This window comes from Falco rusticolus, chromosome 8 (assembly GCF_015220075.1).
Source record: "Falco rusticolus isolate bFalRus1 chromosome 8, bFalRus1.pri, whole genome shotgun sequence".
NCBI classification, from domain to species: domain Eukaryota; kingdom Metazoa; phylum Chordata; class Aves; order Falconiformes; family Falconidae; genus Falco; species Falco rusticolus.
The window spans coordinates 47,287,104-47,395,151 of record NC_051194.1 but is presented as its reverse complement, the minus strand read 5'-3'; the positions used below and the strand labels follow the sequence as shown (position 1 = coordinate 47,395,151).

Below are 108,048 nucleotides of genomic sequence, written 5' to 3'. Positions count from 1 at the left end.
GCATGTTTATTGGTGTGAACTGGAAAGGTCTGAGTGATAACACAGGGCGAGATGATTCGTATTAGCACTCTCAATAGCACTTCTATCCAGGAGAGAATAATTGCCATCCAATATTGCTTTTGTGGTCCAGAAGCACACAATTCTCCTTTCAAGAGTAAAGCACAGGGTTCTTCAATGGACAATCCACTGCCCACTAAAAACTCACTAAAAAAGCGTCCAGAACAGCATTGTAAGTAGTGTGTCTTAATACCACTCACCTTACTTCTTGCCTGCTGTAGATAACAAATAAACACCTGATCTCAACATCCAGTCTGGACAGGAAACATAATTACAAGATACCTTGAATTTTGGCTTTTCCTAATTCGTTGCTTACATCTGGCAACATTACTTTATTGGTAAATTCATACGAATGTGAGCTTGGCCACTCTATTGATTATACTGTGTAATATGTGTGTCTTCTGTATCCCCTACATAGTCTAGAAATAAAGCTATCACTTATCAAGAATATTAAAAAAGTAATATGAATTCATAGATGAATGAAATCCTGCCAGAAGTAGGCAGACAGGCATGCTCTATATCCATTGTCACTCTAATTTAAAATAAGGTGAAATGAAGAAAAGGTGAAACAGACACAGAACATTTGGTCTGCATATTTGAAAAAAAAAAAAAAAGGGTTTCTGCATAATAACTTAAGGTCCTCATACTTGCAGCATTTGGATTGAGTTGTGGTGGCCATGAGGTGTGATTCAATTTGTTTTTAAATTCCGTTTTGCCACACTATAAATGCAGTCACTGCTACAGGTCTCTGTAAAAATCAAAAGGTGGGGTGGGTAGGCAGACATGTGGGTAAAATATTCCCCTGGGATCTATAAATTCAGGGACTGGATCCAAAAAGCACTAAACAAGAAAGCCATCAAAAAAGAAGGGAGGTGGGGTGAAGAAAGAGAAAAAACTGCCCGTTAAAACTACATACATATTTAAGAGTAGGCAGCCTGTAACTTCTATTTAGTTTCACTGGAAAGGAAGGTCAGGAAAGCCTCTGTTGATGGAGAGCACAGACCCACACATATCCAGCTCTGAAAAGGAGCTGAAAGGGGTTCAGCTGTGCGACCTCAGCTGTCAACCAACTTGTCATCTTCCCTTGACATGGTCCAATGGTAAGATCAAGCAAAAGTTGATTTTTTTTTTATTTACTTTTTTTTTTTCCAACTTAATCTATTCAGGTGTTTCAAGCTTTTGACAATGGGCCAGACAGATGGAGGGGCATGAGAAGTGTGCTGTGAGTCACAGTAACCATGGCTGTCTTTAAGATCATGGCTGATTTTACCTTACGTTGAAGATTGATGAGAACATTACCTTTAGCAGGAGAATTTTTTTTAGTGATCAAGGTCTCCCTATATTCTTTGGACTTGTCCGTTAGCTTAAAGTGCCGCTTCAAAACTCAAGCTCAATTTAAACATCGCCAAAAAGCTCACCCAGTTTTTGAAGCACCAGTGTTAACAAGAGCTTAGTTTTCCTGTTTTGTCTGTGATATGCACTCATCAGCTGACACAGAGTACGTCAAATGTTTGGCATCACTTAGAAGTTGCTTGTATCTTGAAATAAGGGGAGGACAGAATTCAGTCACCTATCTGTCATAGCTGCATACTGAGTCTATATATCCTATATATCCATATAGATAGATAGATAGATAGATATAAAATAAACCCTACATAGCCCTATACCAAGTTTTCAATGCTGTTACTGTGCAAGAGGAAAAAGCATCCATCCTGTAACAGGAACGGTTGCTTCAGAGAAACAATCCGCTGTAACAATACAAAGTCTAATCACAAAAGCACATTCTGATGCAGTGTACATGCCTTATGTGCAGGGCACATCAGATAGGGTGTAAATCCAGCACTCAGGCTGTAAATAGCCTCAAATTGATCCCTCTCAGGAGTCAAACTACAGAACCAGGTATGAGACCAAGGGTGACAAAAATCCTTATCTTTACTGTCATCCTGTGTAGAGAGTATAGCGTGGCAGCAAATCCCACACAGCCTGCACTCTGAAATCATTCATAAACAATATGAGAAAAATAGGTTTAGCTTGTGCTAATAGTCCATTCCAAAGTTATTTGAGCTCTTTTATTTCATATGAGACTTCAGAATCAAATGAAAAAACACCACAGGAATGTTACTTGTTGTGCAGCTTTTGAGCTCAAAGTCTGGTTGTTTAATCTGAGACTGAGCATTTATACAATACAACCAAACAAACCAGAAACTAGGCAATGTGAAATTTTAGCATGTTGCTCCTTCTGAAACACCTATGCATCAAAGATTGAAGTCAGCTTATATTGGCTTTTTAAGATAGTGGTTATAAACAGCATGAGATGTTTGTGGAAGACCAATCCTTGTGATCTGGAAGGCAGTTGGCCAAAATTATCCTCATGGAAGAGAGGGCCAAAAGGGTGATGGAGAATTCATTACTTAATTGATAGGTCACTCCAAATCATAGTGCCCTGTCATTGCAATTCTTACTTCAAGACATACAAAACTGACATTTCTGGTACATTCAACTCCACGCTGCTGTTCCCAAGCTTGACATTCTCAGCCAAAATTGATGCTACTCAAGACAGACATATTACTGAGGGGGAAAATAACTGCCTTACATAGAGACTTCATGAAAAATGTTATCTATGAATCCTGCTGATTTGTTGAGCAATGCTCTGTTTTCATTAGCTAATCTAATTGTGCAAAGCCTTCTGTATGAGAATCGGCCAAATCACTACATTCGCATTTCAAATGCACACGATGTGTTTATAACTCTCGTGAGACACACTGTCCACTCCATTAAAAATAACAACCTTTGTAGTTATGCATGCTAAAGTATCGGTAATCAAATCTCACGCTTCATGGTGTAAGATGATCACTAGAAGTGTCAGGAAGAAATTATTCCCCTAAGAGATGGCACAGCAAGATATGTTTGTTGCCTTTGAATCATCACATATTGTCAGTAACAGCATACTTGCGTGTTAGATCATCGATCCAACAATTTGTTATAGCAATTCTATCATCTGATGTTCAGCAAATCAGTCACTTCAAGACCAGCAAAATATAAATCTACTTTCACCACAAAGTAACCAGCACTAAATTTTGAGATGGTGAGGAATGCAAGCCTGACTCCTACACAAGTTTTGAAGAAAGGCATTTACTTCTAGAACTGCCTAATCAAAACTCCAGATCTAAAAATCTCCTCAAGTTTTGGGGCATCAAGATTTGGCTCTGAAATTTGCTACTTAAGGGCCGCTCTCACTTAGACTACTTTAAGTTTTCCATAACCCTTTAAAGCTGCCCAAATGAAGCAGAAAACATTCAAGGGCAACCGTGTTGGAGCAACTTATACGGCTGAATTAATTTCCCTTTGTCCCCTGCTTTTATGATGATTTCCAGGGAAATTAAATGTAGCAGAACCACCACTCCCCAAACAGACTAACACTGTATAACAGCTGGAATTAGGCAGGGGGAGGACTGCTGACCCAGTGGCATATTTCACACCTCACATTAGCCTTGTTTGCTACTGATGGGCTTTTGGTAACTACAGGAGTCAAGAGATAATCTGTAGTTGATGGGATCCTTCCCAACATATGAAGATAGCAATAACAAAGATGTATGATTTTTATCACTGTAATACAATGTTAGTTTCTGGTGCCATCTGTGCATTAGTCCTACCATAAGTCTGGTATTTTAAATTCCTCGAAGAATATTTCTAGGAGAAGAGAATCAGAGCATTTGCTTTTTGGTAGATCTATTCTGGCACTCTAGAAATTACCCTTACAAAACTGTCAGATTTCTTAAAATTAAAACAGATTGTTAATTCCTGGAAGTTCCTTCAGAAGCAGCATTTTATTATCACCCTGGCACTTCTTGCTCATGCTGGCTGCTATTCAAATCACCTTGGCACCAGAGTCCTGGCCTAGCTGCAGCTGCACATCACCTGGCATCAGTAACCTGGAAACAGTCCTTTGAGATAAATGACCACTGTGCCAAATAGCAGCATAAAACTGGACAATAAAATGTTTTCCTTCCAAGAAATAACTGATGCTGTGAAACTTTGCTGGCTCCTGCTGGCTCCCCAAAAGCTGTCCATGCACCATCTACACACAGCAAACACCCTTGCAGCGCCTGAAAGCTCCCTGCCTTCCAGAGAAAGGTGCTTGAGCATCTGTGCAGTGGCATGGTCCCATGCAGTCATTCCTCTCCTACAGGCTCACATGAGGTGGAAAGGATCTGTGGCTTGGTTTTCAGAAGACCCATGAAAAGGCTTCCAGCCCAGCGCTTCCCTCCTGGCCCACTGCCAGCAGGCACCCCGGCTGCCTGAACATTGCACCCACCCTCATGCCTAGCACTTGGCTCCCGTCACCCCCCATCCCCCGGCACCAAGGTAAAGTCCTCTTAGCTTTTCTAGTTTCCAGCAAGAAGTCATCTACTAATGTGCACTAAGCTGTCTTGGTCTGCAGTTTTACATTCTTCGGCGCAGCCAAGAAAAGAAAAATCACAAGTTTGGTATCACAACAAAACAAGCAGACATAACCCAGGCTATAAACCATTAGGAAGACAAAAAGCTCAGACAGATGCAAGAGGGTTTCTGTCTGCTGAAACGCTAATATCCTCAGTCCTCAGCAGCGTTACGCTGGTCTAGCCGAAAATGCAGCTTTGCCCACCCCTGCCAGTACTCCAGTAACTGGAGCCCAGCCTGCGGCCCCGCACACCCACCCGTGCTGGCGTATGGTCCTCACAGCTGCTGCTGGCTACCAGGGCTAGTGCCTGGCAAGGCTTATCTGTGCTGTAGAGAACTGCAAAGCCTTTCTGTCAGCCCACCCACACTGGCCAGAGCTGGCAATTACATTGTTTATACAAAATACCTTTTGATTAATGGTTAGAGAAATAAAAACTGTAGCATATGTTGCTCTCTGTATAAAATCGTAAGTCTGTCAGGCTTATGGTGCATCTGGCTGGGAACGGGGGACAAAGATTTATTCCTTCTGTTATACCCTGTACCCCCCATGTTTAAGTCTGAGCTCCCTCCATCATTTCACCTATTACAATCTCAGCTAATTCAGAGAAGACATCTAAGCGTGGTCTCTGCAGCAAACCCCACCAGGGTGTCAGAAAGCATGAAGAAGAAGGTGGGACACGTTCATGCTGACAGACCAAGTGGTAAATCTTCAGCCTCAGCCCAGGCACAGCTGGGACACCTGCTGGCAGTGGCAGATGAGGATCCCAGGCAAGGCATTGGTTTCTCTTGCTCTTGTGGAAGCTGAGGAAATGGTTTGCTCACTCAAGGAGGTTTATGAAATTCCTGTTTTATAGATGGGACTCTGAGCACCCAGTGCACAAAAGTGTTGAAAGTTGGTGTTGTCATCTCTGCTTCACGGGTGTCTGTCACACCGGTTGTACCTGCAGCCAAAATCACACACCTTCACCTGGTGTTCCCACATGCTAACCTGGCAGTTCTGTCTCTCTGGAGAAAACAGACAGCAGCCCTCACCTCACCATGCTCCCAGGGAAAGCCCTCTGTGGTGCCACCACCACTGAGCCCAGCCTACAGGAGGAACTGGCACTGCCCACTGTTGTCTTGGTCATCTTCTCAAGTCCCTTTTGAATAGGTCGTAAGTTAATAGTTCAGAGAGTACATCCAAATTCATGTTTTCCAGTTGCATCCTATTACTTGTGAGGCACAAACAGCAGTGCTGGACTTGTGACAGCACAACAAACCAAGGCTTATCCTAGGGCCTGGTGGAGAGTGTGAAGTCCCAGGTTCCAGCCCACTTATGTAAACCTAGCAAGATGGTTTTGTGCACTCCCTTAATTTAAGGAAAGAGAGAAGCATTCCCAGGGAGGCACAGCCACGTCCCACACCAACCCTAATGAACAGATCAACTCTAGGAGGAAATAGGGCCAGCTGCATGGGAGACTGTCAGATCTGCGGAGAGATGACCGCAAGTCTTTGTTTCCCCAAGTAAGACAGCCAAGACAGTAAGGGGGCCAGGAAAGAAAGCCCAGTGCTCCATCATTTTTCACATTTTTTCATGCATATGTTTTCTGAAAGTCTTTTTGCTGCAAGTAGACTGTAATAATTTCTGTGGCATCGCCAAAAAGATACTTTTCCCTGAAAAGTGATACTATCTCTCTCTGCAAATTTTATCTCAGTTATAAATAAGGTATTGGGCCAGATTCTCAGCTGGCATAATTTCTGGGTCACTGAATCAAAACCTCGTGGAGTTGCACCTATCTGGCCTATTGTCTGTAATGCAGTTTAATAGAGGGACGGGACTCTAAATCAGGTTATCTGTCGCCAAACCACAATTCGAGGCACTTCCTTGCCAGTTCTTTGTGCCTGCGACCATAGATGACCAAAGGTTACAATACAGATCAGAACAAAGTGTGAACATATGGATGGCCCAAGCATGTTAATTTTTGAGCAAACCCTTATAAACAGAGACAGAAGAAGCCCAAGAAGGAACAAAGGAACAGTAAAATCTATTTGCGTTAACAAATTAAAATAAACAATAAATTCAGGAGCAAAGCAATTCTTCCCATTCCCCAGTGAAACACAACATTTATCAGCAAACTACTGGCAACGCTGCTTCAGAACTCCACACGGCTGTATTTATGCATAGCAGAAATCCTGCTAAACTTCTCAGCCTGGCAGAACAGAAACAAAAGCTAGTGAAAGTGATGGGACAGAGGTAAAGCCAAACAGCAAACGAACACGTATTGAAGCTGTAGCATAGAGAGAATGAAATAACAGCTCAAAGCAAACCCTAACGTGCTCCAGGACACATGATTGCTCTGCCAGGGCCCATTAACACCTCATAACTGTAACCCAGCACCCACAGAAAGAATTATATTTTCATATAAAACACCACAAAACCCAAGCTAAGCTCAACAAACCACTAAGAGGTAAATCAGAGTAGCTAACAGAAGTCAGACTCAATTACTTTAAAAAAAAATGTTACATGAAGCAAGGACAGCATCCCAAAACTTTGGAAGGGTCAGGCTGGAAAAACCTGATGGGTAGTCTTTGTTTCATAGCCAGTTATTAGCATAGCTGCTCGACTTGGACCTGCGCTCTTGTATGGGAAGAACAATTTCCCATGAGAGGAAATGTCCTTTCGGGGGCTGCGTGCCTTGTTGGCAGTGGGACCACAGTATGGGGAGAGACTGGGATAACAAACCTAGAAACCACTACGGTGAACCTGAAGGACTCATAAATAGAGATGACATCACCTGCCACCTGGGACCCGGAGAGGGGGACAACTCAACAGGCTAGTTCTTTTCAACTGAAACATTTTCCCAGGTGTTTTCTATCACCCTCCTTTCTGATGTTGCAGCCTTGCATCTCATGGTTGCACCTCTAATTCTTGCGTAGGCCAGCGGTGATTAAGAGACAGCCCTGAACTGCAGTGTTTGTACAAAGATTTTGAATGTCTTGGAGTTTGGGATCTTTGGAGCAGATCCTTTGGCTCAATCTGCAAGAGAGATAAAGATAACTGTCAAAAGGGAAGCCAGTGAATTCATGTTTATAGCGAACTACCCTGTGCGGGCTGAATTCACATCAGAGTTTGTCACAGACAGTTCATTACTTATGGCTGGGCTAGGGGCCCGCCAAACATTTGAGGAGTTGCTGGCCTTTAGTAAGGCCATTAAAAATGAACAGCCATAATAAATACTCCTGTTGTTATGCCTCCAGAAAGCCCAAAGGTTAAATGAACTATGAATCTTCCTCCTCTTTCTCTGACCAAGGTTACTCCAGATCACGATAGAAAAGTACCAGCTGGGGTTAGCAATTTTTTCCATCCGTTCTTCTACGATGTCCAATATTATGCACTGACATAAGTAGTGATCAGGTTGCTCAGGTTTTGCTGTGAGATGTTATGATTGCTGCACAGTATGCAAGCAATGGGAAAATGAAGACAAGGACTTTGAAAGGCATTTACTCAAATAAACCAAAAAAGCAAGCAGCCTGCTAATTGTGATTAAAATTCTGTGTTAATCTTGAACAGCCTAAACTCATGTCAGAAAACTGAAATTATACCATCAGACTGATCTTTGACTGCTGTATGGTGGCAATAGCAACTGCTTTTTAAGAACAGAGAAGTCCAGCAGTTCTAAGCAAATACTCCATCATCCATTTATTTTTCAACATCTTTCCTCTTAGCATTCAAACCTGTACCACCTGGCTTTAAAGTGAAACTTAACTTGCCTTGTAGTCATAACGTGATCTTTGATCTAGAGTTAAATGAAGATTTACTGTATTTTCAGACTGCTTTTGGCCAGCGCTGGAGAAAAGAGAGGAGACAGGGACTCCCTTGTCCAGTATGTCATTCCAGCATGGCTGGTAGGAGACAGCAGCAGCTTTATCAGTCAGTGAGTGCTTAGCTCAAGTGCTAGAAAATGGGGCTGCTCGTTCTGCCGGTGAATGTGTAGACAGCTTTTACTGTAGCTCCGAGTGATAAAAAGGTTGGAGCATTTCTGAAAGCGGCTCAGGAAGGAAACCAGACCAAACTGCACAGTCACGTAGCACTTACAGTAAAGGGCATGCCTGGAAAAGGGGCCAGAAAGATGTGCTTTAGTCCAGGGTGGCCAATTCGAAAATAATGATACATGCATGTGAAGGAGGGGAGGGACCAAGAGACCCATATGCCACCCTGAATGTCCATCATATTGACTTATAGACTGGACCCAGAGCCCAGCAGGCAGGCCTCTGCTCCAGCCACTGCTTACTTATGTTATTGCGCTTCTGGTTTACATCTGTTTGTTTGTTGTTTGGTTTTTTAAAGGAAGGAAAGAGGTAAGGCAAAAAAAAAAAAAAAAAAAAGTAAGATCATAATGCCAGTCTTTTCACAATACATTTGTATCACCTCACAGAGCTCACACCTTTTATTCTTCTGAGCTCTAGTTAGCACTTCTCTGAAAGGAGTCATTTTGCATAGCATTTAATCTTGATCAGCGGTCGTGGCTGCTCAGATATTTACAAGTGTGATTAAGAGAAATAAAAGCCAGATCTTCCATAGACAGGAACGTGTTAGGCAATTTTTGCACATTGTTTTACAAGTTAGTTTGCAGGTCTGAATTAAACAAGTGTGTGTGTGGGAATTATCCTTCTCAAAGGTATGTTGACTTATGAAAAACTAATCCCAGATATAAATCAGATATAGGAGTCTTTCCCAGACAGAATTAAAATCTAGAGAAGATCTGGAGAGATGAGATATGCTTGCTCTTGAGCACACTGCTAAGAGAAGCTTAGCTTATTCAAAGTTCAAGTTCAGCACCAGGTCAGTATGTCATGCGTTTCTCAGTGGTGGTAAGATCACTGCTGTTTTACCACGAATCTCAGCCCCTGCCAAGGCAGTTGCCCGGGCTCATCCATGATGCCCAGACCACATTCTGTCCCGTTTCTGATATTTGCACATCATATATTCACTTCTGTGGGAGACTAAGTCTGAGGAAAAAAGCACACATTTTTAAACAGTCTCTTAATGCACCATCAGTTTGTAATCCAGGAAGAAAAGAGGAAAGCCAGTGCTACACCACTGCAGGACTTTGCAAGTCCCCAGCAAGGATGTGGTGAAGTACCAGGGGTCCTTTCTCAGGGCCTCGGAGAACTGTTGTCGTATAGAAATTCAGTAGTTTTTTGGTGTACTCTGTGGGAGAAGGACTAATAGTGCTGATGTGTATCTTGCCTCACAGTGTGCTTGTATGGCAGTCAGTACCACAAATGTGTTGAATTGCTCATCTCCATCTTTCTAGTGAGCTGTTCTGTCCTCAAAACAAAACTTCCCCTCCTTGCTACCATCTACCTAATGCTCCATTTTATGCTCATATGTGTATGTTCACACACATGCCTGAATTCCATCCTGCTTAGCCACCCTGAACCCCCACCAGCTTCATCACTGCATTCACTGGGGCTGGGTTGGCAGCTGCTGTATAGACAACACTTGGGTTTCATCATGGAGCTATCCATGGGGTAAATTTTGATTCCAAACTTTCCTACTGTTTGAGCTACCAATCTGGCTTTTTTTAGCAGGGCGTGCAATTCACAGCAGAAGTGTAGCATATACAACCAAAACTATTTTGGGTACGCAGCACAGACTTTGTGAATTCTGCTCATGTTCCCCCAACTGTCCTAGGCATTTATACTTCCTAGGCAAACACTTAAAACACTTGAACACTGAAATGTACCTCTACTCACCACAGCATTTGACTCCATTCAGTTGGGTTCATGTGCTTACTTTGCAAGTACCCTGTCTTTTTAGTGAACAAAACTCTTAACAGACACCAGCATATCAGATGTATCTTTAAAAACTAACTGCACAGACCAAAATAGCCTAATTTCAAGCTCAGTTGCATTCCTGAACTGCATATTCTGATCCAAAATCTTACCCAATATTCATTTGTACCATTTTTCTTCAACTGTCTCAAGAGGCTTGTCAAATCTATAGCAAAACTTGCTCCATCTTAGAAGAGAAAAAAGTACACGTTGCACCAGACATTAATGCATTTAAATTGAATTTGGCAAGCTTAAATTTGGGATAATTGTGTTTCCTTCCTTATTTTTTTTTCATATGCAAAGTGATTGGTATGAGCATTGGCATCTGTCTTCACTTTTAATCTGTTTAAAACTTTATTGGCACAGTCATATGAGGCAAGTAAATATTTCTTTCATGAACCTATAAAACATCATTAGTTTATTTTTTTCATCATGTCAGGTTGGATAAGTATCTCACAGTGCCTGTACATCTTCATGGGGATTTTATTATTTATTTTGATTTAGACTGAACTAAAATTAAGACATGTCCCAAAGCCCTAAGCTTCTCTGACAGTCTTTAAAATATACAGTAATAAAATTGAATTAACAGGCTCACTCAGTGATTTCCAGATGGCAATATGCTGGTAAGAGCAGAGAAACCACAAGAGCTTTAGTCTCCTCTTTCCTGCCCCAGCACTGTAGCAGATGCATCCTTTGCATCTGCCCCATCCTAAAGTGGAAGAGCCAGAGGGAAATAGCAATGGGGCAGACAAGAACGGTATCCTGTTATCAAATTAATAACCTTGGCCATTCCCAAACATCAGAGGGGAACATCAGCTTTGCAGGCTAGTGCTCAACTGTGCAATTTTTGAGAAACAATAGCTCCCCGATATATAGTTTAGCATTTTATCCACACAGAGGCATTAACTACATCTAGAAAACTAGAGAATTAATTAGCAACACTATGGCTGCATTACTGAAGCTAATCAGTATTAATTCTCCGTGTAGACTACCTTGATGCAAATTAAGGCCATGTCTAAATATGCAGCCTACTGCAGATTTGAGGGGAGACGGGTCTACAGTGGGGGCATCAGGAATCACAAGCGCAGATCTCCCACAGGTTCATATTCCAGCTGATGAATCTTTAGTGCTCTGGAGTGGGCAGTTCTGACTCAGGACATTTAACTATAAATCTCATCTTTTGTCCAGCTGAAATAACCTAAGCCATTTCCTCCCAGCTTTATAAACTGGGTGAAACAGATAAATTGTTTTCTTTGAATTTATCAAATATCAGAAGAACCAACAATAGAGGAAAATGTTGTCCTGCATGACAAAGCCTGCACAACTTTGCCAGCACAGACCCAGTTAACGTCCCTATCATTCAAAAAAGAAAGCCGCCACCAGAAGCATAGGAATTGCTTCTGCTGATGTAACCTGTGCAAGAAACTCAGAAGAACGCAGTATTGTATCCACACTGAGCAAACCTGTACTGACACCTTAAAATGCATTGTCCCTGCGGTCTTTACTAGCCACCACTTCATAGGAATAGGGCAATTTTCAATTGCAAACAGGTAGAAAATATTTTTTGTGCTTGAAAGCAACTACAGTACTTAAGAAAGAGGTGACTAACATTGCCAGCCACCTGTGGTCGGCACCACTGCAGATGCAGAAGATCTTTTTGGACTGATTGCAAGATGTGGGCTTGATCCATTACAATTAGTGTCTTCAAAGACAATGGTAATTGAAGGGGCTTGGTAGCTGCAGGATTGAGACCACAGTCCTGCAAACGCATGGGATGGAGAGAGAAAACGAGGAAACTACGCAAGCAGAGCTAAATATTTTTCTATTTTTTTCTGTTCCACTCAGGCAATTCTTCCTTTTGCATCCATGGCAAACACAACATGCCTTGTAAGTACCAGATACATCTCGTCCACTTACATGCCTGCTCCTCCCTCTCCTCTAGTCTTCCTCGCAGAGGACACTGGAAAGTGCTCTTTTACAGGAATCAGTTTCTTCAATGAAAAGATAATTCATTCAGAAGAATCCAGAAAGGAAATGAGTGTTCTCCCTCCTTACCCCACCAGATCCTGAAGCAAGAGGGAAGACATTTTATTTTACCTTCAGTCAAGCAATGATGATGTCAACAAGTAGTGCAATTCAATAGAATCAAAACATCTTGCTCCTGCTACCATTGCTGTTGAAAGTACAGAGAAACAATGCTCTGGACACAGCCTAGTTAAAGAGTAACCATTAATAGTTAAACAGCCCAAATGACTACAGACAGCACCCTTGCCATGCTATTGTCTCTTCTCCCTCTTGCACCTGCACCACCTGCAGAGGCACCCAGAGGGGGCCAGGTCTCTGCCGATCTGCAGGACAGCAGCGGGGGCCCTGCAGCTCAGGCAGCTGCCTCCCCATGACAGCTGGGGAGCCCTGGGAGCTGCAGGACCCCATGGTGTGGCAGAGGCCCAAGGCTTCCTCCTCTGCAGTGAAATAAGGAGACCCCTAGGCAATCCTACGTTGCACGGTGTCAGGTGGCGGCAAAATGGGGAACTGTAACAAGCTCTCTGCTGTTTGCTTTTTCCACTATAGTTCCCCTTCCTTCTCCATGGTATCCCGAAAGCGAAGGGCATCAAACACACAAGCCACCATCACAGTTGGAAAAACAGTATGCAACTTAAGTAAATATAACTCAGTTGTACCAATGAAATTGAAAACAGGGAAATGACATAAAAAGAATGTACATTATTTTAAATTGCAGGTTTTTATACGTTCACTTTTATTGCCTCACTCTTTTAAATAAATCCAGGACCTGATTTACTTTAATAAAAGTTTAATTTCACATCTTGGTTTCAGTTCTGTACTCTTAATTTATTCTATGGCCAGCCTTCCGACAGGAAAAGAGCTAGAACAGCTGGGGAGTTTTACGGCCAGGTTATGCCCAAGTCACTGTAGTACAGCAGTTAAAAGCAAATTCAATTGTAACTTCCACTGCATAGAAATGTTCTAATCTCTGCCTCCCCACCCCGCCATGTATTGTTTGGAAAAAGCAGCAAAGATCACACAGACACCTCCTGCTTTCAGAAGCCTCAGCATACCAAACAAAATCTGGATTATATTTCTTTTTACTTTTTTCTTCTAAAATCACCAAGTGAATTCAGAGCACAAAGGTGAATAACAATTACTGTCCTTGCTCTGCAGCTGAGCGGTTGCTAACCTCAAGCTCATTCAACATACAAAACCCAGATCCATTGGCAAAGTCAGTTTGGATACACATGGGTTGGCTGCTTATAAACAAGGGCAGAACATGAAGTGCAAGAATGGTTATCATAAGCAACTGATGCACAGACATTAAATAGCCTCTAAGTCATTCGGGACTCACAGGTCTCACGTTCAAACCCTGCCTCAACAAGTCTGCAACACAAGGAAAAGCCGAGAGGTGCCCACAGACGCACAGGTACGCCTTAGGGAAGCCAGGCTCCATACAGCTACGCTCAGGTTTTCTCCTGAGTGCCCCATTTCCCCAGGGAAGACCTGGCTGTCCCAGCTCTGAGGCAAGGGCTCCCCCCAGACCCTCCCCAAGGGCCCGTCTCTGAGGAGCCACCTCACGAAGCTTCATTTTTGGCCCAAGGCGGGGAGCCTTTACTGCTTCTCTGTCACCTCCAAGCCCCTTTGACCACAGGGCCTCCTCAGGGCACCCCATCCAACCAAGGGTAACCCCGCTGCGGACTCCCCCCCCCCGCCCCCCGCCCCAGCCCACACATGCCACCTGCTCCCAGCCCTCACACTGTACCAGCCAGCAGCCAGGGAGGCAGTAGAGCCACCAGCGTCCTCCCAGCTGTACCCTCTTACCTCAGCAGGGAGCGTCCCGCCAGCCTCCGCCCGCCCTGCCGGGCCGCTGCCTCAGAGCGCCCGGCGGGCCCGCCTCACCCGCTGCCTCAGAGCGCCCGCCCGGCCCGCCTCACTCACGCCCGCCGGGGCAGGAGCGGCCGGCAGCCCCCAGCGGGCCTGCCCTGGAGCGGGAGGAGGGGGCCAGGGGGTGGCCGGCGCCTGCCTCCTGTCACGGGCACCAGCCCTCTCCTCACCTGGCACGGAAACACAGCTGAGGCCTGTTACTGTCATCATGGTGGGGGAGGCAGGGGTCGGGGTCATTTGCAGCATGGAAAGGGCCAACCCGTGTCTTTCAGATGGGCACCCCTCAGAGAGCGGTTCCTAACATTTTCCCCCTTTACTGGAACATTCCCTCACCAGAGGCAAGAGCTTTCCCCCTGTAGCTGCTAGGGCAGGCAGGGCGTGATGAAGGCAGGTAGAATTTGCTCAGGCAGGGCTGGAAACCCTATGAAGGACAAAGCTGCCTCGCTCAGGACCAGAACATATGCAGCCAGAGCAAGGAAAGTCTATCTGGAAGAAAATAGCAGGTGTTTGCAAACATAGAAAATGAAAACACCCTTTGTGAGGCAGCTAAGCTCTCCTTGTGTTGAAGACCCGAGCAGCCCAGCCTGGCAGGGGGTCAGCAAACCTGCTGCCCTGGCATGCGACTCCCCCGCCACCTTGCTGGGAGGTCAGCGCACACGGCCATTTTATTTCTGAAGAGGTTATTTGCAAGCAATGAGCAAAGCCTCACAGTAAAAGTGTAACGTCACAATTAGGATTCAAGACGCTAAGCGTCAGCACCAAGCACGCGGCTCTGCACACAGAGGCTAATGGATGCAAGCACAATTACTCCTATACACTGGTCCCTGTGTTTATAAACCTGCTCAGCTTGCTACTAAGGGAATTTGCATTTAACTTCAGCAGTAAGGACTTGTGCTCTGGCTGCTGAAGGTCTTGCTGATTGCTATAGTGTCTCTGCAATTGTGTAACTCATTACAAATGCATCATTCATCACAAGGTTCCCTACCCCACCAGCCACAGCTGTTACAGCTTTGCTCTGTGCTGACTGGTCTGCAGCTGTAGCATATCAGCATGTGGTTTTAAAACAAACAAAAGAAAAGAAAATTAAAGCAACACGTTTGCTTTTCTACCGTTTTTTCACAGGAGCAGATAATAATCAGCCTATCCTTTCTGCAACAGCAACAAGGATAGTTTTGGTTTTAGCAATGTAAATCATACTGTGATAGAGCTCAGGTAGAAGGACCCAAAGCACTGTAGCACAGCTGAGCAGGCCAGCACACAAATGCTTAGCTGTAAACACCTGAATGTCGACTACTCAAGCCCAGATATGTAAGGGAGTCTTACATGAGCTACCGAAAAGAACAGGAAATAATGTTATGTTTTATTCATGTCCACAGAGCAGCACACAGCTCTACAAATGAAAATATAGTGATTTCCTCTCATCGGCCTTAAAACAGTACTAAATTGTAACCAAGGCAGCAGATTTGTTACCATCCTAAATTTATCATTTCTCTACAGCAACCAGGTCCCTTCTGCCTGGCTGTTGCTGCCAGATGTTCATTTCAGTGTAATTTAGCCATACACACAAGACCCTGGCTTGCACTGCCCTTACTCTGTTTTCCCTGTTAGCAATTCTCTTTGCTTCCTGGTCACTATTTCATTAGCAATAAGTCATGCAACAGACAGGTGAAGTTGTACAAAGAAGTTTTTATTAAGTGTGCTGATGGGCTGTGCTGCCTGCTGAAGCTTTGCAGAAAGACAGCCTCTGCATTCCAGGTTGCGATGCTAACCTTCACACTACACAGGAGTAAAAGCCTTCTCAAAAGCCCTTCTCCACTGCCCCTTAGGCCACAGTCACTCATCTCCTTCACCTAAAACAGCAAACCCTACTTCCTCAACCACACACTGAGTAACAACATGCAAGGACTCCACGCTCGTAAAACTAGAGCAACTCTTCATCAGGAGAATGGCCAGGACTTTATTAACACACATACAAACCCAGCTTATTGCTGTCTTCTTCCAACATCTTTTCTCTTTCCCCTTCTTTCTCCCCAACCCCTTTTCACAGCTTGTTCTTGTTCCCTGCAGACTGTTTCTAATGCTATGCTTTAAAGGGATCTCACCTCTATAAGAAGGCTATCAACTAAATCCATTCAAGGCACTTCTGCATTTAAAACTGAGCTCCAACAACATCTTCAAGAAAGCCAGCAGCTTCTGTTCTTCATGTGCATGAGCTAGAATATGTTAACCTGTAAAGCTGAGCACAACTGAGAACTCTAGCATAACATAGTTACAAGCACAAACAGAGAAAGATGAATCCTTCATTTATTAAAAAAAAAATCTTAATTAAAAAAAGCCAGACTGGAAGAACAGTGTTCCTGTGTACCTGTAGAAGCAGTAGTAACTGAAAAAGCTGGTTTGCCTTGTGGTTGACCCACTCCCAAGTATTTTATGAGTCCAAGGAAAACTGCAAGGCAGAGCACACAGACTATCTGAAGTGGATGTACACTAACTAATGCTTGGGGGTTTACCACACAGATTCTCTAGTATTAAGAAACGTTGAGCTGACATTTCAGCTTTTATTTTTCTCGCCAGCCCAAATTATTGTTGGCATTTTCCACAAAAACCTGTAAGCATTTAATATGCCGTATCTTTGTCTTATTTGGGTTTGGCTGAAGATGTCCACCAAGCTCAAAAGCTTTGGTGGGGTCAAAGGGAGAGGCGTGAGGAGCAAACTAAGCAGCAGAGATAGTGCATTTGCTTTGTTTTCCTAGCAAATTAGGCTAAACCCAGAATAGGTCCTAATAAAATCAAAGAATAAACTTCAAATATACCTGGGACTATGCTCTAAGCCCATAGTGGTCAGTATCTTACCTAAGTCTTGTCAGCAAGTGTCTTTCTAAACCTGAGATTTTCATGTAGCATTCAGCTCACCATCTTCCTTACATTTGCTTTCTAACATTAGCCAGATTTACTTTCCTTAATGACCACCTTTTATGGCCTCATCTCTACATATATTTACCCAGCTGCTATGTATTTGCTAGGTGAGCATGTGTGTCACTTCATGTTTCAGAAAGGCTTTTAACCCTCGCCTCTGGGCAGCCAGGATTTCCTGCTCTGCAGCAGCAGGAACAGTGCGAGACAGGAAACACTGCTGGCTGCTGCCACAGGCTGGGAGGGAGAAAGGTCAACGGCTGTGTTTGTACCTTCTCATTACTCCCACATCCTCAGGCTTGTGTCTAGTCAAGATTGCATTTATCAATGCCACTATTGATAACCCATTTATGAATAACTGCACTTACCAAATTGCCATCTTATTTTCAGTATTTGCTGAATTTCATTTGAGTACATAGCATCAGTGCCATTCATTGTCTTCAAACTGTTTGCAATATTACGTTGCTGAGCTAGCACTGATTGATGCAATAGCAAGGCCAGAGATCCATTTGCTCAGTGTCCATGTCATACATAGGAATAGAGCCAAGCCCTCCCAGCAGCCTGAAATGGGAGTAGCTTTATTAAGGCCTTGACAAGGATGTCTTGAGACCATCCACTTTTTATTTTGCTTTGTTGAAGCGTCTTGGGAGGTCAGGCACACTAGGACAAGCCACATGGTATTGAACTGCAAAGTTGTGACAATCATTTGGAGCTCCTAATCATTAAAATTAAACTACATTTTATAAAGCGTGATTTTTAAACAAAACCATTTCCCACTTGTTTCCTAATTTGATCTTAAGTTCTAGAAGCATCTGCTTAAACTTTACATGATTGCAGTCACATCATTGGGTTTTGCGCACCATCTTCTTGCATACACACAACTTCATCGCTATGACCAACACTTCGGTTTTATCCTTTAGAAGGCTGCTATGATACTTTGTAGTACTACAACAAATATGTCAATTTAAAAGTTGTTATGTCCCCATATGTAGGGAGTGACTGCTACGTACTACCATGAAGGTAGAAATAGGCTGAACGCTACTCAAATGGGAATGTTATACCGGAATTTCTGAACAGTCAATTGAAACAAATTTAGCTTTATTCTGAATCAAAATTAAACATTCATAAAGTTTCCCATAGAAAGTTCAATGCTTTGTTTTTCCAAAGTGCAAAAAAATTCATAAATTAAAACATTTCACAGCATTTCAGTAGAGGTACATATTATTGCAACTTGTATTGGTAAATATTGCAAGTAACAATACAATTTGAAATACTATAACCCATGTATTTTTGAAACTGACTTTTTAATTTCAAACTGACAGCACTCGTATTTTTCAAAGACAGCATGGCAAACATTTTTGAGAAATATCTTTGATCACCTCTGCTCTTGAGCATCACAGCAGACCTTAAAGCCGAACACGAACAAAGCAACCACCTGTCAATTCTGGTCTCCATAAAGAGCCTAGGGAAAGACATCAGTTTATGTTAAAGTTATGTGGAATTCAGTCAGTGTTGGGACTACAAAACCATAAGCAGTGAGCATATAATATTTACACAGCTGTGAGTTCAGGTCTGAGTTTAGAAAACTTATTTTTAAGAAAGAGAACACTAATGGGATCTGGCTGTTGTCCTGACAGAAGTATATAATCATTTAAGATCTCCTTCAAATTGAGACAATCTGGATCTAAGTAAAGATGCTGCATTTTTATGCTGTTAATAAAAGGGAAACAAAATGCTTGACTGTCAGGTAGTTTTCTCCTTCCTGTGAACAAGCACACACAAAAACTTGGGTCATACTAAGCAATTGTCATAGTTCTATAAACTGAGCTGTCATTAGTTCTCCTGTCCCCTGCACACTATGGCTTTTGCCATTTTTGAGTTGTATGCACTGAAGAAACTGCATTAACATAAGACAATTCAACAGCTCTTTCAAGATGTGATTTCACCCATTTTCACTTACAGGGCATAAAGGCTTTATAGCAGTGATACAGATACCCAAAAAATACCTCTTCTGCTTGCATGCGGTACATTCATGCATGCAGAACTTCCAAGATTCTAGGACCTGTAAAAAGGAAGTTTACATGAGACATGCGCACAACATAAGGAAACTATGTATCTGTTGCAATAGCTTAATATAGCCAGTCTTTAAAATATGGCGAAACTAAGTAAGAGTATGTACTCTCCTGTATTATATATTGAGAGAACTTTCCAAGAGCAGTTGAACATGGTCCCCTAGTTGCCCAAACAGGGAATACTGAGGAGGTAAAATTTCTGAACTGAGTAGACCGGTGTTCCGGTGCCATTTTGCCCTTCCTTCACTGCAATTCTCTTGCTTTCCTATTTTTCTTTACATGGGACACAAAAGCAGAGCTTCTAGTAGCACACATTTACAAATTCAATCTTACTTCTCTCTGCAAATGCCAAAGCCTTCCTAATAGTTTTCCTTAGGCAAGAGTTCACCGGCAAACTAAGACAGACCAAAGAAGACAAGTTAGTAGAATATAATTGTTTAGCTTCATCACAAAACCACAATTGTTTGGGCCCATTTTCTTTTTATTAATAATATAAGGTTCTATAGAATCTCTTAACATTACAACTGAAGTTTTACAGTTAATCTCACACTAAAATGACAGACAGTTTGGCTTTATTTGCAGAAATTTAAGTTACAACCTTGATAAACACACATTTCCAAGATTGAAAGCAATTTGGGTTTTCTGGATTTCAGTGCTAACCTATCCATGCCTTTGAAACTGGTATCAGTTAATTAACATTGCTATGGAAGAACTATGTGGCCTGGCCTCTCTTTACAGCTATAAGGCAAAGATGACATCTCTAACTCAACCAATACACTGTAAGTTAAGAAGAGAGATGTTTTCCTAAATCTGTAGGATTTAGACCCTGGATCAATTTCTAATAGATTTTTCCCCTTTCCCCTCAAAACTTTTATGAAGGTGTCTAATGTAAATAGATTTCAACAGGCAAGCTATACTCACTCTGCACCCTTCCTCCTTCAAAGGGAGCAGAAGCTGTGTAATTGGAAGTCATGACAAAATTAAAACTGCTTATAACTTACATATGGACAAAACAGTCAAACAATCCATGTGTTATGCCAAGATACACTTCTGATCTGCGTGGATCAAACTCCATCTCTGAACAGGCTACAGCTATGGGAACATGGAAGACTTCAGTATCAGAGAAGAAAAGATTTCTTTTCAATGGGTAATATTGTGTCTAGGTCTCCTGAACTCACGTTCCTTTTCTCTATTTTCATTAGAAATTAAAATGTGAAATTAAAGACCGTCAGTAATACATACATTTCAACTGCAGTTAAACTAAGCTCTGACCAGTTCATGAGATAGAAAAACCATTTAGGAAGACAGCAATAGGGTGGCCATTAGAAAAAAGTTATTCATTACATTTATAGTTAATCTTTTCCTCAAAGCTATCCAGTGACATTGCTTTGGGACCCTTATAGCCTGTTATTTCACCTTCCCATAGGACAATTGACATGCAGTAAAAATCTTTACTGCATTTTAAATCACTTCAGAAGCCAGTGGCTGTTTAAAGGTTAGACAGAGAATATGAGGTTTTGCCTGTTTAATTTCAAAACAAAGAGGGGATGAGGAAACCATAGTCAGCAAATTAAGAATTGGAAAGGATGTTGTAGAGCTGTGTTGTACTTTAAGTCAAAATTAGAGCTATAACTACTTGTTTTAGCTCTGTGCTGTCATTCTGAAAAAAGCCTTCAAATACTTTCCTTCAAAACTGATCCTTCATAGTTGGAAATACACTTTCACTGAGGCACATAAACACCCTTCATATTCACCAACTCCTAGAAAGGTCTCTTTCAGAGTGATACAAGTCATTAGCAAGATGTCAGCCGTGGTCATGTAGTCACCATCATACAGTATGCAAGATAAGTCCCTTGCATAAACATGTAGTTCACTTTGCTGAGATACCATTGCATACTTAAGGAACACTTAACCACAGTGCAAAGACAGCTTCCTAAAACAGACTACAGATATTTTGGTTGCAGTAAGACAAACTCTAGGGGCCAAAGCCAAAAATATAGAAGAGTAGATTTTTGTGTCGAAATGTTGCAAAACAAAGACCATCCAAAATAAATCTAGCTGCACTGCAAATATCATTGTTTTATGACCTGCAGATCATAAAAAGTTTACCTTAAGTACCCTGACAGCATGCATTTTAAAGTGATGTTTTGAGTGGTCCATTTTTTTTGATCACTAATTATAGCATTGAAATTAATCTTTAAACAAGTTCAAAGTTGTCTGATATACAATATTTTTCAAGCATTTTAAACTTTTTGGTGTATTACTAAAACTGAGAGCTAAATCAGACTGTATTCTAAAATAGTTTAAAAACAAAAATGCAATTTTCCTCCTCATTAAGGGCACTACCAATACAAAAGGTGTCCAAACTGACACTACAGAGCTGTGAAGCAGTTGGCTAGAGACAGTGTCCTCAAAGGATAGTCTGTATTTTTATCCTATGCAATCATATACACAAATTATCAAAAAGTTGGATAATTTGCTTTAAGAAAAGAACCACCTTAAAAATGGAACATGAGTATTCAGAAATATTTTTAGTTTTACTGATTAAGCTTCAAGTTTCAATGTAAAAATGCTTACTCATACTGATCAAGAAAATATTTCATTTTCTTAAAGTTCAGTGGACAATTAAACTGTGGCTACTAGTGAAGTAAATGAGTCATAAAGGCCATAGGAAACTGTACAAAACTAAAATGGGAAAGCTCACTTTCAGGATGACAGTATGTTATCCACTTAAGTGTTTTATTAAATTGTTGAGACTGTTTCAAAAGACAGTGCTGGGCAGTTTCATTTGAATAGCCAAAACTTTTCCTAACTGAAAAAGATATTTTGCATCTCTGCAAAACAAACTGGAGCAAAACCCATACACACTAGGACTGAAGTACAGATGAATTCAAAGTTTTGTTACAAACCTGTTTTCAACATACAGTGAGAAATGTCCATTGTACAAAACTTAATAGTGACTGACCTACAATTAATTTAAGATTATCCCAGCAATACAAATACAACTCAGAACTGCTCAATTGTGTAAGATTTTTCCAATAATACTGCAGTGGAGACCCAGTTTTTAGGAGTAGTTTGACTTAACATTGTCTCTTTTGATCAAAGCCCACCTTCCAACATTAAGTATTCACCGGTTACAAATCTGTTACATACTTAATCCTTCAGTATGGTGAAGTACTTCTTGGTGTTCCCTCATCTGTCTCTTAGCAGCATTCCTTTAGCAAGAAGCTGGGTTGAGCAACTGCTTCTGTAGAAAACACTGTTGCCAGTCTTTGTTCTCCTTGCAGGGAATGCTTTAGTAAGAAACATATGGCAGTATCCAGCATTGAAAATACTGTCAGCTGTGTTGCCTGACCAAACCTGCAAAACCAAATCTGCATTTCCTGGCTGATAATAAACAACCTACTGGGCACAAAGTGTAAGAGTTTAAGAGCATTGTAAAGTAAAAATCCATAAACATCAACAGCAACGTTTACACTTTATTGGGGGGAGGGGGAAAGAGAGTGGCAAAAAATCAAGTTACTAGTTTAGTCTAGTTTAGTTATGTTATATTTGATTACTGGGATACCAATACAATGAAAGTGGAGTAATTTCAATAGTAACTTTGAAGAAGTTTAGTACATCATGTTATGCAGGGCTTTATAAAAGATTTTTGTTTCCAAAGATGTTATTGGGGTCCACATATTCCTTAACAGATCTCAGCATTCCCAGGCCAACATCAGAGATGCTCTCCTTCATCCAGCGCTTCCGTAATTTGCCTACTGGAAAAACAAAAACAAAGTGCTTCAATATATGGCAGGATTCTAGGAGCCAATCAATCTTGTGACCATGAATGAATAAACACTGTGTGATAAATGCTTTTATTCAAAAATGAGAAATGTTTTGCTTTATTTGATTTATTGAGCCCACCAGACTATCAAGCTCATTAAGCTCAGCATACTCCCAGAGGAAGACTGTGTTCCACACTGTCTACTTTCTTTAGAAACTATGAAATTCAGATTAAGCTTAGACTGAAATCACATTCTATTAAAACAGGGAATCAGTAATAATTTTTTAAAAGCCACCAAGCTAATTTTAAGGCCGTAGAGGAGTTTACTAAAAAGCAGAACCCCACACCTCTTGATTGCTTCAAAGTGAAAATATAACTATAATCAAACTTGAAACAGTACTGGTTTAAATAGCAAACAATTGTTTTCTAAGGAGAAGACTTAAAGCCTAGTTTTAAATCAGCAAAATATCTTTCACTCAAATTTTTACACAGCCTGGTAATTGCTCATACCATTACATAATAGCTTAGCTTCCCCATGTAAAAATAGATATTCACAACATACAAACAAAGCAAAGCTGAAACACCAGCCATTTAAAAACTCATTTCACTGAAGTCTCACAATAGTCCTGTTAAATGGCCGAGTGTTCACATACTAATTAACCAAGTCATCAACTCTGATTTAACAGATCATTCAAAATAAAGGACATTTTTTCATTAAACACACTATAACATTTAACTTGACAGCCTGAAACACAATCCATTTGTCAGTATGATGCCATATAGTAGAGGTTTGAGAGACAGATGCTTTAAGAGTATCTGAAGCTAAATTCAAGCCATCTTTTGTGCCCTGTTTTCAGGGTAACCATCAAACTGTCATCAGAATAATAAATTACAGGGAGACCTCTGGAGAACAGAGTATATTTGTTTATACCTTAAGGAATATGAGCTAGTCACAATGCCAACTGAAAAAGCAAATAAAGTGAGAAAATGAAATTTGCAGTTTGCTAGAAAACTATCAGCAGCATGTGTGTCAAGAGCAAAGATCATAACTGAAGGGCAAAAGAATTTGTCATGTGGTAGGAACTGTGGTTGTATTTTGCAGCCCAGCTCACGAAAAAAAAGACCCCATCTGTAAATATACCATCACAACAATCTGACTGAGCAAGCTGATGTACTTGAATTTTATCTGGGGAAATTTAATGCTACTGCTACAAAAAAAGAACCATGGATGTGGCTTGACCATCACCTCAAGTCACTCACACTGGCTCTTACACAAACAGCTGAAGAACAGTCATTACCATTCTCAACTGTTATCTGTAATATAGTTTCAGTGAATGTGTCCTGTGGTTATGGATGTAATTGTCCTGAAAAGACTGCAAACAACTGCTCCAACAAGATGGAGCACATTAGAATCACAGCAGGATGCCCAACAGCTAGCATGCCTGCCTCTTTTACACCTCCAGTAATAATGCAATTCCACAAGGAACTGAACTACTGTCTGAGCAGCACCAAACAGTCGTTGCATATTTAATGAAGTCGCTCACCAAGTGCTGGAAAACAGAAGGTGCTTGGAGTGCATCATTAGTTCTGTCAAAGTGATAATTTACACATCTATCTTGTCAAATTTTCTATGGTTTATACTTTTGCAATAATAAATCTAACATACATTTGATTAGTGAACTGGAAAGAAAAAAAAAGCTGTACTACAGTTACCAGCAGTCCTTCACAAACAAGTTCAATGAAAATATTTTAACCCCTTGATAACAGTAGGTTAGGCTGCTGCTCCTACTGCTCATGTCAATAAGATATACATGGATTTTTCACCTACTCAGGTTTTCATATTAGAGTTAAAAAGCACTGAAGCAGTCTCACCCTTCAAATTTTAAATCCATCTGATTAAATGGAAAATAGACCAAGTGAAAGAAAGGCTCTGTGCAGACAAGAGCACCACTTCGAAAAGCAATGTTTGTTTGTTTCACTTCAGGTTAGTGCTGCCCTTCTCCTCCACAGGACAATCCAATTAGCTTCAAGGATAAGAGGGGAAAGGAGAAGGAATTATTTTTACATTCATGGTAACATCTTTTACTATTATGGCATTTTCTAAGTGGCAAAGTTGGTTAACTCCACACTAAGCCTTGCCAAAGAACAGCTGTGGGCTCATGGAAGCCTTAACTTCCCCACCAATAAAAGATCTCGGTTAAGACTGATCTTACCATGGGCTACAGAAAACCACCTTTCCATTTCTAGCCTTTTAGTTTTAGGCCTAGATGATGCCATTTATATAGACATTTAACTGACATGAGTGTGCACAGAACTAGATTTTATCCAAGCTTCTACCACTTCTGGGCTGTCAGCCCAGTACACTTTTCTCAATTAAAAATGATATCAAATTCATTTGATTCTGTACAACATATCATAACATTATTAATAAAGGTTCTCAAATCAGTTTAACATTGTACAATCAATTTGTAGCAGCTTAACAAGTCACTACTTAGCTATACACACCATTACACACACAGTCCTCGTTGCCCCAACTGGAAACAAATACAGCCATTCCTTCTTGCATCTTCTTCCTCTGAAGATATCTTACATCTTAATTATCCAAGATGAAGTACAACAGAATTAGTTTTCAAGTTTTACAAGTGGCACGTGCCCTGTTCCTGAGGTGTGCTGAGCAGTCCAATGCCTTAAAACATTCACTGAAGATTTATGGCTTCCTAATCTGAAGCCCAGCCTGTTACATAGAGTACAAACTCCCTAACATGACAAGATGTCTACTTCACACAACATACTTCAGACCAGAAAGCCAAGAAGCTTGTTCAGTAGCAACCCTGAGACAGTCCAACACCAGTTTTTTTGCAGCATTTTCAAATTTTATCATTATAGTCCATATAATCTCATATATGAAAGAAAAAAGCATGTGAGCAACTTCTCAGTTCTGATATGTGGCTGGTCCAACCCTTCACTGATTTCATTAGAAAGGTTGCACATGCTTCCAGTGCCCTTTTAATCTGTTAGGGAATAAAATACACTTTTGAGAAGGGCAACCATACTCTATGCTGCTCCTGCAGAACCCACTTTTTGAAAAAAAACACCAAACATGCATCGACATTACACTCTACCAAAACTTTCCTATGTGCATGATTTTTCAAAGAAGTGCATAGAGAGCACATATCTGCTGGCCACAAAGATGATAAAACTGAAGTATAGCTCTCCTGGCTCATAAAGGCTACATGTGCTCATCTTCAAAAATGCATCTGGATAGCTGCAGAAAATCTGGCTCCTAAGAATGGAGCTACAAACAGCAGGCAGCAATTGTTTTTTTCACTTTTGGAATATGAAATACTTGGGTACACATGAACACTCTTGTAAGGAAAGTTTTAATTTAGTGACCAATCCCAGAAATAACTCTGCACCCATACAGATTTACAGCAGTGTGTGGCACCAGTGGAAATAGGCTCTAGTGGCACTGCACATGGCTCTAGACTTCCTCTGCTGCAGCCCTTTCAACTTAGAGGTAATTATTGCAGCATAGCTTTGCAAAAGGAGAAGCAGTAACAGGTCGTGAGAAGGGTGGGACTCTTCCAGCTGTTGCACACTTCCTGAAATTGGTGTTCTCTACAGAAAGCATCTCTCTACTCATAGAAATTGCTTAACGGCTTACTACTCTTCCAGAAAGAGCTGCAACACTGAGAAAGGTCAGGACATTAATACTGTAGTAGTGCTGAAGTACATTGGACCAGCGTACCTGAAATCTATCACATACTTAACACTTACCACCATAACATCTTACACATTTTCACTTTATATCTAAATAACTTCAGTACTTTCAAGTTTTGTGTTGACTAATCAGAAAGCCCTCTGCATTTTTTTTTGGTGGAAAAGGCACCAGCGATGACTATTCTATTAAGACGTTCAGACCAAGCAAGAACATAAAACTGCATTACTTCACATAAGGTTACTCTGTCAAGTGTCAGTTTAAACTTGTTCTAATCCATACAGCAAGCTCTAGTTTAAAAAAAAACCCATATGATCAGCCTCCAGTGCTTAACCTAAAGCTAAGATACTCTTCCCATGTAGATGAGAAAATGTGTTCAACTCCTCCATAATGGAATTTTACAATTCCAGATATTGTAGTTTGTGTGGGTTAATTACTACAGTGTATAGCTTAAACCACAGCCTCTTAATGATGCCAAAGAATTGCAATGAATTGCCTTGTCAAGCATTCAATTGCATGCAAGTAAGGTGCAGGGGGTTTTAGGGTTTGTCTTGGGTTTTTGTGGGGTAGTGGTTTTTGTTTTGTTTCCATACATAACCTGCCAGGAAATTGATACTCTGCCTAAACCTGGGGAGCCTGGGTTACCTAGTTAACCTTTTTTCTAGTCAATCTGTCTAGAAAGTAGAAAATGATTAATTCTATTATGTTAAGTGGCTAAATGGTGGGTTTGAGGAAAATAGCCCAAGCTGGTAATTGTTTCCTTAAGTAACCAGCTTTAGTTAGAACATTTCCTGCAAGGGAAACAATCATTAATTTTTACCCTGTTCCTTAGATTTACATGGGTGCTTGGGTTGCTAATACAGAAGGGATCAGGCTCAAATCCAGTCAGCTCCCTCCTGATGCTGTACCCCAAGGGGTTACAGTTGTATTTATACACCAGTCATACCTACTGATACTTCCTCAGCACACTGCATTTTATGTATACAAAAAAGCATGGTTTTTTACAAAACCTGAATTCAAGAACACAAGGTGTGACACATCATATGGATGGTTTTAGAGTTTGCCCTAGATGATTAGAAGAATCATGTATCTAAATAAACTTGTTTCTACAAGAAATTGTCATTTCTAAGGATGCTCTTTAAACGCTAAGTTTCTAGAAGGTATCGGTGGCTCTAGCAATCCTTATTTACATGAGACTTCAACTCAAATCTAGAAGGTACTCAGTGGCCAGAAATGCATAACAATCAAAGCTGTGTTCAGAAATGTGCACATTCTACCCGTAGGACATAGTCAAGGCAAGGTGAAAACTATGATAGTAGGAAACTAAGACCAGGAACGCTACAACTAGGATATCTAATTCCTGAATACCTTTCAAAAGCTTTTACTAGCTCAGATTATGTCATAGCATTAGCCAAAAGGGACAATGGCAGCAGAAGTAATCACTTCAAAGTTACACATTAAAAAGCTACTTTAAAACCACTAAGCAGCTTTTCAGCAGTTTGTTCACAACAAGTTTAGTAAGAAACAGACCTAACACTTAGATTTTTATGATCCTGGCAGACTTGTCTGATAACCTTCTCTATAAGGAAGAATTTCTGGTGCACTGGAGAATGGCTGAATTCCCCCCACATAAAATACATAGCTGATCAAATAGGCTGTTAAGTGTATTTTTATAGCAACACATATGCCTCATTCTTTCTAAATGTAAACTCTGTTCATTACATAATCCAGAATCATTATCAAGTGTTAAGTGCTAATATTAAAGTTGGAAAACCATTCCTGACAAATTAAATATTTGAAAGTCAAGAGAAACACTTCAAGACAGAATTTGATTAAAAGGAGAAAGTCATTTAGGTTGCAGTATTATAGAAATGATATCCAGATTTCTAAGACAAGAAAATCCAGGTAGTCTACTCCAAAATACAAGTAATTGTTACATTGAAAGGATGAATTTGTTACACAGATGTATATATCTGACTTCACTATAGCTTCTTGTGTCCATGAGATGCTTGCTGTACAAGGCTGGTATTGATACACTTCTGCAGTTTTTTGTTGGAATTTTCTTGTTCTCACATATTGCAAAGTGTGATCTTCAATATAATCCATTTAAAAATAACAGCTATACTTCTTAAAAGCTTTAAGTCTCAAAAGTCATTGGGAGAGGGGAATCTCCTCATAGTATTACTACCTTTAGTGAATCTTGCTTAAAAGTTACAATTATTTTTCATTAGCCTGGAGGGAGCAGAGGAGAGAAGAGATACTAAGACTAAAATAGAACCTTAAATAAAGTGTTCCTGAAGTTACTCTTCATAAAAGTATCATGATTTCAGTTCTCACTGTAGATTGTAGCTATATGTCTACCTGCAGTTAATACCTCCCTAGATGTGAAGTGATTTAGAGCTTTATGCATCTCAGTGTCACATATGTCCACTTCTTCACTCAAGGAGTGTATGAAGATTGACTTAAGCAGGCTTCGTATTTCCTATAGCCTCAAGTCCCAGACTACATCTGTTTTCTTTGATACACAAAACCAGAGTTAAAATAGCTCCATTTATCACAGTGTGATTGTAGGCAGACAAACCAGCCTGTCTGTTTCCAGATAGTGAAAACAACTGTTATTAATCACAATTACAAGACAAATACTAGAAGAAATTGCACCAGTATTTTCTTTTACCCCACACAATAGACTAGTCTTGGCAGTGCTAAGAATGACAAAGCCTGAAGGTCAGTAAATAAAACTGATACTATTAGGCTAATTCTCAGCAGCATATGTACTAAGTATCAAAAAATGAATCTTCAGTATCATACACAACGACCTGCCAGACAAAAAACACTCAAAGCAGAAAATATTTATCAGTGTAAGAGGTAGTCATGCATACAACAGGAACTTTAGTCTAACAAACCAAGTTTTCCGTATCTGTGGAGTTAGAAAGTTCAAGTGTGCAAGCTTTTGAAAATGCTACATAACAAACTTTTTTTCTTGTTCAACATATGCTGTAAGCAAGGTTTCATACGGTGAGGGCAAATACACCCAAATGTGACAAGCTCCAGCTGCATGTGAGTTAATGGATGAAATGCTAGTCACAGTAAAATACAGCTGCCACAGCAGGGGAGCACAACAGTACATCGGGGGTGGTGGTGGTGGTAAATTCCACATCCCATATGTGATAATTGACTAGTCCACTATACCATCATATTAAAGATTTAATCAGAAGACAATAAGAGCATATTAAAAAACACTGAAACTGTTTTCACTCATGTTCTAATCACCTACCAATGTTTCAATATCCTGGGTGCTGCTTTAGCAATATCATTTCAGTTTCTATCAAAGCTAGATGCCCCAAACCAGCCCCAGCTAGAAGTTTCAAGTCCAGGAAGTCACCAAGATGTTTTAAAGCACACACTTCTGTTGTTCCCACACAGAGCTTTCTTAGAACTACAATTTCTTTATCTAATTTTAAAACATTAGACTTCCTCTTTGCTGTTATTTCTGTGGCCAGACAATGCCTCAAGAAAGCAGAGAGAAAAAAACATGCAATAAGTTAACCAGTTTCAAGAAGCTAGCTGCACAAACCAAACTGATTCTGCAACAAGTCTTTCTGACATTTAAGTTCACAGCATTAGAGATTAAAAACCAAGTTAGGTTATCTGAATATGTGGGAAAAGCAAAATAAATCATCAGGTACGTGAAGTATCACATATATGACACTGGTCCTTAAATTTTAATATTAAAGCACAAAATAGCTTGCAAAGAGGCTAGTAATTCAGGACAAGTAATCCCCAAACTCCAAAGAGAGGAAACTGGATAATCAGAAGTTAACAGACAGCAAGCCAGTAATATCAGTACTTACATAACAAATTACACAACAAACAGTAGATTGCAACATGCCCAGTTTAAAGTCACTAGCTCTTATGCAGATACTTTCACCAAGTGCCCTGGAATTAGGGCTAGCAGTATTCACCTAGCCACAAGGGACACTAAACTTTAAGACCAAAAATCCTGTTTGAGGTCTTTCTAACTGAATATACCTCTGCACAAGGTTCAGTAGAAGTTGTCTAAGAAACCACTCAACTACATTTTCAGGTTCTGAAACCTGTAGACTTCCTATCAAAGGTCTGAAGCTGATGCTCATAAATGCAGCACATTGTATGACTTGATGCCAAGCAAACCAGGTCTAGGGACACTCCTGCTGGAAGTCTGGCAAAAGGGTGAGAAGTTTCCAGAAAGAATGCCTGGACATCCCCTCCTCACCCCCAGCAAGTTCAGTTCACGTCTGTGAAATATTTTTCACAGTTCTATTACAAGCTATTTTATGTTATTCATGAATATTTAGCAGTATCAAAGAGACTAATATTAGACTGAGAACATTACCTCCATGGTGATGTGACAGACTCCCTCCATTGGCAAGTATTTCTTCTCTAGCAGCCCTCTAAATTGGAAAGATAAGGATTTATTCAACAGCAAACACACAAGACTTTTTAGTGAAATGCTTGCTACCATACTCATGTACACAGGTCTATGAAAAGTTCAGAAGTAATTAGGGTACACAATACAAGTGAACATTTTAGTTCCAGTCTGCAAATAAATCTAAGTGGGGATTTTTCAAATAAACATTACTAAAGCCAAGACATTTCAAATGGCATCTACTATAACAAATCTATTATTGCAGGAGAGAATATTCTGGATCACTTCCCCCTTGCTGAAACTAGTCTAGCAGCTGGGATGCTCATCTGGAAGATTAAGTGCCTAATGAAAAACTAATTGCAATAAGCAAGTTTGAAAACGTGCTCCTCAGGGTGATTTAAGATCCTTATTCAGACCAGAGTTTAGACCCAGATCTCCAAAATTCTGATCGAGGAAGTGACGTACTTCACAACTGACAACCCCTCCATGGGTGAAGTCTGTGGCAGAACACAGAATTTATGTTACAAGATATATGAACACTTTCAAGCTCTAGAATCTTCTTTTCCATCCAGCTGATCATGAATAGTTAGACAGCTTAGAAGGTGTAACAAAGCACAAGCACTAAATATTTTTTTTAAAAAGCATACTTTTTTTTTTAGGAATAATGTATATAACCATACCTATGCAGTTAGATTTTCTCAGTTTGTCACAGAGTGCATATACTTGGTTGGTAAACTTGCTTTGTTAGGTTAAATTTAGTCACTTATAATGGAAGGCTTGCATCCAGATGATCACACTGCTAACCAAATTCCAATAAATGGTAATATCTAAGCATTAATAAAGTCTCATTAAATAAGCACTCAAGTATTAAATTCTCCAATGTCCTAGATTCAACAGCATGAAAGCCTCAGAACTTGTAGATAAAATTTTGCATCCACTTGCCAGGTTCAAGAGACATTTCTGAAAAATATACTTAGCATATCATTCTTCTCATACTTAAATATAGACCATATCTCCACAGTCCTATTAGCAATTTTCTGGTGCTGAAGTTTGAGCCTATGAACCAAAATGTAGGATGAAAAGCAGTTTAGCCATAGCCCTTCTATGTATTACATATCCAAGTATTAAATCTTCAAGGTAACAAGGATATTAGTTTCCCCTAACTAGGCAAGTATAGTGTTTCACCAGCCCAAGTGTTAAAGCAGAGTTATTCCAAAGCTTTTTGATAAGTGTCAAAGCAGCTTACAACTGTTCTAACAGCAGACTATATACCAGCACTTACCTAAGCCTAAACAAATCGCCACAGCAGTTAATTCCCTGAAACAGCACGAAAGACCCCCTCATATACATTATTTTCTACATGCAGCACTATCCAAGTATGATCTTGATGGTTTTACCATGTATTTGAAAGACTAATTGACTATTAAGTGAAAGCAGCAGCTTTGTAAATAATGGAACTGTTTTGTTTCCCATGGATTTGGGTTTTGCAGTTGATAGTTTCTGCCACCTAAGAACAAACTCCAGATCAAGCTTTCCTATACTTTAGTCACAGCTACCCATTTGCTGATGTCTAAACCAGTCACCTAGTAGTCTTTACTTAGTGCACTTCTAGTGCGCACCCCTTTCCCAAGCTGCTAATGATCAAAGCTTTACAAAGAATTTTGAGCTCTTTCCTGTAAAATTCAGTTAGCCTGGCCAATGGGTTCATCATGTATTATAAGACATCACCTTCTCCCCCTCAACTATTGCTCTTGTATACATTACCTCAATTTGTTCATAGACATGAATAGGATCACTAATTCCTCTGTAGTTAAAGGCAAAGTAGAAGTAGACACATGCTCCTGCATCATAAGTCTGCGTCACCCTGTTGACAAGAACTGCATTACAAACAAAGCTTTATGGTATTAAGCCAGCCATTATGTGATTACACAATTAAATAAGTGACCTTATGAAAAGGGTAGCATCTTTTTCAAAATAGTTTTGTATGCTATTTGCTCATACTTCATAAGTGACTCAATGCTATGATTTTGTAAGTTGAAGCTTTAATTGTTACACTTTTGTGCATATAAGCAAGACTACATGTCAAGACCTATCAAGTGCTGCTACTAATCCCTCCAATTATCCATTCTTATATGCAATCCAATTGCAGGTTAAAGAGAAAGGTCAAGATTACTAGTGTTTGTAATATCATTAATAGATGCACTTTAGCTACTAGCTAGCAAGTTTCATGACCTCTTCCTTAGTTCTCTTATTAATCAAAGGTTATAGAAAAATTTAGGTTGTTGCATGGTTTACCTGCAGGTAGAAAGAGGAGCAAACTGAACACCCTTTTCTTTACATTCTCTTACTATCCTTTCCTTTACATTCCTACAAAGGTCCAAAACCCTGCAACAGAAAACATGTTAAAATATAATTTGATAACATTAAACATGTTAAAATAGTTGATTTTATACAACTTGCCAAAAACCACAGCTTTGGTTTCAGTAATTTTTTTAAAAGTGTAATTAATAAAACAGAAGATTCCTTTCTAGAACCAGTTTTAACTCGCTTAGTTTTTGTTCTAAGAATACCCCTCACCAAGACTTCACTAGTATTGCTTTTTCTGTACTTATTGTGCACAGCAAGTTTACTCTGAAGTACTGTACATAATGAAAGCTCTTTTTCATAAAGACTAGGAGTCAAAAATGTTCAACAGAAAATGGAGGTTACCTACTTCTGTATGTCCTTACTTTCTCAGCAAAACCGCCTCAAATTTTTGGCAAAGTAGTTGACAAATACAGCCCACAGTAGAAAGCCTGAGAACTCTAAGGCCTTGTATACTCTGCTAATTCTATACCTTTGGTATGTTGCAAGGCCAAAACTGGAGATACTCCACCTAAGCACTAGCTTGCCAGCTTGAAATATTATAGTTCTAATATGGCAATGTGCTATTAAATCTTGTCATAAGCCATACTTGTTTTGCTTTTCCCTCCCCTTCTAGGACAGACCCAGGTGCATCCAAAGTGCTAGAACAATCGAAAAATCACCATATTTCTTCAGCAGTATGTTCTCCCAGGAAGGTCTACAACGCTATACTATATAATTCAGATTAAGGCATTTTACACAGATCTAAAGCTACTTTGCAGATTGAAAGTAGTAATACACAAAAAAAGTTTATTTAGTGAATAAAAAAAGTGGAGCTAAATATTTTATTCAAGTATCTCCAGCCTATCAGGAACAAGGTAACTAAATGATTCATGGAAAATTACATAGTTATTGTGAGTCAAAGTAGAAAGAGGTTTTTGAAAGCATTTGCTTTGGTGAGGACAATTTTAAGTATTTTCTTATATTCTTAGGAAAAAAAATATCTCTCCTGAAACAAGGGAGACAAATTCGCAGCTAAGTCAGCATCCTTCAAAATCTATAAAGCTAAAAGAACAATTTTGCTTTAACGTTGTCCTCAGATTTCTGCCACCCACAAGATACTATGCCAATTTTCAAAGCAGAGGCTGGAACTTACTGCTGCCACTGAATTCAATAGCAAGGGTACAGGCTCACCAGCTTAAGCCATCTCACTTCACACAGTTTCCACTTTGCATTAAATACTGTAAAGCTTTGAATCAAATCAGCTTCGATCCTGTTTAAGAGGCTTCTGGCTTACCAAATAGTCAGAAGCATTCAAAATTATTTCATATATTAAACTGTCATGGTCAAGTGGTTCTCAACTATAGCTAACAATAAAAGCTTAGGGAAAAACCTTAATCTTGGGTAAAATACATCTTTTCAGTTTTCATTCCCCTGCATTACCGGGGAAAGAAAAAATGTAAATGTTTTGGGTTTGTTTGTTGGTTGTTGTGGGTTTTTTTTCAATCTTCACTACAGACCTTTCTGTGTGAAATACGCTGCTGATCCCACCCATGTGGCTGCTTAGCACACAATATAGTTATTGTAACCACTGTCCAGCTTACTGAACTGGGCAATTTCAAGTCCTGAATTTGTTACAGTAAGCTAACTTAAGTAGAAATATTACTGAATGCTTGCATACATTGCATTTACAAAGTCTTGATATGTAATTTACTAGCAACTTTAGCAAAAACACACAGATGCAAGACTTGAGGCATATCAGGGAACCTCTAATACACATAAGGCCTAAATTAGAGTTCCCCCATAAGCAACCATGAGTTAGAAGTAAGTTGAATGAAATCAAGTACAAGCTTTAAGCAATTCTAAATAATCACATAATTACCTATCCCAAGGAACAGATGTCTCAAATGATTCTCCTATTACATAGTAATCCAGGCCCAGGTCCTAATAAACAGAGAAATTATCAGTAAAATTCAGCATCAACATCCAGGATTACAGTGAATGCTACATAGCTAACAGTTGAGCAACTTCAGTCTGAATGAAAAAAACTAGAAAGTCTATTTAGCAAAAACAACCACCTGTCCCAGTGACATTAGTTTATAATTATGAAAATAGAGTAGCTCTTCAAAGACACAAATGACAAACATTTTTATGCCATTGCTATAGTGAGACAACTTGTCAGGCTGTCAGCATGCCTACACTAATGAAATATTTGTATCACTATAACATCAAGCCAAGAGTTCTGCTGTGCTAACCAATACGTACCTAGAAATATTTGGAATGTAATTCCTATATAGGTAGAATAAAGACAAACATTTTGCACATTTTAAATATAGCCTGCTGAAGTACAGGGAAATTGATTTGACCCTGCCTACAAAAGCCAAATAAAACCTAGTATTCTGGATGTGCATACTATTCTAACAAAAAAGTCTCAAACAGTAAGACTAAAATTCATAAGAACAGCTGCAACAGTTTGGACTAAAGTTCCATTTATCCTGGAATTCTGATCTGAACTACAGCCATAAGCAGATGTCCAAAGAACATTTAAGAGCCAAGTAAGCACGTTAGTATTTCAAGTACTCTCCCAGCCTCCAATTACATTCAACCTCTAGATTTAAGTCTAATCTGGTTTATTTAGCAACAGCTTGTGCATTCTTCCATCTAGTTTTCTCTACCATTTATTAGAAACTATTTTCTTAACACATAAGTCAATGTTTTTATGACATTTTGCTGATGAAGGTCCACAAGTAAACTCTAGTCAGAAAGGGAAGAGGTATAGCCTCTGGGAAAAGTGAGAGATATCATCCAAGGTTACATGAAGATGCTTTCTCTGAAATCTAAATGCAAAAAGATGTGTCTCTTCTATTAACAGAAGTTTCAGCAGGTAGGCAAAAGGTGACCTACCCGAAGGTAAGCAATGACAAATGTCAGCATATATCCTCTCTGTCCATTATCTTCTCCTGCTGCCAAGCCACTGCAATTAACAAGAGTTTTAATTAGTTTTCCAGCATAATCATCACCAGTTTCCAAGAAGAATTACTTTATCAAATATATGTGTAAGCTGAGCTGTCTAAGCTGTGTTAGAATAGCCACAAATAATAGGGTCTTTTCATTAGAAATGAGAAGTTACTTCAGATCAGACCTTTAACTCTTTCCCAGATTATGGAATGAAAAGATATGCAAAGAGATTAACAGTAACAAAATATTTGATGTGATCTTAAAATAAATCTTCAAATGTCACAAAAGAGCAAGGGAAACTGAACTAGGCATAGTGTATATTTGATGTTCCTTTACGGGAATATGTATAACTACATTTCTAAGCACATTGGATTTATGCACTTGTATGCTCACAGGCCATAAGAACAAGACCGACTTAAGATCCCAAAAATGTAAGTGATGAGAATGGATAAAAAGACACCACACTAAAGAAAAAAGGAAGTCTTGCTAAAAACAAAAAGGAAGCCTTGCTTTCACTATCTATGAAGTTAAAAGCATTATGAAAGTGAGTTTAACTACTGGTTTCTGAGAACAAGGAAGAGCTATGTATCTGTAATCAGTCCTCCTAGAAGCTCCTGTAAATCCAAGGAGGGGAGAAATTAGACATCTTGAAGAATAAAAGCATTTTAAACCAGGTTAAACTATCCAACAGTTAAGGCTATTAGTTGAGCAGCATAGATAGCACCATCTTCAAACAGATCTAATACAGACAAGTTTCCCCCCTTTATCAATACATCACCTTGAAATACCAAAATACAAAAGGATTCACAGCTGAAGCCTTTTCTAGCATACAACATTAAAAAATAATTAAAATACTCTTTAAGATCAAAAGTAATGTTATTCTTATCGCTGGATGTTAGCAAACTGCTCACATGAAATCTCATTTTTATAAGTTGTCTTAAGTGGTAGAATGAAAGCACAGTGAAGACAACTTTCAGACAGGATAGCCCTGAAATGGATAAAACAGTACTTATATTTGAATAGTTAGGACTAATACTACCCATAACTTTAAGAAAAAAGTATATTCTCCATAAATCACACTTAATGATGATTCTTATCAATCATGCTTAATCAAAGTAGAAGGACAGAAACTACCTGATCATTATTCAGCCTGCCACTCTAATGAATGTTTTCTGTTCCTTTACAAGAATAGAAAACAGTCTGAGGAACAAATTCACTGCATTCCTTTAACTAAACACAAATTCCTTTTAAATAAGTTTCTTATGTTCACATCAATTCTGCAAAGATTTAGTGTTACCCTTCTGGTTTTGTCTTCCCTTTCTGTAGTTAAAATACAGAATCTAGCATTGCAAAACAAGCAGGTTCTATGCCTATAAGCAATTACAAGGGCTAGTTTCCGTTTTAATAACATCAATTCTATATTCAATCAAGTACTTATTTTTCTGTGATAGACAGCTGAAGTTATTTACTAAAGTTACCTATTAAGACTTAGCACAAACCATATTTATCAAAGGGAACATTCAGTGGCTAATTGATTACTGCCAAACTAGTACATTGAGAACATCCATACAGTAATCACTAGAAAAATGCGGTAATTTATTTTTTCCTGAACAGTCAACTCCCAGCTTTGTATGAAAAAGTTCTTGGAAAAGCATACCCAAACTTGGTGGCAATATCATAGACTTGCTTTTCATGCTGAAGAACCTTCTCTCTGTCACCCTCAAAGAGCAAGGTAGCTACACAAAGTACGTTGGGATCAAATCCTTTAAACTGCAAAGAGAGAAAACTGCATTATGCCACAACTTATGTGGTAGAATGCAAGCAACAAGTTTTTACTTTTCAAATTCACAGTACATGTTCTGATTAACAAGCATTGCTGCAACTAAGAGGAGATATTAGGAAACACACACCTTTAAAAGTTTTCCCCCAAACCAGCCAAGTTCTTCCTTGACAGGACAAACATTCAGAAGCCTACTGAAATAACAGATTCCCCGCCCCTCCTTTTAAAAAACAGGATAGACATAAAAGCAGTCTACCTATGCTGAAGAAAGAATAGGTCTTAAAATGTTTTCGGCAATAGGGAGACATTTATATTCTACCAATTATTCCTGTATTAGAGCAGGAAGATTTCTATGATGACTAAGTGTCACTGCCCTCAAAACAGTTATATCAGCAGCATGCCACAGAAAATCTCTATACTGGGAAAAGCACTATGGAAGGAAAATAACTTAAACTTGTAGCAGGGAGCATATCCCAGTAGAAATTGGAGAAAATTACTAAAACTTTAGTACTAATACAAAGAGGCTGTCTATGGCTTTGTTTTGGGAGTAACAGTTATGAGTCATATCTTTGCAACTGGTCCAAAAAGTAAAAGCCTTACTTATTTTCTACCTACCTTTTAAAATTATTAATTAGCTCCAGTGAACCACCACTACTAAGACTTCAGAGAGAATGGAGATGAATATAAAGTTGCAATAAAGTTTAATGTCTTTTCACATTTTTCCCTTTAAAAAGGGTAAAAATTTATAATTTAGAGCAATGTATTCTTCATGTATTGACAAGCAATTATTTTTTAAAGCCTTTCCAGTAGCATTCATCTCTTCTAGTCTCTAATGTTTGTGGTAGCTTGTTACTTCAGCACACAGCAAGGTTATATGAGGTTACATTAATAGTTCAGATTCAAATTCATCCTTTAAGCATAATAGCTATGCTGAGAAAAATCCCAGTGAGCTGCGATTCCTTCTTTTACTCCCTTAATTCAACAGATTAACCATACTGGAAGTTAACTGAAAGTACCAGGAGGTTCAAAAAAACCCCCACAAAACAGCTACGAGGTAAAGTATCTTGGGGTGGCTCAGTCCTCTAGCCATTGACCTCAAATCTGTACAGTAAGCCCTGGTCAGAGACATCTGAATTAGTATTTCTAAAGGAGGATATTGCATCCCACCAGCCCAACACTGAAAACCACCATGAAACAGACTATACCTCACTGTGCAAAGGATCTGTTATCCATTAATCCTACAAAAACAGCATAGCTAACAAATAGAAATACTGTTACTGCAGTGAAACTTCAAGGACAGGAATAAAGATCTATTAAGATACCATTTATGGTACCTTCTTGTTCTAGAACCACTTATATTTCATCTAGTATGAATCCTTTCACCTATTCTGCCATCTTTTGGCTGTAATGCTTAGATAACACCTTAATTAAGAGGCACTGAGGGAACTAGATACTACAGTGTGAACTAGTAGGCAATACCTAAAGCATTCATCTATTAGTAAACAGTCACAAATTACATGGAGGAGTAAACCAGAAAGACTTTGTCCCAATTCTCTTAAGGGGTATCAGTTAAAACATTACTCCACTCAAGAGAAGAATGAAGTGTTAGTCTGATATGTTCTGTACACTGATGTTAACTTTTTGTATAGGGAGCAATTCACAGATGAAGCAAGCATAAGATGGATTTGAGTATCTTTGTCCCAGTAACATCTGCATTATCAGTCTCAGGGTCATTAAACTGGCTCCCTCTGTTCCTACCTCCTATCCCAGCTGGGAGTTTCTCCTAAATAGTGGTTGCTTATATCCACCAGGAGACTGAGCCCTGACAGAGCTCTAGAGTGGTCACCAATGTGGAAACTCTCAGTATTAAACTGCATTTCTCTCATTTTTGCAGCTGTTCTTTTCCTCCTGCAGAGCTGGAGGAATTGGCATACAGCATCCCTTGGTGATACGATAACCCAAGAAGCTGTGATGTTTGTTGCCGACTCCAGAAGCAGTAGATGTTGCCAACTAGGATTTCAAACTGACAGTAACCTTGTTGCCAAAGTCTTTACTACTTTAGTTATTTCCTGCGCTACAGCAGATCAGGGAGGGAAGACAAAATTTTTGGGCTATCTCCAAACCTAATAAGTATTCCCTAGCAAAAAGTTCCAAGACACATGGCATTTTCTACTTCAGTAGCCCAAGAAAGAACAGCAGAATTAACACTAGCCACTGTCTCTCAAGTAAGCCCACTCCCTGAAGACACCAAATATTATCAAATCAGAATTAAATTTTTACCTCCTCTTATCTAACAGTTATCTAAATCTAGGATGATGCAGTTTTCTACATTTGAATACCAGTATTTGCAGGAAATCTTTAGTTACTGGTTTTTGCTCCAAATTAGCTAACAAGACAGATAGCACACACAAAAGCACAAGTGAAGTAACTTTAGCACCAGATAATTCTGGACTACAAAGGGTATTCATTGGGATGAATTCCAGTAAGACAAAAATTCAGTTTACACAGGCAATTCAAGACAAATATCTTGAGGTCCTCCCAGAATTCTAGTTCATGCAACAAGGTAGGCTGCCTTGACAAAAAAAAAATCTGAGAAGAGGAAAAGATAGTAAAGTGTTGGTCTCACTCCATCAGTGTTAACTGATGATCAGTGGTCTGCAAGCTAGGCAAGTTGGTTCCAGTCTTGCTCTTGTCACCAACTCACTGTTAAGACAGGGTATATTAATCTCATCTACAGATATGACCAGTAAGAACAGCTCTCATGGAATAACTCCTCAAACAGATAATCTCATCTTGGATTAAACCACTTTGAGATTGTAGTATCAGTTAACTGGAGAGTGTAGGATATGTTACACCTGAACTCAGCTGCACTAGAGACAGTATACGAGAACAGGTATCTTATGAATAGCATGCAAAACTTGGAACAGTATTAAACCCCAAATATTACCTTTGTGATGTAGAATTTTTTCAGTCCATCCAAAAATGACGTGAAAATGGAAGCAACTTGTGGTTTAAGCGCATGACCTTTGGTAAAAGGTGGAAAAAGGTGTGTTAAGGCAAACAGCACTCTTAAAACTACTAATTCAAGGGGCAAATAAAGTTTGATAGTCAAAGTTGCAAGAATCATCTGGGAGCACTTTGATTATCATAATTAAAGGCACTTTCTACTCATTTAGGAAAAGGTTCTTAGTAATTTTTTTTAAAGGCATACATACAACTGTGCACAAATATTTCATCTTACACTTAATTAAGGCTGCCCTAGTTTAGATTTTTGCAAGTATTGGCGTATGGAAAACTTTAGAAGCACACTTCATTAATTTTAGCAGTACAAAGCCAAGCAAATCAGTGACTTTAAGGTTACGCCAAAACTACTGAAACTAATAGCCAAAAGTGGTGCAAATTAGGAGTTAAGCAACTTTTTCCTTAACTGTTATGTCACTTGTGCAAAATTTTCTACACAGAGCTAGTAATTGCTTCCTTAATCACATACGGGGAACTAAAATTCCAGGATATATAAATGGTGTCTTGGAGTTTGTTAAATTAACATCTCTGCCTCAAGACTGGGTTTAATTGAGATGAAAGTCTTTTACTGTTTGTTCCATTGTTTTCAGTTACAAGCAACTTCTGAACTCCCATTACTGCTTCACTTCAACAGTCTTGCATCTGGCCTACATGCTGTGAGCCCAATTCATAAAAAAAGTTATGCACCATTTACATGATACTTCTTTCTAAAATACTTCACAAAGTACTTCCTCCTGAATAAAGCAGGAATTCAGCAATTGATTACTCTCCTTCCCTCTTCAGTAATGAGGGACTCTCCCTGCAGATATGAACATACCTCGAGAGTACACCTCTAAGTGCACAAAAAAGCACCAGATCACAAAAGGGCATGAATTTAAACCACATCTGCAAGAACTACTGTATTTAAGCCTACTTAATGATTACAAGAAAAAAATATCTATATTGACACACCTAAAACTGTTTTGCACATGACCATATAAGCTGCAATCTCAGATCAATGCTAGAAAGTAGAAGAATCATTTATTCAGTGTTGGGTTAAAGCTTGTAACTGGTCAAACGTCTTCCAAATTCAAAAGAAAAAAAAAAAAAGCATCTGCCTTCATTGTACATATCCGAGAGAAACAGTAAAACACAAGAATGACCAAAGCAAGCAGCAAGGCTTGCTGGGCTCAGGTTTTACAAATCCATTTCCTTGGTTTGAAAAACAAAGCTCAGCTTTCTCAGCACCACCATATTAATGGTATTTGAAGTCAAGATTCACCACTGCGGCTTCTGTCCAAAAGAAGTTTCAGAAAATCTGACTCGTTCAAGTGGTATCAACATAGAGGTTTTCAGAGTCCATCTCTATTCACATTTAGGTTTTCTGGATACAACCAAAATAGCACATTCTCAGCAAGACCTTTACATTCTATAAACTATTAGCTTCAAAGCAGTAGAACTTTAGGTTCTCCTTGAGAGTGTCTTGAGCCAGAACACATCTTTTGCCAAATCTCCTACAGTAAGACAACAGCTTTCCCCAATAATTCCTTAAAAATAATTGCTCTGCATGTCTGACATCGCCCTGTTTTGGTATTTGAACTAGCTGAAATTTCATAAAATATTTGTGTTCAGTAATGTTCTAGTAGCTTCATTGACTTTCTGTACTTACAGCCTACAGATTATTTCTGTCTGCATACGATTATGGCATTTACTACATCTAAGCTTCTTTTAAAGCTAGACATGCTTGCCTGAAGTGAGTAGTCATTGCCTCCCCCACCCAAATAATTGTTGCCACATCAGAATATTTTCACAAACCTGATACTTAAGGAATCTGTATATCAACCAACTTACCTTCCAAATAAGGTGCCTGCATTATGATTAATTTTTTTGCATACCAACTTCTCATTAGTACTCTCAGCAAGAAAATGTTTCAAGTACTAAACTGCAAAACTATAATTTCTGCTCCTTCAGCAAAACAGAGGAAGTGCCACCAGAGTTTCAAACTCTACCCAGCAGACTACATACCAAGAATGGAAAGGTAGCAAAAAAAAACCACCCCCTCATATTTATATGCAGAGCATGGTTCTTTACTGGCTGTTGTAGTTCATGCTGTTTTCCCAGAGGCAAAGACAGGCTTCTGTTTCTGAAAGTAGACATTATCACACTTCTATAGCATAACTTCAGGTTCGTTGCCTTCTTAGTCTAGTTTTGAGTAAAGGAATTACCACCTAAACCAGACTACCAAAAATCAAAACCCTTAGAAGCATATTTGTCTAAGAAGATCTATGTACTTACCAAACTGAAACTGTGCATTGTCAACAAGGCGAATTGATGCAGGAGCACATCTCTTGGAGACAAAGTTAGAGGAATGAGAGGGAGGAAGTATAGAAAGATTACGTACAGTTTTGCTAGAATTCATAACAATAAAATGCTCATTTTAAAATAGCATACAAGAAAGCTCTTGTAAGAAAACTTTGATACCAGAGACCTATGGCCATCATAATCACTGAAAAGGGGTGACTAAGCTTTTTTTCCACTTGAATAATATCATCTATTAGGTATGTCTAGATATAATGCATTGAGAATTTTCAGTTCAACCTCAAGCCAACAGGAATATCTGAAGATCTTTGACCTTTCAAGTATCAAGTGTTTTTCTGAAGTGCCATATGCAGTAAAGATATCATTCTTCATTAAAATATCAAGCTTATGTTGCTACATAATCAGAGATACACATACATTACAAATACATTGAAAAAAGTTTAATTGTTGTGGGTTAAACCCGGCACGCAGCTAAGCACTACACAGCTGCTCACTCACTCCGCTGCAGTGGTAGAGGGGAAAAAACTGGAAGGGTAAAAGTGGGAAAACTCATGGGTTAAGATGAAGATAACTTGATAAGCAAAATGGGAAACCACCACCAAAAAAGCAATGCAAAAAGAAATCAGTTACCACCAGCTGACCAATACCCAGCCAGACCTCAAGCAATGATAACCCCTGGGAGGCTCCCTCCTCTAGTTTTATTTCTGACCATGATGTTATGTGGCAGGGAATGGAATATCCCTTTTGTCAGCTCGGGTCAGCTGTCCCAACTGTGTTCCCTCCCAGCCTCTTGCCTGCTACCAACCTACTTGCCGGTGGGAAGAGCCTGAAAAATAGAGAAAGCCTTGACACTGTATACACGTTGTTCAGCACCAGCCAAAAGATTGGTGTGTTAACATTGCTTTGGTCACAAGAACAAAATTTTCTTCATAGCAGCTGATGTTAACTCCAACCCAGCTACACCTAATGTTCTGCCATCACACTGGGCTTAAAATCCATATTTGGGTCCAGCCTAGATCCTGCACTGTACAGAAGTCTGAAAACAAGTGAGAACAGCTGCCTTCAATTAGGCAAGCTTCTGGCAATACATATGCCTACACTGTATAGTGTGTGATGGCCATATCCAGTCATACTGACATGTATGGCCACAGGAATATGACAAAGCATGAATTTCAGGCTTGTGTTCTTCTACTCTTCTAATCAGATGGATTTAGAAGTACTCCTCTATCACTTTGACATGTTCACTGTCCATAATATCATTAATATATATTTGGTCACACAACAGGAAGAAAGAGCATGAAGAACAGGCAGGTTGACAGAAGAAGGCTGGAGGAGTGGTTTTACATGAAACCAACCCACCCACAACCTGCAGGTTGGTTAATCTTACATTAACCTAGACCAATACAGACAAACAGCTTTTCAGACAGCTATCACTAATTATTACCAAGATTAATTCAAGGGGCAACAGAAGAGAAGAATAAGTAATTAAGGCTCAAGTAAACAGTGATCAAGTAAGGCTCAGTGAAACAGCAGCAGCAGCTTAGAAATGGAGCAACACTAAGTGGCTAATTGGCCTTTTTTCCTCTTCTAACTAAGCCCATAGCTAGAGAAAAGACACTAGCTCCTTAATTGAACCAAAATGTTGATCAGCAATATGATTAAGTATTCCCACACCATCCGCTTAGATACCTTTAACAGAAGAACAAGCACTAGCAGTAGAAGCACAACAGAACTGGGAAGTGCTGCTGACTAGCATATACATGTCATTCACATACCAGTTTGAACATCTGGCTTGGAACATTAAGTCATTAATTTAGACCAATCACTAAAAAAAGGTAAAGCTGTGTTTAGTTTAGCATAAATTAAAACATTTCTGAAATTACTTCACCCATTCAGGGCATATTCCAGGATTTGCTAAGTTTTACACGTAGCAAAGAAAAGTTAATGAAGAAAGAGGCTAGCTACTCTAAGATTTGCTTGGAAGCATAGCCACAAGGAAAAGTGTTATTCAATTTGGACACCCATGTCTGAGTTGCTACCTGAAACCACCTGACCACACTATTCAGAAGGCTGTTTAAGTACTACAGCATAAGCACAATTCCACCTCAAAATATCCAGCTCACCTGAACATGTCACTGTGCTTCAGGAAATGTTTTCTAGACATAGACCATATCCTTCCATTGCATGACTTCTGTTCCTTTGTCACTTTAGAGCCATAAATTCAACTACCTTTTACTTGTGCACTGCAACTTAGTTTCTTTAAATACTGGTTCCCTCTACATAGCCCTGAATTAATCTGAGAATTAAGCCCTGTTGAAGGAGATTCATATCTCAGCACAGAAAGTTTGGCTTTGCAAGTAACTCCCTCTGAAAAAAGCAATCAGAAGGCACATCCACAACATGTCTCAGAATATCAAGCAAATTCAGAATGTACTCAATCCTCAACTGCATCATTTCCAAAAGCCTCATGGACCATATACACTTGATGTGGTTCGTATTACCTCAAATCCTCACTTCCCAATTGCCAGTAGTATGGCATGAGCATACCCCTAGTGCTAGAATCTGCGTCCTTGAGTGAAGTTAACATCTAGCTTTTCTTTACCTGCTTTGCCACTTCCCTTAAGCAGGCTACCCCTCGTTCAAAATTGGGGAAGACCACAGAGCCATACTTCTGGTATTCAGGGACTGGGCGAATCTTTATCGTAACTTCAGTAACCACTCCAAGAGTTCCTTCAGGAGAAAAAGAAAAACTGAGTGAAGTGTTGCAAGATATACTTCTTGCAAGTTACCCAACTTAACAATTGTTTACCAGGATGTTGTAAGTTAACATAAATCAGAAGTCCCAAAAATTCACTATTGCAGTAGTAGGTGATTTATTCCTGACATGGTAAATTCTTACAAGATACCCTCTAAATCATGTTTGTTACTAGACTTGTAGACTAACTCTATAGACCTGTTTTAAGCAGTGTTCAGAGTTGCTTAATTTCAGTCCTTATTTTTAAAGTATATATTTAAAGTTTCATTGTATTATCCTAACACAAGAAATTCATGACTGCATAATGCCACTCAGACACACTGGAAGCCACAGCATTAAAGATGTTCAAATCATCGAGCCATTACAGAAGCTGACGGAAGATGCAGTAACATGCAATTACTGTGTTTATACCTTCAGATCCCATAATGAAGTGATGGATATCAGGTCCTGTCGACATGCGAGGTACTTGACAGTTTTTTTCTACTATTCCTCTAGGAGTTACCATTTTTATATGGATCACCTGTTTAAACAATACGCAATGACTATAAATACTTGCATTAGGCACACACAAGTTTTTTGTATGATATTAACTTTCTACAAAACTTAATATTAAGATCAATACAGTTCAGCTTTGTAAGCTTTAAGACATTATGTAGGCAGTCCCAAGAACTTTTAGAATAACCTGAGGACTGTTAATAACAGTCATTTTAACACAGCATGGTTCGCCCACACAGATTGTTTCCAGTTCTATGCCAAATCAAATGAACTGTTGACTACATGCAGGCAATATCAGTTAAAACTGTTTTGTTTTTTTCAGTGTAGACAGCACTTCATAAACATTAGTATTTTAATACAGAATATACATACACTTCAGAGGAAAAAAGTGAGGGTTTAAACTTTGCTTTAATATTGCTGCTTTATAAAGCTTATAATTCAGTTAGCAGTTGCTACAGAAATACTTCTATTAGGAGCAAACATAGCAGTAAGTTTTATGAAATAGATTATCAATATAAAATCTGCCATAAGACTGATATGTATGTAAGGCTAAGGCTCTAAGTTTGTTTTTTTTAAAAAATATTTTTAAATGTTATTGCTTCCAGCTTTATTCATGCACATGCAATACAGAGTCCAGATTTCTTTTTAATCCTTTATTCAATTATTTTATACCAAGGAATGGCGAGTTTTGGGTTTATGTAGTGAAGCCTTTAAATGAAGCAAGATTACTGAATTTCAGCTGATGGGTTTAAAACTTTCTAGCACAGGTAGCTAAGTAATTTTCATCCTGCTCTGAGTTGTTAAAAAATTTCATTATATGCATTTTACAAACTGTTGATTCTACAATAAGTAGATTTTAGGCAGCTTATATAACACACCATTTCTAGATATAAAGTTTCCTCAGAAGGTAAACACTTCCCTGAAACCTTCTCACTGTGCCATTTTGAAACTCACTAACTGTTCCAAATCAATTTTCAATCTTATTTCCTCCTAATGGAAATTTCAGAAGCTATTTTAGCCTGAAGTTACACTTCCATGATAGAAAAGCCTTCTGCTTCACATCTCCCAGTACAAGCAAAACTATACCATCCAGTAATACTTCAGGTAGTAGGAGACAAATGACACTTCACAAGTGTTAGTAGTTTTAGTTCAGCCAGGCCTACTGAATAAAAATGGTGTAGTTCCTGCCAAACTCAGTCACTGATACTGAAGTGTCATATCTGTGCACAGAACAAACATGTCTGAGCTATGAGCTGATGAAAAAGCCTGAGATGATGGGGATCTATTACCTAGAGCGGGGCTGCAGGAAAGTAGTAAGAAAATGTCACATGTGGAACAGCTATTTTATAAACTATGAGAGAAAGCTGGAAGTTTGAAGCAAAAAGGCTGGCAAAGTCTGAACAGTGATTATTTAAATATTATTTAGTATACTTGTCATAACAGAAAAGGTAACTTAAATCAAAAAGTATGTTTTAAAACACAAATTACCTGGGTTAATATAAAGATGAACCATTTTTATGGTTACAACAGATTCAAGAATACAATACTGGCATTCCCAGTCCATTGCTTCCTTCCTCAAAGCTCCTTCAGACCATGTGGCAGCGTTACATTTCACCACTGTGCATCCACATGGTCAGTTAGGTCAGCCTACAGATTTGAAAACTAGCCTAGGGGGGGTAGGAAAGTGGAAGAAGCTAGCTTGCTTGTCAGTTAGATGGTCCAACTAGACAACTTCAGGAACATCGAATAGGTAGGACAAAACATGACCTTTTGGAGTCACCCTAAAATTTTGACAGGATTATTACACTGGATTAACAGAAAGCACAAAATGATAGAAGGTAACACCAGAGTCAGGACAGGGTAACAAGTCCTTAAGTTAGCCAGTGATTACCAAGATAAAATTGACTTTTAAAATTATAATACCAAAAGCAAGCAAACTAGCATTTCAGTCAAGATTTGATGCCAAAACTGTATCACTTAAAACCGAAATCGACTATCCCTTTTCCCCTCTCATTGCGAGTCATTATAGAAGTTAAACCTGCAAACAGAACAATTAGAAAAAGTATTAGAGCTATTTACCAGATCTTCAATGTTTCCATAGATGTTTTTTTTCATGCCCGATGCTCGTGTTGCTACCCATCCTCCTAGTGAACTGAACTCCATGGAGTCTGGTTCATGGCCTGTACAGAAGCCACTTTCAGCAAGCTAAAGAAAAGAAAAAATAAATTTTACAGAGCCTACATTTGTGTAGTACTCCAAATCTCAGTATTCTAGTTCGGGTTTGTTTGTTTGTTGCTTTTTTTAAAAAAACAGTATCCTGTATCCACACACCCTTTCATTCAGGTACAAGTTTTGGTTTTGATATATAAATGAAATGCAATTGATTCTGCTTCTACTGTGCATACACATCAACCTATAACACTCCTCCTCCATATTTTAAAATAAAGACCTTTATTGTTCATAAGGTGTGAATTCAAATATGTATGAGAAAAATTTTAACTATGTAACTACCAACTTTGCACAAATGCAGCCAATAAGGCACGTAATCTCTTGTTCTAACCTAATGTGATATGCAGCACGTCTGCAGAAAACATGAGCAAATTGCCTGTACTTAATTCTCTCATGGAGTGATGTGTTTTAACATACAGCCATCTGGTTGGGCTTCCTGTATGCAATGCTGTCAACTATTTGTGATGCAGATCATGCATTCCTGTACATTAAGCAGTAACTTGTTTCTCATTTTTCTGTGTTAGCTTGGCTTTGCCATCTGCACAGCACCTGAGGTAGATTGGATGCCCTCAGAATCACACCACCAAAGCTGTTGAACAGGAAGAATTAAAGACCCAATAGTCTCACATTAAGTGATAACTGTGTTAGTGCATTTGAGATGATCAATCTGTGCTGACCAACTGAAAACAATCATGTTGGACATAGGTATTTAAGTATACCACATAATGTGGATCATTAACTATGTTCTGTTGTACAAAGTGGTTCTAACTTAAATGATTGAAAGTCACTTCTGTGTAATGTCTATGGTGATTCATCTAGCTCATGGTCTCCTCCCATACCAGAGGGGCTTGTGGCTTTATATGCTTACTTGTCATTTATTAGGGAAGGGTTGACCCTGCACCTTCCTCCTACCCCAAAGATAACAAGAAATTTCCTTGGCCAAATGCATATCTGCATTCTACCTGTACTTCAGTGGAAGTCTGCATTGGCATTAACTACAATATTAAATCATTCTTATGCTCAAATTGTACTACACAAAACAAGCACAACCTGCAGTCCTCACTTTAACCACATCCCACTGGCCAGTAATAATGGAATTCCAGTATACACAATAAGAATTTTGAAAATATATATATACATATACTTTAGAGTAGATGGTCTGATTTTGTATTCTTTGCACATTGAAAGAATTCCACAGAAGTCCTCACTTGCTCAGAGTGACTTGAGATATTAAAACCTTTGTACAAATACTAGTTTATTCAGTACTGAACAAATGGACAACTTTTCATAGTCAAAAACCTGATTGAAAAGATTTTGATCAAAAATATTAAAAGATAACTGCAACGGCAGTACTCCAGTTCATAAGAGCTGTAAGCAGAGTAAGGGGCAGTAGTCCTTTACTAAGTGAAAGGAAAAATAGTGGCATTTAAATAGACAGTTGTGAAATATCAAACCATTACCCTAGAAAAAGGTCGGTTAAACACAGAGCATATTCTCCTCACACTTTTAATTTGAAGCTTGAAAGAAACAGATCTAGAAAGGTTAAAATATTACGATCAAATGATAAAAGGCAGGCAATGCTACCTTTCTCATCATAAACAGCTCTGTCAGGTACAACAAGTTTTCTTCTAAAAAGTGGTCTAAAAAAACATGTTAAGAAAACCCAAGTCCCTGCATTATTTGTAGAGTGCATTTAGGTACTAAGAATTGTAATTTTAGACATCATTTAGCTATCAAAACAAGTCCTAGAATTTTTTAGATAACCAGAACAGCACATCCTGAAGAACAACAAACATACACAACTTGCTTGATTAGAGGAGCACTTAGAAAGACCCTGAGAAGGGTGCTGTGGCTCTCCTGATGAACTGCAATTAAAAGCCAGTAAAGATTACTTAGAAATGAAGGTGATTTAATATTCCACTGGACTCTTGCTTTGGGCAACTCTCCCTCCTTTCAGCTACTCTCCTGTAGCAGTGCAACAGCATATCTGTTATATGTTCCAGCCTTCCTGAGGAAACCCCCTCTGGCCAGAATGATTAAACCACACATCACAAAGTGACAGTTTGAACTTTGCCTGGTAAGTGGTACCAAGTGTCATGCCTTGCAACCACACTGGTCTATCTAAGGTCTGAAACAGAAAGCATAGCATTACATGCTGTGAATTGTCACCTTATTACTGTAATCACATTTTGCATCTAGAGCCAAAAAGCAAAGTTTTTAAAGTGTTCATCAAATACAGCATTCAATGTGATACGGTTCACAGCCATGCATGTAACGCTTACCACACTAGTCTGCATGAAAACATACAAGAGTTAAGCTACAATTCAATTATTTAGATGAGATAACAGGAACAGCTAAGGAAAGCATGGAGAAATACTAGAGGTCTGACAAGTTAAAAATACCTGTTTTTCCAGATCTTGTCCAACAATGCCAGCTTCCACACAAGCTGTTAAGTTCTTCTCATCTATCCAGAGAATCCGATTCTGTTGAAAAGCCAATCAAAACTAAGAAACAGCATTAAAGATTTTTGTTCATTTCCTTCTCTAATGCTTCGGATCAACATGCTTGGTTATATAGTTTACTATTAATTCAACTCCAGTTATTCAGCAGTTGGAAGCTGAACCCCCTCACTCCCTCAAACAGGTTACAACTTATGAAGTCATTACTGTAAGAGGGTAGTATACTTACTAGACAATTCATACTAGAAATGTTTAAAGAGTCTTTCTGACTCTTCTGCATTGTTAAGTCAAAACCCTCACAGAAATTAAGAAATACAGTGATTTTCACAAGTAACATGAATGAAGGTGCCTGAATCTGACTATCTGGACACTAAGTATACAACAAGTATTCTTGAAGATACTCCATGGGTTAAATAGATTGCTTTCAGTTATTCTAGTTCAGCTCTTGGATTTTGACACTGTAAACTAGAAGCAAATTATACTATAGGATGTCAGAGTATATATATACTTTTGCAATTTAAGATACTTCGAAGGATTCTATTGTTTTATCTGATGAGACAGTCACTTTCCATCAGTACATTCTACTAAACAGGAAAATGTAGTAAACACTACAAACTACATGGTGCACTAAGCAATTGATGACAAGGACAATCCACTTGGAGAAACAAATACAGGTTTAACTTCACTTATATTAAGGACACCGCAGAAGCTTCAGCTTCTACTCTTCATTCTGAAGTATGCTTCTGGTGTACTGTAATTTTGTGCATTAATATTCGGAGAACAGCTCTTAACTTCCCTTTACGTTGATTTTTTTTCAAATGACAGAAATGTCAACATCTCATAGTCCAACTTAAACTATGATTTAAGGCAGTTGTCTCCCCTCACAACATCTGGGCTAACTAATTATTCAAAACCAGCTATTTCAGCTCCTTTCAGACACTTTCAGTTTCAGCATAAACTGCTTAACTGATCTAAGATGCTTATGTAATTAGTTTTTATACAATATAGACCCTACACAGATGAAAATACCCATTAAGTGTCTAATAAAATAGCAAAGCTTAGCCAATCATCTTAATTGCTCTGAGACACCCAGGTTTTAACTCTGGCAGTGCTTCTTTTCACCTTAATTTCCTTCATTACCCTCCTCAATGATTACAATTAGCTAACACTCATTCAAGACATGAAAGCGGTCTATTTTCTGACTTGGTGTATACTAGATAATACAAAAGCATGAGTTAACCACAATCCCTTCCCACTCTCAAACGAGACAGAAGTCAGAGCTGTGGGTTATGAATCAGTGAGTTCAAATGAAGGCTTCAGTCAGCACTACACTCTTTGGATTTCACTCCATAGACACCCGAAGAGCTTCCTTCAATACACAACTACCACCTTTGCAGAAAAGATCACTTTGTAGCCAGACACAACTGAGAAACATGAAGTTTAACTGAAGCACCACTGACTGAGTAGAGAAAATGGAGCCAAACCCCAGGTTGTACCTTCAAGGCTACAGAGCTCAGTAGGTGCTCAGAGGCAGTAGAACTTTACATCAAAGACAGAGCTGTTTCTGAAGCTTCTCATTACCATGTAGTCATAAAACTTATTTTAGAACAGGGGTCCTCAAACTGTGGGCCGGATATGGCCCCCCAAGGTCCTCAATCCGGCCTCTGGTATTTACAGACACACACAGCTCCCCCCTGCCCCCGCCGGGGGTTGGGGGGGAACCAAGCAGCCTCAGATGACTGCCTGCCACTTCATCCGCACGCCAGCCCCCTGTTTAATAAGTTTGAGGACCCCTGTTTTAGAAGTATAAAGCTCCTTCATAACAGAAAGACGAAAACTAGCACTAAGTTTTACAGAACTGCATTTCTAGACTGCCATAAAGCTATGAACTTGACATACTCAAGGTGCTATATACCCAAAAATCTAGGGTTTTTTTTCTTTCAAGTTGATCCTTCAGGTTTTTTATAGATATTAGGTCACTTACTAACCTTTGCTTGAAGTATTTCTTAGCCTGCAAAAACTAGTGAAATTTGCAGTAACAAATAGCTTCCTCCTAGCCTTTCATTTAACCTCAAATACAAGTTCCAATATAGAAGCATAGTAGCTTCCTCCAATTTTCACTTAAAGCTGCTATAACAAGGCTTAACAGTGATTTTTTTTCCATTGTTAAATACATACCGGTCATATGGAGTGGTACAGGTGTAACTAACATGAGCAAATTTCACTTAAACTGAAGGAGTACCAGTTTAATCACACTTAGTAGGGATAAATACTTCCACCCCTAATTAATTCTTGCGAAGAAAAAATGTCATTCCTTAATGATCACCAAAGTAATCACAGGATAATTTTAAAAGTAGATTTAAAAAAACCAACAGCTGAGTGACATACCATTTGTGATGTATCCAGTGAGACAATTGTTCTTTTTTCTTCTTCAGGACATTCAAGGGCACTAGAGACACTCGTCCCTCCTGCAAATATGGGAGGGAAATTGTCATCAAAAAATTCTCAGGTAGTTTTTCTTCACATAACATTACTCACTCCCTCCTTTCTGATATTGAACTTAAATTAAGATCACTGAAGTTAACTGTTTGAGGCTAGTGATTAGCCTTTTAAGGCTGTCCCTTCTCCTAAACTGGGTTTCAAAAAATCAAGGCAGCAGTGGAGCTGTCAATGCTTTAACAGCCCTTGATAAATCATGAAATTTTGTGACCATCTCAGCTGCTTCTGTTAAATTCAGAATAGATTTTCAAAACTAGAAAAGTAAGAAATAACAAAGCGTCCAAGATGGAGTGCTATGATTTCTATGTGTTCTTTTGTGGTCACTATGGAAGTCACTACACTTCTACCCATAAAACTGGCTTAAGAAGTCTACTTAATGCAAGAATGCAGTACCTATCTGAAAGCAAGTATGTAACTAAAAAAACTGAATAAAACCAGATCATAGAATCATTTGTGTTGGAAAAGACCTTTAAGATCATCAAGTACAACCGTTAACCTAACACTGCCAAGTTCATCACTAAACGATATCCTTAAATGCTACATCTGTCTGCCTTAATACCTCTAGGGATAGCGACTCCATTTTCTTGGGCAGCCTAATGTCAAACTTCTCTACAGGCTTCTAATGTATTTTATAGGATGTCACAGAACAGCCTCCAAGGAGCCTTTGGCTTCTCAAAGACTACAAAAGCCATAGGAAAAGAGAGACTAAGATGCTAAAGAAATCCATAGTAAGCTACCGAAGAACAACCAATGGCAAGTACAGATACAGGGACAACTAATAAAACACTCCAAGAGCAGTAGAGCCCATCACCTTTGTTTCCAGTAAAAGGAAAGGGAGCATTTTCCTTGAATACCAATGCCTACAGTAGTAACTCCAGACATTGACTGTACTTTAGCATAAACAGACTTGGAAAGCAATCTGAAGATCTTTCTGTACCCTGGTCAGTGGACAAGATATAGTCAATATAGCTGTTTTCAGCTATACCAATTTACTAGTACCAAAGGTGACTTGTAGCAGTCTTACAGCTCTTCAGATGTACCTGGCAAGGGTGAGTTTTAGGGAGAAACCAGCTCCATCAGTTTGGTATTGTCTTCAAGTGACATTCTTGTCTTTTCAAATGGTTAAGTGTCCTTCCTACAGGGGCTATACTCCTACAGCATAAGCAAGTACCAAGTAAAATGCACGGATTTCTCACAGAATTAAGAGCTCTTGGCAAAGAGCTTCTCACTGAATAAGCTTATGAAAGTAAGCTTCCCGTGCTCCCTGAGCTCTAAGTCAAAGCAAGATAGCTCACCATCTACTTCAGCAGGCTTAAAGGAAAAAGCATCCATGATTAAAAAACCTGGAGTCCTCTTACACACGCCTTTACTTGTACTCTGTACCAACTACAGCCTTAGTCTCCTGAAAAGCCCTTGCCACAGAAGTTTAACTTTCAAACCAAACAACGTCTAAAAGGAAACCTGAATTACAGTTAATGATTTTGCAACATGGTGTCTGACCATAATCCTCTCTGGACCCATGAGCTTCAATAGTACAATAAGAAAAAACCCCAATTCATACATGTTTGTGGGAAAAGAGCACAAGTAATGCATCCAAAAACATGATACCTCTAACAGACATTTGAATCTCTTGACTTATTTCCTAGAAAACTTCCATGGCAGAGGTAGATTTCAGCTTCATATAATCAGTCCTCTTGCACATTCAATATTCAAGGTGTTGACATACTTTTAATGACTTCCACTAAATTGAATATAGCAGCTTTTAATACTGCAAGATCATAAAAAAATTAAGACCACACTTAAAACACTACTATAAAAAGACTAACTATTGAATTATGAGCACAATAAATTACTAAGATCACATATTTAAATTGAATTCAAGTAGAATACATTTTCACTAGTAATGTTAAACAGATTTGAGATTTCTTAACACTTACCACCAAATGGTATTATGCAGAGATTGTGTTTGCAGGCTAATTCCACAATTTTAACTACGTCTTCATGGCAAACTAAAAAAAGTCCAAACAGTTAAAAGAACCAACAGGATTTATGCTTAATACCACGATTTGCGCTTTGTACTAAATACTGCAGTCTGAATAAACAGCAGCTCCTTTTCCAACACCAGCAAGGAAGACATTTCCAAAGAGTTATGTGCTAAGAGCTGGGTTCAGAAGTGTCAGGGTTCCCAGAGTAAAATTTAGACCTGAAACAATTCTACGTTTGAAGAACCAACTACAGCCTTAGTCTCCTGCTCTACTCATGGACTGAGACCTCCTGCAAATTCTCAGGGCAAGATGGGCTACTAAACAGTTAGCAATTAATCTAGGTGTCTTGGAGAACAAATTAAGTTTAAAGCTTTTATTGACAATTGGCTGTCCAATTTATTTTAAACAAGAAATAAGTCTGAGAGCTGAACACCACATCTTTTTCTTTCTGGCTGACATTCAGTTTCAAAAGTAGAGTTGCTGGTGAAATTTACTTTTCTAGAATGTACTCTGTATCTGGTCAAAGAGGGAAGCAGAAATGCTTGTGCACAGACAAGGAAAATGATCAAATACAGCGCATACGTGAGTTTGAGCAAACAGCAGAGAACTGAGCAGGACAGAAATAGGCTTACAAACTGGCTACTTTGCTCTTGCCATGGAGAGCAGATTTAAACAGAGATAGTTATTTTATTTCACTTGCTCTTGGAGCTGCACAAAATAGTGTGCACAAAAGACTGAGTGGCAACTGCTACTCGGTCACCAGTGCTGTCATTGTCAGTACCTGTCCTCAAGTAGCAAGATGCATCTTATAGTACTTTTTTAATGCTTCCCATATGTGATTTTTCCCCTCTAATTAAAGGGGAGAAAACTGAACTAAGACTACATTCTCATGAGAGATGTTGGTGTTTCTAATGCAGTGCAGCTATCAAAGTATCAAAGTTATAAAAGGTAGGAAAAGAGTTGGATTCGTACAGCTAAACAGAAAATAGCAGGTACTTGGATCAAACCATTTTTTGATTAGCTACTGAAGAATGGCACAGGGGAAGTAGCTCCTAGGGACCAGAGAAACAACTGAAGTAGACAATTCACACAAGCGTGCAAATAAAGTCATATGAGTTTAAGTACTCATACCCTACTAGATAGAAGCAAGCATGTTTTCTGCTACATATTACGTACACCAGCATTAGTTATTTTATTTGAAGTGAGCCTAGCCTGCATTCAGATTGCACTGCTCTTTCAGTCAATGACCCTTTGTGTAAAGTGTTCTGACAGCAGTTACAGGTGGTTTTATTCAAGTACAGCATGTTGTAAAACAAAGTTAATACACACATTTCACTACCCTTCCACCATCATGTACTCCTTTAAAAAACAAGATTTAGGCTGCCATTCATACAGCTATTCTTGGGGAACATACATGTTCAAATCACACTGTGGTTAAGTCATGAATTCAGATTTCAATAGAAACTTCAGCTATATTTAATAATAAATTTGACTTTCCTACAGAACAATGGGATTTCACAGGCACAACCTGTAATCCATGTGTTAACAACTATGATTACTATTCATGAGAAAATTCCTTCAGTTTCTGTCAGTCAGTGAAGCAAGAGACAGCTTCCGCATCACAAGCAAGCACAGGAGTTTAGTAAACAATGACCTCCCAGATCAGAAGGGAGAGTAAGACAAAGCTTACCAGGCCATACAACTAGATCAGGAATTCGCTTAAACATTCCTTCCCTGAGTACAAATATCTCATGTAGGCAGTGACCTGAAACACAAACAATAAGTTAACAAGTTCAAACAAGGAAGCATCAGAAGCAGCACTTACATAAATGAAGTTCGCTTACCATGAGCTCTGAATACCCTATCTTCTGCATCTTGTGAATACGATATTTTAGTGGCTTTAAGATCCTGAAGAAATTCTTCATTTACAGTGGATGGAGGTACATCGTTAACATTTAAGGATGCCTACAATAAAAGAAAATAAGTTCATTAAAGGTAGGTTCACTCTTACACTCTTGACAGCGTTTCTGTACAACTACAGGTTAACAATGATACCTAAACGTAACTATTCAAGATCAGAAATACAGAATTTTTCTTCCTTATTTTCATTCACAGATTGCACTTCTCCCTGGTACTCAGCCAACTCAGCACACAGTTAAGTTTTATTTCAGTAGCACATTTACCTTTTTTCCACCTGACAAATTTGGAGAAATGCACTAGCTTATGAGTGCATAATGAACAAAATAACTTTTTAAAGGCTTCCTAAGATCCAAGACACCTGCCTGAACAGAACTAGAGACTGTTGATGAACAGGTAGCAAGTGAAGGTCAAAATTCTTTTGACTATAAATTCCTCCTTCAATACAGAGAAATACACACTAAAGCCACTACCACTCTGCAAGTTATTCTACTTACAGTTTTGTTTCCACCAACCCACTTCCCCTCCTCCTGTCATGTACTGAAAGTTAAATTCACCTTGGACCAAAGCCTAATCAAAAGTCCAAAGCAAGACAAAACTAAGTTTGACTACTATAACACAACAGTCATACTTTGTAGACCTCACACATCAGGAAGACTTTCTAAAAATCCATGTTCTGTCACAAACATGCAAATGTTTCCAGAAAGCCTCCAGGTAGAAGTTTTAATCAACACCTTGTAGAAAAGTTTCCCTTTCAAAAAGGCTATACTGGACATTTTGGCTTATCAACAGACCTCAAATCAAGGTTCTGTAAGTGCAGAGGAAGAACCCCTGCTAAACAATTTTAACCACCCATTCTCCCAGGTTCTTACTATAGATGTATAGTATTCTTATAGCTTCTCAAAGTGCAGACCTAGCCATTTAGTTCTCTTTTGAAAAGGCCACTTTAGATATAGGCACTTAAAAACATAGTTCATGTGTTGACTTCTTGAATTCTCATTCTCCAAGTAAGTTTTTTTTACAGGATCCATTTCCAAAAAAAAAGATCTTTGTAGACATTAAGTTTAATGCTTTTAAGTGCTTTAAAGCTTCAGAAAAACATATGCTTTTTTCCCCTCCTTAAAAACAGAGTAAATAATTTATACTTTTCTATAGGTAATCTCCCTGCAGGAAGATGTCATCTTTTGCAAATGGCCTCTAATTAGAGAGCCCCTTAGAGATAAAGCTTGTATTTGACTAAACTAACTTCTCAGCTTCAACTACTCTGAAAGAAAATATTAACATGAAAAACTCTTGACCTCAAGTTTGAAAGCAGAACTGAACATTCTTCACTACCACATCTTTCATTTTAACTACAATCTTAAAAATTAAGAGTTGCAAAAAATTAGATAAAACACAGCGCAGTGCTTTCAAACTTCTGCCATGAAAACCTTCCTGACAAGTTAACTGACATTGCCTTCAACTTGAGAGAATATGGTTGCAATTTCATTACAAAGCTATCAGGAAAGACTACAGGCTGCCTAATGATGCCAAAAAGCTCGCTTAAAGCCCTACCATCAAAAATTATTCTGTACAAGATTGTCCATACAGTCAAAGAAACTTAAGACATTTATTTGATAAGCCTAGCCTATGCTTCTTCACAAGTACAAAGAGAAAACAGCAAAACTGAACTCACTTTTCTTTCACCTTTAAGTTTCTGGAAGTTATACTCACACATCTAAGTTTCCTTTCCTAGAACAGAGTTTTGCCCATCTTTGCTCTATATAACATCCAGAACAGCAGGTATTTTTTACCATTATGTGCCTTAAGATAAAACCTTAGAGGACAGCACCTGTTACCAAGCTAACAGCAACGGAGATAAGAGATTAATAGTCTCCCATGTGCCACCACAGCACTAGTCTATTCTGAATAGGTTAAGTTGGGAGAGCTGAAGCAGGAAGTTTTAAAGTTCAACTGGAAAGTTTTCAGGTAGTTAAAAGATCCAGAGTCATGGAACTTGTCTACCAGTGTCCACTGCTAGCATAGCAGAAACTGTGTAAGGTTATGTAGAAATTAAAAGTACTTAAAAGGAATAATTCAGAAAGCACCATCTGCATGATACATTCATGACTGACAGCTAACAACATTCAGAGGTTCAAAAGGATAACCAAATGTTTGTTTCAGAGTTTTCATATGGATACAAAACCTAATAAAAATATAGTTTTAACAATAATTTGACTTCTGGAAGAGGATATGTGCTGTTCTGACTGACTTTAATGATAATACTATACTCCTTGAAATGAGGTGCCAGACATGCAAGGAAAAGGCTTTTCCCTCCAACATATTAGCTTTGTCACCTACAAACACAGAGGCTGAGATTAAGAGTTGTTCAGGTGAGAGGCATACCACTAGTGAGAGATCATGAATTTAGGGGCCAGTCACAATGAGCACAGGGGAAGTCTTGGACTGCTGCTCTTACTATTCTGCACATTCATAGTGCTCTGTTCACCCAAAGGGCAGAGCTCGGAGAGAAACTTGAAAGAAGAGAAATAAATAGATACAAATTAAAGATCTTTAAACCACTTCAAGAAAAAATCCTTGCAAGCTGTGCTTACATTTTCTATTGTAAACTTTGGTTTCTTACTGGATTTCTATAGACAGAACTATTTCATATAATTTTAAGTTGAACACAAAGTGCTTGAAGATTTTTGTTCTCCATACGAGGGACACCAACTATTAAAGCTGTAATGATTCCTTGCTGGTGGGGCTTTAAGTATCTTCATCTTTCTCTTCTACAAGTATTTTAATCCTTAAGTTTTCATCAAGATTGAAAAGTTGATTATTCATCTATAAAAATCTTATACACAACGCCAAACAAAAATATATCTATTTATTCTTATGGGACTGAAATATTTTAAGATTTGTGCATTGAAAGGCTAGACAGGAAGCCTGTGTGAACTAGGTCTAAACTGCTATCTCATAAATCTAGTCTGAAAAGCAAAAAGCTATCAGTAGGCCTTGAGCATCACAGAAGCAGGTACATTTACTGTTGTTAATTATAACAGAAGTTGCATACAACAGGGAACCCTCCAGTCTTACACAACAGAGGCAGGACAGGTGAAAGACAAAAGGACCAAGAGATCCCTCTCCTATTGCTGTTCCTATACCCGAGATTCTTCATGCTCTGACAACAATAGAAGATGAAAAAACAATACAGCATGATAACCTGATATATAAACTAGGAACTACAAGAGACATTAAAATGGGGATCCTGCAGTAGCAGTTGATACGTCAGACATATTGGAGACTCCAGAGTCCTATTATGTGTCAAGTCAGCCTGTTTCAGGTTACAACAAGATTTACAGAACCAGAGTGGCACAACATAACAGGAAAGCATTCAACATGGCTGGCAGACATCCTAAAGAGCTGGTTTGCAAGACATACTGTGGAATCAAGATACTATTTGAGAATCTGCTCTTGACTTCCAACTCTACTTCATTCTACATGTTCTCTACTACATGTAGAAGAGGAACAACAGCTCTCAGGACCTTTGGTCACAAGAAGTTGAAGCAGCTGCTAGTTAAGACCAAGCCTGGTCAAGGAGAACCCTCACATCAAGATGATTTCTTTTAAAACATATTGGCAGATTGAGATCCTTCGAGTCACAGAAGATGAAAGAATGTCTTTATTAACAGAAGACTGAAGAAACATTTGAATTTTCAGGCCCTAAGAGATTACCTGGTTCAGAGATAACACAATCTTGAAGTCACTCAAGTAATGAGTAAAACTTACTCAAAGCAAGGTGGCTATAGTCACTGTACAAGCACAGTCTGCTTCCAACACAGCTGCTTAAGCAGCTATCTAGTCAGGAACCCAGAGCCTGAAAGGAATTCTTTGAAGGGAGTCAGGTCTCCTGACTAACATTAATTGCTCTTTAAAAAGCAAAATATGGATACTTCACAAAACCCAGAACATCCTGAATGTGTCTTTCTGAAAACATTCAGTTCAATCTTGAGTATTCTGGTAGCCAGTTTTAAGCACCCAGACCCATAAAAAAAATTATGGTCACATAAGAACTTTGAAATCATTAAATACACTGAAAACAGCACAATTTAACTTCACTGTATCTTCTGTCTCTGTTACCATGAACAACATCGTAGTTGCCTAAAAATTCCCTCTAGGCTAACAGTTTCCAGTCTTGAAAAGCAACCTACAAACAAGGACAGAAAACTCCCTGTGTTGGAAATCTTCATTCCAATAAAAGTACTACCAGTTAACCTGGAACCACAAGTCATACTAAGTCACTGAAGGTTTCACAGCGTTTTTTCAAAGTATTCGACGTATAACTACTGAGGTATTAATACACTATATTTATATGCAATGTGACCTTCAGGACAACAGCTGCATCATCTTTAACAGTGTGGTCTTGGTTATCACCAAGACTAATGTTCAAAAGAACTGGTTCAGCTATTTACTTACTCTAGAGGTAGTTTTGTGCTCCAGACTTGCTCCAAAGGTTTTTTCTATCCATTCCTTAAAAGTTGGTAATACCATACCACCTAATCTGTACCTGAAAAGTCAATATTACAGAGTCATTTTAAATCACTGTATTTCAGATACACTTCTTTTGATTCTATGTATGCACAAAAGTTTTAAATAAAGTTCTTCACCTACAAGCCTACAGAACTTCTGCACATTTCATGCAACTGCACATTTCATTGTATCTGTTTTGTACTTCACAGAAAATCCAATCAATTGTCAACATCTTAGGTATTTTTTTTTCATCACCTTTGGGAATTGTGGCATAAGGCTTTTCAGATATCCCACCCCCCCATCTTTGCTCTTAAAGAGGGTCTCTCCCTTTCAATAGTGTAGAAAGCAGTGTCACAGTTTAAATGCCAGTTACAGGCAGAGGACATGTTTACTGTTTACATTGCAGTGTATCCAGTCTCAGACACATGAACCCAGCTCAGTACACCTTACATGTTTTCAAGAAAAGAACAGTGTTAAAGGTTCCTTCCTCAGAGTGCATCAGAATTCATCCAGCAACATGAAATTATTTTTATCACAAACACTTCAATAACAGCTTAGCCATGTAACAAAAGAACTCCAGACATGGGACAGAGGAACTGTTTGTGATCATGTGTACCACATGTGAAAACAAGTAAGGCTGGGGACACACTTTAGCAGGTAGAAACTACTGCTATTAATTGTATACATATACACACCTTGTGCAGTTTACATATGCACAAGCATTCTCCGAAAGGAGAAAAAGGACTTTTCTTTGGTATTAAGAGCTTTCAGCAGCTGAGAATCTTTACTATAGTTTGCACCTGGGACACTGCATTAGGCCCAATGGGCATTCCTTCTAAGATTATTCAGTCACTTAATCCAATTGTGACCCTGTCCTTCACAGCTGTTGCAAACAACTCTACAACTAAGTCACATATTATACAAAAAGATCAATTCCTTTCCTTCCCTTACCTCAACTACCACCTAGTTCTCCTATTGCAAAAAAACCCCACCCTACTCTATTCCTAGAGATAAAAGACTACAATTGTATCTCAACTCAAGCTAGACTCTTCAGCTTTGAAGACAGCATTCAAGCATTCCTCCTGCAACAGTTACTGTTCCATCACACCAATGTGAAACACTTACATTAATTCTATGAAAAGGAAAGTGCAGTAAGCAATGAAAATTTAATGCATTCCCATCAGGGGTTTGCAACAAAGGTACAGATGGACTCAAGTGTCAGCTTGGTTTGTTTTTTCCTCCACACACTTTTTGGTATTGCCAACCTATTACTATAGGTAGCATGCAAGGGTAACCTTAATCACTTGTTCAAAGGACAAACTAAAGCCATCAGAAAACCAACAACTTTTAAGTCAAGACACAGACAAAAGTCACAATATTAAGGGAGTTAGTGAGTTTACTGCACAGAACACAACACAATTACTCAGGAAGCAAGCTTTGTATGTTGATGGTGCAAGAAGCTCCGCATACACACACCCCAAAAGACCTCCCCACACATACCCCCAAGAAACAGGTTTAGTTGCTCAGACTAGTAAGTATCATCTATCCCTGGTGAGATGGTAGTCTGTAACAAGAAGATGATTTAACACACAGAAAAGCACAACCTGTTGGGAAAGTCAGCATGGCTTTCATAAAGGGAAATCCTGTTTCACTAACCCTTGGAGTTCTATCAGTCTGTGAAGTAACCGAAATGAATAAAGGGAATACAGTGAACATGAAATTCCATGTTCCTTTATACTTCCACAGGTGTTTGCTCCAAAAGCTATTTAAGAAAATACATTGCTACAGTACAGAATGAAAGGTTCTTCTACAGGCTGAAGGATAAGACAAAGTTAAGACAAAAAGCAAAAGGCAGGGTTTATTGATCACTGTCCAAGACAGACTCATGAGTGCAGCCTGCCACACACTAGTACTGGGACCAGTTTTACACAATGTTTTCATCAGTGACCTGGATTCAGAGGACTCTCCAACTAGGTGACTAATATTAAGCTCTTTTGGAGAGACTGGAACTGAGAGAGAAACTCGACCTTAAAAAAACTGGAGAGACAAATGAAGATAGAAGAGAAAATTTAGGTAATTGCAAAAGCCAAGAAAAAAGCAGCATTACTTGCATATTTTGCAGAATCAGACTGGTAGTCTGTACAGCAAAAATCATGGCATCTTGACTGACAACATACAACAGCAGCCAGTGCTATGCATCAACCAGGCAGCTGTAAGACAGACAACAGCTTTTTGCCATTCTGTAGAACCCTTGTGTACACACACCTTGAGTGCTGCACAGTTTTTGTCCCTGTATCTCCAAAAAGATGTAGTAGAACTAGAGATGTAGTAGAGGTTCAGAGAACAACTGTGAAGACCAAAGGGCCTTACAATCTGACTGAAATGCCCAGGACTCCTCAGCATGGAGAGAAAGTAGAAGAGAAGATATGACTGAGTCTTGCATAATCAATAAAAAAAAGTAGATAAGCTGAAGAACTATCATTCACCTAATCCTGCCACACAGTAAGGGATACTTTATTTAAAACACAAGTACTTTACAGAACAGCACAGCAACCCGTAACTTGCTGCCATGGTACGCTATAGAGACAGGTAGTATCAGCGGACCTGAAAGCTAGACAAATTCATGGACAACAGATCTTTAAGTGGATACTGAAAGGACACTACATCTGTATCTTTCCAGATGCTTATTCTCCCATTTTGACTTCAAACACTTTTGCCACCGTGACAAACTGTTCCATAGAAACTACACTGGTGTGGCCCAACAGGGCATTTCTAGTATTATCTATCAGTTAGAATAGAGATGGGGGGAAAAAACCCAACACTATTGTCCCCCTTCTAGAACTATGACTGACTGGTACTCATCAGTCAAACAGCAGCCTCAATGCTTCCTCCTGAAAAAAAAATATTCAAGTCCAGTCCTTCACCATTTTTCCCTTCAAAGTACACTGGGTAGATTTTTTTTGGGCAGCATAACCTACCCCAGACAAACAAAAACAACAGATGAAAGAATGAGCAACAAAGTGACAAGTGCCAGAATCCTGGCAAGATAAGAAAGATGATGAAGATCTCCCTAAATGTTATAACATGAACTCAAGTGCCTAAGACAAGGCTAGGCATTTTAATCTGGGCCTGGAAATTAAGAGCTGAAGCACTCAACATCCTAGTTTGAATCAAAGCTTCAAAAACCTAACTAGCTCATGCTAGTTTATACAAGCTCAAAGACCAGGAAAAAGTTTTTCCTGAAGGACAGTACTTATTTCAAACTTAATTCTCTTCCCCATGCTTTTTCTTTACTCTTACAAAAAGGGTATTTTTTGAACCACAGAAGAGACTGCAAGACTACTTTCCGCTGAGGCAGAAAAAAACCCCAGCATTAAGTTGTCAAGTGAGAGGCTTAAGTTTCACTGGAAGAAAAGTGAAGAAATCCTCAAGTAGACTTAATTTTAATGTCATTTCCTTAAAAAAAATCTCAGAAAAACAAGCTTGTGATACAAAGGGCTAGTAGGCAATAAATCAGAAGTGTTGCCACTACAGAACATACAACTGAAAAGCCATTTATTTTTAAGATCAGAGGATAAAGCAGCTCCATGCACAATGGTTAAGAAACCTAAAACACAAGTTGAAAGTTTAATTAAGCAATTTGTTGATGATGAAGAGATTCTCAAAACTGCACAGACCTGCTGCACGTTACCTAAAGCTTTAGAACATGGTGCCGATTCTCAGTCTGATGTCATTCTCCAAAGGAAGTTTAATACACAGAGCATATGAAGTTACTTAGACTCATATTAATTTGTCTTCAAAATACTTAGAATTCAAAATCCACTAAGCCAAACTACTTTTATTTTACTACACATTAGACTACTGTGCATAGAATTCAGTAAATCTGTTACATGAGGAACTAATAATCTGTTCTATGAGATAAAGCAAGTGTTACTACCTTCTTTGGATTACCTGAGCAGTGCAGTTTTAAAACTTTTTAAAAACTTACTAAATAAGATACTTCAGTTATATAAGTTTTCAACTTACCTTTTTCCTGTAAATTCTGCTTGACCCTTCTTATTGAAGATGAATTTGGAGTCATTATATCCCCATCCATTCCACTTCAGAAGTTCTTGCCTTAAAGGGAGAAAAATAAGTGAGAATGTTAGCATACTGCAAGCCCAAAATTATTTGTAGTTATATGGCTTTGGAAAAAAGCCTTATCAGATAGCAATACAAGAAATCAAGTACGTATCAGAAGTGCATAGCTTACAGCTAAAAGTAATTCTGCTGGCACAACCACTACTCCTTCAGATAGCATCCTAAGACTTAAAAGACAAGATGCTTTATAAAAACTACCACCAGCTTACTACATGTAAGTCAGCGCACACTGTAACGTGATATTCTCAAATTGTCAAGAGTAATGTTTGAAAGATGCTTGGTTTTAAATCTACACATAAATATTAACACACAAATAGGTAATAGCCAAATATTTTCAGAATTAAAAAGACAATTCTAGTTGTTTGGTAACACTACTGTAATCTCTGTGCATTCTTAATAACATTCACTTGATGTGGCACTTTCAGAGACACATTTAGATTGAAAATACATTTTGGAAAGTCAAAAAAACCAAACCCCAAGAAACACAGGAATAACATACTAAATGCAACATGAATGTGTCACCATAAGAAAGAGAAGATAAAAAACCAAACCCACAACTGCCAAAATACAACCACAAAATTGAAATACCTTAAGCACAACCATATCCTAAGAGATACTGTGTTGCTAAAGTCATTAGAAGTGTATCAATGTAAGATTTAAGACTCAGAAATATACAGAGTAATTACACATTAAACTAAGTAGTCTGCTATTTATTTACAGCAGAAATTAAATACTAACCTAAACCCTGAATTTTATTAATATAAATTCTTAGTCTGAAAACAGATGATCTACCTTGCTTTACCATATACAGTGAACGAAGCTTACTCTGACTGTCTAATGCAAAACTAAGATGATCAGAGGTGACCATTTAAAAAAGACCTCACGATTCAGAGAAAGTACTGCCTCAAGTCAGTTGTAGGTAACACTGACATTAAAAGGTAACTGGGTGATGACTGATTACCAAAGACCTTCATTATAAAGATAATATTAACATAGGCTGCTGACTGTCAGTGTTGTAATTAAGTAGACTTGGCTTAGTAAAAGTTCTTTCTTCAAACTGCCTGTACACAAGATTTCAATTAAATGAAAAAATATCCATGGATGTGTATTTCTTTACAATTGTTTGAACCAGACATTTCAACAAGCCTTTGACAAATCTAGCACTTTAAGCAAGCTTTATCAGTTACTGAGTACTGAAACTGCATTATACAGTTTTGTGAGATATTCAGTCTACACTGTTCTTCCACAGCGAGGAACTGATTCTAAAGTTTCAGCCAGAATTAAACTGTTTGAGCAGACCACTGTCCAGACACAGAAGCCCCTCTGGCTGCCTCCTCTCTTGATAGACTTGATCTTTAGATGTGTAATATTCACTCACAAAAGGGCAAGGATCCACTCATGTCTGATAGCACAGGAATGCCTTGTGCTATTGCACTGACATTACAGATTATGAAAAAGTGTCTTAAAGCATGTTATGCAGACTTGCCTATTTTCACACATTCTTATATTCCATATATGTGTATTTATAAATATTGTATATATTCATAAATTCCACAAAGACAGTAATTCATACAGTTGAGCTGTTCCCAGCTGTGAGCAAGCTGACACAGAATTGCCCAACTCAAGCAGCATTTTTTTTTTCTTCAAGCTAAATGTTCCCCTCAAATCCCCATCATTTTAGTCCTCCTCAAGGCAAGATTTCTCCCTCTGCTGACTAAATGTAGTATTTCTATATAACTGATCTCTGTAGTCTGTCAAATCCTGTAAAGTCAGAAGAGACTTGATATTAGTAAGTGAAATTTGAGGAAGGCTCAAGCAGTTTCCCCCCCAGTTTAGAGAGGGAAGTCCACTTGCAAGATAGTACCAAAATAAGCATGCCAAGTATGATGCATGAAACAGGCTAGAGAAACCAGCTGCAAAGCTGGAGACAGACAGACCAAGACACAGAAGACCAGGCTCTAAAGGAACATAAGAAACTGCCAAAGCACAGCTTTGAAACCACCATTAGTCCTGATGTTGGTACAGACAGATACTTCCCACAAAATCCAGGGGAGGTACTATTAATTCTGGCACTGAACAAAGACCCAGGCAAGAAGTCTTTCTGCTAAGCTGCCTGCATTCCCAGCTGTTTGCCTTTTCTAAAGGCCTACTTTCCTAGATTGGTGTTAAGAGTACTTGGTGCTTTGATCAGGCTTTAAAACACAGAAAAGAGGTTGGGAGTTAGAACTCAAGTTTATTTTCAGGTTGAACTACTCCTGAATAAAATAAGTACACAAAGGTTTATGCTGCCAGACAACACAGCTGCTTTTATTGGTGTGATGAGAACAATTAAATTAAGATCTAATATAACAGACTGCATGTGTGCAGAACTGCTAGTTTAAAACATCTCAGCTACCTCATAACACAAAATCAGGAGATCTCCCCCCATCCTGCATAATGGGCAGTATTCTATCTTATGGCAGGAAAACACCACGAGAAGTCACACAATTTATATTCAAAATTATACCAAGTGAAACAAGGTTTCTGTCTGGAGACAGGAAAGGCTGTTTTTGTAACAAGCCATCTTACATTTATTCTTTCTTTTTGTTTCATCATACCAAAGTATTGCCAGTTCAAGAACTGTTGTTTGATTAATTTATTGTAGTTCCTAGCACTTCACGCCTACATACCAAGAACACATTAGAGGAAATCCTGCATGCAGCTCCCTAAAAAAAAGAAGCCTAAACAGACCAGATTTTAAAATAAGGATTGGTTAGTCAGCACTGATTTGTAACTGACATGGCCTACAGAAAGAGCAAGCTGTTGAGATCTTCTTGCATATTATTTGAGAAGTATGCCCTTCATGAACAAGAGCTCAAGACTCAAGACAATTACTTTAATCACAGAGAAAAGCAGGAGACATCCAGAGATATCTACAAGCCTCCTTGACTACTGAGGCAGTGTCATACAGATATAATTCAAAGACTGTAGCAGAACTTTTCTTAGGAAGAGTGTTACATATTAGTTAACATATTATTCAGAAAAGGTGCAAGCGGCTCTGCAAGACAGAGGCCAAGGCAGTATGCTGTTCCTCCCCAGGTCTGCCTCACTACCCCAGCTCCCTCGATTAAGGGAAATACACTATAAGACACACCTGCTTTGCATTTCCTTGTCTTTCCAGCTTACATTTGGAAATCAAAGCTGCAATTTGACAGCATAAGAAACAGAAGGCAAACAAGGAAAAAGGTCTTTTTCTAATCATAAATGTTCCTTCCCCTTCTTCATTGTAATACTACCCTTTTGCAGCATTTATACACATCACCATTCCTTCGAAAGAGCTTTTCACACCCCAGCTCCAGCACAGCACTCCCACTGTAATACCCTAGTGTAGCAATTAAGAGTTGCCTGCCACATCAGCATCACACACCACATTTGCCTCTGCTCTCAAGAAAGATCCAAATTGTGACTGAGCAATCAATATAGCCTTCTACATTTCCCAAGATTTTCATTCCCAAAAATCTCAGTGTTAAACTTATACTCCAGAAGAGTATAAAGGGCAGAAAGAATTACTGAGCATCTGCAGACCTAAGCACACATTAAAAGCTCCCTCCATGCATGAATACTCAATATATCCAATCCTGGCTCTGACACCAAGGCACTCAAACAACAAATTGACCTGCGATTAATACATACCACCATTATACCCACTTAGACTTCTACAAACTATGTATCCTCTAACACATCAATATTTTGTACCATCTGAAGCAATTTACTTTGCAGTAGTAGTTGCTATCCTTGTTCTCCAAAATTTCAAGAGTTTAACTAAAAATAACCTGAATACCCTGCATAATATCTGAAAACACTGAATATCATCTGAATGTCTCAAAGCATGTTAAAAAGTTCCATGCCCCAACCTGAAAAACAAGAAAGATGCTCAGTTTGGCTTAGTCAGCTGACATCTTCATGCTACATGTGTTCTATGTGTAGCAAGGCAATTTATACACCCTTCTATTTTTCTTCCCAGCCCCCTTTCCAAGAATATATACAGCAAATACTCATCAACATTTTGTATTACTCTTGCTTTGAATTCAACATTACTCAGCTCTGTATTGTTATCTGAACTGTCTCATCTAAAGACAACAGCTTTCCTATTCAGTACATCGGCTTCAACCAAATACCAGGGCTCACTAACTCTACTTTCGGCTTTGACAGAAACATGGAATATTTTAGTCAGAAATAGTAGGAAATTACCAGTTCTTTCTGCCTTCTAACTTAAAAGCCAGAAATTCACTACTGAAATGTATGAAGTAGTATAAGGCAAAGCTTGCTTAACTTTAATACATATACACGCAAAATTATATTGCCTGAAGGGAAAAAAATGAAAGAAAACAAGTTACCATGGAAACAGTGACAATAGGAGATGAAAACAGTGTGACTAGGCTAAATGAATTTAAATATTTCACTTTCATTGCAATGCCCAACACTGAAATACTAGTTTGACTATGCAATAAGGATTTTTTACAGCAAAATACAAGTTAAACTTATTCTGTTTTTCTGGAAAACTGGCTATGGAATAATCAAGGAGACACTGGGCAGGATGCTGTTCAAGTCCCAGCACAAGGCACTATATTAAGCCCCCAAATGACCATTAAGGTGCCTACAAACTGGGCAGAAGCTCACAAGGTGACAGCATGCCCAGCCCAGAGTGGGGCAGGAGGGTGGCCCCTGACCCACCAGCTGAACTAGTGCTCCCGGGGCATCCAGTCACCTAGCTGAGCAAGCAGAGGCCCCCAGACCTGTGCTACTGCAACAAAACTGTACCTGCCAGCACTCTCCAACTTTTGTGTTTTAGCAAGAGGCACAGTGACTAGTTGAAAAGGTTCTTGTCTCTCCCTAGGAAGCTGAGGAACAAGCACAGGGTCTCCCACAGGTATCCAGGCTCAGCATGCAAATTTCACCCACATGGAAATTAAGCCATAGATATAGTTTTTCAGTTGTTTCAAATCCACATCACAAGTACATACGAGACATCTGCATGCACAATACTTATAACCAACAGTGGAGCAGAGTTTTCTACTGCAAAACAGAAGTATCACCAACAGTTAGAGCCTTTTATTTTCCAAGGTCTAAAGCATGTTGATATTGTAACACCGGAAGTAAACAAAGTTTTCTGTTATGATGAAGTTATGAGATTATGTTCAATGAAGTATCAGAACCAAGATAAAGTAATGAATCAACTCCAAACATTAGCATCACATGATTTAACAAATGGAATTGCTTCATTACACAGACATACCATCTAAGCACAGATATATCAACAAAACTTCCCCCTTCCCCAAAATAATCTGCAGATATGGTACTTTATACACAAAACTGAGACAAACAGGCTAATTTACTCAAAGAACAAGTGACAGTTTCATGTATTTTCTTCAGAGAAGCCAGATGAAGAGCAGTTCAACCCAGCTGAATCAATGCAACTCAGATTGATGTGTCTTGGCCATCCATTTCCTTACAATAACCATCAGCATTTTCAATTCAATCACCAGCTGATACTCAGCATTAAAGCAACATACACATAAAATGCTCACAGACACTCCTGTTCCATGATCCAAGAACCCACACGTTCTTGGAAATTAGTTTAAAGTGGCAGTTTTAAGAACTACCCCATGGACCAAAACACCAGTATTTGCCTAATGCAGAGGAGTCCTGCAGGTTGCAGAGTTCTTGCAAAACTCAGCACACGGGTGCAGTAAAACTGAGGCAGTATTATAGTGTTAAGGGGTTACAAGACCCTACCCAACAGTAACTCCTCAAAGCCCACCTCAGCTGGGCTTTTGGTTACCAACTCAGATCACCAGCTTGAAATTCAGGACACAGGCGATACCAGGAGGTCACTCCCACTCTCTCCTGAAGCAGTCTGGGTTATATAGTCACACTTCACAACCACATAAGCAAGCACTCCAGTGTTTTTGAAGCCAGTAGTACATTAGTATCAGGTGCCTGAAATTAGAAAAGGGAATGTAACCCAAGGAAGCCCTTCAAGAACTGCTTTGCAAAAGCATCATTTATCTGAAGAATGCCATGCTGCAGGCAGGGACTATCTGCTGTACTTGTCATTCTTACACTACTTCCCTCTTGGAGGATCTTCCCTGCAGCAAACCAAATGTAATCGCTCTGAAGTCAAACAACATCTGGTTTATAATCTTAGACACATTCAGGTTCTGTAGCCCACACTTCCACTACCCCCCTGCAGCTGCACATACACCCGATTCAGTTGCTATTCTGTTTGCTGAATATCTGATATAGCAACACAAGCCTGGGTTCATAGCAGTGTAGCTCATAGGTAGTGTAAACCTACAATAAGCACCAAATGCAGACACAAGATTTCAGGTCTAAGACTTCAAGGGTTTAGGTACACAAAAGCAGTGTGCTGCTTTTTTAAAAAAAACCCACACTGTTCTGATAAAACAAATATTAACTCTCCTTACACATGTTCCTAGCCCTATTTCATTATTCTTCATTTCACCACATTGTAATAAGCAAAGCCCCAGGGAACAAGGAAATTTGTGTTTCTCTAGTGTTCTTTTGTAGAAAGCTTATGTCAATTAGGGTGAATTAAAGACTCAGGAAAGCCAAGACATTATAGCTATGCTTCTTGGTAGACACTTAGTCAAACGATGATTTTTAAGCTATCTCTATTCCACCTACCACTTCCACTGACACCAGCTTCTTTTATCTTTGAAGAGACTGCTCTACTACAAAAATGCACACACACAGCTACTTCCAGTTTACTTCCAGGCAGTAAACAAATAACAACTTAAAGATATTTTTTATAACACTGCAGATCAGTCCTTTGAGAAGTATTTTTGAAAGCTTGCAAAACCAGGAAATCTGCTTCACTATGTTAAAAAACCCACCACCAGACAACAACTGACTAACTTGGACAACACTGTTTAACCTACTGCATAAAGAACTTTTAGCATGCTCTAGCAAATACATTAGATAGCTGCTAAAGAAAATGTTGGCCTGTACCATCAGCCCTGAAGACTTGCACACAACAGCCCAGTTTTGTATATAACACTGCAGAGGCATCATGCTTGTCCACCACATTCAGCCTACAATTGATTTCACACTTCACATTACTTGTTCTCTACTAAGAGGTACAGTAACATTTCAGAAAAGTCTAGTTGGTTGCAACCTGTTAAAACTACAGGTGTCCTTACTTTAGTCCAGCTCAAAGTAGCTTCTAGGAAGTCCAAGTAATTACTCCAATCTATTGCATTAACAGATCATTCTATTCAGTTTAAATAAACAAATCAAGTTTAAATAACTATATATGTACAAGAAAATAGATGTGCATATATCAGATCTCTGTACATATCAAAAAGCCTATCAACATTTTCAGGTTTTGCTATAAACTTGTATTTTAAATATTAAACATACTTTAACTTCTACCTTATATCTAGGTTTTTTCTAATAAAATTTAACCAATGAATATGTCCAGTTTGGTTTACTTGGTATCACATGATCAAACAATTAAAGTCATATTACTTAAATTCTTACAGATTTCTTTCATTTCATCTGGCTGACATTCAACTACTAGGAACTGCTGACAGACAGGAATCACTGTTGCATATGAAGTCACATTTGCCCTCAGATTATGACATTTTTATCAGATTAATGCTTCCATATGAGATCATCTTACTTCATCTGTTCCTCTACTTCAATCATTAACCTTGACTAGCAATTAACTCCTTTGATGCAATCAGAACCTCCTGTGAATAGCCATGCCTTCCTCAAAGCAACAGGTTCTTACTCCTCTGATTTGTTAAGATTTTAGTTGCAACAGCCCTTACCTTCTTTGCTGTAAGTTTCCACCACCTTAAGCTCAGAAGTCAGCTATACTAGAATTCAGTTTAGTGTCAAATGCTGCTTAAACACTATTGTCTAAAGAGTTAAGCTTTTACAGTAAAGATTGCTTTGAGCATTGGCAGCAAGATATGAAGCCTCTGCTGTTACTTGTTAAATTCAAGTAGTATCAACTCCTTAGGAGTTAATGTTGCTGCTTAAAGTCATAATCATTACAAGCAACTACAGCAAGAATTGCAAGAGTCTATATGAAGGTATGGCAATATTAACATATTACCCTGTGAAACCTGAGTGTGCGCTTGATACAGACACACAGCTGACTATACACGCATCCCTTGGTTTATCCTGAATAATAAGAGATCCACAAGCCTCTCTTCATCCCACAGGAAAGCAGCTTCTCCACAAAGAGAGCAAAAATCAGGAAACCCTACCCTGCTTTCTCTTGCTCCAGGACAGAAGAACTTTAAGCCTATGAGCTACTGAATCAACATCTAGTTAAAAGGGAGTATTGCTTGAGTGTAACAAGGGCCAAAGTGTTTAAAATTTTATTTGTATAAATTACAATATAAACTATTTTGGCAAGATTAATATCAGTGCAAGCTCCATCTCTGAGGCACTCTTACTTTCTAGCATACATAACAGTTACTCTGGTACAACTGTGTTCTAGGGAGTTGTACTGCTTTGAGAACATAAGGTGCTACATGTTGAACACTTCATGTGCTTCACCTTCAAAATAACCATATGTAAGTTTTTGAACTCAAGACTCACCAGCAGAGCAAGCTTGCTAATAACCAGTCAACAGCATAAAGTTCAGAAAAACTAATTTCAAGGAAAAGTTATTCTCCAACTCAATTTATTAAGTTTTTCAGCATGCCTATCACCCTGTTAATGCTTCAACACACATTGTATAACTATGATCCCCATCTTCCACTGCAATACTGAATTAAAATACAAAATTCAAGCCAAGAATGCACCAAGGAGTAACATCTCTCTACTCTTACAGTAACTAAGATCTCCCTCAAGAGGATACTCTTTAAGTATAGAATTGCTTGTCTTTTTAGAGGACTTTTCCCATCTCAATCACTGTAATTCTAAGAAGTAGGGAACGTATTACATTCTTTAAACACATCAATTTGCAAAGACACTGTTTAGCCTTCAGAGACATTTTTCTCTGGAAACAGGAACAGTTAGGTGAGCACCCACAGACTGAGTCAATTCCACATACTCCCCTTCCTCTCCTCACTGGTGATGAATAATGTCTGGATAAGATCCTTAACAGTTTGGTCATTGAACTATCAACAAGAAAGTCATGTTCCTGCAGGTCACTGTCTAGTGACTATTGGATAAGCAGCCAGAATATTTTTTTTTTTTTCTATGATCAGAGACCTAACATCTAAAGTACTCCAGATGCTTGTTTGGGTTTTTTTTCCTTATCACAGGAAGTAGTCTACTTCACAGAAGAAACACAACATGAGGAGAGTGCACCTGGTCTGCTGCAATAGTGTCTGTAGCTTTGACACCACTTCAAACATTACACGTAAGATGCAACAGGCATAATAAACAAAAATCTTGCTTAAGGTACTTTTGGCTGCAGCTTTACTAGGAAAAATTTAAAGTAATAGTTCAAGAGAGGCAGAAAAGCTGAATCATCATATAGAAGACTGCAAGAAAAAAAAGCATCTGGACCATCCTGGTATTGCTGATAGAAGCCACACAGTATCACTGTACCTATCTACAGGTGAACTATTTTTACCAGATTTTTTTCAATCAACCTTCTGGGTCTCACAAACAGATCAACCAGCTCCAGACTAGCTGAAAGTCACTAGAACAGGACTCAGGTGTTCATCACTTGCCACCTCCAAATCAGTATAGGCAACAGAATTGTCTCCCTCCCCATCACTCACTGCAAAACTGGGTATTGCTCTCAAACACAAACTCTACCAAGATCCTCATATCCGAGCTATATTTAAGTATTAGAATTTTCACATGCAACATCTCAAATACATTTCAACTGCCTCTCAGATGTTCAAAGGCAATCTTAAGACAGAGATACAGCTCCCTTTAAGGGGTTGGTGGGTTGGTTTTTTTTTGTTTCTATACACACAAAAAGTCTGGGCTTTAAGTACATCAAGACAGTTGTACCTGTGGTGCAGACCAAGTTATCCAGCAGTTGTACCATTTTGTTCATAAAGTGCTTGAAGCAACATAATTTTTATTCTCAATGCAGAACAAGTTATTTAGAGTAAAAATACATATCCATTATAATCCTATAGCAAATCCTAATATGAGAGAGCTATGTTAATAAGTTATAGAAGTACAGGTGGTAAGTTCACTATGACTGTTTCTATAGAGAAAAGTAGCTATCCTTTGGGTCACATGCATCTTCACAAAAGCTATTTTCTCCTGTTCTTCAAGGATACAATAACTGGCTGTAGAACTTATGCAAGAGTAGATTTAAAATAAAACTCTGAAAATTAGCTAAACTGTTACTTTTTCAGAAACAGTGATTTCTTCCTAAATTCTAACCAGAGAAAAACTCAATATGGAAGGCAACAATTCCAGTGAGCAGCACTGTTTGTACACTGCCTGCAAAAACATCAAATTCCCTCAGTGAGAGAGAGCTAAAGGCTTTCTAGGTTGTTAACACCTGACCACATACCTATGACATCCCAGTCCTCCCAAAGCAGGCAAGCTCAGCTTGTGGCTCTAGGCCACAAATGGCCTGTTAGAACAATTCAGACTGTCCCTTGCTCTCTTCTTAAAAAAAGTTGAGAGCAAACCATGGGCTAAATGGATTTCCCCCAAAAGATCACAAAGTCTCTTACCCACTACTTGCCCTACCTGCCTTTTTACTGCCCCATACACTAAGATACTAGTCCCTGTACACAGCTTGATGAAAAGTAGTAAGCCGTCTACAACCTAAACCTTAAAATGCTCTTACGGGACAGCAAGCCAACACACATATAGAAAAAACACACTGAGAAAGCAGAAATCCCAAAACAAATAAGTCCGCTCCAGCACAAAGGCGATATCACAACTGTAGCACTTAAAAGAATCTACCAGAAAAATAAATCCAAGAGCCAGTGAAAAAAAAATTTAACTAGCCAATCTGACTAGTTGTCTTCCTTGGTCTCACATGACCTCAAACTCCCTACTACTAAACGGAGCAAGAAACACAAAAGGTAGTGAATATGCTTAAAACTATTCATTTCCAAGCAGCTCTAGTTAGAGCCCAATGTACGGGTACACTGTTGGCAGCACTCATGTAAGGTGGAGGTTCCACACTCCTGCGAACAGGACCGAAGGCCAGTACACAAATGGCGCTTCTCACACGTGCTGCATTTTTCATTATAGCAGCCCCACAATATTTCACAAACATTAAACCGCTCCTCCGGTTACTAAGGTGACTGTCAGCAACTTTCCATTTTCATACAACCCCGCTTACTACAGAAACAAGTAAGAGGCTGAAGACCACCTTCCTTCGGTTTCACCCGGCCCCCACAGTGGTGGGCCGCCTCAGCACTTTACCCGCGCTTGGGCTTCACCTCGTCCTGCCTCCCCCGCTGCCCCCGGCACCTCCCCGCCCCGCAGGGCCTCCCATCAGGCCCCGACAGCCCACGACCGTCCCGGGCGGGAGCAAGACCGCACTCCACAGCGCAGGCCGCCCTAGTCCCAACCCGCACCGACAGCCGGCCGCTCCGGGAGACCGCCCAGCCCGGCGGGAACTCCCCGGAGCGGCCCGGGGCCCGATGCCCCGCGGGGACCCCCGCCCGCACCCACCGCTTCTTCGGGATGGAGCCGGAGGCCGGCCCGGCAGAGCCCCCCTGCGCCTTGCAGGGGCTCGGGGAGAGCGCTTCCCGCTCCGGAGCCCGCGGCGAGCCCCGCAGGTGCCCCGAGATGATGCGCAGCCGCCGCAGGGCCGAGGACGGGGAGTCGCCGCCGCCTCCCGCTGCCTCCTCCGCCGCGGCCGCCATCGCACTTCCGTGTTGTGCCGCCAATCGCCGCCGGGTGAGAGGTCGGGCGAGCGGAAGGCGCCTGCCGGGGCTCCCCTCATATGGGCCGTCCCGGCATGCAGCGCCGCCCGCCCCGCCCCGCCCCGCCCCGCCCCGCCCCGCGGCAGCGGTGCTGCCGGCGGCCCCGTCAGGCGGCCCCGGCCCGATCCGCCGGGAGCTGGGCCAGGAGTGCAGCCGGGGCAGGGCGGCCTGCCCGGGGCTGTGGCCCGACCCCGCGCGGTTTTCTCTGCCTCAGGGAAAGGCCTTCGAAGGCGAGGCCTGTGTCCGTGAGCAGGTGCGCAGCCCGCCACAGCAGCCGCCAGCCCAGGCAGCTCGGGGCTTACGTGGCGAAACATGAGAGAAAGGAGGCTTTATTGGCGGTTTCTCACCTCTTGTACTATAATTATAGCCCCTGTAGATCTCTATAAGCAGCCTTGAGAGAACAGAGAGGTACGTGTTCGTTAAAGATGAGGATTGCCTAAGTTAATGATGAAATGCTAATTAACGTCAATAACATAGGTGGGTTACTTAAGAAATAGGTTGGTGAGGTGACAGATAATCCTACAGGAGTTACAGTATTGTTGACAGGAACGCAAGTACCTGGTGAGTGGAGAGCTGCAGAGCCAAGTGCCTCTGGCAGTTCTTCCCCCATACAGAGGCCTCTGATGATCTGCGCCCCCCAGTAAACCCACACCACGAAATGAACGCTGACTGGTGGGAATACATCCCCTTCTGTAGCTGAGGCAGCTGTGCCCTGTGAGAACAGCTGGAATTCACCCTGTAGCACCACTTTGCAGAGGAAGAAGAGCTGGGATTTAAGAGGAGATACAGATGTGACACCAGCCCCAGGTGCTGTCCGCTACTAGGAATTTACCTTCATGCACTGGAGCGCTTTGGTCAGCTTTGAATTTCCACTCAGAAAAGATGTGGAAACTGGAAAGATTTTAAAGTAGAACAGATGAGAAGAGGGATTTTTTCATCCGAGAACAAAAAAAGGCTGAACAAACTGACTCCCTTAAAGAAGACTAAGGAAGATAGGTTGTCAGTCTTCAAATATGTAAAAGACTGCTATGAAGTGAAAAAGGGAGCAATCAACCTGCCCTTCACGTCCTGACTATATTGGTGAGAAGTAATCATCTCAAACTGAAAGACAGAACTTCAGAATTACCATTAGACCACTTTCTAATAGCAGTGAAAATGAAAAACTGTTGTCATCTGCCTCAGTAGAGAACGAAGTCACCTTCATTAGACAGTATTAAGAACAGACATCATACGTCTATCAGAGATGATACCATTACAAGCAGTTCTGCTCAGGAAAAAGTGATGGGCTAGATGACCTGTTCAGGTTAATTCCAACTTTTTTCCTGTGACTTGAAATACCTCACACTGTTGAAGCCTACTCAGTTGTCACACAAGACCTACTTTCATGATTGGCTTTTGCAGTTGGATGGCACTGACCAGTTTTTTGGAAGTCTTGAGCCAGTAATATCTATGTGAATACTAATACATTTGTAATGACATTTTGCCTGTCATTGTTGCTTTATTTGTTCATTCCTGCCTTATATACTTCTATCCATGCTTGTGATGTATATGAAATAAAATCACATGAAATTCATAAAACTTTTACTTTCCCCTCTTTTGAATCTCTTTCAGGGACCAATTTCTCCCATGATACTTCAACATGATTCCTTTCCATTAGCTAAGCAACTAGCAGAAAGTTCTCCAGGGAGCAGCATCTAGCCAAAAGTTCTCCAGGGAGCAGTATGTAGTGCACAAGCGGTAAGACTCTGGTTCAGTTCCCTACTTCACATGCAATATTGGTGCCTCTTTGAGTCATAGCTCCCATATATAAACCAGGAATAACAGTATCTCCCTAGAGAGACTGATTTGAAGGTAAATAGACTAAGAACTGTGTGTCGATATAGGATCAACCCCTATAAGACCTACCAATGAAAAGCAGTACATAAAAGCCACCCAGGTATTATTACTATTTGTTTTGCTTTTATTCTCAGTGTTGTTAATTTATTTTATACCCTTTGTGTACTTTGACTAGAAAATAGTCTGTAATTTTCCTGGGGCAGGAATTGCACTAGTTGCAGTGGGGTCTCAGCTTTAGGTTAGGTTTCTGGTATTACTGCAACATAAACAGCTGTTCCAGCAGTTTGATAGTTTGGTTATGGAGTTAAATTTCCCCCCTGTGAATAATTTGTATACTAGTTTCTGGATGAACTCATGCATACCCACATTTAACTGTCTGCTGCTGTGGAGGCAGTCTGTAGGGAACAAACACGGGTCTCTTGACTGAGTTTCCATTCACATTGTTTACAGAAGTTCTGGATATAGCTGCAGGGACTTTAAGTCACAGTTATCTAAATCTTTCCACATTGCTGAACACTTGCAGAGAGATACTAGATTCATTGTAGTAGGCTTCAGATTTGCCTAGAATGTTTCTTTGTATCACAGACACTTGTAAAGAATAATAATGAGCCTATTGCTCATTTGTTTGGTCCTAATCATAGAGGTTCCCAGTAAAAAAATTGAATTCAACTAGTATCCAATAAGCAGTATTTCTCACCACCTCAGAACTTAATTCTCAGAAAAGTTCCCAATTAATTTGCAAGCATGTGTGAGGCTGGAGATTTAACTGGGGGTGGCAGAGGCATGGTGGTATGGTTTGGAAACCAGTGAGAGCCCTTGTCTTACACAGAGCAAAGGTATAGCTAGGCCATACACAAGCTGTGAAAACAAAGGACTTTTCCGATAAATTTTCTTGCCTTGAGTGAAGTTCTTCAACAGGTTCTTGAAAATCACCTAATGTAACATGAGAGCCCCTGAAATGTAGGTAACATGGAAAACTGATGGAAAACACATCCAGCCCCACAAGCTCCAGCAGCTTACAAGCTGCTGAAATAGCAACTGTACACACATCCAGAAGAGAAGGTAGACTACTATATGCAACTTAAACTGTAAAAAGAATTTTGACAAATTTCGAAAAAGCTTTACTGAAACCTAAGAAAGTTCCTGGTCCCAGCTGAAAATAGCAGGAATTGCCAGTGCTGTAGTACCTGCCTGTGCTGTTCCTTTACTGACTAAATAGCAGGGAAAGGTTGTGGGACTTTTTACTTATTTTTCACTTTTAAAGCAGCACAGCTTTGAGTTGTGAGATAATTCTTAATTAACCTCACTGCTTCTGGGGGCAACAGAAGAACATTATCATAATAGTAGCCAATGAGAAAACGAAAGTAAAGAATCCTTTGTGTTATAGAAAGATGAGGAATTAGAAACTTTTTTTCAGGAGTCTTCATTTCATGGCACTACTTGCAGGGTAAAAACAGAAGGAAACACCTACTTAAATAAGGTGTGATTTAGATGTTCTTGCTTTCTGCAGTGCAACTACTATTTAGATGTGATTGACAGTAATATATTAGGACACCTTTTTGCTCTGTACTGCTGTATAAAAAGCCACCACCTACAGAAGAGGTGGGGTTTTGGCCACCCTAGGTACAGGATGGGTGTGGGACATCCAGAGCTGAATCATGGGCTCACAAGAAGCTGATGAGGCAATAAACGGAGGAAAAGGGCATAAGCCCTTGATATCACCTCTGGATTAGTCATTTTTTTCACCAGAGGGGAAAAAAAAAAAAAAAAAAAAGGCTTACATCCATTATGAACATGTCATTCAACACCAAGTAATTCATGCTCTGGGTGGAGTTTTGTTGATATTTGAACGGGCCGAGAAGTTTTCCTGAAAGGAGCCTATTTATCTAAGACTTATTTAGTCTTTGTGCCATTTTCAGAGAGTCATCAGAAACCCTGAGGGAAAGGCACCACATCCATCCATCCACTGCCAGTTTACTGCAATATAAGGCTCAGCTTGCAGGTCCAGTGCCACAGAACGAGAAGAGCCCAGGGCTTGGAGCTTACAGCTAGGGAGAGGCCTGCAGGGCCTCAAGCCATTGGCCAGGATCAGCCTGGATTTGGAAAGGTTACACAAGGGTAGGAGGAACTGAAATTAGGGAAAAGGTCATAAAAGCCTGCATAGCATGGGTCATGAGTGAAACCTTGGATCTAGTGATCTCCAGCTAGAAGCTGACATTGTTTATATGGAAAGGATTAGTGGGCAGCATGTTCTCTCTTTAAACATGTAAAAAATACAAATGTTTTTGTACATGGTCAACTCTCTCCTGGTAAAGAGAGAAAGTATCAAAGATAATCAGCTATTTCAGCTTTCAGTCAACAGGATGATCTGAACAGCTTAGTAATGCTAGAGCTTAGAAGTAAGTCTGTATCTGAACAAGAGCTGATCACTGGGAAGCAGGTGCTAAACCCTTGTCCATAATATATTTTAAAATGCATATCGACACTTCTGTGAAACTGCTGTGACTTCTCTAAGCCTTCCACTGGTCTCCCAAGCCAGAGTTATTAGTAATACATTATTATTATTATCTATGTACTAGTAATAACTCCAGATATGACTTTTCTATATATCACATTTTGCATGAAAGGAAAATACTTGCTAAATTGCTAGTTGTATGCATGGATGAGCTGTGCATCGATCAGTTCAAGTCTGGCCTTTGCAAACTGAATGATGCATTTCTATTTGTTTCTTCCGACTACTTCTAGTAGTAAAACCAGTTAAACTCTGTCACTGGTAGCAATAGTGGCAGATATGTTTATCAATGTGCATGCTTCGCAGATTCCCAGTCAGTTCATTTCACCTTCATCAAGGTACATCAGTGATAAAAGGGAGACTAGGGAAAACATGGGCCCTCTCCGGAAGGAAACAGGAGACCTGGTTACCCAAGACATAGAGAAGGCTGAGGTACTCAACAACTCTTTTGCCTCAGTCTTCACTGGCAAGTGCTCCAGCCACACCACCCAAGTCACAGAAGTCAAAGGCAGGGACTGGGAGAATGAAGAACCGACCACTATAGGAAGATCAAGCTTGAGACAATCTAAAGAACCAGAAGATGCATAAGTCTGTGGGATCTGCTGAGATGCATCCATGGGCCCCATCCAGGGAGCTGGCAGATGAAGTGGCTAAGCCACTATCCATCATATTTGAGAAGTCATGCCAGTCCAGTGAAGTTCCCACTGACTGGAAAAGGGAAAAAGTAAACCTCATTTTTAAAAAGGGAAAACAGAAAGACCCAAACAACAGGCCAGTCAGTCTCACCTCTGTGTCCAGCAAGATCATGGACAGATACTCCTGGAAACTGTGCTAAGGCACACAGGAAATAAGGAGGTGATTGGTGACAGCCAACATGGCTTCACTAAGGGAAAATTATGCGTGACAAATTCGGTGGCCTTCTATGACAGGATTATAGCATTGGTGGATGGGGGAAGAGCAATTGACATGATCTACCTGGACTTGTAGAAAGCACTTGACAGTGTCCTTCACAACATCCTTGCCTCTAAACTGGAGAGACGTGGATTTGATGGGTGGATCGCTCAGTGGATAAGGAATTGGCTGGATGGTTGCACTCAAAGACTTCTGGTCAATGGCTCCATGTCCAAGTGGAGACCAGTGACAAGTGGTGTTCCTGAGAGGTCAGTATTGGGACCAGCACTGTTTAATCCTTTGTCGGCAACATGGACGCTGGGATTGAGTGCACCCTCAGCAATTTTGCCAATGACACCAAGCTGTGTGCTGTGGCAATCACACTGGAGGGAAGGGGTGCCATCCAGAGGGACCTTGACAGGCTTGAGAGGTGGGCCTGTGCAAACCCCATGAAGTTCAACAAGGCCAAATACAAGATGCTGCACATGGGTAGGGCCAATCCCAAGCACAAATACAGGCTGGGCAGAGAATGGAGTGAGAGCAGCCCTGAGGAGAAGGACTTGGGGGTGTTGGTGGATAAGCTCAACATGACTGGGCAACGTGCACTTGCAGCCCAGAAAGCCAGCTGAATCCTGAGCTGCATCAAAAGAAGCATGGCCAGCAGGTTGAGGGAGGTGATTCTCCCCCTCTACTCTGCTCTGATTACACCCCACCTGGAGTACTGCATTCAGCTCTGGAGCCCCCAACATAAGAAGGACAGTAGGGCCATGGAAATGATCAGAGTGCTGCAGCCCCTCTCCTATGAAGACAGGCCAAGAGAGTTGGTGGTGTTCAGCCTGGAGACGAGATAGCTCTTGGGAGACCTTACTGCAGCCTTCCAGTACCTCAAGGGGAACTAGAAGAAAGCTGGAGAGAGGCCTTCTACACGGGCATGGAGTGATAGGACAAGGAGTAATGGCTTTAAACTGAAAGAGGGTACATTTAAATTAGATATAGGAAGAAATTCTCTACTGTGAGGGTGGCAAGACAGTGGGACAGGTTGCCCAGAGAAGTTGTGTATGCCGTATCCCTGGAAGCGTTCAAGGCCAGGTTGGAAGGGACTTTGAGCACGTTGGTCAAGTGGAAGGTGTCCCTGCCTATGGCAGGGAGGTTGGAACTAGGTGATCTTTAAGGTCCCTTCCAACCCAAACTGTTCTATGATTCCATGATTCTTTCTACTGTAACGGCAGTCCTGCTGCATCTGAATAACTGAAGGGAAGAAAGGCAAGCTTCCTAGAAAACTCTGCGTAGAGATCTACAGCCCTGTCCAGTTTCAACTCTTCTGCAATGTATGTCAAAAGCCCATCAAGAGAAAAAGCTTTCATATTTATTTATTGAGGCAATTCAGTAAAACCATAGTTACCACATATGGCTTCCTGCTGCTTTGTTGGTGAAAGCAAGCATAATTTGACAGTCAGCTTTCGAGGTGTGTATCCCAAAGGAGCTCAAGTGTGTGCACACTTTTTTACTGCCCCAAGGTCTTCTCTCCTTCCCCTTTTTTAAGAGAGCTGTCAATTAAGGTGAAATGTAACTGCCCAGCCTGACAAGGGAGTTGTGTAGAGGCTATTTGCCTCTACACTTTCCTGGCTGTTGCAGCTCCTGTACACCTGCATTTTGTCTTGGTGACTTCACCTCATAACTATTCTCTGTTCTCTTTATTTACTTTCAGAACCTCATTTTTTCATTCCAGCTTTATGCCCTTCTGTGGAAGACTCTGGCAGGAAGTGTTGCAACTCTGAAAATCCCCTTTGGAAAAGGAGCTTTGTCTTTCTCACCCAGTTTATGAATTTCTGCTGAATAGTTGGTAGTTTACTTTTGAGACATTTAATTCATATAATTATGATACTGTCCTCATTTGGATGGTTATGTATGTCTGGACAGGAAAGATACCCTTCTATATTTTCCCAAAATATATTGCTTTAATAGCCAGCCGACAGTAGAGAAGTGTTCCATGGGGAATTGAGGCAGGAGAAGCTGGATGTAGTAAACACTAATCAGGTTCAACAATTTTTCCTGATAATCCTATATCCTGGCACTCTCCTGTCCCTTGTGCTCTAATGCATACGGAGGGTGAGATCAACTCAGGATACTGTTAGGATCATTATGTACGTCTAATCCTCCAGGGAGATACTGGAAGCTAGATTGTATTATAGCATTTTGTTAAATAATCCATTCTAAGTATGTAGTTTGATGCACTTAAATTCTTGCATTAAAATTTTCTCAATCTGTTACAATTTATCAGAATTTAGAGGAGGAAGAAGAAATGACCTAATAATGGCATTTGCTTAATTCTCTATTTCTCTTGCTTATGCCCCTTGACATATTATTGGTTATCTAACAACCATTTTTGTACTCCTGAGGGGTATATACCATATAAACTGTATTGTGGAAGAGAATGTTGTTTGGGTTTTAATTAGAAACTCAGTCCCTGTGTATCCTTTTGAGAAGATTGTAGGTATGACAAGAGCTTTACAACTTCTGGGTGAGACATAGCATCTTAGGAGGAGAAATACAAGGGTAAAGAGAGGGATGATTGTGCCTGAATGCAGTTTAAGTCTATTGGATTTTTACTTAATTAAAATAAGTAAAAGGTGCTGATGAAAAGCCTAGCGTATTTATGCAGTTCTTGACTGAATCTTATTACAGAATTCTTTACAGCTGGAAAATGGACACTTGTCAGATAACTTAGCAGAAATGTTTGACATATTTCAGTTAAAGCTGTAACGCTTAACTGTGGCTAACTCAAAAAAATCCTTTCCTAGGTCAGATAGCAAGGCAGTTTAACAAACAAATCAGCTGTTGCAAATCCTTCCTCAGAGTTTAATGAGAAGGAACAATTTCTTCTAGTGTCTATTACATTTTAAGACAATTACCTGAGTATCCTCTAGGGAATACCAAGGTATGCAACATCAGACACACAATTAAGCAATGTAATTGCATAAACACTGTATTTGGAACAGGCAGAGTGTTTGCATAGACCATGCAAAAACTGTTCCCAAATGGAAGCTGACAAATAATCATGTGACTCTTTAAAATGAGCAAGACGCTCTTTAAATGTGAGTTGTGTTTCACTGAAGTGTTTGATTCTATGATCTTGAGGGAACTCGGATGTCAAAGCAGAATGAAACATCTACAGCTTAGATTAAAACTGTTAACTCTGTCTCAATAATACTTATATTATCCTCATATGATCCTATATTACCCCATAATTAACTCCCCCACAATATTACAATTGTCCTGTAAAGGTAAGTTAAAGGAAAGTTAAGATTTTATAACTAATAAGAGAGAATTTTATTCAACATCTGAACTTCCCAGTACATGATAGGTGCTTTGTGAAAATGGTAGATGGAATACAACTACTCTGAAGCCTCTGCATTTGTTCTGACAAATGCAGGTGCCCATAATCCTTTTATAATTCAGATCCATAGTCTTTGAACACACAGCTAAGAGTGAATACTGTCCCTGCCATTAAGGTCTGCTAAGGGTGTGAGTTAAGCTGTGTCCTGATATCCTGCAGCAAAATTGCAGTTAATACACTAAGCTACATGCACTCTTCCCCAAACAGCCCCTGTTCTCCCAATCCACTGTACTTGTATCTTTGTTCAGCCCTCAGTGATACTCACTTCCTATTTAGTCTGCTGCCCCAAAGTTTCCTGTAATGCTATATTATTCCTTCCAGTTTGGCCCAGCTTTCCTCTGCGTTGCCAAATCAGAGGTGCCTTCTGACAAATTGAAGGTGCTTTCTCTGTGTGTACTACATACATACAAGGGACCAATACAATTCGCCTTCACTTTTAGAGACACAATTCAGGATCACAAGTTTAGGAAGACATTCAAGAATACATGTAAAGATGATGAGAATAGATTAGAGAAGTCAGGCAGTGTAGACAGAAACAGGTTGTGGTATTAGGCACTTAATGGTCTCTTCATGTGCTGTGCCAAGAGGGGATCAAGCCCCCTAGGCAATTACATGGCAAGATACAGAGGCAAACTGAATGGCTTTTTATGTGTTGGTGCCACAGAAAGCTTCAGTGGGAGACTGCCAATGCCATGAACTCAAGATAGTCTGTGCCCTTGTACCATGTTTCTTTCGTACCTTGGCAGTTCCTCGAGGGAGTAATGGCAAGGAGGAACTGTAGTCAGCAAAAGAGAAACCAGAGGCACAGAGCTGTGAAGAGGGAACTTAACCACAGGCTGGTGAGCACCATCCACCATGTGGTGTTGCACTCATGGCTAACCACAGCAGAAAGGGAGTGATTTCTTGGTTTATATTCAGATAAATTATCATTATGCCAGTACTATACCATTTGTTTGCTTTTTGTTTGGGGCAGAAGCATGCAGCTCCCACACCTCATTTTCATTCTCCTTTTCTTGGACCTGGATCTAAGCTCTTCAGTTTTGCCTCATCTGAGAAACAAAAACCTGGAGGAGGAGACAGGCTGAAGTAATAATAATGAGATCAATTAGTAAATGAAGGAAGTTTGAACAAATGTAGCCAATTCTGTCATTCTGTGAAACAAATGTTGATTCAACTATAATTTAGGCAAGGGAGCTAAAGACAGCTGAACAGAGTATTTGTATGAGTAAAAGCAACATTTCTGCTCAGATGCAAATCCGTTGCAGTTTTTAAAATACAGTTTTAACATCAGAGGTGCTAGTAAAAAGGGATGATTTTCAGGATTTTGCAGATTACAGCACAGTATATTAAGAGGAATGAGTGGCAATTTATCTGAATGTGGAACACTATAAACCGGAGCAGTTCAGCAGCTGCTGCACAGGCAGCTAAACTGTCTGTGATAAGAGCGAGAGCCTCCTGGAGAAGGGTAGAGTGGACAGTCATGGGTAGGACCCATTAAAAAGCATCATTACCTATAAGTAAGCAAGCACTGCTACAGCAGACTGAATCGTGAGAGTCACTAGCGGGCAGCCTGGTAGTCTATCTCCCTTTCACTTTTGGAATTACTAGTTATTTGTTGATTTTAATTTTTAAAATTTTGTTTCCGATGATGATGTGATTTGAAGTCATCTGCATATTTGATTATCGTATTATAGAACTTTAGTTAAGTATATAAAATTAAAGATTGCTTCAGCTGGTCGTGTGGAATTTACACCAGCAGGACACCTTAAATGCTCCTACTGCTGCTGCCTTGCCAGACCTGAGGGCTCCAGTCTCAGGCACTGTCAAGCCAATGCTGTTCACCAGTGCTTTGTTTCAATAGAGAAATGTGGTGCATACAAGGGATAACAAAGGCAGCTCCTTTTTTGAAGAACACAAAATAGATTAAGCTGGTCTCAGCTGAAAAGGATGCCATCAATTTAGACAGCAGCCTGCTCTTTCAGCTGAAAACATGGGAAATGGAGCAGCACAAATGGGTGAACGGCTTGATTCTCCAAAATATTTGTAAGATAATTAATCTCTACTGCTTTCTTTGTTTGATAGGGGACCAGCTTACTGCTCCATTACATGCAATGATATTGCTGAAGAAGGTAGGCATTTTCAAATGAGAGAAAAACAGAATTTATTTTCTCTTTAACACAAGATTCTTTGTGTGTTGAGAAGTAAAAAAACAAACTGTCCTTGTGTTCACGGCTCCTCAGCACGGCAGCACTGGAAGTGTAGGGGCAAAGGAACAGTTGTAAAACAAAGTGGGGGCAAAGAAAGCAGTGCCAAACTTTGAGGGAGAAAGTACTACTGTAAATATACCTAATGACTAGGCATAAAAAGAAGTACTGAGTGATTCCTCAAGCTCTTGTGAACTGAAAGCAGCTTGGTGAGAAACCTCAGGGCAATCATTCCCAAGCTTGCTGGAACAGCAAGACCCTAGGATAATAGCGTTGGCTCCCCTGCTAGAGCACTCCCTCCTGGCCAATGTATGGATTAGTTTTAAGAGGGCAGTTAAGGATAATAGTACAACCTTGTGACTGAAGGAAGAATAAAACTGTGATAATAAATTCAGCAGAGGGAGAGTTAGAAAATTGGGACATTTATCAGGACGATTGTCTTGCTGTGACAGTAGTTGTACTTACCCTGGTACAAAGCAGCTTGGGCCAAGGGCATTAAAACTGCCTTACCCATATTTAAATAACAAATTTCAGCTGGAATGGAGAGGGTAGACTCCTGGTACACAGAAAAGCAAGACAGAGCTGAAATGCCTGTTCTTCAGTCCATAATTTGAGTTTTTTCTTCTGTGTTTGAATTTTTCCTTAAATGGCTACAGATCATGTTTGTCTTTTTCCTCCAATAAGATGTTTAAATTCCTCATTTACTGCTCAGTACATCATTCAAACTCTCCAACTCTCAGAGCAGAAAGCACTGCTTTTGCACCTTCAGTGGAGAATGCTCTGCTCTTGGAGCAGGAATGCAGAGACATAGCACATTCCCTCTACAGAAAGCTTTTAAACAATTATTTTCTAGTAAACTGAAGCATGAATTTGTTTATCAGCAAAGCATTTTCTAAACACTTGTGTTTTAATGTCTAAATATATTTTATTTTAGCTTCTAATCAGTTTCTCAATACCATTAAAAAATTAAAAAGGAAAAATAATTTGCCTTAGATTTCTTTGCCTGGTACCATGTGTCCGAGAATTGCCAAGTGTTCCTGCCTTCTGTAGATCTTATTTGACTTGCACAGCATTGTTGGCTGTGTTAAAACAGGCAGACTTGATCCTTATGCCCTGTCAATCTTGCTTGAGATTTCAGTTATGTTTTCACTGGATTTAACATAAAAGCTTTCCAATTGGTTGGTTGTTTTTTTTCCCGTCAACCCTTCATTTTTCACTCCCTCTTACCTGTTGCCACCAGGGTTCTAAAATGTACTAAATGCTGGAGTAAGACTCCAGAGTCAGCAGCCCCGGTGCACAAGCATCTCCCAGACTTCTGAAGTGCTGAACTGTGACAAGCTGATCAGAATCAGTGCCTCTGCAGCAAGCTTTTGATACAGTGTCCTCAGCCCTGCAAATCCCTGCAGGTAGTCCCAGCACAAGCTAGACAGAGAGGCAGTGGGTCCTGGAGTCTCCACGTAGGGCAGACAATCCTGCCTTGTGCTGGAACACAGAAGCTGAAGCTGTACCCCAAAATCTGGTGACTTTTCATTTGTCCTACCAAATCTGGGGACAGCAAGAATCTTACATAGATGGCATCTCTATGTGAAAACCATTTAGAATTGTGCAATACTAAATTCTGATCTAAGGACATCTGATAAGCTGAGCAGGGTGGGTTAACAAGACATTTTCTGATCAGACACAGCTTAATCGTGTCATTGGCAAAGGACGGGGGAGTACTATTTGTGACCTTGGTTTCCAAAGCACAGCTTTCCTTTTACCCAGCAGATGGCCAACTGCTCTTGGTAACAGGAAATAAACCTAAGCAGAGGTTTTCTCTCTAACTTGTATAGCCCCACAGATGGACACTTTAAAGGAAAGGCAACTTTCTTAAAACATAAACAAAAAACCTACCATAACTTTAAACTGAAGGCCTGATTATTTTGTGCTCTGTGGTGGATCTCCCTTTTCTTCAGACAACTCTCCTTGAGTAGTAAAATACATGCAAGGCCTCTGGGAAGTGTAGCATGTACTCCAGGGATGTGTGGTTGTTTACTTCTACCATGCGAATGCGAAAGGCTGCACTAACAGAAATAGTAGGCATTTGCATCCCTGGGAAAGCTTAGAAATATTAAGCTTAATTACAGGAGACAATATGAAGTTTTCTTTAGTGAAAGTCTATCTGCCATTCCTCTTGTTTTTTCTCTGAAAGTTCATTGCTGTTTCCAAGAGCGCTGCAGGTTTAGCTGGATCCAGCTGCACCCACCAGGTGGTTGCAGTTCTGCCTAATGCCTGTGACTTTAGGTAGTCAGGGGGGCTTCCTAGATGGGAATGTGCAAGTCTAAACTTGAGGTAGTATTTTCTCAAAAGTTCACATTCAGGATTAACCCAGGGGCTTGGACATGGTACTGTATCGTTCAGTTACTCATCTGGAGGGGACAGGTTCAACTCGTGCTTAGAAAGATCCCTGATGTTTTGTCTCCCACTGTTAGCTTTTAGACAGTAGGTAGTTACTAGCGTGGGAAGACCAATGGACAGGCATCTTCTAGCATCAGTAAAGGTCTCCCAATGACAAAATGAACTAGCTAATGGAAAACAAACTAGGAATGGAAACAACAAACTTTCATCCATTGCTAGGATATTATGCAGTCTAACACAATATGGCAGCCATTGGCAGACACTCAAAAGCTGGAGCATGGGGGGCTTAAGAGGCTTAGACTGACCAGTCACAGGCTTTGCCAACCCACATCTCCAGGACCTGAGGACACAGTAGATGTCAGTTCTCCTCCCAGACCTGCGCTGTTGGCAGTAGCTTTCCCTCTTCTGCTTTTCCTGTAACTGTTGCAGCCAGCACTATTCAGTTGCCAGGGAGGTATGTACCCACCATCAGAGATTACTGTGGTACAGAGATTACATAAAACAGTTTCCTGCTTTATTTGATATAATTTCTAGCACATTTTGAATTACTGTTTTATTATTCCTCATATGTAGCCAATTAGCTTTTTCTGTCTGAAAATCTCTCAGACAGCAACACAGCAAAGGATATAAATTAAGTAAGTATGACTGTGCTAGAAAACTAAGAAAACTGGCAGGAATCTTACAGGCAGAGAAAGTAAATAAAATAGCATTAACAATTTTAGCAAAGCATTCCAGGTTTTGAAATGACGTCCTTTTCAATAAGCTTTCTGCATTATTTAAACACTGACTGCAATGTTATGTGCAAACAATTTTAATGTTTGCCTCTTACTGAAACAGGAGGTTATGTGACCAGACCACAACATACATGTTGCCTTTTGAAGACAAGTTTAATAAGCAGTAAAGTATTATAAAAGTATTGTTACAGGAGGAAAAGCTCTTTTGAATCATTCTAACTGCTCATTTCATAAGAGAGGGAGGTTGTTTAAACTCTGCTGTGGTACATTACGCATGTAAGCCATAAAAAGTAACCTCAGGAGACAGAAGCACTGCCTGCACCAGTCAATAATGGGCACCACAAATGTTTGCCTTTCAGAGGTGGCAAATAATACAAAATTTGCACTTACAAAGGTATGTGCAAATGGGCTAAGAAATGCCAAACAGGTGGATTGAAAGGTTTCTGACATGGAAAGCAACCAACCTGTGGGGAACTTCTGAACAAGTAAGGCCAAGTGCATGCCTCTCCCCTGCTAATGTTCTCTTCTGTTCCGCCCTTCTAGCTTGGCATCTGTTACCTTGATATGCTTTTAATACTTCCTGCCCTGCCTCAGGTGTCTCTAAGCTTAGTATTTGATTTTTGGCACTCTTTTCCCTATCTTGCTTATGCTTGTTTCAGGCAACAGCAGCTGCATGGAATAAATCCTTTGGGTTTTATAGAGCCATTGTTCAAAGCTTTGTTTAAGAGTGCTCCTACGTGTTTGCAATAGTAAACAACTAAAGAAAGAAGCTGGAACTAATAAAAACATAATAAAAAGGCAGAGATAAATACTGTTATACAGTGAAAGCAATTGGAAGTATGCATGTACAACCCCCCTGCTTTGGTTAGCACATTATGAAGGACTGATCATTTTTAGAGGAAGAGCATGCAGGGCTTATTTAATTCATGAAGATGTGTCATTGGTTTTGTGTTTTGAATCCAGTTTTGAATGAATACCACAGGGTAGAGACGTTAGATTCGCTTTCGTCAATTTGTAAGTAAATTTCACTTTAGGTCCTTTTTCAACCAAGTGACCAGTACTTTGGTGCATACTCAACAGCCTCAGGGGCGATCTGGTTATGTTGGGACTACAGTTGTTCCAAAGGGAATGTTCCAGCTGAAAAGACAAGTCTTCCCTTTTTTCTATCATAACCCCTTTTTACAGAAGAGAAGCATTTGGCATACAACTTCCCTGGCGACACCACACCAGCTCAGAGGATGCCTTGCCACTGAGCTATTCCTTAGAGTCCATATTGGACCTTATTGCTGAAAAAAGAGAATAGCTTGGCTATAGCAAAATTTTCTCTGTAATCTTGTTTTTTTACTGGCTTACTCACAAATCACTAATTAAAAGGAATCAGTCCTTAGAACAGATGAATTCAGAGTTACCAGTAGGACTTGCTATTTTAAGGACTATTTAACATTTTACAAGAAAGAAAAGGAAATGACAGTAAACATCTTTTGATAACCTTGCATATTCCACTTATATAGCCAACTCCTATTTTGTGAAAAGCTCTTTGTATCTTGTGCATTTTTATATTATTTAGAACTTCAGAACACAAGATGGCAGTGTACATTGTAGTGATTTCAGGTTTCAAGTTGCCCCTGCTACTCAAATAGAGCGTATAATACCATATTCAGTCCTCTGATAATCTGATTGTGTACTTGTAGTATTAGAAATAAACCTAAAAGTATTTGTCAACAGCAGAAACTAATGCAACTTGCCAATAAATGAATATTGCATGAACAAGTGTTAGGTAAAGCTTAACTCAAGATTTTATTGTACATAACAACACTTTGGAGACATTAAAAGCCTCTTATGGAACTCCTCAATTGCAATAACAAGAGGGTATCCCTTTATGAAGGAATGGAAGTTGGCTTAGTCCTAAGAGCTTCAGAGCAAAATTGGCTGCTGGGGAAAAGCACATAAGAGAGCTGGCAGCCTGAAATATGTGAAAAGCTCGGGGCTCTCAGAGGAGTAGTGCAGACTACTGAAGTGGAACGTGCTGAACAGTATCTAAAATTGAACAGGTGCCTTTCTATGAAAAAAACAACAAAGCAGACAACTGGCATGACAATTCAGAGAAAAAAAATCCACTAAGAGGCATTGAATTAGAGGATAGGTTTCTGACTGGGGATAAAACTGCTTCAAGAGCTACAAGGAGTCAGACCTTTCTGTGCATGACTTTAGAGAAAGCTCAGAGTCCCTCTGGGTACCAGTGGGCAAAGAGAACTGCAGTAACAAACTTTATAGGCCATGCTTTTCTTGCGTTGGGTTGAGTACTGGACTGAGCAGGTGTAGCTAAAACATTGTCTTGGCTGCCTTTCTGAGCTGAACTCATAGCATTTGTTTATGCAACCACAGCCTTAACAGAAAGGCTTGCTACATAGTAAAAAAAGCTCTAAGGAAAACAGTAATATTTCAGAGTATAAAATAATCCTGGAAAAATTATCCCTGTGGGATGTGTAACACTGACAAAATTCTAGGCAGTCCTGCTTTCTCCCTGGGGAATATTCAGGTGACGTTGCCTCCCTGCACCTGAACTCATGGCACTAATGGGCAAGTCAGACTGAGCCAGAAGGTCAAAACTCAACACCAAAGTTTGTAATTTCTGGCTGTTAATATATCCTAAATTAACATAGTTATTTGGAATTAGAACATGAAAATACATATTCTTCTCTCAGACAGGTGTGATATTTCTGTTTTTCTCTCCAGAATATGGGTATATTTGTCATCCTCCATTGTACTGAGCACTGGAGAACCTCACAGCAGTGTGAGTGGAGCATGGCATACAGAGCTTAACCAACATTTTTGATAGAAGGTGGAACTGGGAATGTTGGTCCCCAAGTCTACTTTTCTTGTAGTCATTACCCATGTGTAAAAATGCTGCCCTGTTCCCAATCTCAGTCACAGTAGCTCCAATGAAAAGTTGTCAGATTTTTCATGGTGGTTCACTCCTGTCATTACAATTGAATCGATTGCTGCTTGTTATTGCCTTATGTTCCCACACATAAATCACTGGGTCTAGTCCAAGACTTTTTTCTCTCTCTGAGTTTGCATAAGATTGAATTTGGCATTGATTCAAATCAAATAATTCAAATGTCATTTTTGCCTGGTATTTAAACTAAGGCTGGGTGTGGGTTCATGACTAAAATAAAGTGTCTTACCTAGCAGTTTCAGTCATTTGGTCTATTTGTCACAGTAGGTTACAGAAAGTGTGGCATGCACAGAATTATACATGCACTTTTCAGCCATCTAAAATGGAGGATAAATTGAACATGTCATGGTTCTAGGGCAGTAATTTATATTGAGTACAAGCTGGGAAGGGACCAAAGCCAAAACCTCAGATCTAAATTACCTTCAGTTCCAGGGAAATTTTAATCCAAATAAAAACTTCACAGCTGTTCATTATATAATTAAGTGAACCAACAAGAGACCATGTCTCAGCACTCCCAAATTAAAGAACTTACACCAAAACTGAAACGTTGTGGCAAAGTCCACAGACTCCCTACACGAGCCCTGATCACCGATGTTCTCTGCAGTCATTGCCACTTGACTTCTGCTGTCTGTTGTAACCACTCCACTCTCTGTTGGCTTTGCATATATCTCTGTTCTCTGTAAATGGACTTTTTCAGCCCGATAATGTTTCCTCATTGAGAGTGTGTTATAAGGATTCACAGACTCAAGATTTTTCATAGATAAACTATTGAAGTTGGTATCATGACCTTCTTTTTATTAGGGGTGCTAATGAAGCTAATCAAGGTTTGATTTGCAAGGGTGACACTTCCTTTTGGCAACCCAGGGAACTGCCTACCTTTCAAATCTCTATGAATCCAGAAACAACCAGTGTCCAGCTTTGAGAGGGGAAAGGAAAACATTGTCTTTTCTTGCTTCTTCTGCATGGCCTTCCCTACAGTCTGTCCCATCTTTTGCTTCTAGTCAAAACCCAAGCACTTTTTAATGACAGTCGTCAACCCACATAAACATACAGTGTAATTCCTTCTTTAGGTAAAGTAGTTCTTACTTTTCTATTCAGAATCATTCCTAATCCAACCTTCTTTAACCAGGTATAACCAATTTCCCCATAATCAAAGGTAATCTGCCCTCCTCCCACAATAAAATGTAGCTGTAATAGCCCACCCCAAGATTAAGCCCTCCCTTCCCAGTATTTCACAAAAACACCTCATTGACCTGACCCAACACAAGTCAAAATTAATTTCTTCCCCATAGTCCAAACCAGTAACTTCTCCCCAAAATAAACCCTTTTCTTGACATCAGATTGTAATGACACTTGCAAATTCAGGAAGTCATGGTACAGCAGAATGATAGCAGTCCTAGAGACACTTAACTTTTTCATTGACAGCAAGCATCATCCCTCTGCCTTTAATCAACCCATAGGGCATAAGGCAAGGTCTGGTCTATGAGCGGATGGAGTGGGAAATGTCAGCAGGCTGGAGATTGCTACCTTCTGGTCCAGCACAGGCACCCTGGCTCCAGCTGGGGCTTCGGAGATGTTCAGGGCAGGAAGCAACTGAGGAAAAGGATATTGGGGGTTATTGCTATCACCGATACATTTCCCAAGTAAACACTGATTGTAATAATGAAAATAAAAGGTGATATATTTAAAATTGGCAAAAGTAATACGCCTGCAAAACATGCTGGCCAATGGTATCATTGAGGGCAAGTGCTTAACAGGATTCAGTAAAAGGTTATACATACATATTCATACATTTGTGTGGGGAATTAGATTGGACCTGATAAAAATTCATAATGGATATAAATGTTCACAGTTCGGGGCATAAATCAGCCACCAGCCTGAGGTTAGAAAATAACTTCCCCTATAGTCAGCTGGTTACATAATTATCCATTATACTTGTGGAGGGGGGAAAGGAGGTTGAAGAATAGGGCAATTTCCTCAGAGACATCTGGGAATTACTATTGGCAGACAACTAATTTAGATTTGATCTGGTATGGAAGTTCTTATTACATCAAATAATGTAATTTAGAATTAAAGCATATGATTTATTTTGTATTTCTTACTTTTCATGTAATTAAGTTCATGCCTGAGGGTAGCTGCAAGCCTTTTCCTTATAAGCTGGCCAAAGTTAGTAAAATTCACTGTGCTGTATTTTCTCACAGAACCTCCTTAAAAACAGCTTCAAATTTTCCAAGGAAGTCAGGCAGAGTCCCAGGAATTTAGCCTGTTGAAAAGCTAGCCAACTAATATAGCCAACTTACTGTCTGTATTAGCAGAGAAAAAAATTGCATGCATGAACTGCAGTAAAAATCATATTCTGAAAAGTTCTCATTTTTGTTAAGTTTGGATAATAACATAAAAAGGCTCGCAGAGCTCCTGAACATCACAAATTATAGCACATGTGCTACTCCAGGCCTGCTTTTTCTGTCTGGTGTTTGTTGTCAGCTTGCCTAAGCAAGACATAAGTGTTCAGAAACTGTAAGTGAATGCAGGGAATCATTTACATTTGCTGCAGGGGCCACGGGATACTAGCTGCATTCTGCTATAGTTTCTGGAATTCATGTGACACAGTTACTGTAATTACAGCATAAATTATCACAATGGATGTGGGAAACTGAGGAACATTTATTAACCAAACATTAATATTAACCAGTTTTCACAAGAAAAAAGCGTGGTACCTGGCATAAGTCTGTCTTAAACATCACTTTGGTTCCTCATGCATTATACTAAGAACAGTGCACAGCAATTTCCCAGTGTCTAGAAGGTTCTAGAGCCACAATCAACACATGGTATGGTCTTACTAAAAAAATCTTGCTGTGCGAACTTGAGTGATCTCTTCGGACTGATTTATAAAAGGAATGGCTGAAGAGAAGGCAGAAGATGTAATGTAGTAGAGGGTTTTTTTAAGGTTTCAAATCATATTCTATAAAAATCTTACTTGAAAAATGAATTCAAGCTGGCTTTGCTAGGAAAGCTGTGAGTTGGTTGTGGAGCACGTCCCCTGATGGCAAGCGAGGATGCCCATCCCAGCTGGGGCTCCCCCAGCTTGGTTCCAAGTGCTGGAGGGGTCAGAGGCAGGAGGCCTTGCAAGCTCTAGTACCAGGCTGTCCTCATGCAACACACAGGGCCTGCAGAAGTAATGCAACTGCTTTATGTCTTTCTCAGAACAAATAGTGCAACAGCCTTAAGCACAATTAACTCTTAACAGTGGCAAAGTTATCAGCCCTGCAGCTGAATCTCAAATGAGGGTTATATAGATCAGGTGGGGTGGGCTTTGTTGAGACCATTTGACACCAGTCTTCTGCCAGCCACATACTCAGTTTTGTTGTCTCCTGCCTCCTTATGTCCTCCTGCTGCTACTGCTGACACCCTGCCAGCAGCAAGCTATTTCCCTGGGAAGCTCTCAGGCTGCTTACAGCCCAGCTGCCTCCTCCTGCCAGCTGCCTCCAAACTGCTGCTCCAGCTCCCACATAGGCTTCTCCCTCTCAAACAAGGCAGCTTACAGTACGCTGGCAACCCCAGTATATACTGGGAGCCTCAATACAGTGTTACAAAGACATACTATACATTGAACTGTGAGATGTTTGGGGTATGATGGATGTGGGTGTGAGGGCTGATTTTTTTGTTAATATTTTCATGAGGAAAATAAACTTCAGCATGCTGCTGACATTTACGGTTGTACATCGCAAAAAGCTGCCAATACTAATGAAGAGCGAATTACAGATGGGGTGTAAAAAATGGTACGCTCAAAAAGTAGTAGTTTTGATCTAGAATGAGGCAAATTGATAAACAGTGTAAAAATAATCCCAATAATTTTCCAGTGGAAGAAATAGTCTGAAAAGCATGAACTGGAAAAGAGAATGATGGTAAACGCTCCTTCTTCTGCCCAGGCAACTAGATGCAAGTATGCAGGGAATATGGCAAGGCAAAAGAGCAATGTAATTTTGGACTCCACATGAAAAGCTGTAACAGCACCAGGTTAAGTCATTTTCTTTGTGAATTTGGCCTAAAATACTCAGTTCTATACACAGCTTTATCAAAAATCAAAATATAAATAAGAAAGAGTTCTGAAAAAATCCAGAAAAACAATCAATGGCTAGAGACCAGATTTGTTTGGAAATACATGTATATGTTTAACTTGTTCAAACCTTTAAGGGTGATTAAGGGGAACCCATAAGGGACGATTCTTCTGGAAGACAGTACTTAGAAATACAAAGTAGGAAAAAAAAGGGTCAGCAGATCATAGGCTGCCAGAGATCCCAACACTGCTTTGTTAGCTACTGCTGCTGAGCAGCCACCAAATTAGTAGCAGATCCCAAAAGAGTGCATAAACATGAGGGTTGCATTTATATTCTGAGAATCAAGCTTACTTTTTGTTTCCTCAGAAACTCACTTTCAGAGACAAACCTCCCTGTTTCTACCACTTAATTAAATAAAAAGTAGGCATACTGTCCAGTGTAGCGCTGAAAATCACACTGATTGCTTGATATTGCTTCCTGTTCAAACACAGTCTTCATCCATCCCTGGGCCTACGTGTTACCCTCTCCCTATAGCACACTAATGGAGATGAGGAGTGAGGCTGATGGGTGGTAATACAATGTACATAATGACGTATTCAGGAGAGGAGAAAGAGATGCAAGTTAAGCTACAAAGAAAAAATAGAAGAACCAGGAAAAATATCAACAGACATATTGTGACTCCGGGGTTTCTGCATTTCTGACTGTTGCCTTAATGCTAAGGCAGAGAGGACACATCGACACTGGAAGCTAGTTTGTGCAACTTGTTCAAGGTATTACCTCTGCCGCCCAGCTAGCAGAGGCTGCATGAGCGTTCCTATGCAGCGCTGGCATCTGCCCTCCTGCCTATGCCTTGTCTTCACAACCCTGAGCACATCTGGAAGTTAGCACCCCACCAGATACATCAGGACAGGCTCAGCACTGATGGTTACTGATAGCTAACAGTCTGCCTGCATAACAGCCCTGTGGAGGAGAAGCAGAGCACCCTGTGCAACTGGCAGAACAGTATGAACAGAGTCAGCAGGTTGCTTAGATTTTAAACATGGTAAGTAAGGACTGCTTGCTGGGTTAGCAGAATATATGGGGCATGACAAGAGGCTGAAGGAGTAAACAACATACTGTATTCCTGTCATGTGACTGTCAGGAGGAAAATCTCTAAAAAAGAGAAAAGGCAAGAAAGGAACAGGAAATAACTTGGCATTTCCTTATTTAGTGAACACTTTTGTTACAGCAGAGGATGTACAGAATGATGAGTTAGAGGATAAGGAACACATTTCCTAGAAAATATTATGAACTTATCATAAATTAAACGCTATTTGAGTTATTAATTCTAATTGTATAGTTACTGTCAGGATACTAAAATACTTTGATAGGACAGATACTCCACCCGATGTGTGTGTTCCCTCTTGCGTCAGAAAATGAAAGTCAAAGAAACCTCAGTATTGTTCTTGCTTTCACACTTCCTGCATTTTTTTGGGTGTGGAAGGGGCAACAAAAAAAATCCATGAACAATTATAGTATGCATCTGAGAAACTTCTAGGTTCTCTGAGCTTCTGGGAACACTTGAGAATTTAAAGGGAAGGATAGACAGGCAGAGGCTGGGCCAGCTTACCTATGGCATAAATGTATTCCAACATTTGCAGGACAGTTGGGAGTTCAACAGCATATCAGGCATGGGTTTCTGACTCCAAAGCACATGATGCACTTTGGACTCTGTAATATGTTTATTTATAGTTAGTCTGGCGTCAGCAGCTAAAGTCACAAAACTAAGTCTTGTAAAACTATTCCCAGTATATTCAGTGCAGTGCAGGTTGCAACTGTTTCTATTCACGGAATTTAACTTGGATTGTAAATTGCTATATATATAGGAACATTAATTCTGGAGTAAGTTTCTTCATCTATTTTAGCTTATTTCAATATGTAATTCTAGAATGATTATTCTATTCTAGAACTATTTCAGAATTGTCTTGGCTCCAGAAGGTCATAGAAGTGTCTTTCATTAGACACAGTGAAATTGTATTATGCCCTGGGCAAAACAAGCATTAGGATTCTAGTTGAGTTAGGAGCACAGATCAGATCATTCATTATCTGCAGATGCCAGGACATTAAAACTTTCAATTGTTTTCTCACCACACTGAATGAGGCAGTTCATTAATACAATTACCTCTGTATAATTGGAAACTAAATCAATGATGACTGCACGATTTGAATATTACTTTAAATAATTTCGTTTTTATGATGCTATTCTGTTGTACATGGTATCACCAAATAGCTTATTCATTTTCCTGCCTTTCTTTGAGAAGGAAGAAGCACCTTTTCAACATTTCTAGTTTTCTGGGACACAGTGTGCATTGCTTTTAATTATTTAGGCTGACACACATTAACGCTGAAAGTCCATAGTCCATAGAGAGTGAGACAAGAAGGAAGGACCGGATGGATTATAACTGCCCTGGGAAGAGGAGCCAGCATCAGAGGTCTTTGGCAATGCCCTTAAAGGGAAACAAGAATGTGGGGTAGTCAACCAACACAGAACTTGAACACTGTGAAGGATTTCCCCTGCTTCTTTCAGAGGAGCGCCTCTAGTCACTACCTGTTTGCTCTACTGGAAAGAAGCAGTTTTTAAAGTATTTGGACAAGTAATAGGGAAGACGGCCACAAACTACTCACTCTGTGTGACGGTCTGTTTGGATCTCTCAAATTTACAGGACAATGTACTCAGAAAATTAAACTTTATTTTATGAGCTCATTAGGAAAGAAAACAAACACAACAAACAAGGGTTCAATCCCCTTTGTACAGGCTAGTCTAGCATGTGAATTCATTAATTCATCACTTAAATCACAAGGTTTCTAACTCACAAGTTCCCTTAATTCGTAACTTGCAATTCATTAACTCGTAATGTGTGACTTGTAACTCGTGCATCTATGAGCAAAATTATTACTTAGCCAATGCTGAGAGTGCTTATCCTTCCTCCTCTGTCATGGTGCAGGTGTCCCCTGTATCATACTGGGAATCACGAACATTTGTTCCAAGACATATAACCAAATCCAAGACATATAACCATACAAGCTATTATGAAGAAAACTAACTCTATCCCAGCCAAGACCATTACAATCTCCACACCTTATTCCATACCATTTACGTCATTAGGTCCCACACTGTCCAATAGATCCTCATTAGTCCCTTTCCCCCTTCCCATCCTTTGATATATATACACAGGTATCATCCCCTAAGTCTATGGACCAGCTCTGTAAAATGTCCGCGAAATGTCCATTGCGTTCATTAGTCCATGCCTTGGGTTCTATCTGTTACGGTGGTCACTCAGGACAGGAGAGGTGGTGTGGTATTGTAAACCTTGTCCTCCACTGGTAGTGGTTCCTGCTATTGTAATCCTATAACATGCAACTTGAATCATAGGTTACAACAATTTAAAGGTATATGCATTAAAATCTCCGCCTCTGGTTGCTTTGGACACCACAGTGTACTCCTCCCCTTGCTTCTGCATTAGCACGGACTTATCCACAGACCTCAGTCCCTTAGAGGTGGACCTGCTCCACCACGGACTTACTCATGGGCCACAGTCTCTTCAGGGGTAATACTTGATGTGGCCTGGCCACAGCCACAGTTGTTTGGAGGTGTACCTCCTCCAGTGCAGCCTTATCCGTGGGCCACAGTTCCTTCGGCTGTGTTGTGGACTTATCCATGGCCACAGATACTTCAAGGTGTGCCTTCTCCAGTGCACTTAGCTTTGGGCTGCAATCCTTTCACGGGCATACCTGCTGTGGTGTGGGCATATCCGCAGCCACAGACCCTTCTGCTCTGACATGGACTTATCCACAGCCACAGACACTTGGGAATGTCCTGCTCCGGCATGGACTTGCCCGCAGGTCAAGTTCTTTCGACTGATTGACACTGGAGCTCCAGCCAGTCCAGCACAGTAGCACAAGAACAGCAGCGATACCCTGGCCATCAGCCAGCCCAGGCATGTGCCATTGCTGTTATCAAAATGCTCCCAGGCGTAGCTGGGTAAGATGATAAGCCCTACAGCAAACAGCAAGAGCAAAAAGTAGCCGCTAACGAACACTAGAGTCTAACATACACCAAGGCAAGTAAGCCCCATGGCAAGCACAGGACCTTGCCAATTGATAGCTAAACAGCTATAACAGCTATAAATTCAGTCTAGCAAACTCCAATCAACTCTGTCATTACCTCGAACCCTTTGAGCCCCATGTTGGGCACCAAAAAGGACTATTGTGGTTTATCCCCAGTGGGCAGCTAAGCCCCACGCAGGCACGTGCTCACTTTTCCCCAGTGGGTGGGGAAGAGAATCAGAAGGGTAAAAGTGAGAAAACCTGTGGGTTGAGATAATGACAAAAGCTGCACATGCAAGCAAAGCAAAGCAAGGAATTCATGCACTACTTCCCATCAGCAGGTGTTCAGCCAGCACCAGGGAAGCAGGGCTCCATTACACGTAATGGTTACTTGGGAAGAGAAACACCTTAACTCTGAAAGCCCCCCCCTTTCTTCTTCTTCCCCAGTTTTATATACTGAGCATGATGCCATATGGTATGGAACATCCCTTTGGTCACTTGGGCTCAGCTGTCCCAGCTGTGTCCTCTCCCAACTTCTAGTGCCCCTCCAAGCCTGCTCGCTGGCAGGGCAGCCTGAGAAACAGAGAAGGCCTTGACACTGTGCAAGCACTGCGCAGCGATAGTTAAAACATCCCTCTGTCATTAAAAGTTTTCATTGCAAATCCAATACATAGCACTATACTAACTACTTGAAGAAAATTAACTCTATCCCAGGCAAATCTAGTTCAGTAAATAATTTTTTTTAAAACATTTATTGACCAAAAAGTCAGCATGAATTTTCACTGCATGACAGACACAATAAGCTCAACAACTAAGAAATGTTCTTTATCTTGTTCTTTTATCAAACTAACTTAATAGGAGGTGAATTCTTCATTTTTAACGTTGGTAAAATGTGCACCCAGAATTGCCTGTACATAAGCATCTGTACAGTACAAAAAGCTCTTCTGAAAATTGTTATCTGTTGAGTAGATTAGGCTGCTATTGCAAAATGAAGGGCTGCAGAGTGATACTGTCATGACAGCAGTCCTTCATCTCTGTGAATGAAAAGGGGGATTGTGCAAAGTGCCTCCAAAAGCTTCTAAAATACTGCCACAAAGTGGCTAAGTTGTCCTTACAAGCTCTTTTGTCTATTTTAAATGCATTGTTCTCAAGAATTGTTCAACTTGAAAGCAAATTAATTTATAAGGTTAAGTCATCAAGGCATAACGAGACAGAAACTCTGACAATCACGCATTCAAAGCATTTCAATGTCAGTTTATTCTACAGGATGAGACACGTACCAGCAGAAGTCAAACCATTCCTGATTCCTTGGAGCCAAATCTGAAGTTGAACTCTCCTCAGGAAGAATTCATACTCATGTACAAAGTCCTGCCTCTTCTTGTATTTCCATGGTTCCTGGAAATGAGTTCATAATCCATATTTAGTATCTGGGATGTGGGAAAAGGTTGTAGGCATATGGTTTCTATTTCACTAGCACCAGAGACAGGGTCTTCTCCGTGAAGTGAAGAAAGAACCAGCTGCTGTACTTCAGACTGTATGTTAACCTCACCTAACTTTTAGCTGCTGAGGGTTGGGGAAGATGAATTCCAACCACTGTGGCTGAGAACATACCATCTTATGCCAACAACCAAGCAGGGATCCATCTTATGACTTGCTGATGTAAGAACGGAGCAGAGTCTGTGCCACATGTGAAGCTGATTCCAGGGTCCTTGGTTTACACCTCGTGCAGAGCTTTCTGTAAAATACATGTCTCCTTATCACTGAGTGAAAAGTGAGTTTTGTTTCACAGAATCATTTCATCAGTGTTTTTCTAGTGACATAACAGGGAAAAGCTTTAAAATTAAAGTTCTTATTAAAAACATAACATTGAAAAAACTTCTAGTCAAAATCCCAGATCCTCAGAGTCACTTCTCATTACCATCTCAGTCAAAATAGACACTGGTTCAAAGTTCAGAAATTCATTGTGGCTGGAATTCACTTGGCAAGTCAAGACTTGTCTCCAACATTTTTCAGAGGTTTGAAAGATTTTATTCCAACAGATATTTTCCTCCATTGCCCATTATTTGAAGGTACCCAAACTAGCAATATTTTTAAAATGTCTGTTTTCAGCAGTAGGTGGCACTATGAAGTTTCTATCTTCATAATTATTCTAATATAAAATAATGTAAAATGTTATGCAGATACATTGGAACGTCATCAAAATGTTAATAGTCCATTATCTGAAAACATGGCCAGATCTTTCAGTTTTCCTATAATTTTAAAAAGAGCATGAAAATATTTTAGCATAAATTCCAATAATAAAATGAATGTTTCTCTAAACATTACAATTGACAAAAAGTTTAATGTGAGAACAGGAATAATAAGATGTCTAATATAAAAATAGCAAACCAATAAAATTTAAAATTGCAGGTGACATAAGAAGCTCTCTATACTCTTTGTTACTCTTACATAAAGTACCATCGTGGGCTGTTCTTGAATATACTACTTCAGCTACTTAAAATTCCCTGGAAATTATATCTATCTCATTTGCATATAAACTGTAATATTACAACAATGGGTGTTAATGTATGTATACTCTTTATGTAAATTTTACAAGGTAAATGACGTATACTAACAGGGATACAGCAAATAGAAAAGCATTTAGATTTTTCTGTGCTTGGCCAAAAATTTGTATTTACAAGCGGAGACCAAAGCACTACATGTGGGCCTATATTCCTCTATGTATACTATATGGAGATGTTAACTATATCCCAAATAAACTCCAGGATTAGAAAGATGCAATGCTACTTGAAAAAATTTTCTTCAAAACGTTCCTATACAAAAAGCAGCTATCAGCTATCACACAAGCCTGTGTGTCCAGGTATTTCAGGTTGTCTAAAAAATGAAAATAAATATATTGCAAAAGTATTGCCCATACTTTTGTTTCAGAAAGCTCCTAATGCTATATACGTAATTTGTCAGTGGCATACGGTGGGAATAGTGCAGTGAGATACAGCATTTTCATTAAGCTGATATTTGGATGGCTGCCTTCTCATCAGAAATGAAGCACTGGTCTGCCTGAGCTGAAGGTGTGAGGAAAAGAAATTAAGCAAGGAACACCAATTAAATATATAGTCAATGCTCTTTTATCTGGCCTGGCCAGAAAGTGTCCTTGCCTTTTTTTTTTTTTTTTCACCCCAGGCTTCAAGAAAGCTGCTTAGCTTTGCATACTACTTCTGCACTATGATACAATCTATGGCAACGCCTAAGATTCACATTCGCTTTTATTTTGCTTCCTATTAAACAAAGCATGTAGAAAAGACACCTTTATAGCTTCAGGGCAATTTTTCATGGACTGACATTGTGTATTACTCATTTTGTGCTAATGTGGTCCGCTTGCTGTTTCTTTTACAATACTGAAAAAGTCAAAAGTTGGTACTTAATAAAAAAAAAATAATCATTTGCAAGCAGCTGGCATGGCAGCAGCTGTACTCAAAGGCTTTTTTAACTTGTGACAGCCCACTTCTGTTTCTCCACAGACTCCTTTCAGTTGGATTCAGTTGGGTTCACTTTTAAACCACAGAACAAAGTGGTACTACAAAAATAATACACAGGAATATACTTCAAACTTTGCTGATGGTTCTCCATTACAAATTATTTATTGTCTTCATGCATTCCCCCTCCACGGAATGAAAGCCATAGCATCGTAAGAGCTACTTCAATATACCTAGCTCATTTGGTGATGCAGCCCATGTTCCACCTAGACCTCCATATGTTTAGTGGCTCTATGCATATGTTTTAACTAAACTTCCATTGTAAGGCAAGTGCTCCTGCTATATCTACTACAGTTATCAAACATGCATATAATAAATCTATTTAGATTGCAGGTTCTTCTTCCTTCAAGGGGATATATCAATTTCATATGATTACAGCAAGCAGTACCTTTGGGTAGGTACTCTCCTGCAACGTGATGGTGCAAATAATTTTTTAAATTATTACAGATTTATTGAATTTATACGCTCGTGGTATTTTTTAAAGTCGCACTCCCGTACCTTGAAGGGCAAGTGTGAAAATGAGATGGCCACGCCAGCCCTGTGTAACCTGCAAGGTGCCTTGACCCAGCTCAGCGGCTGTGAGTACCCAAGGCAGGCAGAGCCCACCAGTGTGAGCCAGGCCATGGTAGCGCTGCCTGCGAGCCACGGTAGCCACACACGCACCTGCAAGGCAATAGCTGGGTCTCCTGTTACGGCTAGTTAAGTGTGTCCCAATTCCATGCTATTGAGTTACTTTAGATCACTCAAAGTAGCCTCAAAAATGGGCTCAAGGAGTGACAAAAGGATCCTTTGGAAGGTATGTATCGTCATCCACAGTCAGCCAGGCTACAGACACAGTGGCAGTGGTCTCACCCTTTTCAAAGCTGTATTCAGTGCACTGAACCAATAGACTCTTTGGCTGCTACTTCAATTTCCAAGTGGAATTCAGCTTGCTCTCTGATTAACGTCACTTACCAAATAATGACTTAAGATAAGCCACTCTCAATAATGTGGTAATTACGACACAGGGGCAGGGACCGGGGCCTGCGGCCCATCTGCCCTAAGGCATTCCCGGCACACAGGGGCAGGGACGGGGGACTGCGG

The 108,048-nt window shown here is 39.7% G+C and overlaps 1 protein-coding gene and 1 long non-coding RNA gene across 12 annotated transcripts; one reads left to right on the top strand and one right to left on the bottom strand.

The window, feature by feature from the left end:
- Positions 1–19,607: 19,607 nt before the first annotated feature.
- On the bottom strand, positions 19,608–104,793 carry AGPS (alkylglycerone phosphate synthase). Of its 8 annotated transcripts, XM_037398673.1 has the most exons (23): positions 103,118–103,447; positions 100,956–101,056; positions 98,266–98,455; positions 96,700–96,881; positions 66,363–66,452; positions 62,283–62,373; positions 57,752–57,872; positions 57,598–57,672; positions 55,860–55,931; positions 53,812–53,891; positions 51,367–51,447; positions 48,815–48,940; positions 46,652–46,760; positions 46,088–46,215; positions 43,462–43,513; positions 41,114–41,190; positions 38,044–38,156; positions 36,333–36,402; positions 35,311–35,372; positions 33,381–33,470; positions 32,850–32,949; positions 31,053–31,110; positions 19,608–22,954 (listed from the first exon to the last, which is right to left on the bottom strand). In XM_037398673.1, the coding sequence occupies exons 4-23, from the start codon at positions 96,705–96,707 to the stop codon at positions 22,833–22,835; spliced, it is 1,725 nt and encodes a 574-aa protein (XP_037254570.1). In that variant the 5' UTR covers positions 96,708–96,881; positions 98,266–98,455; positions 100,956–101,056; positions 103,118–103,447; the 3' UTR covers positions 19,608–22,832. The 8 variants fall into 8 exon arrangements, with proteins under 8 accessions (XP_037254570.1, XP_037254566.1, XP_037254569.1 ...); XM_037398669.1 differs by lacking the exon at positions 100,956–101,056 and having other exon boundaries at positions 102,477–103,447; XM_037398672.1 differs by lacking the exon at positions 100,956–101,056 and having other exon boundaries at positions 102,910–103,447.
- LOC119152903 lies at positions 78,463–106,208 on the top strand. Of its 4 annotated transcripts, none has more exons than XR_005105968.1 (4): positions 78,463–78,611; positions 79,970–80,095; positions 89,077–89,123; positions 104,687–106,208. It is a non-coding gene; the product is annotated as an uncharacterized LOC119152903 (long non-coding RNA). The 4 variants fall into 4 exon arrangements; XR_005105967.1 differs by having other exon boundaries at positions 78,463–78,766; XR_005105969.1 differs by lacking the exons at positions 78,463–78,611; positions 79,970–80,095; positions 89,077–89,123 and adding an exon at positions 99,820–100,388.
- Positions 106,209–108,048: the final 1,840 nt, after the last annotated feature.

Bases quoted from the DNA above. Each gene is read 5' to 3' on its own strand.
- AGPS (XM_037398668.1), bottom strand. From the start codon at position 78,298: ATGGCGGCCGCGGCGGAGGAGGCAGCGGGAGGCGGCGGCGACTCCCCG. The intron at 46,216-46,651 runs GTATAAACACAG...TTTCTCCTGAAG, and splicing joins CTTCATTATGGGATCTGAAG to GAACTCTTGGAGTGGTTACT. The intron at 38,157-41,113 runs GTAATATTTGGG...CTCTCTTTGCAG, and splicing joins AAAAATTCTACATCACAAAG to TTTAAAGGATTTGATCCCAA.